General features: G+C 56.7%; 1 protein-coding gene across 2 annotated transcripts; it reads left to right on the forward strand.

The window, feature by feature from the left end:
- The first annotated feature begins 13,013 nt into the window (after positions 1-13,013).
- Positions 13,014-76,919, forward strand: NECTIN1 (nectin cell adhesion molecule 1). 2 transcript variants are annotated; one of them, XM_080817838.1, is made up of 6 exons: positions 13,014-13,799; positions 60,475-60,825; positions 61,317-61,619; positions 62,043-62,160; positions 63,478-63,629; positions 72,631-76,919. In XM_080817838.1, exons 1-6 carry the CDS (start codon positions 13,721-13,723, stop codon positions 73,176-73,178), a joined length of 1,551 nt encoding a protein of 516 aa, XP_080673964.1. In that variant the 5' UTR covers positions 13,014-13,720; the 3' UTR covers positions 73,179-76,919. The 2 variants fall into 2 exon arrangements, with proteins under 2 accessions (XP_080673964.1, XP_080673965.1); XM_080817839.1 differs by having other exon boundaries at positions 63,535-63,629.
- The last annotated feature ends 63,805 nt before the right edge of the window (positions 76,920-140,724 follow it).

A 140,724-nucleotide genomic window follows, 5' to 3' on the forward strand; every position in this document is an offset into this window, starting at 1 on the left:
TGCAGAAGACTGGAACGACAACACGAAGTGCAGGGGGAGGGGTGGGAGGCCGCCTCGAGGGCACCCGGGCGGGCGCACAGGATCCCGACTGCTGCCGTCGAGGGCAGGGCTCCCCGGAACCCGGGAGAAGCGCGCTTCTCCGAGGGCCTGCACGCTCTGGAGTTGGAGAAAGGGGCCGAGAGGGCGGTGGCGGGGGCCTCCCCACTCCGCGCTGTGGGGCAGTTACCGTACCCGCAGTCCTGGGAGGATGGGGACGCGCTCTCCCCCGGCCCCAGGCCCGCTAGGTGGCGCTGGGCAGTCGTGCTCCTCCAACCTGCGGGCAGCCCAGACGGCAGCCTCGAGGTCACCAGCGCACCTGGAGGTGGGCTGCGATGGCAGGTGCCTAGGCAGGGACTTGCAGAAGTGGAGGAGGGAGAAAGGAGCAGCATCTCTCCCTCCTTTAGGCACGTCTGTCGGATTTCTTTTGTGCTCAGCTCAGTTGCGTGTCCTCTTGAATCTTGAAGGTCTACACCCCCAGTCCACCAGAAACTCACAATCTCAGACAGACAAGAGATACAGGAAAAGTTACTCCAAAGGCCGAATGAGACGTACAGTCAGTGCTCTGAATTCAGAAACAAACATGGAATGAGGCACCACAGACCTCTGGGAGAGCTTGTCTTGACCGTTCTGCTCTGAACGGATTAGATGGGTGAGAGTCAGGCTTTCCTTCTGGCGCCAGGCACTGGGCTAGGCTCCCAGCATTCACTTGTGGCCAGGCAACCATCCCTGTCCTCAGATCCCTGTCCTCTTCTCTCCCTCCCTCAGAGAGGGAGAACAGCATCAGGCAGATAACTAAACAAATAACTCACTTCAGCCGTCCTAAGTGCACAGCTATATGAAGACATAGGGTGGAATATTCCAGTCGCCCTGGGTCACCTGACCAGTCCTAACCAGGGTTAGAGGTAGGCAAGTTGCATTATGAAAAACATGAGCCCACTTCCCCTTAGATCAAAGTAAACATACGAAAGTTGCCTAACATCCAAAGCGCAATCAAGGCTAGGGTGCCTTTTTTCCTCTAGGGAAACTGAGAAAAGAATCAGCATTCACTGAGCGCCAAGCTCTATGTGCCAGGCATGATGGGTGTCTTCTCAATCTTCACTCTGTGGGGTATATGTGAAGCCCACTTTACAGAAGAAGAGACTGAGTCTCGGGGTGGTTAAGGGACCGGCTGAAAGTGACAAGAGCTAGTTTGTGGCAGAGCTAGGATTCAAACCCACAACTGCCTAAGTCCAAATCCCACACCTCTTCTGCGTGGAAAGCACTGCCTCTGGGACCCTGTCAGGATTCCCGGCTGCCAGCCAAAGCAGGGAGTATAGGGAGAAGGAGAAAGGAGCAGAGCAGGCTAAGGAGTCACCAGATTGGGTCCCCCATGACCACCCACCGTTCTTCACAGCCAGCCCTTTCTGAGCCTCTCCTGACCAAACCTCCATCCGCTTAGCATTCCGCTCAGTTTCCACTCCGCTCCAACTCCAAATGTTTATCAACACATGCTGTAATGTAATCAGCTCCTGGGAAAATACACACCAGGTAACGGATGCTGACAAGAGTGTCAAACAGATGTCCCCTCCCTGCCCGTCCCTCCCTCCCAGCCAGAGCCGGCACACCCAGGAGGCTGGGGGAGCGCCTCGTGCCACGCCAGCCCTCCAGCCCTGGCCACGGAGGCCCTCCGCAGGAGGCTGACACCCTGGACCCCCACAGGGCACGGTGCAGGGGGCTTCACACCCCTCATCTCATCTGGTCCCCGTCCTGGCAGAGTAAGGGTGGTCCTCATCTCCCCACTTGGCAGATGCAGCAACTAAGGCACCAGCGGTGATAAAACCAGAATGAAATGGCAGCAGAAGCAGCAAAAGAAGAATGATTGCACCGGCTATCCTTTTATCATCAAGCCACCTCCCCACAGAGCGCTTTGAAAAAAGCTGTCCTCGTCACCTTTCAAAGTTGTTGGATCTCATGCCTAAGGGCCTGGCCTCCGTGGAGCTGGCAGGCCAGGTGTTAGGGGACTGGCAGCCTGGTCCCCATTTCTGCCACAGCCAAGAGGAGGCTGGGTGCTGGGTGTCTTGTAGCACAGAGGGAGGTTTCTGCTGTGGGAGGAGAGAGGAGCTCTGGGGGAGGGGGAGAGCCTTCTTTGTCCTTCTCTCCCCCTTCTCCAAGAACCAGAGCTCCTGGCCCCCCGAGACCTGCCCAGACAGAGGGGAGAGGAAGTGCACAGAGTTGGGGAGCACACAGATGGGACAGGCACCCCCACTCCACCCCAGGATCTCCTGCCCTCCCAGGATCAGCTGTCGGAAACGGCAGTCCTAAAGGAGATCGGTATTTGCTTTTCCCTCCAACGCGGTCAATTGCTCCTTTCATCTGACTGGAGTTGTAAATGAGACTTTATGGGATTCCTAATGATGGCGGTTTCCCTTTATCAGCCTCCAATTCCCACTTCTCAACCAGGGTTGACTCTGGGAAATGTTTTGACCAGGAATCCAGAATCCAGCAGCAAGCCAGTGCCCTGCTTGCTTCTTTCGCTAGTGCGAGCTGGACCTTGTCAAACAGGCCCAGGGGCCCCGGGGGGGAGGCTCGCTGCAGAGAAGTCAGATCCGGGTTCCAGGCGGCGTCCCAGATGGTGTATTTCACCTCTCTGGCTTCTGCTTCAACCATAAACCTGGGGTAATAATGCCCAGTCCACCCACCTACCTCCGAGCTGCCGTGAGACTCCACTGAGATTATAGACCTGAAAGCCCTTTGAAATATACAAAGCAATCACCCAGCCTGGTTTTGCTATTGTTGTTGTTGTTGTTGTTTTTGCTGTTGTTGTGATTTTGTGTAGGTGCAACTGTGAGAGTGAATTAGAGCAACCAAGACATCTATGAGAGTGAGCCCGCTTTTGTACACGGAAGTGTGTACCAGTTTGGCAGAAGGAGGGAGCTCTTGTGTTTGCACCGGCTTTTAAAGGAGTGTCTGGGGCAATGTACGGGGGTCTATGAGTGTATGGAGACATGGGCACATATGCCAGTGTCTTCATATAACATCCCGTTAACACAAAACAATATCATAATCCTGTGTGCCAGGCCTTGTGCTAAGACCTTGACAGAGGGGTGCGGGTCAGCATAGGTGTGCAGGCACCTGCGTGAGGCTGTACACAGAGCGTTTGTCACACACGCATGTGTCAGTGTTGGATGAGTGCAATGTCACATGGGCCTCTTCCTCTCTCGGGCAGCAGGGAGTCCCTCTGTGTGCTTGCCTGAGTTTCAGCGACAGCGTGGGCATGAATGTCGGTGAATCTGAGTGTATGCACGCTCATATGTGTATGCATGCACACGCATATGGGTGCACACCCACTTCCCTGTTCCTGGACAGATTGGTGTCATCGTTCGTTATTTATCAGCTGCCTGGGCTATGGGAGACCCCCACGTGCCCTGAGCTCATTGCCACGCAGCCATCAAGCCCACACACACACTGTGGTGACAGCAGCATGCTTGGGAGGGGGCCAGCGCTCTGCTCTCTGGAGCCACAGTCTGTGCCAGGCAGCGGGACCCCTGCTGGGGGAACGTACAGATTGACTCCACCAGACCAGAAGGTGCCGGAGGCCTCGCAGATGGGCCAGGCTCAGGGGCCTTGGGGGCAGGACGGACAGAGCTAGCACCAAGTTCAATGACCCGGTCCTCTGGACCTGGTTAGAACAAGCTAAACCCGGGGCCTGGCCCAGGAATGCCATGCCAGCACAATACCAGTAGGGGCTTAGCATTATACTGGTTGACTTCCACATGACATGAAACACCCTTGTGCTCTGCCCGCACTGGGGTTCCTTGCTGCTCTGAGGATTAGGTCCAAACTCCCTCAGGCAGTGCATGAGGCCCATACGACCTGGTACACACTTCCTGGCCCCTTCCCCATCTCTCCTCCTGCACCGCACCAGGCAGACCCAACTACTCAGTCCTACGATGCCCTTGGACCCTTGGGCCTTTTCGTGGCCTTTCCCCCTGCCTGATTTCTCCATAGAATATCCCTGGCTAGCCAGTCCTCGCCCCTCAGGGTTCAGCCCACCTCCACAGGAAGGCTTCCCTCACCCTTTCTGACCCTCTAGAGTAGGGAAGTTTCCCCACAACTCTGCCATTCCTATAGGTCCCTAGATTCCCCTATTATTTCACTTCTTTATAGATCCTTTCTTCCCCCCACCCATTGACTTGCCCTCCCCGCCACTGACTCTCCCAGGAAGGGAGAGAGCATGTCTTTTAGTAGTTCATGGCTTTATTCCAACGCCTAGCATGGTACCCGGCCATAGGCGGGCCACAAATATTTGTTAGTGAATCATTGTTAAAGCCTTCTGTGGGAGAGTGGTTGCCTTGAGTCCTCCACGTTAAATCACAGCGTGCATCGGTATGGGCTCTTGGTCTCTCAGATCTCAAGGCTGAGGAGAACTGCGCCCTTCCTCTCCCCCACACATCCTATCCCTCAGTAAGAAACCTCATCCCCCACCTTTGTAAATGTAGGTCATCAACGCTATCTCACAAATGAGAAAGCTGAGGTAGAGTGGCTCATGAAGAGGATGACCATCCCCCAATTTGCCCAGAACTTTCCCTGTTCCCATTGGCACTGAAAGCTCCATGTCCTGGGAACCCCCTCCGTCCCGAGCAGACTGGGACAGCTGGTCACCCTTCTCATCCACACTTAGGAAATGGCAGATCTGGGACACAAACCTGGGACTCCTGATTCCAAATCATATAACCCCTCCCTGCTCGGCTGCTCCCTAAGGCTCCTCCAAGTTCGGTGACCTGCATGGGCATTGTCTACCCTTTGGATGTCACATCCAGGTCACTTGACATCCTCCTAGAGAGGCTGTCCCCAGAAGCATGTACTCAAGGAGTACAGGACATTAATATTAACCTAAATCAAATATAATTCAGAAGCTCATTTCTGGAGGAAAAGCACTTTACATAATATGGGGGAAAAGTAAATCTAGTATTAAAGTAACTTTATAATGATGTTAAAGTAAATTAAAAAAAAACAAAACAAAACTTCCCCTGCACATTATTTCCATTTCTCCATGTTGCCTTCCCATTTTTCTATAGGAACGTCTTTTTTTTTTTTTTTACAGGGTTGCAATGCAGTTTATGTATCACGCTTTTTAGTTCACACCATAGAGATATGGTTCAGAGTTTCCTCATCCTGGATGCACCATGTCACTAACATCCTTCCTGAGCCCAGATCATGGGGAGTCTGGGCTCAGGGCTGCCTCCTTACCCAGGGACTCCTTCCTCGGCAGGACTTCCTAACTCAGAGTCCCAGCTGGGCTTCTGGGGGTTGCCACATGACTACCATCCTGTGCGTGCATGCCCTTTGCCGGCCAGAGGGGGATGGCTTTCATCGGATCCTGAAAAGGCCTGAGGCCAGAGAGGTCAAGACCCATAGCTCCACAGCGCCCCCAGAGAAGATGGTGCAGCCGCATCCCCACACGCCCAGGACAAGTGTCCACCACACGCTTTCTCCATAAGACTCGGGCTGACCCCAGATCTCCATCCCTCCCCTACAATCAATTCCATTTCATGACTTCCACAGGGCTCTCCAAAAAAAAAAAAAAAAAAAAATCCAGTTTCTCTAGACAAGTAGTACATCCTGATAATGATCCTGACCACAACACCTGCCCACCCCCAAACTGAAGGCACCAGCAAAGGGAAGGGAGTGTGGGTGGGATGCCGAGCATCTTCTTCCTCTTTCCTCCCTTTAGCCTTCCCCATGGGGTGTGTTGCAGGCAGAAGCCTCCCCAGCCCCTTGCCGTGTCTTGGTCTCAGCTCCCTGGTCCACGCAGGTCTTCACCAGAACCCCTTCCCAGGAGCGCTGTTGAGTTTTTAATATTCCCAAATCAGAAATGCTGCCAAGGACTGTGGACACAGTGATTAGCAGGAATGCATGGGGTGCCTTCTGACCCGAGGCAGGGTATAGACTAGTTTGCCTTCTGGGTCTTCTTCCTGGAGAACTGGTTGGTTCAAGGTGGAACCGGGGCCTTCTACCATGGCTCAGAGCTCCCGCTCCCAGAGCTGTGGAGCTCCCTGGGACAGCGCGGTCCACGAGGGAGAGGCTGGCTGCCTGTCCGCCATCTTGGTACCACTCTGACGTGGCGGACCATTGCGCCTGGGGAGCAGCTGTGTTCAGCTGGTCCATCGTCCCCAAGAGCAATGGCGGCCGGGGCAATAGGGAGGCTCTGCAGTGATCTCTGGGAGAATAACAATAATTAAATGTTGCTAAGCACTGTGGGATACACAGGCACCGTCACAATCACCACAGCTACCAAGGTGATGATAACAGTAATTAGGCGCTGTGGTTTCCCACTGCCTGGGGTGAGGCTGGCCTGTCGGGTTAGGGAAAGGGGCACCCATGCCAGGGGGTCCTCTCTGGGGTTGGCTAGGGCTTGGCCATACTTCCTCTAGAGAGTTCTTCCTCTCCTCTCCCCTTGCCCTTGGCCTCCACTGACCCTCGACTGGGGACCAGGCTCACAGGAAAGCGTGACCCCCCCTTTCGGCATACCATTCTAATATATGTTCGAGTTTATCTTCTATCAGCAGATTTCCGGGTATTGGGGGGATCTTGGGGACTTCTTAATAGGGCTCCCCCTCACATCAAAGTACACTTTATTAGCCAATTACTAAATGACACAGAGGGGCCTGGAATATGGCCGGGAGGGGAAGTCATTATTGTATTGACTTTGGGTCTTGTCCAAACCCAACAGCTGCCTCTCTGAAAGAGCCTGTGGAAGCTGAGGGAGGGCTCTGGGATGGTTTCCTGGGGGTGGCACCTTCCTCAGGGCCGATCTCTGTCTGGTCACAGCCCCCAGCCGGGGGAGAGGTGACAAAGGTGAGTCCACGTGCTTGTCCTTTGAGTGGGCTATCACTCTTACCGTCATCTGCCTCGGAGCCAGGAGGGAATGCAGGGTTCCTGCAGGCCCCTCTCCACGCCAGGGCAAGAATCCCACGGCCAGCAACGCCCATACAGGGCCCCGGGGCCTCAGTCTGAAAAGAGACAGGGAGCTGATTCCATTGTCGTTCCCTCCACAGACTCCCCAGACTAAACCGAGATCTACTTCCCCGACCCACATGCCCACTGGTGCTGATTCTCCTCGAGGAAGGCACACAGACTGGCCTTGTTCCTTTTCCCTTCAGGTTTTGGAAGACTGCTAATCCCACCTCCCTTCCCCCTCTTTTGGCACCTCCTTTGGCCTCTCCTTTATGAGGTTTGAAGCCACCTCTCTCATTGCCGTGCGGGTGATGTCAGCTCCTACCTCGCTGCACGGACCTGATCATTTACTTCCCTGATTTCCACCCCAAAACTTCTGTCTTCCCCACTCTTCTCACATTGCCTCCAGGCTCAGAGAAAGGTAAGGCCTTTCTTTTCCAAGGCTGACCTCCAGCCCAGCGCCACCACCCACACCTCCTCCCGGGCCCGCTCCATGAAAGGCACCCTCTTGTACGCCTCGCACTTGTTTCTCCAGATCGCACGGTTCATGAGCCCTTTCCTCTCTGCCTGCAAGATGTTCGGTAGCTTTGGATTTTCCAACAAAAAGAGGGGAAAGAAGCCGCTTGGTCTCTGTTGTACTAAGCCTCTCCAAGCTTCTGAGCCGTGTTACTCATTCTGTCCACCACCAAACTTCCCCAGAGCAGGGCGGACACCTGCTGCCTCTGCTGGTCCCACCTTCCATTCGCTTCTCCTGCCTCTCTGATCCGGGTTCTGCCCAGACTCCACCTCCAACAGCACTCACAGGTCACTGGTGTTTCCGCCACCCTTTCCAAAGACCCACTTCTTTTCCTTTCTTTTTTTTTTTAAGATTTTATTTATTTATTTGAGAGAGAGAAAAAAAACGGGCAGGCAGAGGGAGAAGGAGAAGCAGACTCCCCGCTGAGCAGGGAGCCCGACACGGGTCTCAATCCCAGGATCCTGGGATCATGACCTGAGCCACCCAGGCACCCTCCCCAACGACCCCCTTCTGATCCCCAGCTGTTTCTACTGGCAAACTCCTCCTGCAAGAAATTCTCTCCTCACTTAGCTCCCACAGCAACCCTATCTCTGCGCGCCCCTCCTCCCTCACTGACCAGTCCTCCTCTGTCCATCCTACCCACAATATTGTCAGATTCATCTCCAGAGAGCACAGCTCCAGCAGCCCCCAGTAAGTGCTTCTCTGTTCAGAGACCCTCCACGGCTCACTGCGGCCTGGGAAAAAATAAATCACGGAGTTCTGAAATCATGCAACTACAGTCGACCCTTGAAAATCATGGGTTTGAACTACACCGGTCCACTTACACATGGTTTTTTTTTTTCAATAAATACAGTCCAGTTCTGTAAATGTAGCTCCTTTTCCTTATGATTTTCTTAATAACATCTTCTCTTCCCTACTTGATCGTAAGAGTCCAGCACATGATACGTAGAACATACAAAATGTGTTAACCAACTGCTTACGTTATCTGTAAGGCTTCTAGTCAACAGTAGGCTATCAGTAGTTAGGCTATCAGTAGTTAAATCTGGATTCAGATTTTCAACCATGTGGGAAGCTGGTACCCCAACCTCCGTGTTGATGGAGAGTCGACTATAGACGCAGTACAGAATATATCATGTTATGATATGTTGGGGTGGGGGGAGTCAAACTTTTTAAGCAGCAGAATCATTAAAAAGGACCTTCCTCAAAAGCCCCATGTTGAAAGAGCATGAAAACAAGGTGCTCCTGAACAGGGCTCCTAATGAGGCGGGGAGTGGAGAACCCCCAGGAAATTCTAGGGCTTTCGAAACACAATCGGAAAGCTGCCGAACAGATTAAACGCCTCAGTGTGAGATGAGACGAGGGGAGCCCAGAGAGGAGAAGCGATGGTAGAAAGTGGCACAGGATGTGGGTTAGTCAACCCACACATTTTCACTGAGTGCCCCCCAAGAGTGAGGCACATTCGAGGTGCTAAGGATAGAGCAGACAAGACCCGCATGGTCTGCCCTGGAGGGGCTGAGAGCCCAGGAAGGAAAGAATCAAGTATCACAAGCAATTACAGAAGGGGTACGGCACGCAACGGCTCTGTGACAGCATATAGGAGGGGACTTGCCTGGTCTAAAGGGCTGAGGGGGCCACTCTGGGGAAGTGACACAGGTAAACTGAGCCCTCAAAAACAAGCGGCTGGCCAAAGGGAAAAGGAAGAGCATCCGTGCAATGGAACAGCCAAGGATGCCAGCTTGACGGTCTCATGGAAGCTCAGGAAAGCCCCGTGCCCCTACTCTGTGCCCTGGAGCTGGGTGAGGGGAAGCCCCACAGACCCTGAGGAGGACTGGACACAAGCCCCACTGTCTGGCAGGCCAAGGAAGCATTCTTGGGTATTCGGACCCGCTCGTTTGCAACAGAACCCAATCCACCGCTAAATGCAATGTGATATCGTGGATCGGATCCCCGCACATGGAGCAGACATCGGTAGAAAAATGAGGAATCTGATCAATTCTGTAGTTCAGTGCATAGTATCGCACCAGTTTTGACAAATGTACTGTGGACACAGAAGACACTGACATGGAGGGAAGCTGGGTGAAGGGCACATGGAAACTCTGTTCCATCTTTCTCACTCTTTGGTAAATCCAAAATTACCTCAAAATAAAGGCTGTAAAGATTTAGAGGTCCCCCTGGCACCATGGCAGAGAAGAGCAAAACTGGATGTGGGGAGAGAGGTTACGGTTAGAGTGATGACTAACACTTACACAGTTCTGTATATACACCAGACACGCTCCCAAGTGCTTCACGTTGTTCAACTCATTGAATCCTCCCAACCCCACAAAGTAGGGGCTACTCTTCCTCTTCATTTTACAGATGAGGACCTTGAGCACAGAGAGGTTAAGTGACTTGACAAAGGACACACAGCTACGAGGCAGCAGAGGGGGGCGGTTTAAGGATTCAGGCAGTCTAGCTCCAGAGTCCCAAGTGCTCAACCGTCACGTTTTACTGCCTCCCTTCAGTGTGCACTGGCTCTACAGGCCAGGGGCGGCGGGGGTGGGGGTGTCACAGGGATCGGGCAGAAATTGTGAGCATGTGGAGAGCGGGCTACTAGGAGAAACGGAGCAATCGCTAAACTTCATATTGGAAGCAGAATGAACAGTGTTTGCTTTTAGATTAGAATATGGTGGTTGAAGAAGCAACAACAATGAGTCCCAGGCTTCCTGCTTAAGAGAAGGGACCAGAGCCTCGTCTCCTGACACTTGGTCCTGCTTCCTCGTGCCCCTGAAGGGCAGCTTTCAGACCTTTTGCATTCTGGCTGCATTTTCCTGTCCTTTTCTCTTACACAACCCCAGAATGCAAAACAAAACAATCCTGCACTGCTCACTGTTCCCACACAGGAGCCCCAACCTCTCCCACCTTCACGTTCTTGTACAAGCTGCTCCCTCCACCAAAATTCTCTCCTGGATCTCCCTTGATCCAAATGTGATCCACCCTTCAGGGCCTAAGGCAAAAGACACCTCTTCCAGAAGGCTTCCCTGCTCTCCACAATGAGAAGCACTCACTCCTTCCACTAGATGGCCATGTTTGGGGGCTGTCTTTGGCAGTGACCAGCTTTTATGCTATAAGATAGTTATTTGAGCGAGGTCTTGGTTGTTGGCTTTTGTACCCTCGGTAGCTAGCATAGTATATACTCAAAAAGACATCTGTTTACTCTCTGAGTAAACAAGCTCTATCTTATTTTCCTTTGTGTCATCCCTAGCTCTCTTTTCTGTCTGCTGTAACCCACCACACACACACACACACACACACGCGTGCGCTCACGTGGCTGGTACCCATGTTGGTGCTTTGCACATTTTAGGGCTTGCTTAAAGATGATGAGTGAATGACCATACTATCGCATTTCCTTGCCTTCATCTTCTCCATCCAACCCATCTGCAGGCAGCCATGCCAACCCCCAGACATGCCCTTTCTGGAAGCTCATTTAAGAGCAGATCAGAGAAGCATCGCTCAAGCGTGAAGAGGTAGGAGAACATGAGCGCGGAAGTAGTGGGCACCGGTACCTCTGGATTTGTCTCCTCAGACCCATCCACTCAGCTCCTACAATGCGCCAGACAGAGTCTCAGGCCATGGCAATAAACCAACTCGGCCGTGGCCCTTACGAGTACCCAGGGGCCAGGGGAGAGGTGTCTAGCCGCTGGAGTGGGCACCACGAATCAAATTTGATAAGACATTCCCCAGCATAAACCCCTCCTGGGGGCTTCCGCAGGCCTCTCTCTTCCCTAAGTCTAAGGCTCAGGATAGAACCAGTGTGTGTGTCCCACTCACCCAGCTGGTGCTGGTCCTTGTGACTTTCCTCCTACGGACTTCCCCCCACCTGAAATCCAGTCTCTTGAATGCCTCCCCACTCCAGCACACGTCTGTCTGTTAGATGACTCACCCAGCCCCTGTGTCCCTTCTCCCCAGAAGCCTCCCTGATCCCCATCCCACCCCAAGCAGAACAGGGCACTTTCTCCACAACCCACCAAATCCTGGGTGTGCATCTCTGGACACACTACACACAGGAAATACTGGCTTATAACATCTGTTTCTATATCTGTCTTCCTTCTTTGTCCCCCAAACTAGACTGTGTGCCTTTAGGGCAATGATGGTGTCTCATCCCCAAGCCTGGCACGGTGCTTGGTACAAAGAAAGCTCGATTATATTTGTTAAATATAAAAGACGTGTACATGAGTGCACAAACATCCATGTCTGAGTGCCAAATTAGACCACTTCAGCGGGAAAATGAGAGAGGCGCCAGGGTGAGATCCCCAATAGTGAGAAAGTGGTGCCCTCCTTGCCCAGCCTGCTTCTGCTTCTCCTACATCCAGGAACTGGAATTTATATTTTATCAAGAGACTGGCACTTCCCCTCTGTTCCTGCCCGCTGGACAACGGCAGCAATGGGCAAAGGGCGCATTATCTGGTCAGGCATCTGGGGAGAACTTGTTCCTCCCTAGGGGGAAACTGTCTGTCTGTCTGCCTGCTCCCAGGGTGGAGGATGAGGGTAGGAGATCCAGAGGGAGGGCGCAGAGGACAGGCTTGGGGCTGCCAAGGGTCCCCGAAGGGCCCAGCCGCCTTGGCAGGAAGCCAAACACACCCGGATGTGGTGGGTGGTGAACGGGAGGCGGAGAGTCCCTGCCCTGCCGCGGACACTGGCTGGATGGGTCACTTTCGCGGGATTCCTGCAAATCGCCCAAAACCAAGGCTCTGGCAAAGGGAGTAGAGCTTGGTTTCCCGCTGGTTTCAGGAGGGGAGGAGGCTTCAGTTTCGGGGAAAGGAAACCCTGCAAAGGGAACGGAGATTAGAAAAGACCAGAAACCTCAGTGGCACCAACCTACCCACGGTTGCCCACCACCAACGTCTCTGGCAGCTTCCCGTCATCCGTCCCCACATGCTGCCTCTCCCTTCAGCATTCAGGTGATGCAGAGAGGGGAGCCCTGGCTGTGGGGTTCCAGTTCCAAGTCGGCCGGCCACTTTCTGCCCTTGTGCCCCTGAGCGAGTGGCCTTCCCCTCCTCTGAGCCTTTGTTTCCGCATCTGTAAAATGGGGCCAAGGTTGGAGTAGAGGGCCTGTAGAAGCCCTTCCTGCTGGACTTTGCCAGATCCAGTAGTCTCCATACTGCACGCTCCCTCCTCCACCGCCACTCCCCCCCCACCCCCGCCCCATCTTAACTCCACCCCCACCCAGCAGCCTCGCCCCCCACGCCGGCCGCTAGGGGTCACTGCCTCCCTTTGTCAGCGAGGAGGAGGGCGGCTAGCCCACTCGCCCTGCGCCGGCGGGAAGGCGGCCGAAGGGGCGCCTCCCGAGCCAGTGGGCCTCGGCGGACGCCCGCCGCCCTCGCTGGGGACCCGCCTCCGCCGGGGGCCGGAAGGGGCGCGCGGCCGGGCCGGGCCGGGCCAGGGCCGGGCGGGCGCAGGCGGCGCGTCGGGAGCCAGGAGGGGGTTAACGCTGGCCCCTCCCCCTCGGTCTGACATCACGGCGAGAGCGGCTGAGAGGCTGGAGCTCGGCGAGTGAGAGAAAGAGCGAGAGCGGCGAGCGCGGCGCGAGTCGGCGCCCGGGCAGCTGCACATTGTTGCGGATCGCCGGGACCCGGCAGCGCGAGCAGCGGCAGCGGCGGCGGCGGCGCTGGGTGGGTGTGGGGGGACGCGCGGCGCACCCGGCTGGCCCCTCCGCGCTCGGAGCCGCACGGTCCCAGCCGCCAAGCCGCGCGCCCGCCCGCCCGCCCGCCGCCTGGGCCCCGAGCCCACCGCGCCGCCCGCCCGCCCGCCGCCCTCGGAGGACGGCCGGCCATGGACGCCTGCAAGTTGGAGCCGAGCGGGAGGGCGTGAGCGCGCCGGGGGCCGGGAGCCCGCGCCGCGCAGCCGGGCAGCCGGGCGCGCCGGGGGTGGGTCCCTCTCCCCAGCCCGGCTCTGCGTGGAAGAAGAGGGCGGGGACCGGCGCGGGGAGGAGAGCGGAGGAGGAGAAGGGGGCATGACTCGTGCAACTTGCGGCGGGCATCCACCGAGCCTCTGAGCCGCCGGCGGCCCGGGGCCCGGACTGCGGCCGCGCCGATCGCACCCAGCCCACCCCGCCCCGGCCGACGGCTGCGGCTGACCTGGATCCTCGGAGCGCCCGCCGGCCGGCAGCGATCGGCCTTCGTCTTCCGGACTGGTTTCTGGAGCGCGGGGAGCGCTCTCCTCGCGGCCCCTCTCGCCGGACCCCGACCCCTGATGGCTCGGATGGGGCTTGCGGGCGCCGCTGGACGCTGGTGGGGACTCGCTCTCGGCTTGACCGCATTCTTCCTCCCAGGTAAGCACGTTCCGCCTTTGCCTTTTTCTTCCCCACTATCCATTGCCTTCCCGGGGCTGGGAGCTGGATGGCGGGCACGTCTGGGTTATAGGCAGCGAAAGGAGCCAGAAAAGTTGGGTCACGGCTTAGGTGAGGGGGGTGCGGGTGGCACGGCGGAGAAAGAGAGGATGAGAAGCCCAGCAGCCTGCCCTGCGGGGAAGCGGTTGGATGCACGTCTCTGTGTAGCAAGAACGCACTTTCTCCGCTCAGTTTTTCACAAAAAATAATAATATGTAATAGCGTTCTATTTATTTAATAACCAGCTCTCAGCTCGGGAAGCAGTTTGGAAACACTGTATGTTACATAAATGAAAAATAATCACCGTAATCGCCGTCTCGGGGTATGAGACAACAGCCCCAGGAGGAGGGCGTCAGTCTCGGAGCCCGTGGGCTGTGGGTCTGGAGGGCGGCAGAGGGGCTTCGTCTCTGTCCCCGGCCCCTTCGCCAGACGGCTTCGCGCGCTCGGGCCCCCTCCCGCCCCACGCAGCCCCACGCGGGCGCCGAGAGCCCGCTTCTGCGTCAGAGGCAGCTTCTCGCTCACCTGCGGTTCCTCTCCCGGTGGGCGAGGCCCGGGCGGCGCGGGCTCGCAGCCTCCCGGCCTTGCGCGGGCTGGACTTCGCCTCCGAACTCTGCTCGCAGTTTGGGGGCTCCTCCCGGAGGAAGCGCCGCGGGCTTGGTGCCAGCCAGGTGGCTGCATGACCCACTTTCCCGAGGATGCCCCTCGTGTCCTTCCTCGAGGTGCCGGCGGCCGAGGGGTTAACCCGACGCCCGACCCTCGGGTGGCCCGCGCCGGCCCATCTGACCGGTGGGGTGGGGGCGGAGGCCGGAGGCCGGGACCGGCCGGCAGCGTATTGTGCTGGGGAATCAACTGGAAAATGCGTTTAGGAGGCAAATCCGACCGAGTCCCCTCGCCTGGGTTTAACCCTTTGTGTCCCTGGGGAAGCTGCCTGACTCCTACGGTGGCTGGTGACACCAGCGGGGCCCCAGGTGGGGGTGGCCTGTTCCTCCATCCCTCTGGGAAGAAACCTGAGAGGACCTCCCGCTGGGGCTAGATGGGGTTTCGGTGGGGGAGGGAGGGGGCTTGGCTGGAGCACGTGGTCTGGCCTTAGGGTGGCAGAATCAGGGGTCAGAGTACAGAGAGACCAGCTCCGCGTGGGGGACAATATAGGATCTCCACTGCCGCTAGCAGCAGTCCCTTGGAGATGCCGGAGATGCTGCAGACTCCTGGGCTAGTGTGTTACCCCGGGGTTGCCAGGCTGGCTGCCGAGTTGCGGGGCTCGTGTGCCCCTCTGGAAGGCAGGAATCTGGCCTCGTATTTGGTTCCGTACCAATTCTGCCGCCAGCTTACTGCCAGGGCTCCACAGATCTCGCCGAGTGGCCAATGGCATCGTAAGCACTTTGTAGAAGGCAGCACAAGGGTTCCCCAACCCCTACAGCCTGTGGGGTGCTGCCCTGCTAGGTGTGTGGGGGTGGGGGCACTGCCCATTTCCAGGGGCCTGACTAGTCCCTTCCCTGGCAGGGTGGTCATGGGGAGTGAAGGTCTTCCTCTCACACTGGACCTCCTGGGAAGCCAGCAGGAGCGGAACTCAGGCCCTGCCTAGGACTCCTCTGACCCCTGGGGGTTTGGGCTTCTGGGAACCCTTAACTGCATAGCGTCCACACCAGGATTCTAGGGAAAGGCGAGCTTTGGGAGAGTTGTCGTTGGTCTGGCACACCAGGGGTTAACCTAATTCTGGTTGGACAAAGAGTGGGAACGTTTGGGGGAAAAGAATGAACTCACCCCCAGCCTCCCCTCCTTTGGTTGTTCTCTTCCCCCAGCTTTGTGATACACAGTGGTTAATTCCTTCTTGGAGGGAGCATTGGACGCCTGCCCTGCTCCACCCTGCTCAGGAAGTGGGGCCAGGGAGATGGCACCCTCAACCTGGCTCTAGTGTAGACACTCCCCGTACCAAAAATCCAGATTGAGGGGTAGGAGGCAGACCCAGAACCCCAGCTCAGACAGGCACTTCATAAGCGCGCCTCGACTGGCTGTCATTGTCATGGCTGGCTGGCATCAGGGGCGGCCAGCACTCCTGTACCCTTTGCCGGTGCCCCTGGTCCCCTGCAGAGGGAGGCAGGCGGGTGTGGTGGTGCCCATCTGACACTTAGATGGAGGCCAGTAGGCTCGAAGTCAGCTGCCCACACCCCGGTTTCCACCCCCCTGCCAGCTCCCTCCTGAGTGCTCGCTGCTGCTCCTCTCTGGGGACTTGCCAGCCTGATGCTCTTTTCTGGGTTCTTCTTGGCTGTGTCAGGGAGCACAGACCAGAGGACCCCTCTGGGGGAAAGCAGGTGAGGGCAGCCCCCAGTGTGAATGATGGCCCCCTGGCTAAAACACACACACCACTCCCAGTCTGGCTATTGACGTGTAAACACAGAATTATGTTTTTACAACACAGACTTTACTCCCCGGCTGGGCGGTGAAGCCCCACAAGCTTCTGAGATAACAGTCTGTGGTTCCTACAGGTTAACTCCCAGGAGAGGGCCAGGGGGACTGGGGGCTGCACCCTAAAGAGGGCCAGGAGGAGCCCCAGGGAGGAGGCAGAGAAGCTGCCTTTGAAGCAGGTGCGCAGAGCTGGTGTCCCACCTACACCACACCCTCCCTAATTGGCTTCCCCAAACCTTTTGTCTGGAAAGGGAACACACACCCCAGGTGTCAGGCACACCCTCGGAAGACCTGTCCCGCTGCAGCTGCCACACACCCCTTCTCTGCAGTCCATGCAGAGCTCCCAGAAGGTTGTTTCCTTTGAAACTCGGAGTGTCAGAGCTGCTGGGCTCTTTCCCTCTCTCCCCATTCCTCACAGACAGTCCTGTACTCCAGCTTGCTGGGCTGGACACTGTGGCTAAACCAATTCTGCTGGCCTGGGGATTACAACACGTGTGACAGCGGTCCCTGGGCCGCTGTGCCGTGGAGAGTGCCTCGGAATCAGATTCTGGGCTGAAGAGCCACAGCTGGAGGAAAGAAGACAGTGCAGAGCCTGGGCCCCGCAGCCCTGGCAGAGGAGCTGAGAAGGCATCTCTGAGCCTGAATACCTGTGGCTCGGGGGGCCGGTGGGGGGGGGGGCCCTCGTGGTCCATTGCTGGCCAAAAGCATGGTATTAGTTCCCCTCTCTGCCACCCAGCTTTGCACAATGAATCTACCTCGTTGGCCACTTCCTGACCCAGGCCCCCGTTGAACGCTGCCAGGATGGTGACACCAGCCCGCAGAACCCCAGTGCTAGCGGCTGAGCCAGCGGGCCAGGGCAAGGGGTGGGAGGTCCGGGCAGAGGGTCTGCCCCGGCTGCCGTGTCTGCCGTACTGCCATTGTTTAGCAGCTGACTGATGTTCATTGTTCGGCACAAACAGAAAGCACCCAAGGGAGGTGTGAATATACCTTCGATCTTCCTGATTGTGTCTTTCCTGGTGAACCTGGTACCTTGAATGGCTCCGACCTTGGGCAGAGACAGACAGAGAGGGGGCCTATGTATTCACCTGTTTTCCTGTTCTTGTGTTGTCCGTTTGGGTTTTTTTTATTTTTGTTTTTGTTTTAACTTTGAGTGTTGGCCAGGGTGCCGGGCTGGGATGGACCCTAGCTAGCTGTGGGACTTAGGCTATAACGGTTCCAACAGTCTGTCTGCATGTTGTCTCGCCGTCAGTGTTGAGTGGGTACACGCACACGCGTGTGCAAGGCCTTGTGTGCTTGTGTTGGTAATTTACAATGCTTTGTGCCCGTGCAGACCCACAGATGGGTTCGAGGGCAAGGAGGTGTTTTTCACTGATAATGTATGGATCACCTGGGGACTGGGGCCATAAATAGATATCAGGTGGATATTCACATGTAACTGATTACTTACGTCTTTCCAACTAGGATTTTGTGAGTGGCTCTGTGCCCTGATAATAACCTGTGTCTGTGTCAGAGTGCCCAAGAGGTGATTTGGGGAAGAGACCTAGGATTTGCCCTCAGCCAGCTCCTTCCTAGATGGGCTGTCAGGTCCTTTGTGGGGTGAGCAGCCTCTACACTGGTTGCTGTTCCTGTTCTGTCCTTGGTTTTAGACTGGACCTCCGCATGCTTGCAGGGAGAGGCTCCCCTGGAGAGACTTTGCTCTCTTGTCTCCCTGGCAGATAGCATCCGGAACCTGCTGCTCACTGGGGCCTGGCTTGTCCCCCAGCTTCTGGAGATCCCTGCAGGGCTGGGAGGGGCCCTGGGAGATAGGTTTTTCAGCTACTGATTTGGCATCTTTGCTTCCAGTGTGAATACTTGGGGAGCAAGGGGATCATCTGGGGGGTAAGGGGGGCATACTCTGAGTATTTAAAAAGGGGCATGAGAGTGGGCTTTGGTCTTCCATAAATCACCCTGCAGAACCATATGTGTGCCTAGGTCAGCAACATACATGTGCCTGGAGACACCCTGGCCTGTGCAGCAGAACTCAGCAGCCCCCTTAGTGGAAGTCGAAGAGGGCTCATTCTGGGAGCCCGGGACCCTGTGCCCCAGGTCGGCCGGCAGTTGCTTCTCCCCCGTGATGCCCACCCCTCTCCATAAAGACCAAGTCTTCGAGCCAGCAGCAGATGTGCTGGCTGGGGCAGGAGGTAACTTAAGATCTGAGCAGGGATCACCTTGCAGAGGGAATGCCCCGAGTTGGAGATAACACCCTTTAGTCCAGTTAACCCTTGAAGCTCTGGATTGTATGTGCTGATTTGGGAGGTGGGGAGAGTGAAGAGATAGATGGAAAGAAGACGCATCAAGCCTAACACCTGAGCCCTGACCCTTTCCGCTAGGAGAGGCAAACTTAGGGCAACAGGAGAGACCCAATAAGGACACAGAGAAAGTCTTCCTGACGGCAGGCTGTAGGCTCTTTAGGGCAATGGATAATCCCAAGGTTTATTCTTGGATAGGGAAGGGGGGCAGTGTTACGTATTCTCAGGAGCTCACGGGATCTGTGTCTTTCATGGTCTCTAGGGCAAGACAGCAGCAGTGATCCCAGGCCCTAGTCAAGAGAGAATGGCAGACAGCTTGCTTCCTCTCCCCATGGCCTGGAGAGCACCCCATCTCTGCCGCCCAGCAAAGTGCAGTGGGTGGGCTGGGTTTGAATCCCAGCTCCACGAATTGCTAGCTGAGTAGAAGTGGTTAAGTTTACTTCATAGGCCTCAGTTTTCCCTATCTGTACAGTGGGTTTCTGTGAGTACAGCTTTCCAAGGAGGTTGTAAAGTTTAGATTGACAGTAACAGATGAAAAGTGCTGAGTGCATTGCCAGGCGTGTGATAAACGGGCAGCAAAGTGGTGGCTGCTCCTGCGCTCCGTCCCTCCACGTGGTCCCGACCCCCTCTGCATCTGCCAGTGTGGCAGTGCCACCTCTGTACTCCCCTGGAAGAGCCACTCCACTGCCCGCCCGGTGCTGACCTCACTGCCCTTGTCGCCAGCCAGGAGCTGCCCCACCTGGAAACAATGGTGGGGGCTGCAGCCTCCCTGGGGGCTCAGGTGGCCTGGTGGGCTCCAGGCACCTACATGAGCCCGACCCTGGTGGTCATGGACTCAGGCACACGTGCAGCAGGTGCCGTGTAGCCTTTGTTCTGCTGCACGTCTCCAAGGGGCCCACTGGGCACCTCCCTCACTCCCTGGCTATGGCCCAGTGAGGCTCTGTTGCCCATCTGGAGCTCTGGCTGTGGTAGAAGCCAGGGCGGCAGAGAGGGCCGGGGACTCCGCGCCTGCCTTCCTTCAAAATCCCGCATTTGGGGAGAGGGCAGGCCCCTGGGCCCTCTCTCCAGCAGGCCACTCATCTGGCAGGACGGCACAGCCAGGTCGAGAATCCCTCCTGGCGTCCCCCGCTTCCCACTGGCAGAAAAGCCCCTTCTAGTTTCTCCCGTTGCTTATGGGGTCCTTTTACCCCCATAATAAAAATGTGGCCCTCTTGACAGCTCATGGTTCCAGCGGATCCTCCCAGTAACCCCACGTGAAAGGTATCCCTGGGCCTTTCCATTTTACAGATGAGGAAAGTGAGTCAGCGTAGTAATTTGCTGACGAACTCAAGCCAGTGTGGCCACGTTAGGAGCCGGGTCTTCGGCTCCCAGGCCAGTAGATGAGGCAGCTGAAACGGGCTGCGTGGGCACGCAGCAGAGGTTGAGCCGGGCCACGATAGAACAGGTCCAGTGAGATGATCACGCACTTCACCAGCCATCACCGCTCTCCCCCTACAACAAGCCATAGCTCCCTAGGGAAGTGAGGGTTAAGAGAGGATGTAGGTCAGAGGGTGGCCCAGCCAGAGCTGACCATGGAGCCCAGGTCAGCACCACAGCACCCGATGTCCAGCAATTGTACAATGGGGGTGGGGGGGGTGGGGGGGAGGGAAGGGTGTCCTTCTGGAAGCTAGAGCATCACGCCCTGGAGATCTGGCCTGAGCCATGGGCAGGGCCCTGAGGTCTGAGCGCGGGACCCGAGGGAGGGCAGAGAGCGAGGGAGGGCAGAGAGCGGTGCTCAGAGAGCTTGTGGACTGGCCTGGGGCCACAGAGAGGGGAAGGGGCTGAGATCTGGCAGGCAGAGCCGATTCCCTCTGCTGGGCCACTCCCCACCCAGCTCTGGTCCTCGCAGACCCCAGTTTCATTCCCAGTTTATGAGGAGTCTCATTACCAAGCCACAGACAATAAAACCCGCCCGGCCACTCTGGCCCGGATCTCATTAGAGGACATTAGTTCCGCTGGCGGGTAGCTCCGCTGGGACACGGCTGCAGGCGTGGCCCAGGAAGCAAAACAGGCCAGTGGCCGTGGGCACACGAATGTCCCATTGGGAGTTTGAGTTCGATCCCTGGGCTTAAGAGGAAGGCCTCCTACACTGTGTGTTCCCCAAAGTTGGAAACACTCCTTCCCATCCCCTTGAGCCCCCCAATTCTATCGCTTGCCTGAAGGGGAGAAGGACACAGCTCCCACACCCCAGGGCTGTCCCTAGGAGTGTGCTTTGTCTGGCAGGAGCTGGCTGAGAAACTCAGCAAACCACATTCTGGGGAAGAGGGCCTCTGGAGGGCAGGAGACAGCAGCCCACCCTCACCCCTAGGTCTGAGAGACACATACTAGCCACAGAGATGGAGTCTGGATTCCTCCCAGCCACCTTGGCCTGAATCCTGACCCATCCGTCTGCCCAGAAGGTGGGGGCGGAAGCCTGGGGACCCCACAGTGGAAACATCTTGCTTCCCCTAAAGATGCACTTGGCAGGGACTTGCTGGTCTCACGTCCCTCCCGGAGGTGGAGTAACTTGCCCACGGTGACTGTGATGGAGTCATGGCTGCCCCCTTGGGGTTCTCCCCACCAAAGACGGGATTGCTTCTTGCCTAGCAGGTTCCTGTCCCTGTTGACAGCCCCTCTCCTCTCTTGTGTGCCCCTTCCCCTCCTGCTTTATCTTGATCTCTCTTTCCCCTGCAATTCTGCATACGGGCCGGTCACCAGAATACCGCCAGGGCTCAGTCGCTGTGAAAAACAAGACCAGAGCAAAGGGAAGCCTGCCCCATCGCGGTAGCTCAGTCTTGTGGAGGAAAGTGAGGAAAGAACTGGTTCTTCAGGCACACGAGCTCACTTGTGCATTCCCATGGAGGGTCACGCAGGCCAGCCCACGCTTTGGCTCATGAGCTGGTGTGCCCGCCAAGTGAGTCAGCGGAGATAGGAGGGCTGGTCCGTTTGGGCAGACGAGAGTCAGCCTGGCTCCGGAGGCAAGGGGAGTAGAGACCTGTGTGGGCTCCTAGAGCTCCCCAGGAAGGCCCCGGTCTACCGCTGGTCTTTGGTGCAGGCCCCAAGTGGGACTGGTGAGGCTGCCTCCATGCGCTCCATTCTCTGGGCCCTGAGCAGCGCCCCAAGCACCCCCTCCCTCAGTCCTGGTGGCTTGCGGGCAATTGCCGTCAGCTGCCAGGACAGAGGAAGTTCAAGAAGGTGCCTCAGAGCCAAGCCAGCCTTGCCACCACTTGACGTGGGCCCCACCTCGAGAAGGACTGCTTGCAACGCCCTTCCTCCCGGGACTCTAGCAGCAGCCCCTGACTCCCGGCTTGCGTCTGCCCACGCGGCTTCTTGGACGGACGCACCTAAAGCACACGTGAGAAAGACACTCGCAGGCCCGAGAGCATCTGCCAGCTGCCCCCTGCCTGACTTATGTCTCGCTGCCCTCACCCGCGTGCCAGGCCCACCCAGCCGCACACCCCTGTATGTGTGCCCCTGTTTCCCCACCTTCCTTGTCTAAATACTGACATGAGAGCCACTTCTGTCACGGAGCCTTCTGACGACACCCACCCTGCCTCCAGCTGGGGATGACCTCTCCCATCCCAAAGCCCCCTCGCATCTCATCCATGCCACCCCGTGCCACTAACCACTCTGCATCTTGTTATATGGTTATCCGGACCCGGGGTTTCTCTTCTCCCCGAGACTGAGAGCTCCGAAGGGACAAGTTACGTTACTGATGGATCTCTGTGTCCCCAGGGCTAGTACAGGTTTGGCCACATCAGGGCCTGCTAGTAGACGCCAGCTGGATACATGGTGGGTCACTTGGACAGTTGATGACAATGATAGTAATTACGAACTTCCGTTGAGAGTGCTTGGGGGGGGGGGCAGACACTGTCGTAAACTTCTTACATGTGGTAACAATGTTCCTAACAGCTCATGTGAAAGATACTTCTGTCCTCCCTTTTTCTTTACACGTGGAAAGACAAGGCCCAACAGAGGTTAGGTAGCCTGCCCATAGTCACACAAGTGACTTACTAACTAGTAAGTGGCAGAGCCAAGAAGTTGGGCCTCATGTCCACGATCAGACCACTTAGCTAAGCAGCCTCTCTTGGATGGACGGGTGATGGAGAGAGACAGCTTATCAAGGCTGGAGTAGCACAGGACCTTGCGTCCAGAATGCCCACCTCCCCTGCATATTGTTTACGCCCCTGTTGCCTTTGATGATGCAGGAGTAAGCTGGTGGGAGTTAGCGGTGCTTATCGCGGGAGTCTCCGTAGTCATTCAGCGCTGTATCCTTCGGCTACCTTACAGGTTCTAGGAGCACAATCATTACACTCCTGGTAGGTCCCACTGCTGTCACTGTTATGTCTTGGGGGTATTGATGTGGCTGGGCTGGAGAGAAACGTCTCAATATCATCACTCTCTCATCTCCTGAGCTTTGGGGCATCACTGATGCCACGTGGGGGCCTCCTCCCACGCTTGCCCGTGAGACTAGGGCCAGGGGTAATAATAGCTTCTCCCAAAGAAGCCTCCGGGAACTACCCCCAGCCCATGTTCCCAGGCTGGCCCTGGGTTCTGGGTGGGTCCACAGCTCAGCAAGCTGATCCTATGTCAGCCTATCCTAAGCTTCTGGAAGGTTCTGGTCTCCCCTGCCCTCACCCAGAGATTCCCAAAAGATGGCAAGGGAGGGGCCCCTACCTGGGGAGGTGGGGAGGATTTAGGATGCTCAGCTGTACTGGCTGCTTTGATCCCCTGGGATGAAAGGGCTGGCGCTTCCTCTGCCCCAGGCAGGTTCAGAGCAGGGGCTGGGGACAGAGGCACAGCAGACACACAGCCTAGGGAACTGTCCCAGGGAAGAGGGCCCTGGGAGCGGAAAAAGATCAAGACAGTTCCGAGGGTCGTGGCAGAGGACTGGGTGACCTCCAGATAGCTCACAGGCGGATTGTCCTCTCGACGGTGTCCCAGGGCCAATGCTGCCCTCAGCACACCCTGACCCCTGCAGGCCACCACGTGGGCTCAGGCCTCACAGACTTGCTTAATTAGGAAGGTAACTGGGCTGCAAAACAGTCATCTGATACGTTTCGACGCCAAAGAGAAATTCCTCCTAGACCCTCTGCTGTTCTAGATTACCCATGCTCCGTTAGCTTGAATTACGGCAGAGCCTCTGCGGCCCAGACACAGGCCAGAGCTCGGCGATTGGTTCCTGAGGCTGGAGTCTGCCCTGTGCCCAGGAAGGGCTTGGAAGCAAGGGTAGGACGGAGCCCTGAAGACCCATCAGGCCCCTGTGCAAACCTACGAAGTACATGTCCGCGCAGAGGCCCTGCAGAGGCCCACCTTTGCCCCTTCCCTACCCTGGCGGTCAGGCGTCCTTCCAGAGTTTTGAGTCAATGGCAGAAGCCTTCTGCAGTGGCTCCTGGGTAAAAATTGGAGCGGAGGCAGGGCCAGGCTTCCCCCGAGTGTAAATAAGATCAGAGCAGAGCAGCCGCAGTGCACTGGATTATTTTATTATGATGGCCCACCTCCCCCGCCCCCCGAACTGTCCTCATCTCATTGGCCTAGATAGCTACATCTCTCAGAATGATGGATGGGCCTCCTCTCTCTTCCCAGGCAGGGTGGCCAGCCCTGCTGCCGAGGCGCCCTCCTATCCAGCCCCTTCCCAGATTTATTCCCTGTGTTTATGGTGCCCAGAGAGTAATCAGTGTCCTGGGCCGGCTGAGCACTCTGATTATCTCTGCTCGATTGATGGATGGGTCTTTGGGGAACTTAGGCAATGGCCCCCTGCCTGCTCCTGCCCACCTGCCACCCTTCCCAACCTGAGTCACCTCCCAGGAGTCAGAGGAGGGACCTCCCTGCCTGTCCGGGGGTGGGGGGTGGCGATGGGGGAGGGAGCCCGTAGCACCCCTCCCTGGCACTACAGCGGGGGCGATAACAGGGGAAGGGTCTCTGTGGCTCCCCCTTCCCTCCAGGGAGCCTGGAGGAGGGGCCCACAGGGCAACCAGGCAGCTTGCCTGGGGACCAGTGCTCCCCCTCTGCCCAGGAAATGGCTCGATTCCGCTCTCCCATCCTCACTCCATCGCTCCTACCCCCTGGCACTTGTGTACACAGCTCAAGCCGTAATGATAATTTGTGCTGCTTTATGTGTTTCTTTACAAGTGTTTTTATGTCCTCTGTGTGTGTATGAGAGAGGTTTATGGTGTGTGTGTGTGTGTGTGTGTGTGTGCGCCTACGCATGCGAGAGCGCACATGAGGTCACGTGCTGTGTGTGTGTTTGCTCCTGATTAGACCCCGATTGCCATCTTTCCTCCCACGGAGGTGGGGGGCTCTCCCCCAGTTGCGGGGGAGGGGCAGAGCATAGATACTGGGGGGCGGGAGCAGGAAGTGGGGGTAAAGAGGCAGGCAAAGACCACGACTGTCCCTGGCAGGGTCTGCACTGCCCCCAGCCGCCAGTTAGAGAATGCAGAAGGTCAATCTCAGATCATTGTTTTGTCTGTAGGATCCCAAACAATGGGTTGGACTCTTCTCCCCGCCAGATTGAACCCACTCTTTGTTGCGGGGCTGAGTGGTCTCCGTCTCATACTACTTACATGGGTCCACATGCAGGTCTGTGTCTTGCCTTCTCTGAACTTGAGTTCCCGCCCCTGGAAGGTGGGCCTGCGGCGACGAGAGGCTGAGAAGCGGTAGACAGCCGCACGGTGTGAGGAGCGCGGTGCCTGGCACAGTCAGTCTTCGCACCACCTGGGTATTAGTGTCTGCTGCTTGCCCAGGGAGCCCACATCTAGGGGAGGGTGGGTTCCCCGGGGCTGGGACGCCTGCCCTAGCACACTGCAGGGGCCCTCGGCTGGGTTCCTTGCCACTTGGGCAGGGTACATCACCCACGCAGGCCCCTGGGCTCCTGGAAAATCACCCCCACCTCCAGATGGTCCTGGAAGTTGCCTACTGGTGGCTCTTTGGAGCTATCCTGTGCTCCTTTCCTTAAGAGTAGTTGGAAGCAAGTGCTATGTGCCCTCAGCCAACGAACCCCATGTGCAGGCTTCTGGCCGCCCAACATGCTGGGTGCCTGCACTTGGGGGAATCCCTCTGCCCTGGGTGTGTGGTGGCAGAAGGGGGGTGGACACGTCCATTTCTGCATTCCCTCGACAGTGTGGGCACTGGTGCCTCCTGTGGGCCCAGCGCTGAGCGGGGAGCAGGGACTGAGCACTGAGCATAAATTTGGCCCTCCTGGAGCTCCCAGTCCCACAGGGGAGGGATGGAATCTGCCCTCTAGCCTCACACACAGCAGGTGACACCCGAAGGTGTTGTCACTTAATGCCCGCAGGACGCTGGCCTTGCTGGGAGATGGGAAAACGGAGCTGGGGCCTTGTGGACTAACGCCCAGGTAAACCTATCACTCTTGCTAAGCCTCCCCTGCTCGGCTCTGAAGGCACAGGTGTGATGGGGCATGGGCCTGGCTTCTCCTGTGCCCTTAAAGGCAGGCTCTGCTTCTGAGCCCCTTTGTTCCCCTCCCGCCCCCAGATCTGGGAAGAGCCTCCCAGCTGGGCTGTCAGCTGAGGGTAACCCTGTTCCCTGCAGGAGAAGGCAGGAGAGGATAGACAGGGGAAGTCGGGAGAATCCCAGCCCTAGAAGGAGAAGGGATAATGAAATGCCCATTCACTTCAAACCCCTCAACCCCATCCCCGCCGGTTGGTTGAACATCCAGCTTCAGCATGAATACCCCCGATGACAGGGGACTCAGCACCCTGCACAGAAGCCCTGTCAGCTCTGAGTGCCCCAGATTCTTCTCTGCACTGAGATCTGCATGCCCGAAGCCCCCCGCTCCCCTGCCCTGACTCCTGTCTCTGCCTCCTTTGGGCTCTCGGGGAGCACATCTGATCTGGTGCGTGGTGTCCTTGTGGCGGTTACAGAGGGTCCCCCACTCTCGGTCTTCTCTCCCGGGTGCTTTTGGCCAACTGTGACCCACCGTGCCATCTTAGGCGCTCTCCACGGAACCAGGTTGTCGAGATCTCTAGCAGCGGGTGTGGGGCCCCGAGTGGGGGCTGCTGTGCTCCTGGGGGTTTGGCCTGGGGTCCCGCAGCAGCCACTGCAACCATCTAGGGACCCGGGAGGAGGCAGAGCGGGCTGGCCGCCTTCACGCTTCCCAACCTCCCCCTCACCCCTTCCGAACCCTGTTTTCCTTTGGATTAACAATAAATTGCAGTGAAAGATCCGCTTATCTCCAGTGGGAATTAAGGAATTAAGTTGGTGATGGGGAGAGAAGGGCCTGAGAAAGGGAGCATATTGCCCAGATTCCGGGCACAGAGAGGACAGCGGGGAGGGCCGTGGGGAGGGGGTGAGGAGCTGGACCCTCTGCCTGCCGTCTCTTCACCCTGGAGACAGCGGGAGCAGCCCCTCCTCCTCCCAGCAGCCTGTGCCCTCATGGGGACAGGGGGGGTCCCCCATGGGAGGCAGCGCACCACAGGGATGCCCACGTGGCGTGACCTCCTGGCAGCCTCTCCTGTCGCCCATTAGTGTTTCACGACATGGGGCAGCGGCTCCGTGGCAAGTCGCGGCACTAGGAGGGCGAGCCAGGGCGTGTGGCAGGGTGAGGCACCCCGCCGTCGGACCTGTGGTACAGACGCTGTGATACCGTCTGCCACCCTGCGGGCAGCTCGTCCCCACCATCCAGCCACCAAAGTTACCCTGGCGCCACAGACCCCTCTGACCCACCCACTCTGCTTCTCAGATGAGGCTGAATTAGCCATGGATTCCCGTGACCGTTGCTTAAAGGAGTCATTCACCCCTGCAGAGTCTGGGCCTCTCTTTATCCTAAAGGTAACCCAAAAAGCCTCCTCCTGGAGCCCCAACATGCCTCTCCCCTACTCAGCTCCAGAGCCCCTTCTCCCACGTCCCCCAGGCTTGCCACCCTCCCCATCATCAGACCCCCCCCCCAGCAGCAGCTTTGGAAGCGCCCCCCCCCTTGCCAAACCATGAGGCTAAACAGGGAGATCTAAGGGGTGGAGCTACCCTCCAGAGGGTAGGGTGGGCGTGGGGGGCTGGGATTAGAAGTGAGGAGGGCACGGATCCCAAGGACTACGAGGCTGCCTTCGGGTCATCCAGACCTAGTCCAAATCCGGTTTCCGTCACTGTCATCCCAGGCTGCGCCAGCACCCTCGGCAGGGCTGGGAGTAGGGGTTGACATTCCCCAGCCACAGCCACGGGGTGGGTCCCTGGAAGATAAAGAGCAAGGCCGGGCTGGAGAGAGTCTCTGGGGGAGGCGGGGGGCGGGGTGCGGAGTTCTGGGATGCTTGGGATTTGACACGGAAGGGGTGAAGCCAGAAATGGGGCTCTCAAGTCCAGGAGTCTAGCTGGTTAATAATTAGTAGCTCTGGTTAATCATTGGTGGGTTTTCCCCCAATTTCAGCGCTCCCTCCCCCACCCACACCCCGGCCCTGGGCAGCCCCCTCCCCCAGCTGGTTTCTGGCCTCAGGAGCAAGCGAGTGTGGTATTTAATCTTCAAGAGAGATTAGTGGCCTGCTTTAGCCGGCCTCCCCCGACAGGCTCTTTGGACGCCCCTGGATATTTCCGGCTGGAAGGGCAGGCCCTGCCACTGACCACCCCAGAAGTCCCCTCCAGCTGCTCTCCTGGGCGGCGCCACTGACCCCTCCTGACTCACTTGGCAGACCTTGCTGCTGGCCAGCTCGGTCGCGGGGTGACCCTGCAGGGAAGGCCCCTCTCATCCTTGAGGTGAGGTCAGCAAGTCAACAGATGCTATCTGCACGTGCCAGGTACTTTGTGTCGGGGAAAAAGTACTTTAAGCAGCTCAAACTGAGGCTAAAGGCTTTATTCTGAGGCTCGTGTGCCTTAGGGGGGCACTTGAAGACCAGGTCACTCCTCAAATGGAAGCGGGATCAATGGTGCAGGGGTGAGGAGGAGAGGGAGGCCGTGTGTCCTTGAGTTTGGGTATTTAGGTGACATTTTCACCTCTAACTGCTAGAGACCGTCCTCTTGGGTTGTGCAGGCTTCCGTGCCTCTCCCTCAGGGTCCAGGGCGCTGCCCCACCCTGATGGCTGCCGGAACAGCTCCTTCTAGACCTTTTTCTCTAAGTCGAGTGGTCAGGGAATAGGGAGGTGGGAAAGGAGGCAAGGTCAAAGCCAGGGCCCGGGCGAGCCTCTCCTGCCTGTTTAAATCCTTCCCACGAGCTTGTAGTGATGCACCGTGGTACCCCAAACAGTGTCCTCCCGGCTGGCTGGACTGATGTGCAGAGGAGTTCGAGAATTTTCCGAGCAATTCAAGGATGCACAGGGCTGTGAAGGGGCCACCAAGCCCTAACCTGGGAGAGGCTGCCCTGGGGAAGTGACCTTGAGGCTGGGGCGGAGCATGGGTGTCTGAGCGGGAGTAACTGAAGTGGCAGAGGAGAGTGAGTGGGCCAGCCTGGGGGAGGCCATACAGGGGTGCCCGCGGAAGAGCAGATGGGGGATGGGGGCCTGTGGCCATGTGAGGGCCCGGGAAGGCCCTGTGGAGGGTTTGGGACTTAAGCAAACAATCCCCCAGTCTGTTCTGTCCGATTTCAGCCTGACCTGCACCCCAGGCCAGCTTTCCTGGCGGAACCCAAATTCTACCATTTACTAGAGCTGGGACCCCTCCTTCATCCCCGGTATCTGGTTTGTCATCAGTTCCTAGTGGTTTCATTTCTACAGGACGCCTCCCCAGTCCCAGGACCTGAACCCTCTGAGACATCCTGGGGGCTTCTCCCCATTCCTGTGCCGCCTGCCCACCCCTGCTCTGTCTGAAGCTCTCGCAGGCTGCTGGCTTAAGGACAGATTCCGTGGTCTACGCCGGGTGTCTCAACCCCAACCAGCACCACTGACGTTTGGGGCCAGATCATTCTTCTTTATGTGGGGCTCTATGTATGCTGTGGGGTGTTTGGCCTCCACCCAGTAGATGCCAGCAGCGTCCTCCCCCACTTCCTGCCATGTGACAATAAAAAATGTCTTTAGACATTGCTCAGTATCCCCTGGGAGGCAGAGTTACCCCAATTGAGAACCACTGATCTAGGGTCTCACTGTAGCAAGAACCTACTGTGCTGTCTAGTACTTTCTCTCCTCCCCTCGCCCCAGACACACAGCTCTTTGAAGGAGAGGACTCAGTCTTAAGATCTCTGCAGGCTCTTGCTTAGTGCCTTGTACACAGTAGGTGCTCCATAAATGCACAGTAAACTGATGGGAGCTGGCCGGCTTCCCTCCTTCTCAGCCCCTAGCAAGCTATGAGCTTTCTTCTTCTGCACACCTCTCTGGGTTCTTGGCACTCTGTGTAACCCCCGTAGCCAAGATGTGCAAACTTCTGACGCTTCCCTTTCTCCTGACACCTCCTGTACCCACCTCATGGTGTTTGCAGCAAACAAAAGCATCTTTTCTCCTGGAGTTAACATGTACTAGGTACATGTTATGAGTCAAGCCCCAGGAACCGGGGGGCTCGGTGGCTGCGAGTGTGAAGTTGTGCACGGGTGTGTGGTTTCCGCAAGCAGGTGTGTGTGCTTGGCAAGCCTCTGTGCATGGCAGCCAGACCCCACTCCCAAGGGGCTCGTGCCCTGCGCATGCTGCTTCCCACCTTTCCTCCCACCCGGCCTTTGTTCCCGCTGTCCCTCTGCTTGGTGGGGGCCCTGCCTCATGGCCTGCCTGGCCAGCTTCCTCCCGTCCTTCAAGACCCTTCTCTAATCCCCTGCCCCAAATTCATCATTTCCTCCCCAGTATTTCCATGGCACTCGGCGAGCCTTCCTGCCATAACATAGTAGTGATCGTGCTACTAGTTAATGTGCCCTGTGTCCTTGAGCCTGGAACCGCATGGTGTGCACGTCTGTGTGTGCGTGTGTGTGTGTGTGTGTGTGTTTCTAATTCCTACTTTCTTAATGCACGTTTATGAAATAAATGGAAATAAATTGCTTACTCTGTTTTCCAAAGCATTTTCTTTGTACTGTTCTGAGAGTGTTCATGGCCGGTTCATGGCTTTGCCTCACTTTCTGCACATGCCTTCAGTGTGTTTCCGAGCCTGCGAATGGACACATCTGTATGTGTGTATACACGTACGCACGGTTGCGTTGCACAAGTGTGCTTGTGTGTACACGTACGCACGCGTGTGTCTCTCTTCCAGTGTTCCTGTAGATTTAAACGTGTGTCCCCCAGCACGGCCCCTCTCCACAGTGGTGTGCCCTCAACTTGCAGCGCTCCCCCCACCTTTGAGAAGGGATAAGGACAGAGGGGACGGGGTGGTGACTCTCCTCTGGGCAGCTTTCTCGACCCACCTCCCGGAATGTCCTTCTGACCCCAGCCCCTGGTCGCCGGAAGGGACCAGGTGCTTCCTGTTCATCGTGGGGTGGCCCGGCGCGGGCAGGCTGGGTTTGGGGCCAGAGCCCTCCGTGGCCTAGTCACCTCACACCCCCTTCTCGATCCATCTCTGCCCTGTTTAATTGGAATTTGACTAGTGGAGACCATCTGTTCTATTCCGCCTGTTTCCATGACAACCAAGTGGCTTGAGACTGAGGTTTGTGGTGAGAGAAGTGGCCTGGGGGATGCTGGGAAAAATCAGTGAGGTCCTCCCCCTCCAACCTGCTCCGCCTCGCCTTCTCCTCTCTGCCCTGCCCTGGGGCCCAAGCCCAGAGGAAGAATAAAGCTCTCTGTTGCCCACTAGGGAGTCGGGAGCCCCAGTGTCACCCTCCTGCTCTCTCAGGCTGCTTTGGGCTTCCTCCAGCTTTCATTTATAATCACCGGCCGCCTGTGTAGACTGGGGAGCCGGCCCTACCTTCTGCCCACCCTGGGACCGGAAGGGGAATCAGGGGACATCAGAGCCTGTGGTGTTTGCTTGTACTTTCAAGCCTTAGTGTCCCTTGCCTCCAGACCTCTTCCTCACCCCATCCGGGCATCTCAAAATCTCCTTCAACTGGGGACCGCACATACACACACACACACACACATACCACTGTACAAGCCGCAGAAATTTCAACCCGCTTTTGATGGCTGATGCACCGCCCCCCCATCCAGGTGTCCGGGGAACCTCAGTCCCCAGACCTTCCAGACGACAGGGCTTTGAGAATGGAGTCCATGGGAATGAGTGCTCGCTCACAGCCCTGCTGTGGACACTCAGGACCACCCGCCCCCCCGCCCTACATGCCGGGCACATCGAAGAGCTCGGAACCCAGTAAAGAAACGGGGCGGGGGGCGGGGGGAGCCCTGCTGCGGGATCGTCTCGGACGCGCAGGAGCTCAGATAGGTCTTCACACACTGGGATGTGAGCAAGCCTCTTTCCCTCCTATTTCTGGACACTTCTGTTTTCATGGTGTTATTTTCTGCCCTAATTTCCCCGTCTATGGCAAAGCCTCTTCCCTGCCTGCTCTACTACCAGGGGATCTGCCTGTCTTCAGAAATAAGTGGCGTGCCTTGGTCAGGTGACCTGTCTGTTGGTCAGGTCCCAGGAACAAGGTGCCAGCCACGCCTCTTGCCCATCGGGGTAAGGGGAGCCGCCCCCGTGGAGCAGTGGTCCCAGGATCTCTCCCCTGCGCTCTAGCCTAGCATAATCCCTCTTGACCAAGGGAGGGAGGAAGTTGACAGGCAGTAGTGGGTCATGGCTCTGAGCAGCTGTGCTGAGCGGGGGTCCTTCCGTGTGGGGGTGCCGCAGCCTTGCGGAGGCCTCCTAGTGGCGGCCTGCCTCCCTCAGGGCAGGGGTGGGCTCTGGCTCCCCACCATCCGTCCCACTCCATAGCCTCTGCTTTTTTTCTCGATAGAATTCACCGGCCGTAAAAGTCACCCTTTAAAGTCAACTTAAAGTTGCAGTGGGGTTTAGTACATTCCCAGAGTTGGGTGACTGTCACCACTTGCTGACAGAGAATGTTTCCATCACCCCAAAAAGAAACTCTGTACGCCTTGGCAGCTGCTCCCCGTTCTTCCCTTACCCGCCCCACCCCATCCCCTGCCAACCACGATCTGCTTCCACTTCTCTGGATTTGCCTGGTCTGGACATTTTTCATCAATGGAATCACACCGTGTGGCCTTTTTGTGGCCGGCGCTTTTCACAGAGCAGTCCCGTGCCTCTCGCGGTGTCACCCCCCCTGCCGAAGGAGTGTCGGTGGCTCCCGGTGGCTAGAGGACAGGCAGACCCTTGTGGACAGAGCCCTTTATCAGCTGACGCACATCTCCCTGGCTCTCACCTCTGCACCAATAAGGCAACGCTTAGCAACCTTCAGGCTTTCAGACAACCTTGTCTCTTCTGGTTCCCTCTTCTCTCTCAGAGGGACTCCAGCTCGTCCTGTCGGACCCAGCTAAAAACCTCACTCTTCTGTCGACCATCACCCTGAGGATCATGTCTCCTTTTGGACTCCCATGGCTTTGGGTTCATAGTTTCAAAAAACAAAACACAGCACTTAACTCAGTAATCATTTGTTTGCATGGGTGAGTTCCCTGCTGCGTGGAGCTTCCGAAGGAAAAGAAAGTGCCTGATTCTTTCTTATCCCTCTGTCCTCCCACCTCTTGCCGCCACCATAGTCACTTCTGCCCAAGAGAGGCTGGTACAGTGCTGGACTTGGTGTATGCACTTGGCACGGGAGAGGGAAATAGGAAAGCCAGGGCCAGTAGATTTCATCAGGGAGAGGTGACTCCGGAGAAGGGCCTGGAAAGGAGGGGAGGTTTTGGCGACCTGGCCTAGCAGGGATGGGGCAGTGGGGCGGGGGTTGGGGGGGTGGTATGGCTGGGTCTGAGAGCTGCCTGTGTGGATTCTCAGAGGTGAGAGAAGGTGGGGAGGGGTCGTCCCCTCGGTTAGACAGCCTTTGTGGAGCGCCTCGGTGGTTGCTGGCGTGAGAGATGGGGTGGAAGTTTTGGCAAAAGGAGGGGGGACAGCAAAAGAGAGCAGAGGGTGGCCCTTAGCCAGAAAAGGGCAGTGGTGGGTACAGGAGAGGAGGGTGCCCCCAGCAGACACAACGGCTTATGCAAAAACCCAAAGGCAGGAGAGAGCCTACAATATCCTGGAGGAGGGAGCACAGTCTGGGAGAGGGAGGAGGCGCACAACGATGTTTAGGCTAGGGGCCGGGGCAGTGGAGGCGAGGTGGGGGTGGCTTCGGAATCCCAGTTGCCCAGGGAGCTTTATGACAAGGTAAACATGGTGGCCTTTGCACCTGTGCCTGATGAAAACCTCCGCATCCTTCAAGGACCACTTATGGGTGGATGGATGTCCCCTGACCCACCCCAGCTGGCAGGACTGGCCAAGATCCTACCATTCTCGGCCAACGGAAACTACAGGAAGGCAAATGATGATTCTAAAACCCTCCCGTCCCTCAGCCAGCCCCATGGGGAGGACTTGAGGGCGGCAGGGGGGTGGATTGAGGTTGCCTGCCACTCTAGCTCTGAGCCCTTGGACAACCTACCCCACCTCTCTGACCCTCGGTTTCTGCGTCTATGAATATTGAACTACTAAGTGTAAAAGCAATGGTGATACTACCCACTCAGGGGAAATTCGATGAGATGGGACATAGATGCTAGGAAGGGGCTGTGGGCCTTGACCCCATATGCACCATCGGCACCGTGAACCAAGTGAAGAAGCTGTGGTCCCTTCTCTCCTCATCTTTTAATGTCCTTTCCAAAAGATTGGAAACCCTGGTGGGGGCAGGTCCATGCTGTCTCTTTGAAATAGACTTGAAAGTCATCAGTACTATATTTTTCGGGGAGGGGGACCACACACCTAGCCTTCACTCTCCAAGGGCAAGGGTCTGCAGAGAAAAGCTACAGTGGTGTCTCTCTTTTGGGGGGGAGCGTCCTTCCTGCCCCTGGGGGCTGGGCTGGGGGTGGGACCCAGGCGGGGCCAGCAGCCTTCTCTGCGGGGAGTCACCGGAGCCACTGGCCCTCCCCACAGTGGGATCCAGTTCCCAAGAAGGGTGCCAGGCAGACCTTGAGCCCCTGCAAAAACAAAGCTGCCTAATTGCCTTTTAATCTGGGGATGTCGGTCTGCTGGTGTTGGTGCTGAATTGTAAGGGGAGATAATATCTTTCCCTTTGAGTGAAAAGTTATTTGATCTCTGTGTGTCAGAGGAAAGCCTGTGCCCAGGGAAGAGGTGGGGATGGCAGGGAAAGGTGGAGGGAGGGGGAGGGCTGGCTTTATGTCTCCTAACAGCTATCATAAATAAAGGGGAACAAGCATCTCTCTTGTCTTGGCTCAAGGCCATTGTTTTGTACAGGCCCTTCCTCCTCACCCCTGCCCCTCTGGCCTCCCTTTCAGGCCCAGGACGGGAGGACAGCTTGTCTGTGGGAAGAGGGTGTGTGCACCAACTGTCTCACCTGGAGAGGTGGGAGAGGTGGGCTCCTGAGGCCTGGATGCCGGCCCCCCCACCGCCGCCCCACCCCTCCCCCTGGGGCCTTGGCTCTCCCTCCCCACCTTTGCTGAGGCTGCTAAGATGTCCCGGATGATTGCAGCAGCCTCCCTCCTAATGCCCCTGCCTCCTATCCCAGCGTGTTCTCTGGAGTTACCAGCGCGTTCCCTCAGACCTAGCCCATACCATGCTCCCCTCTGTGCACACTCCGGTGGCTCTCCCTGCATCCTGCCCAGAGGACCCTGGGCTCTTTCCTCCAGTCCCTGCCTCCCTCCCCTCCAGCCACACGAGCCACACTTCCCAGGCACACTCCCGCCTCGAACTTCAGCACCCGGAACTTTCTCCAAGACAAACCTATGTTTGGCTCCTGGTTCTTGCCTCAAATGTCCCCTCTCAGTGAGGCCTTCCTGGCCACCCTTTACCTTAAATGGGCCTCTGTAAACACACATGCACACGCATGCACACGCACACGCACACACACACACACACATATGGTCTCCTTGAAAATCCTGCCCACCACAGTGTGCTCCAGGAGCCGAGCCTGACCAGCCCAGGGGAAGTGCCCCACCCCTTCCTGCATGGTGTGACAGCAACTACGAGTGGTCCCCTACCCCGCCCTTGTAGCCTGCAGAGGCCAGGGTGGTTTTCCCTGTCTCACATTCAAGGAAAGTTCAGGGAGAGTCCCGCTTGGCGTGGCATGGCAGGCACTCAGCCGTCGCTGCCTACATTTGCCACAGAAACTCCCGCCAGGCTGTGAGCGGAAGAATGTCCGAGGCCTCCCCCAGCCTCGGGCCAGGGATGCGTGCTGTCTCGTCCTGGGAGTAGCTCTCCACCCACTGCCAAGGGCAGTCTGCGCCTTGGCCTCGCTCCTGCTGACCCAGCCTGCTGCCCGCGTCCCAGCTCCGCTGGGTCCCCTCGCACCCCCTCGCCGCCGTCCCTGGCATGCCAATGGACACAGCTGAATCCGCAGCCCTGTTTCTGCATCGGTCCTCCTAGCTGGGTGTGTGGCAGGGCGTTCTCTGCACCTCCCAGGCCTGTCCTTGCTCCAGGGTATACTCAGACCTGTTCTGAGCCCTCACACGGCTTAGGAAACCAAATCATGGATGGGGAGACGGAAGAAGGGTCTAGGGAACCTCTTTTTACACTGAGGACGGCCCTCTATGCCTGGAAGCCCTTCTCTCCCTTCTCTGGGCTCTCTCCATCTCCAGAAACACTGGGGTGGTCCCAGGAAAGATCCAGAGGGAGGAGGGAGACCACCCTGCCCTCTAGTGCACGTGCAGAAACATGATGGCAACCAGGAATGCCCGTCGTGTGCCCTCGAGTAGCCACGCCTTCCAGTGGGTGCCAAGGCAGGGTCGGCGAGCCAGGAGCTGGTGGCACTCCCACGGGCCGGCTTCCCGAAGGAGCAGAGTTCTGGGAGGTTTGAGGGGAGCAGGGACCGGTCTCGGACAAGAGGCCTAGGTGCAGCGGAATGGACAGTCTGGAAGAGCCTAGCACACCTTGGCTTTAACCTGGCACCTTGCACTGTATGTGACTGATCCTTCTGGGACCTCACTGGGAGCACTGAACAGGCAGTGACTTTAACAGAAATCCGGGGTGACGGGAATCAAATACGAGAATCGGACAGAAAGTGGGTTTGCTACTGTGAGCCACGCATACTTTCAGGGAAAGAGCATCAGCCTCAGAGTTAGGAGCCCTGCCTCGGCCGCCTGCTGGCCAAGTCCCCCTAGGCAGTGCCTGGCCCCGGTATCTTTGTCTGTTGTTCCTATGCGGTCTCTTCTGGCCCATCCTCGGTGCATGGCGGATGCGTGCAGGACGCACGGCGGTCCTCCAGCACTTGGTCAAGTCCAAGGCCCTCTGAGACCAGGAAGGGCCCAGATGGGGTGCTGTGAATTTCCAGGAGCCAGCTGGGCTCTGAGATCCAGAGTTGTCTGACTGCCCTTGCTGTGAGACATTTCTCTGTCTCTTTGGCATCCAGCAGGAAAGTCCTTCCCAACTACTTTTGGGGCCTCCGGCATGTAGGACCCAGAATGGAGCCAGGCAGGGAAGCTTGTGTTCAGAACCAGCCCCCTCTATCCCTGCCAGGAGCATTTCTCAAAACCACTTCCATCCCAGACCCTTTCTACTGGGGCATAAGAAGCGACGATAGCCTCTGGCCTCCCAGTCCTGCCACCCATCGTTGGCTTTGAGTGATTGAGCTGTGGGCAGGCCTGGCGGGGTGCTGGGATCCAGCTCGAGCCGGAGAGCACTGGCAGTGTTCTCATGGAGCTGTGGTCTATCTAGTAGGGGACAGACCCTAAGTGAGTTCTTACCGGTTGTAGCAATGGCCAAAGGGGATGGCCTGGCAGGCACACACAGCAAGGAGCTTTGACCCCATCTTGGGGGACTTAAGGTAGGAGGGATGCTGGAGAAAGAGGAAAAAGAAGAAGGAAGAGCAGGTGTGGGGGCCCGGCATCAAGAGGAACTGTGGGGCTTCAAGGGGCCCGGCAGGCACGGCGGCGTCGGCTGCACAAGCTGATGTTTGCTGAGCACTCCCTCTGTGCCAGGTTCCTCTCCTGCTGCTCTGCTCACACAAGTCTGTCCATCTTCCCAGCGACCTAGGAGGAAGTTACTACCATTGTTCATTTGTGTACAGAGGAAACAAAGTCTAAAGCCATACCACAAGCCGGTGGCCGAGCTGGGATTTGAACCCAGGAGCCTGGAGCTAGGGCCTCGTTGCTATATACCTAGAGAGAACAGGAGGGTGCGAGTGGTGGGGCCAGGCCCAAACCAACCCAAATCCAGAGGAAAGACCCGCTGTCCTCCAGCACCAGAGCTGGCTTGCCAGCACCCGGACGGCCTCTTTCCCCGACCCTGGCCTGGAAGTGTCTGGCGGCAGCTGACCCTCTCCCGGGTTCTGTATCAAAAGGCCTGGGGACACGCACTTGCCTTTCAGCAGAAGCGATCAAGATTAAACAGCGGGAAGAATTTCCGAGCTGTCATGACCATACGCTATTAAAGCGGGCAGCCAAGGGAGGTGGAGGCCCTTACGGGGAAGGTCAATGCCTCGGTTGCTCAGTGCTGCAGAAGAGGGGAGTGGAGGCAGGGGAAGTGGAGGATGACCCCTGCTGCTGGCATTTGGCTGAGCACCGAAGATGAGATACCTACTATCAGACGGACGGAGGACTGCCGAAAGAGGACATGATCTGCCATCCCCAGGCTAGCACCACCCTCTTCCTGGGACCCCGTCTGCCCCAGCCCTGCCTTTGGACTTCATTAAATTGCATTTTCCCAAGCAGGGCAGGCCGGTGACAGAATGAGTCAACGCCAGCTTGCTACACTGTCGCCCCTGGAGCCTGCGGGCATAGAGGGAGATAATTGGGAGCGGTTTGACAGCTTAGTGTCTGGGGCTGGCTTCCCGGAGCACCAGAGGGGAGGGGCGGGGTGGTGCAGGGAAGGGGCAGGAGGGGGCAGCTTCATCTGGGCCGGACCCGTCTTCCGATGACCCTGCTGCCACCACCTTTTTCCCTCGGTTTCCTGAGCAAACAGCTTGTTGGGCAGGAAAATAAAGCACAGGGAAGGAAATTAGATCCGGAGAATAAATTAGGCTTTCTTTATTAATTTGTCAGAACTAATTAACATCTCCCTCAGATTTGTCTCCTCTGCAGATGCCCCCCTGAGCAGGAAGAAGGGAGGAGTCTGCGGGAGTCAGACTTCGGGGCCTCGAGGTCCCCTTCTAGGGACTCCCTGCTGAGGGGGCCCCCACAGAGGCATCCTGTCCACTGCCCTGGGGTGCTGGGTCCCCTTGTGGATGGTACTGAGTGGGCCCTCAGCCCCCCCCCAGGAGTCCCAGGACCACGTCTCTGTTACTCATTTGTCTGAGCTTCCGGCATTTCATCAGGGAGACCAAGTAGAGTCCTGCCTCCTGCAGGGCTGGGGGGACAAAGGGACAACAAGGACCTGCCCTGTGCAGTCGGCCCTCAATGCTACTGGGGTAGCTGGAACTCCAGCACTGGAAAGGTGTCCGGGTTCCTGTCTGGTCACAGGGCGTTTGGGGTTGACCCTGACAGCCATCTCAGGAGTCGTTCAGAGCGATCACTGGTTTCTGGTGTCACGGGGGACAGAAAGGAAGCACAGAGTGGGCAGGTCCCTCACAGAGACGACACGGTGAATCAGTGCAGAGGCAGGATCAGAACTCAGCTGCCTGCGCAAGTGCTCTGTTCCCTGGCCTGTGTCCCCTCCCCACCCCCACCCCAGGCTCTGCAGGGTCTGACACCCGACTTGCTGCTGGAGGCTCGCTTACTAACAGACGCCTCACTTCCTGGGCGTGAGTTCAAGGTCTCCAGGCCAGGAGCCTCCCCAGCTACCTAAGCACGAGCTCTTGTGCAGGCCGTGGCTGGACTCGGGTAAGAGCCTGGTTCATTGTGTGGAGTTGGCGGCTTCCATGGTGCACCCACCCTCGTCCCAGAACAGGGCCCAGCCCTGCCATTTCAGCGAGTAACAGTGCTGAGAGCCACCCCCTACACCAGGCGCGGGAGAAGCCCTTGAGAACTCGCCGCGCCTTGTTTGCAGGCCCTCAAGAGTTGCGAAATCCAGCTTGTTCTCTGTCCCGTTGCGCAGCGATAGCGTCCCCGAGGTTCCCCGTCTGCCAGCCGGCAGCTCCCAGCCCCCTGGGAACACAGGGAAGTGAACACCCCCCTCCCAGCAGCGTGCCCCTGAGGCCCCAGAGCCTGTTGCCTTCTGCACCTGGAGCCTGCCGGGGGGCTGGCTGCGGAGCGGAGACTCCCAGGCGGGCCAAGTCGGAGGGAACCTGAAGGAAGCATGAGCGGACTAGCTCATGTGTGTTTAAATGAGGAAACTGAGGCCCAGACAGAGCAAGTCACATGCTTCACTGGATCATGGCAGCATCAGGATTAGAACCTGGGTCTCCTGACCCCCAGCCCCAGCCCCTTTCATGAACTTGGTGATAGTGCTCGGGAAATGACATCAACATACAATGAATTTGTCCCATCAGGGACCCTCAGAGCCAAGAACGGGCTGAGGAGCTGCTGGCAGCCTGACAGTGAGGTGTCCCTGCAGGATGGGATGGGACAAAGGCCATCGTGGCCAGACCACAGGGCCCAGGTCCAGGGCAAGTCACTACCCCCACCCCCATAGGCCTCCTGGCAAAGCTCTCAGGACGCGCCTCGCCCCCCTGGGGGACACAGTCCTGTTCCGCATCCCCCCATCATGGAACAGTAGTAGCTCTAGGCACCTCTCATCTGGCCACATGGCCCTCCTTGCACAGCCTGTCCTGGTCGATGTCCCCAAAAAGCCGGCAAGAGCAGGTGGGCTGGTGGCTGCAGTCCCCACTGTACAGGCTGGGGACAGGTCCAGAGCAGCTCTGGGTTTTCCCGGAAAGCAGTCTCGTTCCAGAGGCCTTGCCCAGGAGGAGTGAGCTGGGGTGGGGGTTGGGGGGGGCCTGGATTTTCATTCTGACTCCAGCACTGACGGACTGTGGCAGGCCCAAGTGCCGCCAAGCCTCCACTTCCTCAGCTGTCTCCGAGCCCCTGCTCTGGAAGGTGGTGTGCGAAGGACTCCTGACCTAGACGAGCCAGTGCCCAGTGAGTCCGTCCAGTGTCTTTCAAAACGCCCTACCCCAGGCTCCTGCCACACTCCCTCGCAAGTTTGTGGGTGACAGGCAAGCAGGAAGAGCCATTGGAATGGGGCCCTCCTGGCCATCTTGTGACTCTAGCCTCCCCAGAGGCCCAGCCGGGCCAGCCCGCCAGAGTGCTAGGGTGGGGGGGTGTGGCGGGCAGCTAAGGTAGGGGCCTCCGCTCTCCAGGACTGGGGCTGGGCACTGGAGCTGGGCGCGGCTGGCCTGGGTGGTGCCGAGAAGGACACAGGGAGAGGGAGGAGCTGGCATCATGGGCATCTGCTGGCCGGATGTGCCCCAGAGTTCCCGAAAGAACACTCAGAACTTTCTTAGGCTCCTAAAACTGGAGAAGGAGGTTGGAAGAAGCCCCTTGGCTCACCATGTCAAACCTCTGGTGCCCTGGTCCTTCCTCTCTCTGCATCCTCAGGGCCCATGGTGTGAATACCAGTCTGTGTTGGCATCCAGCCAAGAGGCTTACTGGTAGAGGCACAGGATACCACCACTGGCCCTCTGCGGGGAGCACACTGTGGCACTTGACAGAGCACTCCTAGGTCCCCACTTGCCATAGGACTCCAGGTCCAGGCCAGGCACGCTAGGCCAGAGTGAGGCTGCTGATTGGGGAGGGAAAAGCAATTGAGGTTCTGAGATTTGATGTGGAGCTTTAAGGCTGCTCATTCTGCGGGAGGGCACAAGGCAGCTTCCAGAATCCAGACAGACGGGAGTGGCCGTGGTCTTCGGGATAAGGGCCTGCCCTGCTCTCGGGCAGGGATCTCAGCTTGTTGGCTCTGTTCGTGACCTCAGAGTATCCACACACCAGCTGCCACCTTCTGATCACCTCCTCTGTGTCCCACTTACCATGTCCATGATTTCACTGAAGTCTTATAGCCATTTTTTGCTAAAATATTAAGTCCATTTCACAGATGAAGAATTAGGCTCACTGGGTCCCAACTACTAGTGAGTGGAAGAGCCCAGACCAGGTCTGTCTGCCACCCAAGTCCCCTCCCTACCCCTCATGCTCTCTCCTTAAAAGGAGGACCTGCCCAATCTGCAGCTCTGGTACCTGATCCAGCAGGCTCAAAGACACCCCAGGACAGAGTGTGCTTCCTTTGCAACAGGAGGGATTGAAGACAGACACCAGGAAGAACTCCCATCAGGGAAGAGTGTAGAACATTTGAGCAGTTCCCCAGGTAGGATTTCCTGCTAGACAGAAAGATTTACTTAGCCACCTGGGTAAAGTTGTTAGGGTAAAACCTTACCAGAGGCAGAGGACAGTATATGACAGCCCCTCTCTCTGACTTCTGCTTGGGAGATTCAGAGGCTCTGGCCCACAGCTCTGGCTGGGCATGCCTCTGCTGCTGCCCCCTGGCCCAGAGGGTCAAGCACAACGTTGCCTTTCCCTGTACATGCTTTCTTGCCCAAGTCCATTTGGTAGTCCTTGCCAGCTGGTGCCTGGGGCAGCATGATGGGCCGGGCAGGTGTGGTCCCCCGCTACCTGTCCAGGCACCAGTTGGCTCCACAATGAGAACTCGGCTACTCCGAAGCCCCAGTCTTTGCTCCCTGCCCTGCTCCCAGAACGGGCTGGGAGGAGACCCACCCTGGGCAGGCCGTGACCTCTAATGCCCACCTTGTCCTCTGGGGAAACTCTTCCTATTCTCTTAAGCAGAGCTGCAGAGAACCTGCGAATGTCAGCCAGCAAGGCCCTGAGTTAGACACTGCATGCGTAGAAAGCTGGAATCTGGCCTTGGGAGAGGGGCTAGGTGAGCAGACAGAAAAACAAGGGGTGTTCTTATTCTGAAAGGAAGTGCAGTGTACAAAAGCCAGAAGACTGCAACCCAGGTTCGGACCAACCACTTTTTAGCCATGCAGTAACTTGGCAGATTTCTCAACTGCTGGGCCTCAGTTTCCTCCTCTGTGAAATGGGAATGCCCGTATTTGCTCCTAAGAATGAAAGGGACAATCCTCTGAGACCCTAAGCAGGAAACACTTCCCAGGGCCTGGTACAAAGGAGGTGTTCAATCAGCAGGGGTGGAAATAACTTGCTGCTAGAATGCTGGGAGGCAGGAAGCACAGATACTGTCCACCCGTGTTTGTTTTTAGGGCTAAGGGAGCCTACAAAGGAGAGGGGCTGAGCCTTGTAAAAACTTGGGGACACGTTCGGTCTAATCACTTTAGAGGAAAGACGAAAGGTGCCTGGAATGCCAGCCATTCTGAGGGGACCAGAGCTAGAGCAAAGATGAAGAGACACAGCAGGACAGATTGTGTAAAATAAAATGCGTATTTTTAATTGCTTGAGTTCACATCTCATAAAAGAAAAAAAAAAAAAAAAACTCAGCACAAGCCCTGGCCATCCCCCACCCTCCCCTTTCTCTGCCTTGAGTCAGGAACCAGTTCCCACCAGGCTTTCTTCATTTCAAAGCGGTCTCCAGGCCCTAATCCCCACCCCAACCTCCCCACCTCCCACCTCCACTGTGGGCAGTCAGCGGCCTCAGCCCACTGGGGTGGGCAGCTCCTGGAGTCCACAGGCCTGGTGGGAGGCAGGGAGGGGGCTGGGAGATCAGGCAGCTCCCCGACCCCCACCCCCCACCCCCGACCTTTGCCTGCCAGGCCTCCCGTTGGCTGTGGCTCATTGTCCCGGTCCTTCCCCAGACGGTGAGGCTGCTTCTCACCTTGCCCCTCTCTGCAGCCAGCAGCCCTGCGTTCTGGACCTGTCTGAGCCTGTGAGCAGGGAGGCGGGGGCCTGGGGCCAAAGACCCGCTGAGCCAACACTGCTTCTCATTATCCCCCCCCCCCCCCAGAACCCACTCTTTCCCTGGCTCTTGCCAGCACTGCTCCCCATGTCCCCTGAGGTGAGGCAGACCACCCAGCCCCCTGCCTGCCCCCCTCTGTCCTCCCTCACTTTCTCTGCCCACCCCCACCCCCAACCCCTGGACGCGCTCCCTCACTTCCCAGTCAAGCTGCTCCCTGGGACGTGTCAGGACAGGACGCCTGGGTTCTGGTCCTACAGGCTCTGGCTCTGCCCGCCCTCAGTGGGGGTGGGGCACGTGGGGAGGATTTGCTTTGACCTGCTTCTTTAGGCTTCCGTCCCTCCTCCACCCCCTCCCCAGAGGAGCAGGCTGGGGTGAACTCCAGAGCACCTCCCGATCGCACCCACCAAGGGGCCCAGCCTGCGGCTGATGAGACCTCAGGGAGGTGGTGCGGCATGGGGGAGGGATGGTGCCCATCTCGCCTTCGTCTAGGCCAGCCTGGTCCTTGAGCACTAGATGGGACACCAGCCTACCCTCCAAAGACTCCTACCCAGAAGCCTTCACTCAGCCAGGGACAGTTTCTAGCCTGTCTGTCTTCCTCATCCCTTTGGGACCCAGAAAGTAAAAGAAGGGGCAAGAGACTTGGATTGTGTCCTTGGTTTTTCATGAACTGATGGCGTAGCCTCAAGTCAGTCACCTCACCCTTCTGGGTCTCATTTCAACATCTGAGAAATGGGTGGCCCCTTCCTTAAACCATTCCAGAATCTAGGATCATCAAGGTAAAGGGGGCTAGACGAGCCGAGCGGTGGGACTAGCCTTGGCTAGCCAGATTGGGGAGCGGAGGAAGGGGGCCTCCCGCCTCCCACTGGGGGAAGCCGAGCTGGCTGCTTGTCCCACGCGTGGGGCCTCTCAGCCTTTCTCTTACGGAGAAGTCTTCTTTGGCACAGAGGGTCTCGGCATTCTCCGGGGAGCCTGCCCCCGCCTCTGACCCTGAGTTTCCTGAGAAGTCTTGATTAAAGAATCCCAGTGACTGGAGAAGTTGACAGAGCCCGCGTCCCCAAATGTGCTCTCTGCGATTTGACTCTAGCCTGGCTCTCGGGTCACTGAGCAGACACGGGTTGGGGGTCCTATCCCGTGCGGGGAGCTGGGGCTTCAGAGAAGCCGGTCTCCCAGAGCCCAGAACTGTCTGTCCTACACACACACACACACACACACACACACACACACACCCCCACACACCTGTCCCTGGCAGAGCTGGTGCCCCGGGAACCCGAGCAGAGCTGGTGGCGGTGAGGGTGGGAGTTTCCCACGGTGGCTGGCGTGGAGGGTGGCGGCCTGGGAGGGACAGGAAAGGAAGCTGGGAGCACAGGCAGGGACCGATGGTGAAGGCTGATGAGTAGCTCAGATCTACCTCAGACTTAGCCCGGGGCAGCGGAGAGCTAGGACTCGTGCGACAAGATCAGGTTTGCGCTCAGACCTGCTGGGCAGTGCAGCGCGGACCGACCCTTGCCTGGCCTGGGTCTGTTTCCCCGCAGCGACAGTAAGACCTCTCTTGGAGGGGTTTTGTGAGGATGAAAGGACATCCGGTGCCTAGATAGGGCGTGCTCCTTCGAAGTTCGCTCGTCTTCGTGCACTTGGTGCCAGGAGTCCAGATAGGAGATGGCTCAGGTCTCGCCTCCCCGTCAAGCTGCAGTAAGGATGGGGAGCCCAAGGGCTGGGTTCCAGAAACTCAGAGGAGGGAATCCACGGGATGGGAAGAGGGGACTGATAGTTTGGCCTGGGGAGGGAAGGGGTGAGGGAGGAGCGGGAAGGAGAGCTCAGTCGGGCACGGGGAGGGCGAGGTGCCCTGTTGGCCGCCAGACAGCCTGGATTCAGGGCCCCCGACACGGTCCCCGGGGGGCACGTGGACCCACCCTACGGCCAGGCAGTCAGTCCTCTCCCAGCCCCATCTCCTCCCTCCCCAGAATGGCGCCAAACCTGCAGGTCACCGTGAAGTTCAAGGGGCACATGTCTCCTCCATCTCTCACATCCTCCCTGCACTTCAGGATCAGACTCGTGGGTGTGAGCCAAGCAGGAAAGATACAGGTCTTACTTCAAGAGGCACCCCAGCCAGCTCTCTCCCTTAGGACCAGAGAGGAGAAAGATCCACAGCAAGAGGCAGTATAGAGGCTGTGGCCTTCTAGGGCCTTCTACCACCTGCCCACCCCCATTCCTTTCTACACCTGGCTGCCTTCTGGCTTGATGAGCTATTTGCTTATCTGCTGACCCAGAGGCAGGGCCTTTGTAACCACAACCAGAGAAACAACCATAGGACATTTCTACAGGCCCCCGTCTGGCTGATAGCTGTTCCCCAGGTGCGCTCACGTCCATTATCACATTATTGAACCATCGAAGGCTGAAGTCACACACTCCCACCCCTGTTCTTCCCCGCCTAGCTCTGCCAGCGCCTTCTGTCCCCAACCCCACCAACTTCTTGGCAGCCCTTGGTTGTACTGCTTTTCTCGGTGCTTCTGTTTCCTTGTCTGTACACAGGGATCTCTTAGGCCAGACGGTCCCCATCTCGGGGACCCACCATGAAAGACTCTCAGGCTGGCCTTTCCTTCAACCCCAGTCTCTCCCAAGGCCTCATTCTGGGCTCTCTGTCCCTTTGACTTTCCTATCTGTTTACACCCAGAATTCACCCACAACATTTCAGTTTTCCAATAGAATCATTAATTATCCCAGGAATTAAACCCAATTAGCATTGTAGGGGCCTTTCTGAGCGAGGAGCCATTAGCCAGGGTGAAAATGCACAGGCGTGAGGAAGAGAACCCACCCTTTCCCAGCATTAAAAATGAAAGCAGGAGACAACACAGCAAAGCAGAGGGCCCCAATTAAAGCTGGGGCCTCACTCATTAAGCTAATTTGCCATGCAATCCCAGCAGCCTCTGGTGGGAAGCCCGCCGGTGGAGCTGGCTGGGAGCTGTCCGTCCGTGCTCTCTGCTCACCCGGGGCACTGAGTGGGCCCCAACGTACCCCTTCCGGGCCGCCGGGCCCCTGTGCAGGGAGGGGTGTGGAGAGTTTCTGCCGATTCCTCGTTAGCACCTGCTGCCCGCTGCCTGGGGGTGCGGGGTGGTGCGTGCGGGATGAAAAAGAACAAGACCTCGCGTTTCTGAGGTTTGGGGAAAGGACAGAGGTTGGCCATCGCTCTCCTCTTTGGCCCTGGGGCCGAGGGAGCTCCCCTCATGGGATGGTCGTAAAGACTCAGTGCGATCACATCATCGCGTGCCTGCCGCACCATAGCTGCTTAGTCAATGGTGGCCATCACTCGCCTTTCCCGAGCTTTGGCCTGCCTGGTCCTCCCGAGGCCGCGGAGGCAATGGGGGAAGATGGAACCACCAGCATCTCCCAGGTGGAGAACCCCAGGGACAGAAAAAGGAAGATTCACAGCCAGAGACTGGCAGAGTTCAGACTAGGAGTTTAGATTTATAACTCCTGGACTGGGAGGCAGAGGGAACAAGGAAAGAATGGAGGTTTCATGTATTTGCGGTGCCCAGAAACATCCCATGGGCTGAGGATGCCCTGGTCCCAGCCAGCCCCGTTACCCTGACAGGAGTGGGGACCAGGGGCTCAGCCTCCCCCCAGAGCCAGGGTGAGGGGCTGACGTCTGCCCTCCCAACAAGGAACCTAATCCAACCCCCATCACCGGATTGCCAATAGGCTAGGGTCCCACGTATCAAATCCCACCCTTCCCTGTGATTCTGGGGCTTGGTAGGTGTGTGCTGGCCGCTTGTCTCCCCAGGAAGGGGAGAAAGGGAGGCCACGGGCAGCCCATGTGGTGGTGAAGAGCATAGCCTCTCCCGGAAAGGAGCCTCATGGAGACTGCGTGTGTTGAATCTGCTTCATAGACTGTGTGACCTTAGGTGGGTTACTCGACCTCTCTGTTTCCTCATCACTGAAATGGAGACACTCACGCTCCCTAGCTCCGGGAGTTGTGTGAGGATGAAGTGAGTTAATAGGAGTGAGCATCTGGGCCTGGGCCTGGCACAGCTAAGTTACACACATGGTAGCTGTTCTTGCCATCCTTTCGCAAGGGTCTCCCAAGGAACGTCATCCTTCTGTACATTCTCCTCTTGCGAGGGAGAGGAGCCAGTGAGACCCCCGGCATCTGCTGCTAGGTGGACAGACCCCATCTTGGGCCAGTTGAAGGCAGCAGGCCATACCCTCCTCAGACATGGCACAACATGGGGAGCCCCTCCCCCACACAGCCCCCGCTGCCACCAGCGCCTCCTGGTCTTTCAGGGCCGTCATGAGCAGTGTGGTGGGCAGGGCAAAGAGGGCATGAGAATGGGAAGGAGAGGGGAGGAGGGGCAGCAGGTGGCCCGGAGGCTGGGCCGCACCCCTGCAGCTGGGCGCTGTCCCCCCCCTGCCTACGTGCGCACTCTCTCTGCAAGGCAGGACAGGAGACAGGTCCCAGCATGCCAGGCCCCTACCCAGTGACTCCTGAAACCCCAGCAAGTCTGAGCTGGAAGCGGGTCTGGGTGCGGCTCCTGATAGATTCATGTTGGGCAAAGGGAGGGCAGGGAGAAGGGAGTGGAGAGTCAGGGAAAGACCCCCCCACCGCCCACACACACACACTCGAAGCTCTGACAGGGGAGCTGGGGGAGAGCGGGCAGGGCTGGGAGCAATGGCCGGGGCTTGGCGTTTTTAGCTCCTGTCTCGTAAGTCCCCTCATCCCCTGTGCCCCTGCCCTGTGGGGCACGAAGGGGACAGGCTGTGGCAAGGGCAACGACCTGCTCCCCTCAGCACTTGGCCAAGAAGAAGGTGATGATTTCAGTGCTGGGAAGGGAGGGGAGGAAGGCCAGGTGACAGACAGCCTGAGGCCGGGAGCACAGTGAGGCCAGGCAGGAGGTGTCCCCGAGGACCCCAGGACCCCGGAAGACATTTCATACAGGCACCCTCTCTCCGTCCTCACTGCAGCTAAATGAGGTGGCCTCGCTTGAGGTCCATTTTATGGGTGAGAAGGCTGGGTTTCGGGAAGGTTGTGGGACTTGTTTGTGGGTCCTACTGCTGAAGCTGGAATTAGCAGCAGGACAGGCTACAAAGTGTGGGCCCGCCCGCCACCCCTTTCAGCCTCCTGGGCACCAGGGAAAGGCACAGCCCAGGGCAGGCTTTCCAGGGACCGCACATGTCCACAAGGTCCTGCCATGGGTGGCATCGGGGCCGCTGGGGGGAGAGCAGATTGGTGTGGGAAGCCTGGGCCCCCTGACAGGCAGACTCACCCACACAGGGGAGGCTTTCCAGCTGACCTGGGCTCTCCCTGCACCGTGATGTCAGGATCCTTTGGAGACCCCTCTTCCTGTGGCCACCCCCAAGGTGGTGGGGAGGGGGGGACTACTGGGTAGAAGAAAATAAAGACTGAGCCAGACTGCCTTCCTCCTGGGGTGCCACCGAGCTGAGGCCAAGTTTAGACCTGGGGTGAGCTGAGATGAGGGCAGAAGTGATGGCCACACATAGGGTTTTGCTGCTTTCTGTGGCTATAAAGCCAGGAAGAGGTTGGCACTAGGGGTAGAGTCATAATGCCAGTCTTGTGGTCTAGTTTGGCATTGACATTGAGATTGGGCTGGGACAGTGTTGGGGTTTACACTGTGGTTGGGAAGGATGCTTCTTGGGGTTGACACTGAAGTGGGCACAGTGAGTGGGGGGCGGTAAAACCAAAGCTGATGTCATCTGAGAGTTTGGAGGGGTCTGAGGGATTTAACACCTGTGGCTTCTGTTCGGAAGAGAAATGTGCATTTTCACTTGAGCCTTGCACTGGGGAGAGGATCAGGATGGAGGCGGCAGCCAAGCCAGAGCAGGCTGAGTTGGGGTGGGGGGTGGGGTTCTGAAAGTGACAGAAGGGACATGGAAAGACTCTCCTGTCCCTTTTCCCTAAGCCCCCGCTCACTCTGTTGGGACGCTACCCGGATGTCACCTGAATTTTTGAGACACGAGGAGGTGCTCTCCTCTGCAGGGCTTGGGTTCTCCATCAGCCCAGGGAGCTTAAGAACAAAGGGTTTGCCCCCTCCTGCCCCTCTCCGGCCCCCTGCTGGAGACCCTGCAGGCAAGGCTTCTGGGGCTGCAGTGGCTGAAGGTCAAAGAGGAAACGTGACCCGCCACAGGCCTTTGCCAGTTTCAGGCCGGGAAGAAGCCTGCGTCTTCCTCTTGTTCGCTCCCAGGACCGTGCTCAGTGAAGAGGTTGAATGCTGCCTGCAGTGCATCAGAGAAAGCCTGAAGCCCAGAGCAGAGCTCGGGGGGTGGCAAGGAAGGCTTTGGGGGGGGGGTAGGGAGTGGAGACAGCCCCGCAGTGGGAGGTGCGACCTGCTGGAGGCTGGGACCAGGTCGTGGCAACTGAGACATTCCGGGAGGGGCTTCACGGAGGAGGGGGCATGAAGCCAGGGGAGGGAAAGCTCACTGCCAGCTTTCCCCGTACCTCCTGAGCCCAGGCCCCAACCACCCCCAATCCCCCCCCCCCCGTCCCAGTGCTGCCTGCAGAGGGAGTCCCCAGTGCTGAGTTCAGAACTGCGGCAGGCCTTGTAGCATCTGTGCAGGGAAGGGATGCCGCAGAAGACCCAGCCTGCGGACGTTCTAACCTAACCTCGGGCTGCAGTCCCACCGCAGGGTCCACACCCGCTAGTGCTGCCCAGAATTGAAACAGGTATATGGCTGCTACTCAGGCGACTTCAGATGCCGGTAGAGAAGAGGTTGTCTGGGGCCCTGATCACAGACGACCCACCCTCCTGTCTAGAAACCAGCATCCCCGCTGTGCTGTGGCCGCGGGCATCTTCACAGAGGTCCTGCACTTCAGCCCTAGGACTGCTGAGAACCAGGCTTTCCAGGGAGGTGGGGGGAGGCTCAGGAGGCAGTCTCCGCCCCTCCATCCCAGAATCCGCACTGGAATGTGTGCGTGTGGCCCCCTGAGCGACATGGTTGCTTCTTATTGTCCCGCCGGCGCCAGCAGCGGCACCTGGACCCACACCCGAAAGCCGGCACCTGGACCCACACCCCAAAGCCGGACGGGCCATGCCAGGGCAGCCCGAGGGGGAGCCCCCAGGAGTGGGAGGCACAGCTGCTGGCCCCTGCAGAGAAGCCTGTCGTGGGGATGGAGTGCTGGGAGCGACACCTGCCAGCCCAGGGTGGGGCGGGCACAGCGGCTGACTGTTGTAGGGTCCGAGTGCCCCAGGGAGGGGTGGCACATGCGTGTGTGTGTTTGTGTGTGTGTGTGTGCATGTGCATGCATGTGCGTGGGGGGAGCACATGTGCGCATGCCTCCTGAGGCTGGACCCCCTGCGACAGGCCGCCTGCATTAAAAGGAAAAAGACAGAAGTAGATCCAGGCCCGGGGTGAGAAGAGCAAACGGCAAAACTTAATGACTTTAATATGAAAGAATTTGCCACTAATTAAGCACAAACACTCCACTAATGCAGGGAACACATGTTGTGGATTTCACTTAAGCAGGAACCAAATGAGGTGCAAACCTCCCGAAATGATAGCGGTTTACCAGCCGGAGGGAGACGTTGCCCGTCGGTTCTGCGCTTAGAAGCACACGGCCTTGTTGTCTTCGCAGCCTCGCCGCCTCCCTGTCCAAGGCTCCCAGCCACACTTCCCCAGGCTGTGTCTCCTGCCTTTCGATCCTCCGAGGACACACGTTCTGCTCTGTAACCCATGTTCTGACAGCACCTGGCAGTCGGCTCCAGGCTCTCCGGGGCCTCTTGTCCACTCCACCTGCTTTCCCCAAGCACACGCCTCCCGTCCCTCCTGTAGAGCCAACAGCGGGCCCTCCAGGCGGGAAGACTGCACGCCTGCTCTGACCAGCCTCTGGGCCCTCTGCCCCAGGACCTAGGACAGTTCCCCTCCAGCGAGCCCCCCCCCCCCACCCCAGCCATTCCCCACCTGCGCCTGGCTTGCAGGGTCCACCCTGCACATCCCTCACACACAGGCCGGTACCCCCGCCTGAGCTCCCTGCCCTCTCCTCTAAGCCAGTGGAGGCAGTTTTGCCCCGCAGGGAACTTCTAGCAATTTCTAGAGATATGTTTGGTTGTCATAACGGAGGAAGGGTGGGCAGAGGCTGGCACACAGGACAGCCCCTGCCACAAAGAATTATCAGGCCCGAAATGTCAGTAGCGTCAAGGTTGAGGACCTCCGCTCCGGGACAGTGGCCTCACCAGAGCAAGGGCTTGTGCGAGATCACACGGTGGCTGGCAGAGCCAGAGTGGAAATCAGCTTGCCTGAGTTCTAGGCAGCTTCTTTCCCCAAGACTGTAATAACAATTACACAACCCATTTGTAGCATGCCTGTGTGCCAGGCACTGTGCTAAGAGCTTAGAGGAATTATCTCACTCAGTCCTCAAATCAAGCCTGGGCAACAGCACTAATAACGTACCCATTTCATACATGACCAAACTGAGGCACAGAGAGGTTGCTGCAGCTTGCTCAGTCACACAGCCAGTAAGCAGCCCACATAAGCCCAGGCCCATCTGAACTCAGAGTCTGTGCTCATGGGTGAATTACTGTCCTCTTCAGCCCGGCCCCATCAGTCTCCCTCCCAACCCTCCCCTCTTAGAATGAGCTTCCCTGGAAGCAGGCAAGATATCCCTGTCTGATGCCCTCCACGCCTTGCCCCTCCCCACACAGGCCCAGCCCCCAGGCTTGGGGACAGACAGCGGCCTGGAGCTGGACGGGGCTTGGGCAGAGCCGGGCACTGGGGTGGTCTGACAAAGGCCCTTCTGGCAAGAGGCAGATCTGGAGGCTTCCACTTCCAAACAGGTGGTGAACATCAGCCCAGCACCTGCAGGACCCAGACAACGCATATGTTGATACCCAGCTTCAAAGGGGTTCTCCTGGGGAGGCCGCGGGAACTCTCCCTCTGTTTTCATGGCACCCCCAGCCTCTGCCACCCCCACACTAGCTCTCTGAAGAGGCTGCTGCCTACGCTCCCCGAAATGTGTCATTAAGGACGCTCCTTTGCTGAGGGGAGCCCTGGCCCCGTGGGTGTCTGCTGGGAGACGTGTCGTCTGTGCTGCCGGGGGAGACGGGGTTGGCGTGGGCCGCAGAGCTGGGACCTGTGTCAACCCCAGACTTAGAGCCGGGCCCTTCCAGGCCTCAGAGGGCTTGGCCAGGCTGTGTTGGGGAGGGGTGCGGAGCTGTGGGCTGTGCGGGCTTCGCAGGCTAAGACCTTGGGAGCAGGGCCTCCGGCAGTGGCTTGCTTGGGTGAGAAGAATAGTTTTCACCTCTGGTGTGGAGTGAGGAAGGAGGCAGAGCTGTGTGCTAGGAACTGGGGCAGAGGAGAGAGAAAGGGAGCCCAGAAGCGGCGAGTGGGAAGCAAGCAGAGGGGTGTGGGGCTGTGGGGCGGGAAAGGCATACCTTTTGGGGCACAGCTTCCTGGTTTCAGTCAAGGAAAAGGTTCTGGCACTGACCTGCCTGCCTCCAGTGTGGATGTGAGGCTTCCCCTTCCAGCTCTGTCCCCCTACCCCACCTGTTGACACTGTACGGCGTCCTCCTGGGTAGGCTCTGCCCTTGACCCGTGTGCAGTATCCAGGAAGCTATTATCACACCCGGGCAATGGCTGAGCCTGGCCTGGAACCCCAGCTAGCTCGTGGCCTTCTCCACCAACCACTCAGAACCCCTATGCCTGCTACATGCCAGGCACTGGCCTTTCCCTCCCGAGGGGAGCTGCCGTGACAGGTGTATCCTCAAGTAGGGGGCCCTTGGGGTGCTGGATCCCTCACTCAGGGGAGAGAGGAGTGCCCCCAGAAGGCCTCCTCCTCCAAATCAAGGCTAAGGGCACTCAGAAAGGATGAAAGGGACTGGGGCAGATAACGGGGTATGAGTTTTTAGCAGAGGGAGTAACGCGCCACGGAAAGGATGGTATTGTTCCATGGGGCAGAGGAGAGGGGGCCTGGAGAGGAGGTAGCTAAGTTCCAAGGCCCAAGATGAGGTCCAGAGCTCAAAAGCGCTTTGCAGTTGATCCTGAGGGCTACAGGAAACCCATGGAAGGATTTTAAGTAGAAAATGATTTGTGTTTTAGAATGTGGTGAATGGGTTGGGGTAGAGCCTGGAGCAGGTATGGGGCCTCAGCGTTACACTACAGCGGGGCTGGGGTAAGTGATGACTGCGGCCTGCCGAGGGGACACAGTGGCAGGAATGAGATGCTGAGCATGAAGGTACCAATGGAAGGGTTTGGGGTTTACTTAAAGCGATGGGGGTGGGGGGAGGCGTGTAGAGTCCCAGCCTGGGAGTGTTGAGAAAATAAGGAAGTGAGACTCTGCTGGAGGTGGCGGGGAGGGGGGTGCGCAGAGAAGGGATGTGCTGGTGGGAGGGGGCTTGGGGGAGTCTGGATGGGGGCCAGCGGGGACGGAGAACAAAGATGAATTCAGAAGCATACAGGACCTAGTGTCCGTCGCTCTCTGGGACTGCGTGGATATGGAAGCGCCCCACGCCCCGGCTCTGCGGCTGAGCACCCCGGATTTTCCTGGCATTCCGCTTAATCTGGGAGGTCTTTCTGGAGGAACTAGGCAGTATGCAGAGGTGGAGCGGCCACTTGGTAGAAAAGTTCTAGAGTGTGATCCAGGGAAGGTGCAGAGCTAGGGCAGAGAGAGAACCAGACAGGTGATGTCCAAAGTATTATCTTCCAGGGCCATGGGATCCACACTCTGGTCCTACAGAAAAGGACACTGAGGCCGGGGAGGGGAACTGCCTACCTTAGGCCATTTAGAAAGACGTGACCAAGTAGTGGGGCCCAGAGACTTCCTCCCCTGATCTCCAGTGCATCCCCTTGCTCCCCACCATCGGGCCAGAGGAAATGTGGCAGGTGTAAGGTGAGCATTCCAGAGAGAGCCAACAGGCAGAGTCTGAAGCCTAGAGCTGAAGAGGGGGTAGCACTGAGAGGGGCTGTCTGTTTCTGGGATGCCCAGGGGGAGTCTGGGGCTGCTCAGGACAGGCCCTGCCCTGGGCCTTGGGGATGGGGCAGCCAATAGGCCGCAGACTTGGAGGAGAGGTTCAGATGTCCCCAGCCACTTGTTTCTCAGCTGGAGAAGGCAAAACCCCGCTCCCTGATTCATCCCTGTCCCTCAACCTGTCCTGCTAGGTTTCGGAGAGAGATGGGACTTGCCAGAGCAGCCCCCACCGCCGCCACCACAACCCCGGGGCTTCCAGGCTGCCGGGGAGCGGGGCCGGCCCAGCCTGTCTGGAAGATCCTGGGCTCCTTCTCGGGGCTTTTCCCAGGCTGCCGCGCCCCCTCGTCTCCCACACACGGCTCTCACCCGCCCAAGACTCCGGCGCCAGCCCCGTAGCCCATCATTAACCAGCTCTGTGTCGGGAGTTGGGGGGCGGGCATCAGTCAAGAAGAAAACATCGGCAGTTTCTGTGACCCCAGATGAGAGGCGGAGGCGCCTGGGTTTGGACAGTAGCAATTAGCCCCTGACTGTGGGATCATGGGATGTTATCACTCTGCTGGCAAGGTGGGTGAGGCAGGGACCGAAAGGCCCCAGGACTCCTGGAGCCATCCCAGCAGGCACTGCTCCCAGAGAGAGTCCCCCAGGTCCCACTCGGACTGGGCAGAGCACCTGCAGTGCAGGAGGCGGGGACCTCAGTGAGGGGTGATGTAGGGGTATGGGGACAAGGACTGGGTCGGCTGCTGCGTCTGGGTCCTCTCTGAGCCCTCTGAGCTGGGTCACCCTGGACCCCATCCTGGGTGTGAAGGGGAGTCTGGAGGGCAGAGTTGCAGCCTGGGCTCTAGAGAGCTCCCAAATAATGGGGAAACGTGCCTGGGGCATAGATACAAGACAGGACAAGTTCAAAGGACCTCAGTGAGAACCCCGCTCATGTGGGTTCTGGCTGGCGGAACGATTGGATCTGGGCAACACTGATTGGTGAAACCTGCCCAGAGGAGGGGACCCTAGAAGGGGGATTCCCTCCTGATCATACCCTCTTCCTTGCCAGCCTCTCCCCAATGTGGATCGGCCTTGGTGTCAGAAAGTGAGGACCTGGCCAGCCCTGGGAGTTGACATTTGGAGAAGTAGCTGCACTGGGAGGAGGGGCCCTGTAACCTTTAGGTCACTGTGCTGAGTCAGCAGGGTTTCGGCTGAAGGCCCTATCCCCCCCTCCCCCAACCCTAGGTGAGTCATTCCCACTTACCACTAAGCTGGTTTCTAACCGGATGTCCTCTTCCTTTCTGCCAGTTTTGGGGTGGTGGTGGGGAAGGAGATCCTGGGAAGACCCTAGAGATGGATCCCAAAGGATTTAGGTATGAGAGGCTCTGGGTGGGGAGCCCAGGGCTCCTCCCCCAATGTGCCCCAGTTTCCCCCGACCAGGTCGGCCCCTGCTGTCCACCTGACTGAGGGTACCTGGACAGAATCTCAGGAAAAGAGTGGGGGACAGAAGAAGAGGTGGTCTGTGCCAGAAATCCCATGAAACCTCCCTGCCGGCCTGTGCCCCCCCTCCACCCGCCCACAGGGGCCCAGTCCCAGCCTGCCTGGCCAGGGAGAGAGGGGTCTGAAATTTCAAAGGGTGGGAAGAGAAACCGCTCGAGGTGGGTATGGAGAGCAGAGTGCCCCCCCATCCTGGGCCACACCCCACCGCGTGGGAACCCATGGCCTCAGCCTCGGATTAGCTCCACAGCAGGCAGGGCAGGCGGGCGGGCCCTGGGGAGCAGGCTTGTCGGCCACAACTGAGGAGCCTTTGTGTTTTGTTGCTGAGCTCGGGGCTTTTACAGGTCCGTGACGTCTCGGGGGGGGGGGCCGGCCCGACACCTGCCTTGTTGGCTCAGCACTTCTGGGAAGCCACGAAGGCAGTCCCAGCTGCCCAGCCTGAATTCTAATGGGGAAACTGAGGCACTGGCTCATGGGCCCCAGACCGTGGGGCGCGTAGGGTGGTCAGGGAGACTATAGGCGGTGCTTGGGGTCAGGAAAAGAAAAACACATTGCTTGATATCCCTGGGATACAAGTATCTTTCTGCTGAGGGCAGAGGTTCCCTGGGATCCCTCTACCCTTCACTCCCTCCTCTCTGGCTCCTTCGTGCTCTGTACGCCCAGTAGGTGCCCCCCACCGCTGCCCCTGGGCTGCACCCCAGCCCCCAGCCTCTCGCCCGCCCGCGCCTGACCAAGCCCAGCACAGGGTGGCCTGCAGGCACTGGGGCTGCATTTTGTCACCGGTATTCCCGCCATTTACCAAAAGGAGCCAGAGAGGCTTCTGGGAGGGACACCACCCAGAATGATGCCCTGAGGAAGTAGACTGAGACTGGGGGAGTCCCTTACACAAAGGCAAGGTGGGAGGAACACCAGGCTGGACACTGCTCTCCTGCGTCCCCAAGCAAGTGACCCAGCCCCACCCCCCCACCCCAACCCCGGGACGACTCCTCTGTAAAATGATGCATTTCGTGGTCCGTTGAGCCTCCAGGATGCTACCATCTAGTGGCCCTGGTTCCCGCATCAGCGACACCGCCACCCCGAGTGTCTTCCCTCTTACTCAGGGATTCACAGGCTGCTGGGGGCCGGGAGGGACACACTCGGGGAAATGCACTAGACACACGTGCCAGGAAAGCAAAAGGGATACGGATGCTGATGACGGTGGTGATGACGACGATGGCTCCTAACATCGGCCACATGTGTAATTCTGTGCGGAGTGTGCCAAGCTCTCGTTTCACATATTCTCAGTTAATCCTGAGAACAACTGCAGGGGTAGGTGCCGCTGTTGGGCCCATTTTACAGATTGCAACCTCAGGACAAACTAAGGCACAGAGAGATCATTTGTCCAAGGTTTCATAGCTCGGACGTGACGGGGAGAGTACAAAGCCCGACTCGTCACGAGCCCACCTGCTGCCGGTAGCAGGGAGGAGATGGGAAGACCCTTTAGAGGGTGGGAGGAGCTGAGGCAGCATCGGGGAGACACAAGCATCAGCTTCCAGGTCATCGGGACCAGAGTGGTTGGTGGAGAAGCTTGGACAGGCCTGTCATCCTGTTTGCAGCCCCTGTCCCGGGCCTTCCGGACACCTCTTCCTGCACAGAGGAGGGCCCTGTTCCTGGGTTACTGCCCTGAGCCAGGCCTTGCTCTGCCCTTTCAGTGGAGATCCCTCTCCCCCATTGCGGCTGCACCCTGATCCCCCTCTCTGAAAGCTTCCCAGTCTGCCCAGTCTAAAGAACAAGGCACCTCTCCCCAGCTCTGCATCCTCGGGCCAGGACTGGCAGCCCCAAGCCAGAAGCTGGGGTTCTGGGTCCCTAAGCCTGGAGTGGGGTGCAGGGCGAGGGGAGGGTCCTCAGACCTCGTCAGTGTCCCCAGCCCCTCCTAGTTCCAGACCTCTGGGAGCAGGGAGTGACCCCAAATCCTGTATCCCAAGAGCTCCCCTGTGCCCAGTGGACTGTAGGCAGAGAGGCCAACATCAAAATGAGCCGATCTCCTTAGAGGCCCTCCCCCACTCTGGCCTGCCCGCTCGGCACTGGGGCAGAAGGGGCAAGGGCCAGGAGAACCGGCTTTGTGGGCCATAAGCAGTTGTACTAGGCACTCTCTTCACTGGCCCCGCATGGGGCTGCCTCTGGAGAGGAGAGAGGAGACTTCACCTCAAAACAGGCATTAGGGTGGGGAGGGCTGCCTCAGTCTGCTTAGGCACTGATGGACAAGACAGGGCCGCTGGGGCGCCTGAGCCCCTTCTAGTGCCCGCCCCGCCGCTGTCCGTGATCTTCCCTCCTGGCATTCACAGCTCTGAAGGGTGAGGTCACTGCTGAAGACACAGCAAGTGAATGGCAGCGTCTTTGTGGGACAGGAACCAGGGCTGAGCCAGGCTTGGTGGGCTATGTCCCGCTGTAAGCCCCACCGTGCCCGGGCACCAATCCCCAGATGGCTCCTGGTGCCCACACCCCAACCCCAACCCCCAGCCTATCGCCCAAACCCCCCCAACTGGCTTTTCCTGTTTTCTGGCTTTGTGTGGTGAAAGTTCCCCAATTATACCCACATTATCTCACCTGCTGGGCAACCTCCAGCAGGTTGGTGAGTGAAGGCTGGGGAGGAGGGGAGGGAGCACCCACTTACCCTGCTGGGAGAGCCTAGGGCCGAGCTGCTTGCCAGCTGGCCAGTCAGCAGGAGCACTGGGCTGTCTGGCCCACTGACCTCACCTCGGGACTCGATCCGGGGTGGAGCCCCAGTGGGGCTGGGCCATAGTTCGGAGAATCAGACTCAGGGCCAGAAGGGACCACTGAGACTGGGGGAGTCCAGCCTGCTCCCCTGTAGAGGAGGAAAATAGGGTTCGGAGGGGGAAGTGACTGGCCCAGGTCCCAAGGCCAGCTCGAGATGGAGCAGGACAGAGCCCAGCTCTCCTGACTCCCTGATGGATGCTGCCTCCGCCGGACTCCAGCCAGCCCGCAGTGCTCTCTGCCCGGGGGCACGTCAGAACCCCACAGAAGGGCCCAAAGGACAGCGGGAAGGGGAGGAGTGTGGTACCCCAGGTGGGCCTTGAAGGGTCTATGTGGATGTGAACAGGCATAGAGAAGTGAGGAGCACCAGGGAAACTTCCAGAGCAAGGCAAGGGCCTGGCTGGCAGGGGCCAAAGACCTATGTATTCAGCAAGCATTTCTGAGCACGTATTTGTACGCCAAAGGCAGAGGGTGCTGTAGGGACCTAGGAGACAGGCCTGTACCCTCTGAGGAGGGCAGCTTTCACCTGCCATGGTCTTCCAAGCCCTCTGAAGAGTGTGCCCTGCTTGTGTGTCTCCACCATGCAGGGGCAAAAAGGAACCCCAAGTTTCCAGTCTTGAACCCCAGTCTCCCTTGGGGGACCACCGAGGCCATCCCCCTGCTGCTGGGTCAGTCCAGGGCCTGGCATCGCTGTTATTGATGGTGGTCAGTAAGGATGTGACAACACAAAGTGTGCAGAGGCACGGCCAGGAACAAAGCTCAGGAATGAGCCCCGAAGAGACCCGCCGGAGGGGATGGCTGCCCCGAGTTCAGGGTTCGAGCGAAACTCGAACAAGCCCTTCTAGTGGGAATGAAGTCAGCAGGGAGGAGACTGGGGGGGATTGATTCATTCATCTGATGCCACTGATCACTCCCTCCTCTTGGCAAGTCTCTATTCTTGCGGGTTTCCGTTACAATTTTCTGGCGACAAATGTCTACTGAGCACCTACTGTGTGCCAGATGCCAGGCCCTGGGGATGTGGCAGGGGGAAGGATCTGGATCCCGAGCTCAGGGAGAAGTCAGAGGCATGAACGACCACATTCCAAGCCAGAAAAGATCTGTAATGGTGGGGAGGGTCTGTGAAGCTTCCCGAGGTGGGAGATCCATTGGTGGAGAAGGGGAAGAGCCTTCTGGGGCCTTCTAGGGAACCGCATGAGTAAGAGTCTGGGAGTGTCAGGAGGAGGGAGGGGGGACGTGCAAACATGGCGTGTTCTGAGGAGGGGCCCGGTCTGACACAGTCGGAAGGCATCGGCGTGTGGAGAGATGGGGACAGAGAGGCAGAGTATAGATGAGGGGATGTTGAAAGCCAAGACATTTGAACGAGACTGTGAAGGAGCAGGAGCTGGAGGAGGCCGCGCCTTGTGCAGCACCTACTTCCCCCTGCCTGGCTGGGCGAGAGGGACAGAGCCATGCTGTCCCAGCCCATAGGCACTCAGCCTCTGAGGAGAAGACCTGTGGGGATGGCCATCATGGCAGCCACCGTGAGCCATGTGGGCAGCGCTTCCTGTCTCCTGACACACTTTCTCCTCAATCCCACTGGGTTCTCCTAGCAAACGCCGTGAGGTGGAGGACTGAATTTTATGCCCCATTTGCCAGAAGGGGACTTCTAGCCCGGGAAGGGGATGAGGTTGGCAGCTCCCAAGAAGACAGAGCGCTGACCTCCTCATCCAAGACCAGGGAGGCAGCGTGAGTTTAGCGCCGTGAGGTGGCAGCCACGATGTGTCATGAGGGGAAAGGGCAGCTTCTGGAACTGTGCGTCCAGTGTATGATTCTGGCTCTGTGTGAGGGAAGGAAAGTCATGCGCAGAAATAGAGGGAAAATGTAGAGAGAAGAAAGTAAAAGAGGACGTTTCCTCCAGAATCATTGGTGATATTTCTGCGTGGCGGGATCCTGGGCGGCGCGGTTTCCTCGGTAGTTTTCAGTATCGCCCAGAGTGCTTTTAGTACCAGCAATCAGTGTTTCTGTGATCAGCATCCGAAGAGTAGTTCTGGCGGAGAGAGGGGAGCAGCGGCCGGGGAGTGCGGGCGGGGGGCCGTGCCTGTCGCTGACCGCCCCCCGCGTGTCCTCTGACCAGGCCCCCAGGCCCAGGTGGTCCAGGTGAACGACTCCATGTACGGCTTCATCGGCACGGACGTGGTTCTGCACTGCAGCTTCGCCAACCAGCTGTCCAGCGTGAAGATCACCCAGGTCACGTGGCAGAAGGCCACCAATGGCTCTAAGCAGAATGTGGCCATCTACAACCCGGCCATGGGCGTCTCGGTGCTGAACCCCTACCGCGAGCGCGTGGAGTTCCTGCGGCCCTCCTTCGCCGACGGCACCATCCGCCTCTCGCGCCTGGAGCTGGACGACGAGGGGGTCTACATCTGCGAGTTCGCCACCTTCCCCGCCGGCAATCGAGAGAGCCAGCTCAACCTCACCGTGATGGGTAAGCTGGCCCGACCCCTCCCTCCCTGCTCGTGCGGGGGGCCCGGGGCCTGGCCGTCCTCGCCGTGTGCCTCAGTGGCCCTGTCATTCGCCTTGGGTTGGCCTGTGCCCCGAGCCCCAGGCGTGGCACTTCCGGTCCCTGCCAGCCCGGTGGGGCCACAGTTCACTGGGGTTGGGGGTAGGGCTTTCGCCGTGGACAGAGCTGAAGATCGGGATTCAGGTCGGAGCCCCACCTGGGGGCTTTGTGGGTGGCCAGGAAGCAGACACCTCCGGGAGGGCAGGAGCCCTTGGCTGGAGCAGGCCGAGGCTCTGAGAAGGCCTCTGCTTGACAGAAGCGGGTCTCGGCCATGGAGCAGGAAGGACGTGGGTTAGGTGTGAAGCTGTCCCCAGAGAACTGCCAAGAGGCGAGGATGGCCAGGGGGGCGTCCGGGGCCCACACACCTTGGGTGAGGCGGTGGAGCTGGTCCCATGGCTCTCTCCACTTCCCCGCAGCCAAACCCACCAACTGGGTGGAGGGTACCCAGGCGGTGCTTCGAGCCAAGAAGGGGCAGGACGACAAGGTCCTGGTGGCCACCTGCACCTCGGCCAACGGGAAGCCTCCCAGCGTGGTGTCCTGGGAAACACGTCTGAAGGGTGAAGCGGAGTACCAGGAGATCCGGAACCCCAACGGCACAGTGACCGTCATCAGCCGCTACCGCCTGGTGCCCAGCCGGGAAGCCCACCAGCAGTCCCTGGCCTGCATCGTCAACTACCACATGGACCGCTTCCGAGAGAGCCTCACCCTCAACGTGCAGTGTGAGCAGGGCGCAGGGCGGGCTGGTTCCCTGGGGTGGGCACCGCCGTCCCCTGTCCACCCACCTCCCCCCATGCCAGCCCTTCCTCCTCCTCGCTTCCGTCTCCTACTGCTCTCCCCTCCCCGCCCCTCCTTTCTCTGGCCTCTCGAGCCTTCCCCTCCCTCTCTCTTCCTGGGGGTGCTTTGGCCTCCCTCCTCTCTTCCCCCATCTCCTCCCTTGGCTCATCTGTCCTCGTCCTTTCCTCAGTCCCCTTGCTGCTTCTGCTCTGAGGGTCCATGATCACCACCCTCTCCCCTTCTCTCTCCCTCTTCTAGCTGGTTCCATGTCACTGCTGTCCTTCCTCCCTTCCCTGTCCGAGGCTCCCTCACCCTGAGCCCTGCTCTCCTGACCTCCCCCTTCTCAAACATCATCCCTTGCCCCACAGACGAGCCCGAGGTGACCATTGAGGGCTTTGATGGGAACTGGTACCTGCAGCGAACAGACGTGAAGCTCACGTGCAAAGCTGATGCCAACCCCCCCGCCACCGAGTACCACTGGACCACGTAAGTGCTCTGGGGTGGGCCGGGCTCCCAGCAAGGTCCCTAGCCAGTCACAGGGAGATACCCCACCCTACCTCCAGGAGCATTAAGTGGGAAGGAAATCAGGGTCTTGGTTCAGATTTCTCAGCGAGAAGGGGAGGGGCTGCGAGAGACCCCGTATGCATACACCCCCACATCTGACAGCAGCAGGGTCAGTGGGATAAACCATTCTGCCAGAGGGGGATTCCCTCATGATCTGCCTGCTTTCCTCTCCCTAATAAAGAATTTTGTCGTTTTCCTTTGGTGATCTCAGTCTGAGTCACTCCCACCCGAGCCCCCGGTATTTATTTTTATCGAGGTGTCCCCAGGGAAGCTGGCTTTCTGGAGCATCCCAGATCTTTCTTTGTTCCCATTCCTTCTCTCCAGCACCCCCAGATTCTCAAGGAGAGGGCAGCCGTCAGCCCAGCATGCCTGTGTTCATGGCGTGCTTGTCCCTTATCCCATCCTCTGGTTCCTGGCTTCCCAGTCTTTGAACCTGGCTCTCAGAGGGTCTGGTCCACTCCTGCAGTTGGCTCTGATGGCCTGAGCCAAGGTCTTTCCAGAGACTAGCTGGATGGAACACATAGAAAGACGGGTGTGGGGAAGCCAAGAAGCAGGCTGACGTGATGGCCAGGAGATGGCTGCCACATTGTGTCTGTACTCTTTCTCCGGGAGGCTGAGGGCACTGGCTTGCCCTAGCTCACTCTCACCCTCCATCCACTTCCTGGAACCGGAAGCGCTTCTGAAGGTGCAAGTCGCCAGGGCCGGCTTGCCAGTGTCAGCCCTGTGTGCCTGGGAGGTGCTAGGTCCAACGGAACCGTAGCTTCGTGGATCAGGAGGCAGTTCCCTGCGTTTCCCCAGGAGAAAGGCCTGTGATGTGTCTAGCGGGACAATGAGATAGTGAAATGGGACTCGATTCCTCCGCGAGGGGGTTAACGCGAGCAGCTCGTTAAACCAGCAACCCAAGAAACCAGGCCTAGTCGGAAGAGCACTGTGCCAGGAGTCAAAGACCTGGGCTCCAGTTCTGTCACAAGGAGCTGTGTTCCTTGACCGTGAACTTAGAGTTTCTCATCAGTTCAGTGGGACAAGTACCTTCCGGTCCTGTCTGCATTTCAGTGCTGGGACCATTGAGTGTGAAATGAGGGAGATGACAGTTGGGGCTGTTCGTCTTTCTTCCAAGACAGACCCTGCCCCTTATTCATTCAGCAAAAGGGCTGGGAGTCTTGGAGGAGTTGGGTGACACTGGGGCAGCTTCTGGCGGGGAGAGTCGTAACCCTCTGCCCTGTCTCCCCATCCCCGCAGGCTAAATGGCTCTCTCCCCAAGGGCGTGGAGGCCCAGAACAGAACCCTCTTCTTCAGGGGGCCCATCAACTACAGCCTGGCAGGGACCTACGTGTGTGAGGCCACCAACCCCATCGGCACACGCTCGGGCCAGGTGGAGGTCAACATCACAGGTAGGAAGCTGCCCCCCTGCCCGGCCTCTCTCTCCCCACCCATGCCTCCTCCACTACCGACGTCCCCCACCTCTGGCTTGTGTCATGGCAGGAAGATGACCATGTCTCCTCTTCCTCCTCCAATTCCCCCTTGAGCTCTGGTCATTGGCCTGCTTTGCTTTTCTGTTCCCTCTGTTACAAGGCTCTGTGCGAGACAGGGTGACCCCCGATCAGAGAGGGGTCGGAGGGAGGCAGTAAGCGCCGTCTGCAGCAATGCTGGGGGGGGGGTCGGGGGGCGGTCGGGGGCGGTGTTAGAGCTGCCCGTGTCCTGTGATGCTGGCAGCTGGAGCGCCTCTGTTCCTGCAGTTCAGGAAACCCACGTGGGTGGCCCGGCGAGGCTTACCCCAAGCAGGGACACTGGAGGGAAAACGAGGAGCTAGCCCAGAGCCATGGTGGTCCTGTGCCCCCCGCCCCCGGACTGAAACGCCGTTTTCCCTGCATCCCTGTGTCGGTGCAGAAGAAGGAAATTCAGCCACCTGACCTCTCGGGCCCGAGGGAGGGAGCACAGGAGCTAGGATGTTCTGGGGAAGGCCTGCCATGGGCCGTGAAAGGAGCATGGGCGCCAGCGTCAGACCCCTGGGACGTGGACAGGTCCTCGAGGTGCCTGGAAGCCTTGTTGTCAGAATGCGCAAAATGTGGGCCGAGTACCTAGCGCAGACCAGTCTGTCAACAAATGGCCCATGCTCTGTGATTAGTATCTCGATGTCTGTCATTATCATGATTAATGGAAGGATCAAAACAAGCCAATAGAGGGGTACAGCTGCCATCACAAGTTCACAGCCGGAACGGGGGGCGTCTTTAACATTGTAGCTGAGCTGGTCGCAGGATAGGAAAGTGACAGAAAGAAGCGCCTGGCTAGGGAGGTGGTGTCATGCTCCTGCCGCCGCCAAGATGGACAGGAAGTGACGTCAGAGAGTGCATGTTGTGCGTAGGAAGTGACGTCAGGGAGCTGTGGAGCCAGGCTCGGGAGTGTTGGCGGTCGGACCGTGCTCACCGGAGGGCAGGCACAGGACTCGGGCACGGCCTGGAGAGGACCCAGCTCTGGGCCTGGGTCTCAGAAAGGAGGAGACCTCCTTTGTGGGTATGTCCAGGCACAGCTGCCCAGGGAGCAGCCGGATGGTGTGTGGGGCCTGCGCTGACCAGCCATCGGGGCCAGTCTGTCTCACCCTCACCCGGGAAGGTGGCGTCCCTGGTCCTTTGCTGCCCTCTTCAACCCCCTGCCCTCTGCTCTCTGACTGGCTGAGGTAGTTGGAGCATCCGAGGAGGAACCCAGGGAAAGCTAAGGCAGCCTGTCCTCCAGGCTCGGGTTTGGGCTGGAGGTCAGGGCAGATTCACACGCTTCTCCGCTCCTGGAGAAAAAATGTGGGCCGAGCTCGGTAGGAGCCTCACAGGGGCCCGAGCTCTGGCTATGGGGGCCACGGGCAAGACAGGATGAGGAGTGAGGAGTATTGATAAGGGAGCATGACCACACCGCCGCGAGGCGCATCCTAGGAGGGACACGCAGACGGGCCTCGGTTGTATGTGCCTGTGGCTGTGCCTGTCAGTCTGTCATACAGAGATCATCACACTTAGCTCAGGCCAGATGCCTGCTCCGCTAGCTCACACATGCCAAGCCCTTACTGAGTGGTGGTACCTTCTCCACTGGGGGGCCACCAGCATCCTGGTCCACCACCCCCCCCAGCTGGGGGACCACTGTGTCGGCCTCCACCCCTCAGGCTCTTTGGCGAAGCTGCGAACCAGGAAATCAGGGGAGGAGACTGAGAAACCTGGGAGCAGTGACCCCCCCCACCTGCCCTGTGATCCTACCCCTGGCATGAGTGGACCAGCCAGAGGCCCTTCTAGGCTTTTGGGGCCAAGGGGTGCTACCCAGAGGCAGGGCTGGGCCAGCAAAGGTAGAGCCTCCCTTCTCCCAAAGCTCAGGAGAAGTGGGATGCCCGGGAGTGCAGGGTTGCTCGTCAAAGTCACACCAGGTCCAGGAGCAGGGAGGAAGGGGAGGGGGCACTTGTCAGGGGCCCGGACTCCAAAACAGAGAGGAAAGAAACCAGCTGTGGAGGCGGGCCATCTCCTTGCGCTGATGGCTGCAGGGGTGCTCCGCATGGGATCTGTGGTCGGGCCTCGCTGGCCCCGTGGGCGGGGGACCAAGCTGCCCAGGGCTCCAACTAGAGGAGGCACATAGCCTCTCCTCCTGTGCTCCCCAGAAGTATTGAGTGGGACCAGGGGGTGGGGGGTAACCAAAGTCACACGCAGGAGTGGTGAGAAGGGCCTTGCCTAAGGACACCCTTACTGACAGCCCAGTCAGGCAGAAGCCGAGGAAGCATGACGCTCACTGAATCACTCACTGATGGTCCCAGGAGCGGTTTCACTGGCCATCCCGAGGGAAGGAGGGAAGCTCTCGCATCCCCTCTGGAGGGCTCAGCCAGGAAGCCGGAACCTTTTCAGAGCTGCGTGTTCTCGGGCTCACGGACAATTTCCGAGCAGCCGCCAATACCACCAGACCTCATCCAGCATCAGCTAGTGTCTGTCACATTCTCTGGGGGCCCCATCCGAGGGGCACAGCAATGCCCTGGGCTCCAAGCCCCACTAGTCAGGAGGGAATGCATGAGCGAGACGGATAAGTGGAAATTTAATTTTTCATCCTGGCCATCCGTTCGGGTAATAGCTTTGCCCTGGGCGCATCTGGAGAGGAAAATGAAGAGCAGCTGGGGTGTGGGGGGAGGCGGCGGGCAGCAGGGTGTGCGCCAAAGACCCGTGCGTGTGCAGGGCACGCATGTGCAGGGCACTGCCCCCACACAGACACACTTTAGCACGGGCTTCTCAGGGCCCTGGGTCCTGGGGAAGGTGGCATTTGAGTTGTTTCTACAGAGACGAGTGAGTGGGCAGTGATGGAGGATGGGGGTTCACAGGCAGGGAAAGCTTGTGGGAGCCGAGTGGGCAGGAATGGAAGGAGTGGGGCTTTCTCAGTGTTGTCAAGGGGAGTCTCTGGAGGGTTCTCAGCAGAGAAGCAGCGTGGGGAGGCAGGCGGCTTAGATCAAGCATTTGAGAGGCTGCGTGGATGGCACCCACGGACTGGTTAGGGGCTGTACAGTGAGGGTGTCCCTAATGGGAAGCAGCAGGCGTGTGCTGCGGCCACGGGGCCGGGGGGGACAGACTCACCAAAATTTGTGTGTACATGTTCACAGCGCCTGGGGGCTCTCAGACGAGCCCATTTCCAGGATCTGAGTGCTGAGGAGCAGTTTCACGGGGCTAGCCCTGTAGTCCCAAAACAAACCAGCAAGCTCCCCTCCCTTCTCCCTCTGGGGTAACGCGGAGTGTGGGGGAGAGGTGCTCAGGGTATGGCCTTGGCCAGACTATAGCCTCTTTAGAGGCTAGATGGGGCAGCGTCTAGCCCTGGACTGGCGCTGTCTGGAGGAGAGTCTCCAGGCCACTCCAGGGGCAGAGCAGGGAGGGTGTCTGCCCCAGTTCCCACTTCCAGTGACGTCCCAGGCTCATCCACTGGGGGTGACCACTGCGGGGTGAAGAAAATGGGTCTTCCTCTTAGACTGGGAGTTCTTAGGACCAAGTGTTGGTGGGGCTTCAGGGTCCATCTGGAACGGAGGATATGTGTGAGCCTGCAATGGCACGTGCCAGGGCGTGATTGTGGGTGTGTGCCTCTGAGTGTGTAAACATGCCCTGGCAAGCCGGCAGGCGCCTGTCTGTATGCTGAGTGTGCACACGGGAGGCCGGGCTGGTGGATGGCAGCATGCTGGGGGTAATCAGTGCGCAGGTGGCTGCATCCGGGCCCCTGGGAGGGCTGGGGTCCTGCTCTAGCATGACAAGGCCCTGCCCGATGACGCGATGCACAGCTGCCGCGGCTACTTCGGGAGGTCAGGGCTTCCCAGAGCCTGACCTCAGGCCTTCCCACCCTCCCTGCGGCCACAGCTGTGCACCCTGGGAGCCGTAGTTCTCCGGGACCTCCCAGCCCCATCTCCTGAGGCCAGAGCGCTTCCCTCTGTGCCCTCACCTGGCATCCGAAGTCCGTCCGCAGCGCCAGGAGGTCCCCTTAGCCCTTCTTCTAACCTAGACTGGCCTGGACGCAAAGCAGCCAAAATAACCAGGGTTCCCTTGTTCCCAAAAGATCCTCAGGGAAGAGTAAACCTCCTTAGGGCTTGGGGGGGGGGGGGAAGTGAAACAGAAGGATCTAGAGGGGAAAGACACCCAGAGGCTCACCTCTAAGACAAGCCTTGCCTTAACGATCCATTCAACAAATACTCTTGATCTCTGGCCACCTGGCAGGCAGGCGAGGTTCTTGGGAGTACCTCAGTGAGGCCAAGTCCCTGTCCCTCTGGAGTTCATGTTTTAGTGCAGAAGGACAGACCGCAAACGACAGAGGAACCACATTCGAAAAATCACGTGGTCCTGTTGAAAGTGACATGGAGAAAAGAAGAGCAGGATCAAGGGGTCATAAGGGCTGGGGCAGGGTTCGTGAGCCGCGCTTGGAAACACGGCAGTCGGAGCAGGCCTCGGCGAGAAGGGGATCCCAGTGAGGAGTGTGAGCCAGGCCTTGAAGGAGGTGAGCGGGTGACCATGAGACATCTAGAGAAGAGTCTGCCGGGGTACAGGGCAGCCTGTGCCAAGGCCCTGGGTAAGCCTTGAGCAGAGTGAGCCAGGAGGAAAGCAAGAGATGAAATCAGAGGTGGGGAGCAGAGAGGCCCAGGTCGTGTCGGCCGCTTTGAACTCTTCACATGTGACAGGACCTCCGCGGCTGCTGTGTTCAAGATGGTCTCCGGAGGGGAAAGGAGGAATCAAGGAAGCCAGTTAGACAGCCGTTGCAGTAATGCACGTGACAGGGACACCTGGGTGGCTCAGTCGGTGAAGTGTGTGCCTTCGGCTCAGGTCATGACCCCAGGGTCCTGGGATCAAGTTCCGTGTCAGGCTCTCTGCTCCACAGGGAGTCTGCTTCTCCCTCTCCTCGCACTCGTTCTCTCAAGCTCTCGCTCTCTTCCGCTCTCAAATATTTAAGAAATTAATGCAAGTGATAGGTGATGGTGGCTTGGATTAGGGACAGAGCGATGGTGGGAAGTAGTCAGGTTCTAGATTTACTCTGAATTTGAATTTACAGACTAATTTGGGACACAAGCTGCTCTCACGAAATAGGTTAATACAGCAAACTCTACCATACCGTGATTAGCGGGGCCCAAAAAATTCAGTCTAGTCAAGTAAAACGTCAGAGAGCTTTATTTTTTCCTTGGATCTCTGCCATCGCAGAAAGCGTAAAAATAAATATAGTGGAACTTAGACTGCACACACAGCTATAACATACATGAATAGAATCAGTCCCAAATTATCATGGGGCTACCACTTCCCCAACCCCTCTCCTCTTTCCTCATTCCTTAAAAAAAATTAAAAAAAAAAATAAATAAAAAATAAAAAAACTTTAGCCATTCAAAAACTGAAAGAATGGAAATGGGCACGAGGGAATGAGGAAGGGCATTCCTGGGAGGGCCAACAGCACAAGCAGAGGCTTGCAGTAAAGAATCAACTTGGACGGCAAGACTGGGAAGTTAGCCATAGCCAAGTTTAAGTGGCATGATGGGAGCTGTGGAGCCCAGACTGGCACGGTCCACGGGCAGTGGGGACATCATTGCTACTCATGGAGGAAGGAAGTGGTAGTGTCTACACACTGGAAATTAACCTGGTGACTGTGGACAGAGCGACTCAAAGGACACAGAGACCAAATGGAGGTGGGAGATTCAGGAATCTCCTACAGTAAAACCTGGCATGAAGTGATAAAATATTGAGTAGGAAGAGTCAACAGGATTAGATGGAAAAATTTGAAAGGAAAGGTAGGTCCCTCCATGTGAATGCCTTTCTTATTCTCTTGGCCTCTCCAAGTCCTTGCCATCCTCAAGGCTTGGCATAAGTCTTTTCCAAGAAGCCTTTGCTAACTCCAGACCACAGTGTTCTCCCTCCCTTGTACTCCTGAGGCCCCTCTCTGCCAGTGCCCTTGACTGTCTGCATGCTTCTTTGTCTCTAGGGTGTCATTTGGTTCCCCAGGGAGGCTGTTTCTTGTATTCTGTGACCACCAAAACAGATGCTCCATAGATGTTTGTTGATTGGGTAGATGGATGGATTGGTAGAGAAGTAGATGGCTGGATAGGTAGATGGATGGATAGAGGAGTAGACAGGTAGAGGGATGACTGGGTGGCTTGGTGGGTGGGTGGATGGATGGATTCATGAATGGACGGATGGATGGATGGATGGATGTTTGAGGGGGTGGATAGGTGAATGGATGGTTGAGTGGGTGGGTGGATGGATATATGGTTGAGTGGATGGATGAATAGATGAGTGGATGGATGGATGGATGGATAGATGAGTGGGTAGATGAATGGATGTATGATTGGGTGGATGGATGGATGGATGGGTGCGTGGGTGGATGGATAGATGAGTGGGTGGATGGATGGATGGATGGTTGAGTGGATAGATGGGTGGTTGGATGGATAGATGAGTGGATGTATAATTGGGTGGATGGATGGATGGATGGATGGATGGATGGATGGATGGGTGGATGGATAGATGGGTGGGTGGATGGATGGATGTATGGTTGAGTGGATAGATGGGTGGATGGATGGATAGATGATGGGTGCATGGTGGATGGATGGGTGGATGGTTGCATGGATGGTTGAGTGGGTGGATGGGTGGTTGGATTAGTGGATGGACCCGTGGGTAGGTAGATCAGTAGATAAGTGGGTGGATGGGTGGATGGATAGATGAGTGGGTGGATGGATGGATGGGTGGATGGATAGATGAGTGGGTGGATGGATGGATGGATGGTTGAGTGGATAGATGGGTGGATGGATGGATAGATGAGTGGGTAGATGGGTAGATGAGTGGGTGGATGGATGGATGGTTGAGTGGATAGATGGGTGGATGGATGGATAGATGAGTGGGTAGATGGATAGATGAGTGGGTGGATGGATGGTTGGATTAGTGGATGGACCAGTGGGTAGATAGATCAGTAGATGGGTGGATGGATGGATGAGTGGACAGACGGATGGATGGTTGAGTGGGTGAATGGGTGGATGGATGGACAGATGAGTGGGTGGGTGGATGGTTGGATTAGTGGATGGACCAGTGGGTAGATAGATCAGTAGATGGGTGGGTGGATGGGTGAAGTGATGAGGCAGGTTAGAGGTGAGAACTGAAGAGTTAGCAGGCTGGGTGAAAGCACAGAGGCTAGGTTCCTGATAACTGCCTTTTGGGCACGCCTTGTGGAGGCAACTCCCACTTTGTGGGGGAGCAGGTGTGCAGCCCTTTTAAAGGCAGTAAACAGATGGGACCTAGTGAAGCAGCAGAAGCTTGAAGTTCCAGGGAAACGGTTCTGGAAGTAGGCGGTGAGGACAAATACTCAGTAAATATTTATTGGGCAGCCACTTGGTGACCTGCATGGAGGACACAGTGGTGACAAGTGGCTGTGCCTCTCTCTGCCAACTCCTTCCTGGGGGAGAGGCCAGAACAGGAGCATCTGGGTGGTCCCTGCTCAGCCATGTGACTGCAGATAAATGGCCTCCCCTTCTTTTGGCCTCTGTTTTCATTAGGCCTTCCAGCCTGAACTCCCAGAAGTCCTTTCCTCTTCTAGAATCTTGGGCCTGCTTCCGCCTGCTGCAGGCAGCACCCCACCCACTCCCACACAGGGGCTAGCTTCCCCTCTGGAAGGAGGGAACGGGCTCATAGGAAGAGCAGGTTCCCTTAGAGCGGGTGATGCCCATTTGAGGGAGTGAGCTGGCAGGAACCAATTCCCAGAGACCAGAACAGATGCCCAAACCATACACCTTTGCCTGGGCCTGAGTGAGGAGGGCTCAGAACAGCCTGGCAGCCCTCCCAGGCTCCCCCGGAACCTGCCCACAGCGCTCCTGACCCGGGTCAGCCGTGGTCTCCGGTGCCACCCTGTGGTGGTGCTGGGAACCGCCTCCCTCGGCCTCCCCTCCGGCCCGCTTCGGCCTCTGGCAAGGAAGGCCCTGTAAGGAGAGAGAAGGGACACCACAGCCGCTCCCCCCCGCCAGCCTTCCCTCCCACCTCCCGCTTCCTTTCTCTTCCCTCCACCTCTCCTGCCTCCTCCTTTCCACCCTGTCGTCGGGATGCACGTTTGTGCATGTGCGTTCTGCCATGATGGCCAGGGTGTGCTCTGTCACACTCCCTTGTGTGTACGCGTCATCGCCACCATGTGTGCACGTGCACCTCACTCCTGCACAGCCACGCTGAGCATCTTCTGCCCCTGGCCCAGGCTGGCAGCGCCCTCGGCACCCACCTTGCTCTGCAGGGCCGGACCGCTGCCAAGAACCACAGCCCTGGTTTCTGGCACTCACAGGGCGTCCCTGGGGCCAGCCGGGAACCCCATCCTCTTCCGTGTGCGCTAGGGAACACAGTGAAATCAAACGTGGGCACCCAGTGACCTGCAGGTGTCCAGCACAGGCTCTCTTTGCAAAAGAAAGAACTGGTGTTGCATCATTGGCTGGTGGCCTCGGGCAGGTCATTCAACCTCTCTAAGCCTCGTCCCCTTCTGAACTGAATAGAAAGTAATAGCACACTTACGTCATGCAGTGCTGTGAGGGTGACTGGCGGCTAGGGGGACGCTGGGTCCAGTCGCACCACTGGTGGGGGTGGTCTAGCAGGCACCACAGCCAAGGAGAAAGCCAACACGGAGGCTCCGGGGCTCCAGCACTCTGCCTCTCCTCTCGCTCTACCTGCAACACCGCAGTACCTTGGGCTCCTGGAGGGGTGAGGAGCTCCCCAAGGCAGGGTGGGGGCTCCGGGGGGGCGGGGCTCCCGGGGGCGGGCGCCAAGAAGCCTGCCGAATCCTGCTGCCCTTGGGCCTTGGGCGCCCCCTGCTTCCTGGCCTTTCCATCCCCTGCCTCCCTGCCACCCCTGCCCACTCCCCCCAAGAACAGACACTGACACTCCCCTTCCATGTCTTTTCCTCACCCAGAGTTCCCCTACACCCCGTCTCCTCCCGAACACGGGCGGCGCGCCGGGCCGGTGCCCACGGCCATCATTGGGGGCGTGGCAGGGAGCATCCTGCTGGTGGTGATCGTGGTCGGCGGGATTGTGGTGGCCCTGCGCCGGCGCCGGCACACCTTCAAGGGTGACTACAGCACCAAGAAGCACGTGTACGGCAATGGCTACAGCAAGGCGGGCATCCCCCAGCACCACCCGCCCATGGCCCAGAACCTGCAGTACCCGGATGACTCGGACGATGAGAAGAAGCCCGGCCCTCTGGGTGGGAGCAGCTACGAGGAAGAGGAGGAGGAGGAGGGCGGCGGAGGGGGCGAGCGCAAGGTGGGCGGTCCCCACCCCAAATACGACGAGGACGCCAAGCGGCCCTACTTCACCGTGGATGAGGTGGAGGCCCGTCAGGACGGCTACGGGGACCGGACTCTGGGCTACCAGTATGACCCCGAGCAGCTGGACTTGGCCGAGAACATGGTTTCTCAGAACGACGGGTCTTTCATTTCCAAGAAGGAGTGGTACGTGTAGCCCCCCCTCTCCAGAGCCTCTGTCTGCGCCCTTCTCCCCAGCCCCCACCCGCACGCCCCCTGCCCACCCCTGTGCCCACTCCTCCGGGAGCTCAGCAGAGACTCACCCAGCTGCCCAAAGCCAGCTCCACACTCCTGGGGAACGGGGAGCCCAGGGCACATACGACCTGGCTTGGTTTTGATTTCCTCCCCGTCCCCCGCCCTCCCCATGCTGTTGTGTTCACTGTGGCTTTGGTGTTGCTGTACCTTTTCTCTCCCGACCCTCGGCCTGCCTTCTGTGCGGGGAGCCCTATTCTTGTCTTGTGTACCTGGGCACCCCTCCAGGGTTTGGGGAGCCAGCCCTCCCCCACCCCCCCAACACTGGAATCTGTTTGCGTCCTTCCCACTGGGGGTGGAGGGCTGAGGGGGGCTCTGAGGGGAAAAGCCCCGCCCTACCCCCAGCTGCTGCTCCTCTTTTCCCAGGGAGAGGGAACCCAGTCCTCCCTGCCATGAGCAGCGGGGAGCTTAGACCCCTGGTCTAGACGGCCATTGCACCAGAGAGGCAGGGAGAGGCTTCTCCAAAGCACCCAGGGTTGTCTTGTTCGTTATGTGAATCGAGTTGAGGTCCCCACCTAGGGCCTTGGGCAGTGTATTTTCCTGGCGAGGTTGGTTTTACATTTTTTTTCCTCATTGGGCGACAGAGAATGAAGTTGGCCCAGCTCTGGTGTGTCTCTCCTCTTGACCCCTATCTAATCCCCATGCAGTGGGGCTCCGGGTGGACCCTGGCCCATGCTTCCCATATGCCTCTACCAACGCATAACACAGACACCTACATGCACACTCGCCACTCATGTCCGCCCCTCGTTCCCCCGGGGCCACATGCCCCGGCAGGCTGGACAGCGCCGGGGGCCCACCCCTCTCTGCTCCACCTTTTCCCCTCCCAGCGGAGGATGGGGAGCGCCTTCAGAAGCGTCCAGGGACCAGAGCTCTCTGGAGCCTCTACCCTAGGAGCTCAGGCTGGCCCCAAAATGCTTCTTTCGGCAGGGGAGTTTCTCCCATTTCTCCCTTACCTGTCAAGTGCTGGTAACTGTTGATTCCCCTGGAGAGTCAGGGCTGGGGTCCCTAGCATGTCCAGGTGTCAGAGGTGACCGAGTACCACCAGTCAGTGGGGAAGGGAGTCGACAGTAGAAGCTCTGCAGACACACACGAAGAGCACAGCGGGCAGCCCACCTGCCAAGGCCAATGCAGATGTTCTGGGCTTGCCGGAAATGCAAGGGGAGTGGGGTCAAGAGGAATCCAGATTCAGGAGCTCCTGCTCACCCCTCACCACCTTCCCCTCTCCCCTCCCAGCTCAGCTATACCTGGTCTCCATTCTGGGACGGGGAAGGGGTAGGGGATCCTTAGGGAAGCTTTCCCTTTGAGTTACAGGTTCCCTCCTTGAATGGGGCTCTGGGTCCCCCATCAGTCACCCAAGACGAGGGCTTCCTGTCTGTACAGTGGGGGAAAGGTCCCTCCCAGCCCTCTCCATTCCCCCAGCTCAAAGTGCCTCAGTTCCTCCATCTGCCCACCCTGGTCCCCCCAGCACTCTGGATAGGAAAGACCCTGGGATGGGAGAGGCAGGCTCACGCCCGCCCATTAGGGTTCCAGTTAACGCAACCCAGGCTGTCCAGGGCTCTGTGGGATGGCAAGTGTTGGGGGGGCAGGCAGCAGACCACTCTGTGCCCCACGGGCACCGACCTACCCTGCCATAGGCTTCCCAAGGGAGCCACAGCACCCCGCTCCTCCCTGCCCTGGTGCTGCTATTGAATCCCTGCCCAGCCCTGTCTCTGCCCTGGCAACCCTGGGCCCACCAGCTGGGCCACCCTCACCTGGCCCCCACTGCCCTCACCCCAGCCCTGGCTGCCCAGTAGCCACGTAGCAGAAGTCTGAAGCCATGCCAGCCCTGGGGCAGCTCTCCCCTCTTGGCACTGGGGGTACTGGATGGGGTGGAGCTGGAGGAGAACGTTCTGAGGTCTTTCTAGCCACAGGGCAGAGCGGGGTGGAGGAGCTGGGCTGCTTCTCCTGGCAGTATTAGTGTCCCCCTCCCCGCCGGGGCAGAGGGCTTTCTCCATGTTACATCCCACCTCACGGCACTCTGGCCCCTCTGTTTGGTCTCCTTGTGCCCGGGGGCCTACTTGATAGAGGCATTCTCTGTCTTCTTGAAACCATGAAACAAAGAACTCTTCCTCCTGTGTCTCCCTTACCCTGCACTGCCAATCCCTGTTCCTCCTTATATGATGTACTTAGGAGGGCCCCTGGGCCCAGCCAAAGCACTGAGTCCCCTTTAAGACACCTCCATACCCTCCCCCCAAGCAAAGCACAAACTGTGGGACCGATGCCCCAGGCATGGACCATGTGGGAGGCTGCTGCCTGTCCGGGAGCCCAGCGGCACTCCCGGCAAGGCAGCTGCTACTCGGGGGTTGAAGGTAGGCATGAGGCAGGCAGGGGTTGGCACTCGGGCCTGGGGAGGCGGGGTTTTCTGTGCCCCGAGTCTGCGGGAAGGTGGGACCTGCTGCTGGGCTCCCTGACACAGCCCGCTGGCGGCGGGGAGGCCTGGCCCAACAGAGACGAGGACGCTCCGCTTCTCCTTCATGCCCCAGCATGAGCTGAGCTTCTGCCTTTGCTGGAAATGAAATAAACTTGGTATTCGTTGTGCCAAGGCGTCCCCCAGTTGTCACCCTGCCTCTTGTTACCCTCCCTGACCCCCACCCATTTCTTTAAGATTTTGATATTGTTCTGATGTGTAAACAAAGCATCTGAGTCTCCTTTCATCAGAAGGAGCTGAAAAGCAGCAGCATGGGAGCGGTGATGGTGAGCAGGCAAGCGCAGCCACCTCCAGCCCCGTCCACGCACGCACGGGGCATCCCCACCCCCCAACAGACCCAAGCACACGTGCCCCGGGCACACACAGGTGCGCATGTGCGGCCGTGGCAGAGGACTGGGCAGGTCCTGCTGAAAGCCCCACAGGAGAGAGGTGAATTCCCAGTGCTCAGGCCATTAGAGAGACTCGTGGGAGCCTCATTTCCCTGGCCCTGTGCCCCCTCTGCCAACCTCCTCCTACGTGCCCAAGCCACTGGTGCAATAATTTTTTTCTGCCGTCCTCCAAGCAGAGGAATCGGGAATTGTGTTCGGTGGATGTGGGCAGCTCACCCGAGGGGCAGGGGTGGGGGGCGCTCGCAGGCCTCCAGGGGCCCAGACAGACCTCTGCAGCCCAGCTGCCACCAGGAGCCCGCTCCTACGAAGGACCGGGCAGGACCCTCCCAGGCCCCCGCACCCACAGAGAGCCCTGCTCTGGCCACGGGTGCCCCAGGGGGGCAGGCCCTGAGCCGAGGCACTGGGGTCCCTGGGCCTCTCGCTGCTGCTGTCCCACCGGAAGGCCAGAGGAGCCCCTGTCCCACCGGTGCTGCTGCTCTTCTGACCCCTGCTGTGAGGAACAGGATTCTAGGCCAGAAAACAATGGTTTCCTCTTTTTGTATAAAATGGAAACAAAAATCCAGGAGAAGCTGCCACTCCTCACCTCTGAGTGCAACCCGCTACCTTGCCTTCGGTTTCTTCGTCACCGTGTCGTCTTTGGTCCCTGGGACGGCCCAGCAGGTTCTCCTGGTTCTGACCCAGGGGGTGTTTGCATCACCCCCTTTTACTTGTATAAAAAAAAAAAAGATGGGTTGAAAAATGTACTGAGGGAAAAAAATGTACTTTTTTATAAATAAAGTGTTTAAAACAACCCTGGTTGTCTGTGTCACTCCTCACCTCCCCACAGTGGCTATGCCCTGGTCCCCAGCCATGGGCGTGGGGACAGGGTCAAGCTGGAGACAGGTTGGCAGGGGAGTGAAGGGAAAGGAGCCCCCACCCCGCACCAGGGGCCCGTGTTTTCTGGGACAGCGACGCAGACCCCTCCAGGAGCCCGCCCCTGGTGTGAGGGGCCTGCCTGAGACCTCATCCCAGAACACAAGCTGCCACGAAGCCTCCCCCACCCCCAGGAAGACTGTGGGCAGCAGTGGCAGGCCCAGGTGGGGAGGACTTCAGGACACGCAGCCTGAGAGGCTGGGGGCTGGCTGAGGCAGCCCTCCCCCCACCGGCCCCGGCTGGCCCTAGTCCCTGCCTCCCTGCCCCACAGCAGCACACTTCCCCCTCTCGCCCACTCCCTGCTGTCCTGCTCCTTCCTGCCAAGTCCCCTCCTGCCGTTGTTTAGAGGAGAAAACCAGCACTGTCACACCTGTCATGTCAGACAGACTGGGGACAGGGGAGAGATGGGGAGCTTTATCCTTTCATCTTCTGTTTTGAGGAGACCACCAGGACCTGTCCCCTGCCAGCTCTCTCTGCCAGAGACCCGGCTCCTCGTCTCTCCAGGGGGCTGGTTGCAGGGAAGGGCTCCTCCTTCCTTGGTCACCTCCCCTCCCCACTCCAGCACCATCTGCTTCCCATCTCCTGGGCTGGAATGCAGGACAAATCGGTCTTGGGTGGGAGTGGCAGGGACTTCACCTCCATCCCCCCCCCCCCATCATCACCAGTAGCATCTCCTTTCACTGAAATCCACACCATTCGCCCCTGAGGAAGGTTGGGGGGAGGGGGGGATGCTGGAGGCCAAGGTGGCCACTTAGAAAGCCCTCTGGCTCATCTGGGCTGAAGCCCATCCTCCACACCTAGGATCCAGTGGAGCGGGGAGGCGGGGGCAGGCAGAATCGGGGAATCAGGCGTGGAGAAGGAGCCAGCAGCTGTTGGCAGCTGGCTGGGCCCCTCACTGGGAGGCCAGACCAGCACCCTAGACTGTTTAGATGCTGGTTCTCGAATGAGATGCAAATTGGTTGTTTAAGTGGTCACTTCCTCAGTTTTCCAGGCTGTCCGTTTAAGTTAATTTTTAATTTGCGCAGGCAATAAATGCTTAATTACATTATTAATATATTGGAAAAGAGCAGTGGACAGAACGTCCTAATTGGCATTTAACTAGAGCGTTCCGGCAAATTAGCCAAGACTTTCCCCGGCAGCAGAAGGAGGGCCAGCCAATTAGTCCCAGGCACAGGCTCTTCGGGCCAGGGAAGCCAGATCCGGCCCCTTCCCCCAGGGTCCCAGGAGTACAGGGCCCACCTCACTCTCTAGATGCTAGTTGAGCTAGGCTCAGGAAGAACTTTGCTCGTTAGGCTCCTTCTGCCCAAACCTCAACCCTCAGCCCTGTCCCCACATCCAGAGGACAAAATGCTAGGTGACCTGGGGACAGGACCCACCTGTGTGGCTAAGGTCCCCCTGGGGTGTGCCCACCACTGCCTTCAGCTGTGAGCCTGGGTCCAAGATAACTGGGCATCGAGAGCTCCTTTCTGGGTACCATGGAGGCCTCTCTCCCTTCTTCCTTACCTCGACCACTCTGATTGTAGGATGGCGAAGAGAATGAACTTGATGAACGGAGGAATTCATTGTTTTACTCATGCATGCATTCATTCATTTGGCCACTCTGGGCAAGGCCACTCCTGAGTTCCTGTGATGGTCCCTCCCAGAGTGCTTGCTTTCAAAAAATTCCGAGCGTCCAGGGGTCCCAAATTCCAAAACAGCCAGTGCCTGCTGGCCACAAGTCGACGCAGAACTGTGCGTAAAGCCCTACAGGTAGCACAGAACAAGAATGTCTTCATTTTACTTGGGAAGGTCTGAAAGGCTTGTGATGTTTCCCCGGGCCTAAAGTTCTCCAGACCAGAAGTGTTTAAGAGGATCCCAGGCTAACTTGAGAATTTAGCATCTTATATTAGTTCTAAAAGATCATTCTAGCCGAACATGCTCATTCGGCCCAGTGAGAACTGAACCCAGGAGAGGAAGCTAAGGCTTGGGGACCAGACCATCAGAACGCATGCGCTGAACCAGCCCAGGGGCCCAGAGCCAGGTCTCAAGCAGCAGGAGGGGAAAGAAAGCCAGGGAAGGGAGTGGCACCAGCCTAACTCTGGAGAATGCTAGACCTGACACCAGTTTCAATTCGCTCACGGAGCAGTGTGAACCCCCGTGGGTTATAAACGGAGTTTGTGGGAGCCACATTTGGTGTCGAGCAGAAAAGATGATAGGATTCTGACGCCACTGCCAATGTGTGTTTTCTTCCACGCCACCGAGCAATAAATTCAATCCAGACACTGTCGACCTGGAGGGAGCATCAGATCCCAGAGGCTAGGGGCTTAGTCCCCCAAGACTGCCCACCCCCCTCAAACGCCAGGGTCACATCCAACTTGTCACCTGTGCTTCTGACCCACGGGCTAGAAATCAGAGGTTCCTTGGGTTCAATTAATTTGCTAGAGTGGCTCACAGAACTTAGGAAACCAGTTAACTCAGTAGAACACCTGTTTATTAGAAAAAGCTGTAATTCCTAGAAGAGCTGCATTTAAGTCAAGGCGCGTGGGAAGGGACGAGGAGCTTCTCTTCCCGCACCTGCGTGGGGTCACCAAGTCAGAAGCTTCTCCAAACCCTGTCCCTTTGGGCTTTTATGGAGGCTTCAGGACACAGGCATGATTGACTAAATTATTGGCCACGGATAACTGAACTCAATCTCCAGCCCCTCGCTCCTCCCTGGAGGTCAGAGGTGGGGCGGAAAGTTCCAACCTTCTAATCGCACGGTTGGTTCCCCTGGCAGCCAGCCCCCATTCTTAGGCGTTTTCCAAACTTCATTAACTTAAAAACCCAGGTGTGGTTGAAAGGATCTCTTATGAGAATCAAGATACCTTTATCACGCTTATCACTTAGGAAATTCCGAGGGTTTTAGGAGCTCTGTGCCAGGAACCAGGACAAAGACCAAACACATGCTTCTTATTACAAATCTCAATGATCCCAGGTGATATCTGCCGTGTGTTTGGAGAATGGGAGGTAGGTGGGTCAGGGGAAAGGGTGCAGGAGGAAAGGCTTCTGTGAAAGCTGGCGGGGAGACCCTGCTCCTGGAGGCACCTCGGCCCTGACCCAGTCCTGGGGCTCTACCTTGGTACTGGCTTCTGTGGTCCCCAAACCCAATTTTCTGCCCTGATTTACAGCCTGATTTACCCATCAAGTGGGCCAATCCCCACTCTACTTCCACTCCACCGCCTCCCAGCGCAGAGGCTGAGGCACTGCCCTCCTCCCTCCCTCCCCTCCGCCAACCACACCCTCCCCAGCACACAGGTGCACCACAGCACAGGGCCTCATCCTGGTGCGTCCCCAGCTCACCTTGATCTCCTCCAGGGAGGCTCAGGAACAGCCCTTCTGGGGAACCAGCTCCAGGGTACCATCAATGCACATCACAGGCTCCACTGAGCCAAAGAAGTGAACCCTGCACACGCATGCCTGAGTCACGGGGGACTTAAAAACACCAGTCATCCAGGCCCCAGCCCCCATTAATGGAGTCAGAGCCTCTGGGCGCATCGTCAACAGGCCACCCAGCAGACTCTAATAGTGCAGAAGCACAGGCCATGCCAGGTGTCACTGAGGAAGAAGCAGGGCCTGAGCAAGGAAACCGAATGGACGGGTGGCAAGGTGGGTGATTTGGTGGGTGAAGCACGTAAGAGGTAGGGGGCCAAACGTGCTGTTCATTGGGCTGTGAATCACCTTGATCATGATCATCACCTTCAGCTCTGACACCTGGGCCCTGGCTGCTAGTGACAGCAGTGGGGGACAGTAGGGAGCCAGGATGGGGACGTACCTGTAGTCCTCGGGACGCAGGCTCTCTGCAGGTAGACCGTTCCTCCGTGCCTGTGTCTGAGTCCCCGTCAGAAGGCAAAGTAGGTTAGAAGACCGGGCAGGGGCTCCAACAGGCCCTCCTGGAAGGGAGACTCTTGCTGCGTAGTGTTACCATCTGGGAGGAAGTGGACGCGCTTTTTTTTTTTCCCCAATGAAGGCCAGTAGCAGTTCTGTGAGATGATGGGGGATGCGCTGGGAAAGGCAGAGGGGAGGATGGCCAGCCTGTGCCCGGAGAGCCCTCTGTCTGAGGACCGGCCCCAGGGAGCCCTAGAGGCCTTCTCTGAGGAGGGTATCCTGCTCCACAGGGAGCAGGCCTTCGGGGATGGCTGACTCAGAGACCACATGCTGGGGTCCCCTCAGCCCGAACTCACACCCACGCTCCCCTTAGTGACCAGTACCTTCCCCTTGTGCTACGCTCCCAGGACCCTCAGCCCCAAGAGAGCATCCACGGCCAACAAGAGTCAGCAAGGACTAGAACCCACTAGCTGCCTTCCCCCACTGGGCTGTAAGCCTCTTAAAGGCTGGGAGCACATCTAATTCATCCCCAGCACCCGGCCCAGGGCAGGCACACACTGGGTACCCCATAATGGTGGAACCAAACTGAACTTATCAAAGTGAGAGTCAGAAGACCTACCAGGTGGAATGGCCCAAAATCCCTCAAGGTGGGGCTTTCCTTCAAGCATCCCAGTTACCTCTGATGACGGGAAGCTCACTACCTCTCAAGTTAGGCCCACCATCATTGAGCAACTCCTCTATTGAGATGAGATTTCCCTCCACTAAGTTTCACCCTTGGTAATTCCTTGACCTTCCTAAGACAGCCCTTCAAATGTCTGGAGATGGTTAGTCCTGGCCAAACCTCTTCATATACTTATCCCTCTGCTGTAATCACCAAGCCACTTAGCAACACATCTGTTAGCAGCCTGAACTTGAGAGGCAAACCTGGGTTCAAGGCTGGGCTCAGCTGACCAGTCGTTACGGAAAAGCATTATCACAATGCCCCGCACAGAGCAAGCTCTCAAAGTCACATAAAAAATCCTGGTTACCTATAGACTTTGAAATTTTTCTCTTTTTTTAAGTTTTTATTTTAATTCCAGCTACTTTCAGTGTGATACTAGTTTCAGGTGTACAATATAGTGATTTAGCGCTTCCCTACATCACCCGGTGCTCAGCAGGACAAGGGCCCTCCTTCATCCCCAACCCCTAGTTTACCCTTCCCCCCACCCCCTCTACCTATGGACTTTGGGTGGTCATAATGTATCAACAGAAATCTGTTGATTGTAACAAAATGGATTGTAACAAATGTACCACTCTGGTGGGACTTTGGTAGTAGGGAAGGCTGTGCATAATGGGGTCACAGGGTATATGGGAAATATCTATATCTTCCCCTCAATTTTGCTGTGAACCTAAAACCACTCTTAAAAATTATCTTAAAAAAAAAAAAAGTCCCTGATACTCCACAGTTTGGAAAAACAACAACACAGCACCAGCTCCCTCTCATTCTGAGGACCAGGGATAAAATATGATTCCTGGAACAGATCTGACCAGCAGGGGATGGGAGATGGGGGGTGGGGATTATCTGTATGTCTTCCCTGAACCTGGCCCATTCCCTCTTACATGGTGGATACAGCCAACCCAGCTGACCTCCATAATGGTAGTGACACAGGACACCGGGTGGCGTGGGCTCATCCTGGTGGTTAAATTTCTGGGTGGGTGGGTGGATGGACGGGTGGATACGTTGATGGATAGATGCGTGGGTGGGTGGACGGTTGAGTGGGTGGATGGGCAGATGAATGGAAGAAAGGATAGATGGATGGGTGGCGGATGGATGGACAGGTGGATGGGTGGGCGGATGGATGGATGGATGAGGACAGATGAGTGGATGGGTGGTTGAGTGGACAGGTGGAGGGAGGGATGGATGGGTAAACCTTTGAATCTTTTTCATGTGTGCTACTTCTAAACAGGTCTCACTCACCCAGTACTTGGGCTATTTTCTCCCCTTAATGTGGTGCTTTTCATGTTTCTCTGCTATCCATTTACCTTAAAGAGCGGGGTCAGCGTTTCAGCCTGGCGCAGTCCTTTCAGATGATTCTATCACCAGTTCTGTTCACAGCAGACATCTGCTGAAGCCCTGGCGAAAGGAGAGAGGTGGGCTTGAGGGTCCAGCTGACCTTGAGTCCCCCCCTAGTTGCACCATTTCTCAGCTGTGTGTACCTAAGGCAAGTTGCTTGCCTTCCCTGAGCTTTATAACTCACGCTCTGAGAAGAGACTGCTGAGATGAATAAAAACCATTGTATTTAGAGAAAGTTATTTATAAAGCAGATGACAGTGGCACCTACCAGAGAGGGCCGCTGTGGGGATTAAAGGAGAATCATCCCCTTTGTAAAGACGTAACACAACGCCTGGAACAGAGTGAGTGCTCGGTCCAGTCAAGCTAGGCGGGAATTATCTCTGACTATTATGTTCCCCACGGCCTATCTGCCCTAAGCAGCCAACTGCGGCAGAGAAACGGGACCTGTCACGGAAATGACATCAGGTTTTAGGACACTTGCCAAGTCCCAGGAAGGAGCCCAGCTCTGTGCCCTCCTGGCTACATGGTGACCACCATGATTTGCATCTTCCCCCAGGACCCACCAGCTCCTGAGAGGGACACAGGCGTGGAGGGACTGGGATGTGTCCCTCCAAGGCATGGCCCTGATTGAGAACCCTGAGGTCATGTTTACTCCAGGGGAAGGGCTCCCAGTGTGTCCCCCAGAGTGGCATCTGCCGAAATGCCCTAGGAGGCTCCTGAGGTGGGAAGCAAGAGGTCTCGGCTTCTGTCTGTTTTACCTACCAGGATTCCGTGTAAGGTTTTACTACTTTGTTGCCTTTAACTTTACTTTGTTTTTTTAATTTTTAAAAAGATTTTATTTACGTACGTATGTATGTATTTATGGCTCCTTGCTGTGCAGGGATGCGGGGCTCGATCCCAGGACTCTGGGATCATGACCTGAGCCAAAGGCAGATGCATAACTGACTGAGCCACCCAGGCATCCTACGTGGTTTTTTTAATTAAGGAATACCGTACAAACAAGAGAGTGTACAAACCTTAAGGGTACAACTGCACACGTACACACCCACATCACGCTCCCCCCACCCAGATGTTCACTCAAGCTCCCTCCCAGACAATACCCCCATTTGGGAACTTCACGGGAACAGAATCATACAAAGAACACACTTCCTGGGGTGTCTGGCTTCTTCCGCCCCCCACGGTGCCTGTGAGACGTATCCACGAGGCGTGTACCTGCTTGTTGCGTGCCATTGCGTTGTGCGACTCCACTGCCGTGTATTACTTCTGTCACCAACAGAGAGGTGTGCTGTTTCCGGTTGGGGCCAATTATGAATAAAGCTGCCACGACATTCTTATAGGTAACTCTGGGGCATGCGACCCTCATCTCTGATCGGCGTATACCTGGAGGGGGGGGGCCGAGCATTCGCAGGTCCGGCCCAACTGTCTTCCAAAGCGGTTGTGCCCACGTCTGCCCCCACCAGGGGTCCACGAGTGTTCGAGCGACTCCACTTCCTCACCTGCGCGTGGTGTCCCCTGTTCCTTCTGGGGCAGCCACTCTGGTAAGGGCGTGGTGGCGTCCCTTTGTGATTTTCACTGGCCTTTCCCTGATAGCGAAGGATGTCAAGCATGTTTTCACATGACTAGCTGAGATTCGGGGTTTTAAAAGGATCCCCTTTGTGAAAACCCACTGTCGTGCACTCCCGAGGAGGGCTTGTGTCCGTCCGGCCGTGCTCCGCAGACAGGTCCCTGTTCTGGAGGCTGAAGAGGCCCTGGGGGGGCAGGACGGGACGGGGAGAAGCCAGAGGAGGAGGAGGACGGTGTGTGCTCAGGAGGAGTCCCAGAGTAGCAAGAAGGGCCAGCCATCAGGCGACCCCAATCCTGACGCAACACAGAGATGTCCTGTGTGGTACAATGAGGCATGGAGCACCCCAGTGGCTGCGCCGGGGGAGGTTGGCCGGGAAGCCGTCCCCCGAGGCCCAGATTGAGTCTTCAGCAAACAGGTTTCCCGCAGTTTCACAAGAAGGGTCTGTGAGCCACACCTCGATGCAGTTTCCGCAGATGACTGTGATGGGGTGGAGAGGACAGGCTGGGAGGCAGAGCTGGGTGGCAGGCAGGAGGCAGGTGGGCGCTGGGAAGCGGCCGGACCGGGAATTGGGCTCTATTTCCGTCATGGCCACTTATCAAGCAAGGCTCTTCACCTCTGAGTCCGTGCCTATAGGCACGCAGGACAAAGAGCCTGGAAGATAGGAGCTTGGCAGCCTGTCCCGGGGCAGCTTCCCGGACACCACGTGGGGCTGGGCTAGCAGGTACCCTGGAGCTCCTCGGCAGCCCCGACAGCAATGGGTCACCATCTCACCTCTATCTACTGTCGTCGATCCTGAGAGCAGGTGTCCGGAGTGACAGGGGTCAAGGCAGCTTCCAGAGAGTCTGGCTTGGTGTGTGGGAGGGTGGGCCGACGCCTGTCGGGCCATTCCCACGGGGGTGAACCCCCACTCTGCGCTCCTCGACACAGGAGTGAAGCCCCTGCCCGAGCTGAGCAGAGAAGAGGGCCCCACTGGGAGATCACAACAAGAATGGGTGAGAATGTCTTTTCTGACAGCCCACTTAGGGAGTCCCAGGGCGAGGGGAAGGCCAGCCCCCCAAGAAAGACTGTGGCTGCTATCTGTCTCCAGGATTTTCTTCCAGGGAAAGGAAAATTGGCAGTTTCGATCCATGAAATGTGTCGGTCCCTTACAGCTCTTTCAGGAGGCCTCCCAGCCCCTATGGGAACTGGGGCTCCCCATCTGGGGGTGCTGGCCTTCCTACAGGCTCTGGATAGAGACGGCACACAGGGCCGCCCCGGTTGGGAAGACTCACCACCTGACGTCTACCCCTCCTCTTACATGCTTCCAGCAATTGGGTCCCCCTTCCCCAAGCCTGGGCCCCTAGGTGTCACCCCAAGCCCTACACTTCTGGCCCTAAACCACCACACACTCAGGTCCCAAGAAAGATATTCAACCGGCCCGTTTTAGAATTATAAATCATTAAAACCAGAGGACCCTCAAAGATCATGTGCCCCAACCCTCAAATGGGGAAACTGAGTCCCACAAGGCTAATAACAGTAAGAATTTCCTTACGTTTCTAAATGTTACAAAATGACCCAAGATCTTTTACTGGGAGCTAAGACTTAAAATATCACGAAGGAGCAGCATCTGATAATATTAAACCCTCACCTCTGTCTTGGGAGGGACGCAGTATTATGGTCATCTGCCCAAGACAGAGAAATGAAGAGATGAGAACTGCCCAAGACACAGAGTTAGCGCATTGGGGGGGGGGGGGTGTTCAGAAGCTGTGTCTCTAACCACTGTACCCCCTGCTCACTGTACCCCCTACCCACTATACCCCCTGCCCACTGCCTGCAACCATAGAGACTCTGAAAAGCAGAGCCGTGTCCTGACGGCAAGCCTGGAGGAGAGCCAGGAGAGGGGGCCCCCACCAGCCTCACTTGTTGGGTTGGCGGGGGGGATCCTGGGCCTGAAACAAGTTTCAGTGTGCCCACAAAGCAGCCAGGGCCCCAGGCGGTGCACAACGGAGCTTGTGGGAACCATGTTTGGTATCAGATGGAGTCATCCGAGACAGGCGGGGCTCAAGGAGGGGAAAGGTTTCCTGGAAAAGATGGTATCGAAGATGACTTGGTAAAACGGAAGTGATCTGGAAAAGCCTGTCGAAAACCCAGCCCCGGGATCCTGTTTGCAGCAGGATCCAACCAGACTAGGCCAGGCACCCTGGGCCTGCGGGAAGGGAAGCTCAGTGCCCCAGGATTCTCATGAGCGGCTGGGGAGGGAAGCTGGAGGCGGGTCTTCCTGGCCCCATTTAGCTGATGATTAACCAGAGGCTCAGGAAGTTAAATGTCTTGCCCAAAGTCACCCAGGTGGTGAGGAGGAGACTCATAACTTGGACCCAGGCCTTCTGACTCCAAGCCAAGCGCTCTTTGCAATGTACCGAACTTCACATTAAAAAGAACCCAAATGCCACCGCAGCTCAGTTTCGCAATGCTTGTAACTTGCAAAACACACGGCATCCACAGAGTCCCGTGTGAGGTCGTGCTCCGGGGTCTTGAAGCGGAGCCCAGACGCCAGCGAACACCGGTGGGCTGGCCCACTTAGGGAGCTCACAGGCCTGGGTGCAGCCTCCAAGTCTGTCTCCTGTTAGCGTGGTGATGTGGGGCGTGGAGGGTAATGCAGGCGATAACCCCCCACTTCGACGAGAGCCGCAGAGAGAGTCAAGGAGCTTGCGCACAGGACCCTCCATCTCCACCCCACCCACCCCGCCCCACGCGTCCACCCAAATGCTCAGCCTCGGTGCACATCAGACCCTCTCCAGCGCTCCTTCCACGGAGGACCTGGAGCCCAGGTGTCCCCATTTCTCTTCTTGAGATTGTTTTCCCCTGAGGGGAAAACAGATGAATCAAATCCTCTCTCCCCCAGGCGCCCCACATTGCTTCTCATAGAACTTGCCAGAACTAAACAGCCCCCTCCCCACCTCCCCTAGATGTGTCCAGGTTTTGAAAGTCTTCCAGAATTCTTGAGTCTTCCGCACCCTCTCGGGTTTTAAAGCTCATTGCCAACCCACCCCAGCACACCCCGTCTGAGAACCAGAGCCCCTCCTGAGTGGAAAAGATTTGCACCTGCCACCTTGGCAAGGCCTAGAGAAAAGCCATTAGGTTTCACTGCAGTTTAACATAAGCATTTTCATATCAAAATCCCTTCTCATTTCAATAACTCCAGACCGTGCTGTGTTTACTCACAATATATATTTGATTTGGGAGACTTTCTACAAGGAGAAGCCATGATGTGGGGTTCTGGAATGAGAGAGGGCACCTTACCCAGAATGGACAGACAGCTGGGCCATCAACGAGCACCACTCCCAGGGAGACAGGCAGCCCCTCAGCTTCTGGACCCCTAGTCTGTCATGCTGACGTGTCCTTGGGGTTCGGGAAGTGATGCTTCCACGGTCCCTGCTGAGGGCCCGTTAACTCCAGAATCACCTCTGGCCGCCTCCTAAGTACCTTCCAAATGTGGCCCGAACTTACTTCCAGCTTGGTGGGGACAGAACCACAGGTGCCCAGAAGCTCTGTTCCCAGGGTCTCAGAACGTGAATCCCAGCGAGAGCAGTCAGCACCTCGAGGAGCCCCGGGAAAAGCCACTTTGATTTTGTGCCTCAGTTTTCTTACCTGTAAAAAGGGCATCGATTCATATTCTGCCTGCTTCCTAGGATTATACCAAAGACCTGAGAAAACAAGTAAAAGCCCTTTGTAAACCCTGCCCTTCTGTGATTATAAAGAATCATCATTATGTGGTGACCTTTCAAAATCGTCTCCCACCCAGGAGCCATCAAGGCCCTGCTAGCATACCTCCCATGACAGGCACCTCACTTCCTTCCAGGGAAGCCCAAGCTTTCTGCCAGCAGCACTGACCTTCAGAGATTTCTAGTGAGTCTGTGACTGGATGACAAATTACATTAGGAGAAGAAATAGGTTCTCTATGAACTCGGCCACTCCTGTGTTTTTATATTGCCTGTTCTTATTTTCTTAGTAACGTTCCTTTTGAAAAATGCTCAGCTTGCCCAGCGAAATAAAGTGCAAGAATGACTTGGCCCTATGGGGAGTGATTGATGTGGTGAGCAGACCAGGCTGCCAGGGCCACATACCTTGGAAGGGGGGTGCTTTGAGGACCGCCCCCCAACCCCGCATGAGCCAGAGCCTGTTGAGAGGGGCACCAGGAGGAGAAGAGCCTGGAAGAGCTGGAGGTGTAACCCCTTACAGGACATCCTCAAACCAGGCAGGGGAAACCCTGGGCTTTGTGGGGTGAGTGAGGGTCTCCTTGGACAGCACTAAGACAGGGAGGGAGTGATGGACCCCCCTGAACAGGCAGAGCGGGGCTCAGGGGACAGGCTGTTCCTGAGACCTGGGGCAGTGTGAATGTTGGAGTGGGGGAGGGGCAGTTAGACCCCTTACACCTCCACCACTTACACCCCAGACCATCCCTGCGGGGTGAGAGGCAGATAAATGGCTTCCCCATGCCCCCCGCCCTATCCTCCAGCTGGATACCCCTTGCTCATCCCCTCCCTCAGAGAGGACTAGGGGTCAGGTCCCTGCCTGGCAGGATCCCCATCAGAGAGATAGTCCCTCTCCCCCCAGGAATGTGCGTGAAATCCCAGTAACTCCCTCCAGCTGGGCCTGACCTTGGAGAGGGCTCTGAGACAAACCCCATGGCAGGGGTGAGCTTCTGGGAAAGTTAGCCTCTTCTGCGCACCATCCTTTTTTCTCCTAATGACAACTCAAGGTGTGAAGAGCAGGTGGGAGGGGCTGAGAGGCCTGGTGACGTTGGGGAGAGCATTCCAGATGACCAGAATACCTTGTGCAAAGTAGAGTGGCACAGCCTCTCACACTGTCCGCATGTGTAAACACACACACACACACACACACACACACACACACACACACACACTGGGAGACCCTGACCCCTTGGAGCTCACGTAGGCCTAGACAAGTTGGGGTTTGTGGATCATGACTGGCAAGGGAAAGCTGAGGGCAAGGCTGAGAGGCCAACAGGTGGGATTAGAGAAGGGGCCCTAGCCCCAGCCACCTGGAGATGCCCAAAGAGCAGACATGTCCCTGCCCTACTAGAAGCAACACTTACTTACTAAGCACTAACTAGTCACAGGTACCATGCTAAAGGCCTGAACCTCATTTACACCTGTTGTTAGTCCCATTTTACAGACGAGGACACTGAGACTCAGAGGGTTTGAGTGAGTTACCCAAGATTATACAGCTGAGTAAATGGCAAGCTCACGACTCAAAACTGAGCTGGTCCGTCTTCTCTCCAGATAAACCTACAACCAGAGGCAGCAGGGGTCACGAACCACCCCCTCCAAGCAAGGTCCTCAAGGGGGCTGGTCAGAGCCCCTCACCAAAGATCAGATTGCCTGGTTCCCATCACCAGTGAGCTCTGTGACCCTGAGCATTTTACTGACCTTCTCTGAGCCTCCACTTACCCATCTGACAACAGAGGCAAAGGGATGGAAGCCTCAAATGAGGTGTTGTAGGAAAAAGTGCATGTACTATGTAAGTGACGTCATGACAATGTGGCCCCAGGTGTAGCTTAGGGAAAGTCGTCAAACTTCCAGGGACCAACATCACCACCACCAATTTACATTGATTGACTAGTGATGACAAAAAGAGTGACCATTTCTTACATGCACTCTGGGACAATCAGCATGCTAGGCCCCATCCATACTCTCCATCTGCCCGAGACAAAAGATCAGATGGCCGGGACTCGGGAGGGAAGAGGGGTGGTGCCCATCTGGAGCCTCTAGTCTCCATCCAGGAGGTCTGAACGAGGTGACCGCAAAGTGACCAGAGATCAGAATCTAAGCAAATTCAGTGGCCAAGAGTAAAGGCCATTTGCACTAATGGTGACGCCTCCGAGCAGATACAGGGCTGAAGCACAGCCCAGTCCCGCAGCTTCAGCCCCAGCGCTAGCCCAGGCCCAGCTCTGGCCCTAGGCTAGAGGGTCAGGCCTCCTAGCTCTCTAGCCCAAGGGAAGGACAAGGCAGAGGCCTGGCTGAGTTCAAGCCACAATGGCCAGCCAGCCTAGTACTGGCTGCATCCGTTCCAGGCCTCTGGTTCCCCCACCACCCAGGCTCAGAGGGGCTGAACTGGGGAAGAGAGGGAGCGTCCGCTCCTGGGCAAAGGGAAGAGATTTCCACAACCTCCAATGTAAGAGCCAGGCAAGGAGTTCATGCGGGGCCTCAGGGGGCCAGCTGGGAGGTTCATCTTGATGCTGAGGCCGCAGGGCTCCAGGGCCAGCACTGCTGGTTCCCGAGCATGGAGGGCTGAGCCCGAACCCCCGCCGTCCTCCACTGCCCTCAGCCCCAGCCTCAGTGGTGCCCTGGCCTAAGCCGTCAGAAGCTCCCTATCATGGGTGGATGGGGACCTGCATTCTCACAGTTGAGCGTCCCTATAACGACAAGATTAAAACGAGTCTCGGGAGCCTTGCCTCCTTCGGATACTCAGGGATGTGCGGGTCCCCGTGAAGCAGCTGGGCTGCCTTCAGACCTACCCAAGAGAGGAGAATGATCCAGACCATCCCCACTCAAGCCCTTACCACCTGCCTCCGGACGGCGGGAAGGAGCCACTCCTGCACACCTGGGCTGGAAAGAGGGCCAGGTGGACTCTGACCCACTGGGTGGGCCCGAGGCAATGTAATCAGCCCCTCCCCCCTCAGCCGGTCCTACCTCCCGGCACTGGGTGGGGCCACATCCGGACACCCAGCCTCCTCCCAGCTCCTGGCCCCCCAGAAACACCTGTTCTGCCCACATCACTAGATGCAAGCAGAAGGCACACTACCCCTGGAGAGCTTTGTGAGCAGAGGGGACAAGGGCTGCCCCAAGGAGCTCGGGAAGAGGCGGCTACAGGGGCGCTCTGGCCTGTCGAGCTCCGGAGAAAGCAGTGTCTCTGTCCCCAGGCAGGGGTAGCAAGACAGAGCGTGTCACGTTACCTATGGATAAAGCTAAGCCTCGGAGTGGGGTCTGGCTCCTCCCCTGCCCCAGATTCCTGCTCTGTCCGTCTCCCCTTGCCTCCCAGCCACACCCCAAACTTGCAATACCTCTCACGCAGCCCGCGTTTCCCATGGGGTCCTTGCCACACTCCTCACCTTGCCGACAATGTTCTTCTGGTAAACTCCTACGAGCCTTTCAAAACCGGGCTCAGAAGGCTCCTCCTGTGTGAAGCCATGAGCTCCGGGAGCCACCCGCTCTCTTCTCCACGCCTGTCCCGGGCCTGGGACAGACTTCCTTTGAGGAATCACAAAATAGGGTGCTCATCTGTGTACATTTCTGACTTCCCCATGAGCCAGAGGCAAGACCGCCATCACCCGTCCCAGTGCCCCGCACACAGAAGGTGCTCGGGACGTGTTTGCTGAGCTGTTTGCTCAGTCACATGTTTACTGAGGGGCGATGGGTAGAGCACGCGGGTGTGCTGTGAAGCCACCGAGCACGGGCTGGGGTTCAGGGCCACTGATGACAAGTGCAGAGTCAGGGTGGTAGGAGAAGGAGACGTGGGGTATTGAACACGGGCTGGAATCTGGTTTCTCTCCCTGGCCTGCAGCCCCTCCCCACCCCCAGACTGGACCCCAGTCTGTGTTTACCCCCTAACTGGGGAATCTCGCATTCTCAGTCTAAGGGCAGGAAAACCGGGTGTGTTGTCACCATGTGACAGGTGAGAACACTGAGACTTACAGGTGTCACTGGCTCGGCCCCAGAAACCAGCAGGAGGCAGTTGGTCCCCGGGGCCTGAGCCAAGGCAGGTGCACGCTCTGCCTGGAGGGGGGCTCCTGTGTCCTAGAGAGACCAGGCCGTGCCCACAGAAGGAAACGAGGAACTTCAGAAGTCGAACTTGTTCGATTCCAGCCGTGGCGTTCCTGGCAGTGGGACTCCGGACAACCCACTCGACCCCTTTAAGCTTTCTCAGTCACCGCAACCAGCCTCAGCTGGGCACCCAGCCTGGCTCACGGGAGATGCTCTCTAGAGGCCTGAGCCCCTGCTCACACACAGGTCCCCCGCTCTCCCAGGCCCCGGCCAGGCCCGGCTGTCTGCAGGTGTCCAGTCCTGCCCCAAAGCCTGCGGCGCTGGGTGTGGGGGAGTGGATTCGTCCCGGTGTAACCAGAGAATGTCTGAGAGCCCAGCACCAGGGCTCCAGCAGGGGCCAGCACGGGGCCCCTGCCTCACAGCTGTCAAGGGGAGGCTCAGACACAAAGCAACACAGGGCGAGGGGGTCGGTGGGGATGTGTCTGGTGAGGGGTGCGGGGGACGAAGCTTCTCACCGCACGAGGGGCCGGGACCACTAAGATGACCCGCAGCCTCATCAGAGAACGTCACCCAGATGCAGGCTCCCGTGCCTGCTCCGCCACCAACTGGCTGGGTGACCTCGGGTAAATTACTCAACCTCCCTGAGCCCCATTTTTCTCACTGGGAGTACCATTATCAAATTTCGCAGCCTCGACATGAGGCTCAGACATACCACACATCAGCACAGGTGCCTGGCACAGACTTCAGCCAATTTTTCTCGTCTTTCCCTTGTCGCCATGTCTCATTCTCCCTCTGCCTGTCTTTCTTCCACGAGGGTGGGACCCTCCAGAGGGATGAGGCAGGGTCCAGGGGCTCTTGGGATCTGGCACTCCTATTTTGTGAGGGTGGGATAGGCAGAGAGGGCAGTTGGGAGGGAACAAAACCCTAGTTATCCACTCTGGCCCTGGCCCTTTGTGGCCTTGCCTGCAGCATCCCGTCCACTTTGGCCCTTTGCCCACACGGGCATATCCGCGGTGTCACTACCATATGTCTCTGTCTGCACTGTAAGCTTGTCCTTACAAGGACAGCTGCCTCCATCTCCTGCCGAAGGGGCCCCAGAGTCCCAGGGGGGCTCACCTGGAAGCAGGGAGGCAGGGCTGACGGGAACCGGTCTCTCCCTCCTGCCCAGATGCTCCGTGGGGCCGCCCCCCAGCCCCCAGGGTTAGCTGGCTGGGGGAGGCGAGTAACCTGAACTCTGTGAGCCAGATAGGCTTGTGTTCCTCTGTTCACTTTCCCACTGCTGCCCCAGCCAGCCCTTTGAGATGCCAGCCTGCCTCGGCTATGCAGAGAGACACGGGGATATAGGTTTGCCTTGTGCCCCTGGAAACAGAATTCCAGGAGCCAGTGCCTTGGGTGGGGGTGTGGGGGCTGAGGCCTCTGCACCCACCGGCAGAAGCGGAGGGTCTCTTGGAAGATTTTCAGCAGAGATGTGGCCTGAAGAGGTTTTTAGAAAGATCACTGGGGCTCAAGGGTGGAGAAGGGCTTGGAGGAGACCAGACTGGGGCAGGGAGGCCAGGGAGGCTGGTGGCATCGACCAGGGTTGGTGGCACCAGAGGCGGGGAGGAGCGGCTGTCCCGGAGAGCTGCTGGCCAGGAGGAAGGAATGGGAAGAGGAATGGGAGGCAACAGAGCTCAGAGGCAGGGCCCGGGACTCGTGCCTCCCTGCTGCCCAGGGCCCGACAGTGCCTGGGACACGGCAGAGGAGCAGGACAGGCCCGAAGAACTGGAGCAGCAGCAGGGTTGGAAGCCAGGGCGGAGGCAGGAAGGCTTAAGGACAAAGAAGAAAGGCCATGCTGAGATGCTACAGTTTGCAGGAAAGGGGGCAAGGTTTGTTTAAGTGACCACAGTTATCCGGGCCCGGGGAGTCTGTGGCAGTCAGGAGACAGTGCTGGCGGAGAGCCAAGGGTCCAAGGAGAGGTCTCTGGAGTCCCCATCGTGCGCGCACGAGCGTGCACACACACACACACACACACACACACACACGAAGACACCGCCCTCCCAAGGGGGCCATGGCCCTCCAGCTGCGGATGGACAGATGCTAGTGACGGACAGGAGCCTGGCCAGGGAGGTGTTGCAGACTCGCTGGGAGCCACGGCTGGCACAGAGGTCTCCCCCAGACCCCGCCTCTGTCAGGGCCCCGGGATGGCACAGAGAGAGAGAGAGGCAGGTGCTTGTCAATCCCGCTTCGGGAAAATTGGCTCCATGATGTTTATTGCAAACTGCAATTTAGCGCCTCTATTCAGGTGCTCTTGTGTTTAATTATATATAATACGGTGTAGGGAGGAGAGAGGGGAGGAAGTACATAGGATTTTCTCACCAGTCCCTTCCTCCCTGCATGTTGGAAGGGGCAGAGGTGAGAAACGGAGCCCAGCAGAGGGAGAGAAGGGGGATGCCTGGCACAGCTGTGGTCTCGCAGGCCAACCTAGGGCATCAGGGCCGCTCACGAAGCAGCCTATGCTCCAACCCCCCTTCCCTGGCTCAGGCTCCTTTCCAGCAGCCTCTCGGTGTTCTTATCTTCAGGGACAGCCAGTGGCTCCAGCTCGGACTGAGAAACTGGTCAATGAACCTTCACAATCCCCCAGGACCCTTTCTTCGTGAGGCCCGGAGAGACTGAGTGATTCGCCCCACCCACCACAGAGCAGGCTGAGAGGGGCTGCCTGTCCCCCAGCCCCACTTCCTACCCCTGGGGCCAATGCCCTGGGGCAACAGCCGGGTGTCCCCAGACAGAGGGTGGCCTTTCCAGACAGAGGGTGGCCTTTCCAGACAGAGGGCTTCAACGGTGGCCCTCTGGGTTGTTCAGTTTCCACAGTGGACAGACTTGGTTTGCCACCCACCCAGGGTCCCCATGCAATCTCAGAGTTTCCATCTTGCGTCCCGTCCTCCCTCCCTCTCCAGAGCTGCGAGGGCAAAGCACCAATTAGTTCATTTGCTTGTTTAATTGGGTAGGGAGGGGAAGAAAATTAAACTCCTCAACAGGAATCCTCCCTGCAGGGCCAGAGAGAGAATGAGGGGGTGGGGACCCCATCTCTGAGCACCCCTCTGCCTGCCCTGGTTCCCCCCTTTCCCACCCCCACCTCCATGCCCCAGATCCCCAGATCTGAGCAGAGTCTGGGATTAGAGGGCCCTGGGGAGGCGGAGTAGAAGGTCTACCCACCCTAACTGGGGCAGCCCCTCCCAGAACTGGAGCATGGGTGGGGGACGGTGGAGGGGGGTGGTGTGGAGAGCCACAGGGAAGGGGAGGGAGGTGAGAGCAGGGCACTGCCTCAGGGTCTGATTCTTCTGCTTTGTGCCCCCCTCTCTTACTCTGAGAATCCTCTCTCTCTTCCTCTCTCTCTCTCTCCCTTCATCTCCTGGCTTCAGAAAAGCCCCTCCCCCGGGGGGGCCCAGGACACGTGGCCAGGTTCCTAGGGGGCACCGTGGCCGTGGTCCTCATCCTTGCCGTGGCTCTTGCTGTCCTCTTACTGCATCGCCGGCAGCAGAAGAGCCGGCTGGAGACAGACAGCGGCGGGTGAGTGTTGGCAAGCCCGCTCCCCTGCCCACCCAGACGCCCCCCTCAACTGCCACAGCCGCTCAGAGAAGCAGGTGTGCGACCGGGATCCGCAGCTTACAGACAAGGAGACCATAGGTTAAATACCTCCCACAAGTCTACCCCAGCCGCGGACACGGGTGAGGGCAGAAGTCCATGAGGAACAAAATATCGACGAGTTAAGTAAAAACAGCGTCAGGAACAGGGCCACACAAGCTATTCTGGAGCACGCGGCAAAAGGAAACCTCAGTAACCCCAGCCCTACCTTTTTTTCAACACGTTGATATTTGGTTCATGGATTTTTGCCTTAATTTGGGTTGTTTTTTTAAAAGATTTTATTTATTTATTTGACAGACAGAGATCACAAGTAGGCAGAGAGGCAGGCAGAGAGAGAGGAGGAAGCAGGCTCCCCGCTGAGCAGAGAGCCCGATACGGGCTCGATCCCAAGACCCTGAGATCATGACCCGAGCTGAAGGCAGAGGCTTTAACGCACTGAGCCACCCAGGTGCCCTTAATATGGGTTTTAAATATATTATATTACAATAGTATTTATTGCGCCATCTGAGATTTCTGGTTCCCCCAGGCCACATAGAGGACTCCCTCCCCTCACCCTGGTCCTAGCCCAGGTGCAGCCTCTGGATTTCCCACTGTCCTCTAAGCTAGGACCCCTGAGACTCACAGGGTTCCCGTACCTAGGCTGGAGGGGGAGACAGGCTGGGCTGGGGGCAGACATACCCAGGAGCCTCCACCCAGCGGTGCTGGGCGACAGCACCCCAAGCTCTGACCTGCCTGGGGGCAGAGCCCTGGGAGCCGCCCTGGGAGTGGGGCTCAGGGACCCCTCACTGACAGATGGCCTGACAGGAACAGAAACCCCGTGTGTGAGCCTCGTTCTGTTCTCCCAGGACGGCCCTGCCCTCCTCCCAGAAGCTGGAGCCTTCTCCCGACAGGCACAGCCATCATGCACCTGAGGACATCCAGGTGGGCCGGAGTCCCTGGAAGGAGGGGGTGGGGAGGAAAAAAGGGAGATGGCCCCAGGGTGGGGCCCAACCCAAAGGCAGAGCCCTCCCTCGAACACGGGTCCCTAAACGGACCCCAGCACACAGCTCGCAAAAGGCCAGGCCTAGGCGACAGGCCGCCGCCCAGACTTTCCCCCTTCCCCATGCTGCAAAATGACACACTAGGACCATCAGGCCCCGGCCGGGGCCACAGCTCTTCCCCCATCTCTCAGCCTCCCGCTGCATTTGTTCGTTAAAAGCAAATCCTCAGGCACCTAGCTGATGCCTAGCCCCGTGCTGGTCCCTTGTGCCTCCCTCCTCCCAGACAGGCACCAGTGTGGTGAAGGCCGGGATGGGGGTGTGTGGGAACAAGCTGGGGGGATGGGGAGTGGTCCAGGAGGGCTGCCTGGAGCGGGGGCGGGGGGGGGGCGGACAGACTATGTAGCCGCTCGCCTCCTCTTTCAGATTCTCCACCTGGAGCCGGGGAAGCCCCTGAGGCCGCCGGAGCAGGAAGAGCTAGAGCAGCTGCCCCTTCAGACACCCTACTATGCTCTGGGCACCTCCCCCTCCTACCGCCCCTCGGTAAGGACCCCCAACCTCCAGGAGGGTGCCGCCAACCCAGCTGCACCCAGCCAGGGCCCCGCTGCCTGGAAGGAAAGCGGACACAGGAAGCCCAGGAGACAAGGCAGGGAGGGCGCTTATCCACCCGCCAGGGAGGGCAGGGGTGGCCCGTCGTGTTCGCACATGGCAGGTGCCCTGGGCAGAGCAGGGCTTGGACAGACCAGGGCAGGAGGGTATGGTTTCCCAACCTGATGACCCACTCTCCCCCACAACTCGCCCCAAGCCCTGCCTCTCAGCTCTGTGCCCTACACCCAGTCCTGCCAACTACCACCCAAAACCCGCAGCAGCCCCTCTTCCTGGCCCCACTCCCAGCCGCTCAGGGGGCCAGCGTCCGCTTGAATGGCTGCCGCCTCTGCCCACAGCTTCTGCCTTTCAGCAGACACGGGGCTGGGGCGGCGCCCGTACGGTGCCAGCCCAGAGACCCAGGCCAGACCACCTGGGCCCAAAGATAACACATTCTCTCCTGGCATCCGTGGGAGAGCCAGGCCTTTGTCTTCATACAACACAGCCATCCTCCCTCTCTGCTGGAAGTGCCAAAGTGAGTCCATCTTGAGATGCCAAATCCTGCCCCTGGGGAGGGAATTGAGCCTTCCCAGGAGGCCCAGCCCAGAGGACCAACCTAGGCCCTACTCTGAGATTCTATGCAGGGTAGAAGACCACCAGCCATTTATTGTTCCTCCTCCAACCTAGAGACATGAACGTGAGCTAGAACTCACTGTGGACACAGAGTCCACTCCTTAGACAGCTACTACCCGCCCCTTCCCACGTGGGGGTGCACAGCGACCCCTGTGTCCCAGGATGCACTGCACAGCCCTGCCCGTTCCAGCAGAAGAGACCACAATAGCAGTGTGAGCATTTGCTGTGTGCCAGGCATTTTGCAGTGAGGTTTCAAGCACTTTTCTGTCCAACCCTCACACCAACCTATCTTGTGAGTCCTGTTGTCGCCCCCATTTTCTAGAGGAGGAAACTGGGGCTCAGTGGAATTGAGGGTTGTCCAAGATCACCCAGCGAGCGCTGGGAAAAGTGCTATTCCAACCCCTGGTCCTCCGGCGCCCCAGTCCAGGCCCTAACCACACAGCAGCCACGAGGACGAGCATACTTGTAGGGTGTCTGCCTAAAGACAGAGGAGCCCGAGGAGGCTGGCAGAGCCATCTTGGGCCTCGGGCTTCCTGTCCACAGCAGAACACCCAGCTCTGCCGCCTGGCTGTCCCTCAGCTCCGGGGGCCCAGAGAGCACATAAGGCAGCCCCCAGAGCTTGGCTTTAGTGTCCTGAGGTGGGTATTGGCTGTCACTTTGGGCCACACAATAAGGACAGAGATTCAGCTCAGACACCCCTTCCCGAGGTGGTGAGAAAGAACCCCGTTCCCAGGCCTGAATGTGGTCGAGGTAGGAGGGAATGCACAGACGCCGAGAGTCCCAGAAAGGAGAAAGCCATGCCCCGTTCAGGATTCTCCAAATCTGCCTCGTTCCTCAGCTCAGCCCCTAGCCTAGAGTGAACAAACTTGCCAGAGCCCTGAGAAGGGGGGGAGGGAGGGGAAGAAGCAGAAATGGCAGGCGGGGGTGGGGTGGGGGGAAGATTTGGGGAGGGGGGCGCTGAGGCACAAGGGGAGAGGTAAGTGACAGAAGTTACTGATTCAGAAAATCATGGAAGACTCCAGTGGGACCCCCTGAAGAGGGGGGCCAGGTTCGGCATAAAAATCGCCGTGATGTAAGGGGACAGCTGCAGCTGGCCCCAATCCCCACTAACGACTTCTCAGTCCTGCTCGCTGACTGCTGCCCTCTCAGCCTGGCATGCACAGCCCTCCCTGGGGGCACGGGAGGGGCCGGGCTCAGGGATAGTCCTGCTGCCTCGGCCCCCCACAATGCACACTCATCCTCTCTCCTACAAGCCCCCAACCCCGGGACAGCCCACCTCGGCCCCACATCCCCAATACACACTCCTCTTGGCAACCTTCTCTCTCATACAAGCCCCCGACCTCAGCACGTGGCTCTGACCCCAACCGCTCCCTAACAGCCCTCCCTCCCTGGCCTCCGTTCATACTGGATTGAGGGAAACCCTGACGAAGCTTGTGTGTTTGAGAAACACAGTAAGACCACTTGGGACAAAGAACAGAGGGAGCCAGCTGCTACCCACCAGCCACGGGCAGGCGGGGCCAGGTGCCAGGGACACCCTATGTCCTGAACAGAGGCCATGCGATTAGGGCACTGAGGCGGATGGGTGGGCATGAGCTTGGCCTGTAGGGTGGCGTAGGGAGATCAGCTCTGGCATCCTGGGGAGACGCTGGTGTTCTCGCCAAAAGAAGTGTAATTCCTTTTGGCCTGCAGAGCAGTTGCTGGGCCGGGAGCGGATTTATCCCCAGCACTCGGGGCTGTTGACACTGCAGCTTGTATACAACTCACGTTATTGATGTTGTCATCAATTCTCCTTCCCAACAAGTGGTGAGAGGGAGCCCAGCCGAGAGCATGCACTGTTCACGGAGGCAGGGCTCTGGAGGGGCGTGGGAGGGCTGCCAGAGGTTTGGGGGCCAAGAACTAGGGCCTCACCCAAGCTCGGTGCGCCCCCCCAACCTGGGCGGCCCCGTCGCCATGCTGCACACGTGCCCTAGGGCGCCGACCAAGCCTGCCGCACAGCCCTCAACCTCTATCAAGGTTTCTGGGCTAGGACACTGCTCAGGTGGCCGGTACCATTGGCAGAGCTTGGTGGCTCTAGGCTAGAACTCAGGAAGGACGTGCAGGGGCTCCAAAGCAGAGGTCTAGAAGAGCTGGGAGGAGGAGACCCTGCGGGACATTTAAGGAGAGGGCCCTGCATCTCCTCCGTCTTGGGAAGATGAAGCCCAGAGCAGGAGCAGAAGACGGCACCCGAGGAGTCCTATGACCATTATGTGGGTTCAGGTCTCTCAAGCCGGAGCCACCAAGACGGGATGAGATGTGCAGAGCTGCAGTGGGGGGCGGCGGTGAGGGACCAAGGAGGGAGCAGGCAGGGAGAGCCAGCAGCCCTTGCTGCAGGTCTGACACCTGGGAAGGGAGAGAGGAAGGAAGGAGCGTTGGGCGGGAAAGTCTCAGGCTGCGGCGCCGTCTACAAAAGCTTGGGGCAGGCCCCAGAGAGAGAGTCCTAGAGCCGCAGCTGGCTGCGAGAGGATTCCTGCAGCTGCAGGAGGAGTCCTGCACCCGATTCCCGTCATGCTCCGTCCTTGGTGGGGGCGGCCTGAGGACAGTGATGGGGACCGTGAGTTCAGCACACACGCGGTGGTGGATCAGCCCCCAGCGGACCCAAACCGCGAGTGTCCATGGATGGGAGGGTCCACCCTGGCACCACGGGGGTCTGCTCCCTGCTCCACAGGCTCCTCCATACCCCCAATAAATCTCAGGGTCACAACTGGCACTCATCTCTCCTTTCCACACCCCCTCTAGCGTCCCCTCGCTCAGCTACCACCTCGATCGGCAGGTCTCGGCGGCTTACCCGGGGCTACGACCCAAATCTTCATTCCTGGGGGGGTCTGAGTCCCAGACCCTCACGCCCTCCTCAGCCAGGCTGTGGCACGTGCCCATTCACCATTAAAGGAGAAGAAGCCCCAGGGGTCACCTGTGCCCTACATACACCCTTTGCCCCCTCCCCACTATGTGACAGCAGCCCCATCAAGAAGGGCTCCTTCTGGGTTGGCTGAACACGAGGAGCCCCCTGGGCTGGCGGCAGTTCAGTGGGGCCCTTTGCCCTGTAGAGCCCACAGTTGTGAGGATGGGAAATACAAATTCTCCCCGGGCCCCTGGGAGTGACAGTCAGCCAGGGGGTTGGGGGGGGCTTCTGTTTTCCCTTGGGTCCCTGGACCTATATATTTTCCTGCTGGGGGCCCAGCACCCCAGAAAGGCCCGTCCAAGTCTTGCCACCAAGCTAGCATGCCTGCCGGCATTTAGACGGGCTGCCATTTGATTAAGCCTACGGTAGTCAACACTCTCTGGGCTCCTTTCTGCAAGGCAGACGGAGGAGTTAAGTCAGGGACCACCCCTGCATCCTTCAGGGCTGTCATGATGGCATTAGTCTCTCCCCAGCCTCCATATGACATCACTTTTAATTGGCTCCCTTGGCTGGTGGGGGCAGTTCCAGAAGTTTCCACTTGGCTCTTGTCCCACAGACCAACGGTCCAATGTGGTGTTAGCACCGCGATCCCAATTCTGCACTTGCAACGGGAAATGCCATGCCCCCTACCCATGATCTGGCCCATTCCCTGGGGTCCTTGCCAGAGTGTTGAACCCCATGTCCTGAGAAAGTGCCGCCAAGTGAATGCATTTTTGCTTATGCTGTCTTTGTTCTGGCCCCTTTGGTCAAGAACACTCAAAATCTAACCCAGGAGGGCTAGCCGGGCTTCTGCTGTGATGCGCTATTGGGTGTGATCCGTCCTCCTTCATTAGGCCGCAGGCCCCGCCCGCCCCCCCCCGCCCCCCCACCCCCGCCCCGGCTCCTGCTGGGCTTTATCTTCCTTCATCAGCCAGGCAGCCAGGAGCAGAGGTGGGGCAGCTCCTGGGGAAGGTGCCTGCTGCCTCCCAGCCTCTCCCCATATGGAATGGTGTTCACTCTTAAATGGGGGACAGGCAGGCCACCTGTGTGCTCTGAGGGACACATCCATTTACCCTCACCCCAGCTGCAGAGTTCCAGATTTCCCCAGCCAGAGCCCTGACCTCAGCACAACAAAACTGGCTCGGCTGGGCACCTCTGGAGCTCCGTGAGGCTTCTCCTCCAGTCCCGGGTCTGTGCCTCTGCCGGGTCCACTCCACTGCGGGAGGAAGTGGGAGCTCTCTGGAACCCCCCAAGATGTTCCTCTAGCTCTCACACGGAGCCTCTACCTGTCGGGGGCCCTCGGTTTCTCATGATCCCTCTACAAGGGCCCACAGAAATAACCACCAGCCAACTCCATGGCTTCTCTGACACCGTTTCCTGCGTGTCTCAAAGGCCTGAACCACGGTAGCTGATCCCCTCTGCTAGGATGCCCTCCCAGGCCTCCACTGGGACTGTGTTACCACTGGGCTGCATCCCACCTTCCCCTTGGAGTGGGTCCTAGCTGGCAGACCCAAATTCCTTCTTTCTCAGACCGTTCCTGGCATCACTTGTGTTGGCTCAAGACTTCCCACAAAAGACAAGATTTGATGTCCAAAAGCTTCGCTGGGTGGGGAAGGCCTGTGAAGGAGAATGGGCGGGGACAGGCATCAGCCACAGTCGGGCCCCAAGAAAGGGGAGGGGGAAGGAGGAGGAAGGTGTGGGGCGAATCTCAGACCGCAGCCCGGCTGTGAGAGCTTCAGCCAAGCCCATGGGGAACCCTCCAGCCTGAGTCAGAGACGTCCTGCCCCGAGGGAATGGGCCCACACCAGAGCCCAGCCGCACTCCTCAGTGGCGGGGGCGGCAGGGCAAGTGTTGTCACGGCCATTGCCATGGTGGCCCCAGCAGGCAGCCGCTGGGTTGTCCCCGGATAGTGCCCCCCACAGCAGAGCTGAGTGGTAGATTTCCCTGGTCAGTACTGCTTCAGACAAAACAGAGTGTGGGAACTCCTAGGCATCCGCGAGCTCATGGTAGAGCCGGTGGTTGAGTTTCCCAGGGGCCATCTCAGGGCACGACTGCTACCCATTGCCCGAACTTGGGCTGGGAGCTGTGTGCCTTCTGGGATGGGGGGGGGGGGTGGTGACCAGAGGCAGAGCAAAGCCAGTGCCCAGGGCTGTTCCTGGACTGCAAGCCTCCTTGACCTGTCGCCGAGGCATCCCCCACCCCAAGCAGGGGTCAGGTCACTGCTCTACCTTTGAGACAGTTCTATCAAGACTGAAGGCGAAGCATCCAGGGCACCCCTCCCTGCCAGAACCCAAGAATGACCTGGAGACTTGCCCTCCACCCAGCTGGGTGAGATGGTCCCAAACCACCTTTTGCCATCACCCCTGGTCTCTCTGGCCTCAGCGGGGGTCAGAACCAAGCCGCTCCATACAGACAGCGCTCAGTTGGGAAGGGCCCACAAAGAGAAGTTTTCTGGACACTGATGGCCTCTCAGCAGTAGCCTCAGTGCAAACATCCCCGGCCTCCCAGCCACCAGAAACACCAACCCAAGGCATCCGCATGATGGGAAGGACAGGAGGCAGAGTCCGTTCATCCTGTTGCGCCACCGGACACAGTGGACATACGGACACGATAGTGTCTGCCTGCCACATAGACACGATCACTGTGTCTATCCCCCACCTCTGCGGGATGGTCTTCATATCATCCCAGAGTGGCAGAGCCACCCCTGCCATCTGTGGGAGTCTCCTCTTATACAGACCAAGTTCCTCCTGCTTCTGGGACTCTCAAGGGTGAGGCAGGTCTGCACTGCCTCCAGCAGCTTCTCCTCTCAGCAGCTGCTCCTCACGCACTGCCCTGCTTTCCTTGAGCCCACCGTCCTATTCCCTCCGCCACCCACCCTCCGAGGCCCTCCAAATGAGGGCTTGGGAGCCAGACCTCCTGTCTCTTCTGCCCCCTTTCCCTTCCTTTTGGCTCCAGTCTCCTCTGCCCTCAACCTCCCCCCTCGCCTCCAGGCCGGCTCTGGAAGCACTGGGGGCTGCAGATGGAAAGGCGTTAGGGTGTGAGTTTCACTTCTGGGAAATCAGGAGCTAATTGCTCTAATCTTAGCCCTACCATGTGTCCCTGACTGGTCACCGATGGGCACGAGATGGGCGTTGCTGAAAAGAACTAAAATCAGGACACTCAGCCTCCCTGCTATGCAGGGAGCCCAGCCAAGGGGAAGTGGGCACCAGCCTAGGTCATAGGGGTCTGCCTCCCATGGTGTGGAGCCCTCCTTCTTGCCCCCAGGCTCCTGCCCTCCTGGCCAGGGAGAGCCTCCACCCCTGCTGTTGACAGGACCATCTGTCTGTCTGTCTGAACATTCACGGAGCTGAGGAGGAGGAGCTGGTGAGGAAGGCTCTAGAGCTAAGAGCTGGCAGGGCCTCGGAGGTCATCGAGCTACACTTTCGCCTTGCTAAGTGGGAAACTGAGGCCGGGTGAGGGAGAGGGGCTTGGTCCAGCCACAGCGCGAGTCATCACTAGAGCAGCAGCCCCTGCCCTCAGATGATTCTTGTTCTGATAATTCCCAAATCCAGGTAAGAATCAGCAGTAATGCCGTGCCACTGAGCAGCTCAGGATAGAAGCTGGAGTCCTAGATTCCCATGATAGTGCAAATCCACATACGTTTGCTTCCCCACATTTTATAGATGAAAAACTAGGCTCAGTTGGGTCGACGAATCTCACCAGCCACAGCAAGAAGCTCAGCTCAAGTTCAAAGCCAGGTCTTCCGATCCTAAGTTGCATTTTATGCCACCACTGCTCTGCCAGCATCTTCCCTGGCACCCTGGGCACATCACCTCCCCTCTGCGGGCCTCAGTCACTGCCCTATGCAAAATGAGAATGTGGGTAGAAATAATCTCTTGGAGCCAACCACAGTGGGGCCAGGAGCCAGGACCCACCCTGCCTCTGCGGGGGCCCTCCCCAAAGCCCCCCAGTGATCCACAGGGACGAAGCTTAGCAGCACATATAAATGCTTTGTGACCAATTTTGTTAACACCTTCACCAAAGCTCTGTCTTCTCTGTTGCCACTGACAGACTGCTTTTCTGCTTCTGGCTCTCCCTCCCTCCAAACCTCATAATTCTCCATGGCTCCCTTTTCTCCCTCACTCCCACACCTCCCCCTCTCAACCCAACGCTTGGCTCTGAGGCGCTCTGTCCCTGTTTTACCCACCTTGCCCCCTCCTGCCACCTCTCCCTCTGCCTCATTTCTAGGGCTCTCACCTAAAGGACACAGACATCCACTGTGCAGAGCTGGAGACCTCCGCCCTGGAGCTCGTGTCAGAGTCACGGACCACCGTGCCAGGGCCTGGAGAGGTTGTGGAATACGCCACCATCCAGCTGAGCCCACCCTAGCACAGGACCCCTAGCCACCCAGCCCCACCTCCGGACTACAGGTACACTCGGCCCACCACCCTCCCGCCCTGTTGGCCTCTCCTCATCTCCCCGGCAGGACAAATGCATGGAGGGCTGGAGGCATGTGGAGGAGAAGGTACCCACCCCCAGGTGCCCCGGGGGTGATGGAACACAGTCTCACTTCCGCCACCAATTTACTGTTACCTTGAGCTTATCATTTCCCTTCTGGGAGACTCAGTTTCCCCACCTGTGAAATAAGGAGGTTAAAACCAACCTTTAGGGCTCCCTCCTCCTCCAGTGGTCCCCTTTTATCCTTCTGTGGCTCCCATGGGCACACACCTCTCCCAGCAGCTGCCTCACTACCAGCATCATGGTTGGCCTCTTAGCCTCAGCAGGCACATGGGTGCTCCACTTTATTTTCTAATCATGGGGCCTCATGGTCAAGGCTGCATGCTCCCATCTCCTCTTGACCTTCCTTGGCTTAGTTGAGCAGCTTGGTTCAACCAACCTTTAGTGAGCAGCTATTCTGTGCCAGGCACTGTGCTAAGGGCTCAGGGTTCAGAGAGGGACAAGGCAAGTTCCTGCCCAAGGGCTCCTGGCAGGGTAGAAGGTCCCTGAGCCCCTGGGCAGGAAGGGGAACTGCTGGGCTCTGCAGGGGCAGGTGAGCAGGGCTCTCTCCGCAACCTGGGTCCTGGAGTGGCATGGAGGCCGCGGAGCAGAGAATCAGGGAAATAGTAAGGTCACCGGGGATTCGGCAAACATATGAGCCTCCCTGAGGGGTTAAAGGAAGCTGAATGCCCCTCAAACTAAAACCCTAGAATCACAGGGCTGGAGACTCTAGTCCGAGGGCGCACTGCTCCGGCGGCAGGTAAGCAAGCCTGAGCTCAAGGCCCTGTGCTTGAACACAATGGGCGGAGGATGGAGAAAGGGACAGGATGGAGAAGGTCAGGACTGGCTGGGAGAAACACGGTGGTGCTGAGCATGAGAAAAGTCCCAGGAAGCCAGTGAGGGCTGTCATTTCAGGGAGGACCCAGGAGGCACTCTTAGGTGACCCCTGTAGAACATTTCCTCCACTGGGCCCCGGGGCCCAGAGGGGCCAGGACTCTGCTCCCCAACCATCCCAGGGGTGTTCTCCACCCCGCTGCCTCCAGCAGCACCCCGTCCAGCCCCAGCCACCTCTACAGCCAGAATTTCACCCAGCCCCAAAGCCCACAACAGGTATGGAGGAGCAAAGTCCCAGAGGGATACAGGGTCCTCCCCAAGGCCCCTGCTCGGCTGTCCCTGGAGAACCTGGCATTGTTCCCCTCTCCGAGGAAGGGGCTGGACAGAAGAGCTACAGCGGAGCCTTCTTGGGAGGTCTGGGCCCGGGGAGGCACATCGGGAGGAGGGTGTGACGCTTGCAGTGAGACCGGCTTGGGTGGGGAGGGGACAGGAAAAAAGGGCATTAATCCCATAAATCCTAATTTGGAAGCCCTCCCGGCCTCTCTGAAGTACAGGGAATTGGGGCGGGTATAATCCTGGGTGCTCCTGGCAGGAACCCAGGCCGGGGAAGGGTTCTGCTGCCGCCGCCCTTATCAGCTTTCATTTGGCACCCCCCCCCAAACATTCCCACTGCCAGCAGAGCTAAGGGGTGCCGTCGGATCCCAGGGAGGCCCTGTGTTTGGGTCTGAAAGGCGCTGGGCTCGGTTCCGGGTACCTAGGCAGTGTGGGTGGGAGTGCAGAGCAAAAGCACAGGGCAGGGTGGGGCCTTGAGCTGCTGGATTGGGAGGAGAAGGAGGCTGCTGGGCAGGGGTGGGTGGGTTGGCCTCTCCCAGCTCCCAGGCCCTGGCCCCTTCCCAGCATGTGTTCTTCCCTGCTTGTGACAGCCCTAAAGGAGGAACTGCGATGTCAGACAGGAACAGGTGCACAGCCACGTGGGCAGACCCTCCCCGTCATGGCAAGCCTGGGCCATGAACCCCAGAAGTCCAGGGGTGAGCACCTCACCTCCTCTCACCCCATCCCCTGGGCCATTTGATGCCTTCAATGAGACCTTGGCCAGAAACTTGTTGGAGCCTCCGGATCATTTGACCAGCGATCAACCAGCGGCCCAACTAGCCAGACAGAGGTGCCTCTGCTGGGAGAGGGGATGGTAGGTGAGGGACAGGTGGGCTTCACTGTGTAGACTCACCCCAGAGCCCAGATTCCAGGGCAGAACGGCCCACACCCCCCTCCCAGGCTACTCTCTCCCATGCCTCCTCCCCGCTCCCCACCCCGCCCCCACCCCCCCGTGCCCCCAGGCCAAACTCAGTCTTTTTCCCTTTCTCTGCCCCTGGCCTGGCCGGTTCCTGTCTGCCCACAGCATTTCTGGTTTCTGTGTCCCCAGCCTCTCTTCCCCACCAGCCTTTCACGCTCCCTTCTACCAGCTGCCGGCTTCCCGGTTCTCATTCACACATCTGTTCTCTCTCCGGGCTCCTCGATTCCCCCCCACCCTCCCTTCCCTCTCCCACCCTGGCTTCTCCTGGCCTTTCATCTCCCCCTTCCTGGAGCTCACCCCACTGAAGCTGCCGGTTCCAGAGGCCGGGACTTCAAAAGGAGATCAAAGCTGGGTTGCCCCATCAAAGCCTGGGCTCTACCAGGAACACCCCCCCCCCTTAGACTATAACTCTCCCTGACAGGCCAGAGTCCCACATCCCAGCACCCCAGGAAGCACGTTCTCGGCCAGAGCCCCAGGCTGGAAAGGCTGCTGTGTTGGTTGGAAAGTTCCCAGTGCTTGGGATTCAAAAAACTAGCCGGAAACCTAATACAGCCAGCCCCGTCCTGGCTGTGTGACCTTGGGTAGGTCACTGAACCTCTCTGCCGCATAGCCACCTTATGTCTGAATGGGCTATTGTTCACCTTATGGGATTGACAGGTGGATTAAGGGAGGGGATGCAGGTCAAGTACCTGGTACTATGCCTGTCTTACAACAGCCGCTCATAAATTATTGCTCTGAATATTACTGCTCTTAGAAAGTCCTCCAGAAACGAGAATGTGTCAAGATAAGAGCAGAAGTGTCCACGGAGTGAGGCCTGCTGCTGCCCTGAAAGGCAGGGATCCAAACATCTCAGCTTTGGGCCCCAAAGGATCGGCCCCATCTGAACCCGCTCTCGGCCCGGGGCCTCACCAGGCTGCGGTGATCACTTGCAAGCCCACGCCCCCTCCCAGCCACTCGGCCCTGTGGCCAGCCTGGGCCCTCCCGGCCCAGCAGCCCCTTCTCCCCAGCCCAGCCTCTGGCCCGGGTCCTCACTCTCAGCCTCAGCCCAGCCCCACAACCCTCAAGGGGATGATGGCGTCTGGATGGGGTGAGAGGTGGGGCCGAGAGGCCGAAGCTGCATTTAGGAAACTTTTCTTGGCTCTGAACATCAGGGAACTTCAAGGAGGACGTGACTTGAGCAAGTCCCTAAGCCTCCTGAAGCTTGTTTTCTCATTTGTAAAATAAGGGGTTAGCTGCTTCAAATCCCCCTTTGGCTGCAGGCTGTGCATACATTATAATTTTAAAGAACCAAGAAGGCAGAGCTGGAGGCTTTCTGAGTCCCTCAGGACCAGGAGGCTAGAAGCTGATCTGCAGTCTACACGGCTTCCCACAGCCGGCAGCCGAGGCCACTCGCTGCCTCTCCCAGAGCCTCCCAGTCACACCAGCAAGTGACGGAGGCTCAGGGATTCGATGGGGGCATATGGAAAGGGGCATATTGGAGCTGAGAGCCAAGGCACACAGGATGGGCTGGGTGCTACCAGCCCACCCCACAGCCTGGGACCCTGGCACCTCCTCACCCCCGGCCCAGCACTGGCCCCAACCTGGACAACTGCCCCCTTTCCCCCAAATCCCCTCCCTGACCCCCCTGTCCCCAGGCTCCCCACGGTAGCATCCCACCCTCCAGATCGCCTGCCCCCACACACCGAGAAAAGCAACCTGTTTTCTCCCAGCTTCCTGGCTCAGTAAGCCCCCCACCCCCCCCCAAAACACACACACACAAGGGTCCCCTAGGTGCTGAGGGCCCGGACCAGAGCTGCCCAGTCGCCCATGATAACAAATGAGTTCCACGTCTGTGCCCTTCAGGGCACGAGCCCTGTACTGTTACTCAATATAATGTTACCTCATCTTCATTTTAACTTACACAGCGGTACAAGGCAAGGCGCCGCCACACTGAACTGCACAGAGCGGCCCCCGAAACGTCAGGCTTCTGGCCCTCTCCGCAGCAGACACGCTCAGCAGTGGGCATTGTCCAAAGCAGGCTTGTGGGATGGTGGTAAGCTGGGCAAGAGAAGTTCCTGCCCCCTGAGCTCCACACGCTGGGGCTCCACACTGCTCGTCGGCTGAGCCCCTGAGCAGCCACTGCCCAGTGGTGACCAGGCCCAGGGCAGGGCGGGCGAGTGGAGGGTGGGGCGCCGCCCTGAGCAGCAAGTTGCCACTTGACGCCACAAACCCCTTTGTGGTGCTGTGTGGACTGGGAGCCCCCAAGACTGAGCCCCCCTCCCAGGCCTTCTGATGAGTTTTCCCTTCCCTTCCCGGGGACAGCCTTTGCTCCGGGGACCCCTCGGCACCTCAGGTGTTCCTCCTCCTCTCTAGACCTGGGAGAGCAGCAGACCCAGGCTCACACCTGGAAGGGGCTTGGGAGCCAAATGGCCCGAGTCTTATGTTCAACACCATGGGAGGCCACGAGCAGCCAAGGCCAACCAGACCAGACAGGCCAGGCTGGCCAGGGGCAGAGAGGGCAGGGAAGCCTTCCCCAGAGCCGGCCAGGCTCCACTGCTCATTAGGCAGATGCACTCTGGCCTCCCCTGTCTCAGCTGCCCTGGTCCTTGTGGACCCTAAGAAATGGGGTTGGTGGGGCGGGGCTCCCCCTGCTGGACAGTCCTGGAAATGTACCTCAGCCTCCCCCAGAGTGAACTCTACTAGGGCAGCGGCTGTAGATGGGGTCTCAGGGATCTGGGGAACCTGAGATGTCCCAGCCAGGCTCAGGGATATGGGCTAACCCACCTCCTAACCCACCTCCCAGCAGATGGTTGGGGGGGACGGGGGGGAGGAGATGCGGTAGGCATCTTTCTCACCAGTCCCCTTCCTCCACCCTCCCTCTGCCTCTCCCCTCTTTCCCTGGAACTCTGGGATGAGACCTGCCAGACCCCTAACACTCCAGAGCCACCCTTACATCTGGGAAGACCACTTCCTGTTGCTGCTTGCCCCCCACCCCCACCCCCGCTCCGTCACCCCTGGGGCCACTTCCTCCAGCCTCTTCATTGGCCTCCCTGAGCTCCATACCTGCCTTTAATGGCCATCCACATAGAAGACTCTGGCCCCTCTCACATACTCACCCTGGCCCCAGCTGCAACTCGAGGCCAGCCCAGGACAGAAGCCTCATCCTGCATCCCAGTCCCCCCCGCCCAGACCCACAGAGCCCTGAGATTCCACTTCCCTCCGGCCCCACACTTGAAGGGACAGGGGTGAATTTGTGAGTGAAGGATTTCGGCCCACGCACCCCCCCCCCAAGGACAAGTGTGTGCAGGTGTGCGTGCCTCCTACCACCACACACTCTCCATCCTCTCACAGAAGCTTCCAGACAGAGCTGCAGCCCTGATTCCCCCTCGGCCTCCCAAACTGAGCGGCATCCAGACCTCTAGGCCTGAGACCACTGCCCCTCATCCCCTGCCCCGTGAGGCAGTTCCCCCAGCTTTCCAGAACTGCTCGAATCGCCTCCAAACTCAAATAGCAAGCTCCTGCTTCCTACTCCTCGCCGTCTCAGGCATATGGGCAGATCCCCTAAACGAGTCGAGCAATTCAGACCAGATCGTAGCTTCTGCTGGCCACTCAGAGCCTGGGTCACCTCTGTCTCCTTAGCTCCCCTTGCCCACTGTCATAAACAAGGAAGTCTAAGAGGCCTGGGGGCTCCTCGACCACGAGATCTTCAGGCAGGAAGCTCACAACGCCTCCAGGCCAGTCCCGTGCCCATCAGGTCCTGCCTGGACTGGGGGAGAGCCAGCCCAGGAAGCTACAGAGAGAGGCTCCCACCTTCTAGACTCCTGGCCTAGCACAGGCTCCATCTCTGGAGCACGCTCCTGCGCCATTGATGGAGAGGGCCCTGGGGACATGTGGGCGGGACCAAGGCTACCAAACCCTGGAAGGGCAGAGGGGATGGGAGAACAGTGGGGTCTGACTGCCACAGTCCCCAGAGCCCTGGACCAGGATGCAGCCATCTCCAAGCTCCCAGTCTGCTTTCTCCTTACTCCTTACTCCTGCTTTCTCCTTACTCCTGGGCCAACGAGGGCCGGGGGACACCAGATCAGACTGGCTCATGGGAACAATGATGGGAAGGGGGCCGGAACGGGTCAGCCCCGGCAGCTTAGGAAAGCCTCCATCTTCTAGATAGGATGAACTCCTCCTCTCCTACAATTCCCCATCTCTTCTAGGCCTCCCTGGGCTGAAAAGGCTTCAGGGGACGACCTTCATCTTCCCCACCAACACTTCCCCTCCCACCCAATATCCATTATGGGGACCCATTGAAGATAAAGCCAACCCTGAGGAGAAAGGTCCCGCAGAGCGCCAGGGCAGTGGAAGGGAGTGTGTGGATGAAGAGGCCTAAGAAGGATCTGGGGCCCATATAACCTTTCTGGCCTTGGACAAGAAAAGCAGTTCATGCCATCACCCATATTTCTAGCAAGCGTCCCATCCCCAAGCCTTGCCCCCACCAACCAGAGCTCAGTCCTCACCCCCAAACCAGAACTGTGCACCCCACTACGAGAGGTGTGCAGAAGGGCCACAAAAGGACTAGGTGTTCCCGCACAAACAGACTTGTACAGAGAAGGTCCTAAACCTGCAAACATACAGACCCAGCCTAGGCCTGCTAACCTGGGTTCTGTCTTTTATTATAAGACAGGGTGGATCACTGTATCATTAATCACTCTATCCTGATTTCAACGAGACATTTGTCCAAAAGTGAATGGGGCAGAGAGGCAATGGGTTGTGTGGTGCCACTAGGAGGGCTCCAAAGGTCTGGACCGTGGTGCCCTGAGCTTTGCAGTGTTGTTTTACAGAACTCTGTCGTTGGCCTAGTTCTAACTTCTTCACTGATTCTTTGAATGAAGAAATTGTGCTCATCAAAAGGGACAGAGTTGAAAGGAATCTGGAAGTATTCTGTAGTTAAACTGGTAATCCAAAAGGTCTGTAAAAGATGTAAGGTGAAATCAGAACCCCAAATTTAAATTTAACAGAGATGAATATAAAGTCCTTTATTTAGGTTCAAAACTCAGTCACATGCATTTGGGATTAGAAATTCCTCCTTTAGTTGTAGGTCATGTAAACCATTTCATCGACAGCCTATTTAAAATGAGGTTAACAGCTTTGGGGATTTGCTTAAGTTGGTGGATGGTTAACTCAGCTGTTCGGTGACCACATCAATGTCCTGTTTGTTTGCTTGCTTGCTTGCTTGCTTGCAGGTATGTTTATTTGTTTTGTTTTGTTTTTATGTATTTCTCCCCCATTAGCCTCAGTCTACGCACCTTGCCGTCAAGTCAGTTCTCCTTGTGGTCACAGCATGGCTGCCACGGTTCCAACCATCACATCTAGGTTCAGATTTCTAACAGAAAAAGAGGCCAGCTCTTCTTCTGTCTTTTTAAAAGGGAGGGAATCTTTCCCAGAAACCCCAGGCTTCTCCTCCACTTCCAGAGCCAGAATTATGTCACATGGCCATATTTAGGCCACATTTAGGCCAGTGCCTAAATCATTCATTGGGAGGGGAAACGGGCTCCCTATGACTCCATAGGCCAGTTATGATTCTCCCTTTGGCACATGGAGGGGGGTGGGTACTTGCTTAAAATTAGGTTTTGAGTTAGGAAGGAGGAAAGGGGGTGACAGAAGAGAGATGATTAGTTTCCTCTTCACCACCACATCTGGGCAGCAAAGACTCTCTCAGGAGACTGGCCTGAAAACACAGGCAAGGCCAGAGCAGGGGCTTCTGGGCCAATCCCAGCCTCCTTCTGCCCAAGTGTGGGCTCTCAGCCCAGCCTGGGACGGAATTAACACCCACTGTTGCAACAGACGACTACGGAGCTACTATTGTGCCTAAAACAAAAGGATCCAAAGAGAACTGTCCATTTGATTCCTGATTCAAAGCGCTTACAGTATAATTGGAGGAAGGAGACAGGAATACATGATGGAACCAAAAAATAGTAATTCCATTTTCATAAACCACATATGAAAATCAGCCAGCTTTCTCATGCCGAAGTAGGGAAATAGTCATTTAAGATTGGAGCTCAGCAGCACAGGAGTGGGGACGGACCCGAAATGCTCCGGGAACACAAGGAAGAAAAGCAGTGTTATTACTGTAACTACATTTAGTTAATAGTTATAGCTGGCAGTAGCAACAACAAAAATGGCTATTTCCAGAGAGAAGAAGACCATCCCTTGCTTGGGGAGAGTCACCAGGGAGACTGGGCAGCAAAAGAAGATACAAGGAGATGTATCTCCCCAGCATATTGGTGCCCGCCTCACTTCTGAGATCTTTCTATCCTCGCTACACGTAAATTAGGACATTATATAATGTGGGGTGTTTGTTTGTTTGTTTGTTTGTTTAAGAATAGTAACTCCTAAATTTCTAAGAGTGCCCTAGGTGTTGGGCCCAGTGCGGGGAGCTTTAGATACATTATCTAGTTTGATTCTGAATGAGCCACGTGTTCTCTTGAAGCCCTCTCTTGAGTCAATCTTTCCTTTAATATTCAAACATGGCTCCACTCTGCCTGCTCTCCAAGATTCCAGAGAATTGCCAGGAATTACCTAGCATTTTTTTAATCCCCCACCCCCCACCCCCCACACACACTCTGATTTCCTCTTCTTTCTCAATTTTGCTCTGAGTTCCAGGGTCCATGTCTTTTTGTCTACACGCTGACTTGCAGAAGTGGGGATTCTGAAACCAGACCTTGGGTGGGAGCAGGGAGAATCCAGGAAGGCTGCCTGGAAGAGGGTGGGGGAGGTTCTGCCTTTTCCTTCATCCCCCTCCCCCCCAACCCCAAATATTACTGATCCGAAGGCAGAACCTATAAGAGAATTTTACTGAAAGTTGGGAGTAACTGGAGAAGAGCTAGACGTTTTCTGAGGCTAGCAAACAGCTTGAAATTTAAAAACCGACCTCCTGTCCCTGCGAGTCTCTCCTCTGCCCTCCACACCTCCTGAGTTGTCTCTTCAGCCTCTACCCTCCAGTCCGGCAGTTGGACCCCCTCACACCTGCCCCACACCAGTTTGGCTCTCTCTGCCCGCATCTTCCTCTGGGGGCAAGGGCTGCCTGGAGAGCTTTATCTGTCACCCTCAAAAGGGTCCTTTTCCAAAACAAGGATCCCTGTCTCCCTGCCAGCCATTAGCGCCTTTCTCTAGAATGCAAAAGCAGCTAGAGACACACGCTTGATTCACAACAATCTACGACACAGTGACCACCGTTTACACAGGAAGGAACTGAGGCTTAGTGTGTGCATAAGAGAAGTCACAGAGCTCTAGTGCATTTGAAACGGTTCTGCTGGCCCCAGACCCACCCCTTTTAACCATGACCTCATCTGCAAAGAGGCAAGGCTGAGGGAACCTTGGAGGTCAGGGAACGTGCCAGACGGAAACCAGAGGCACTCGTGGAGCCCAGACCAGCTGAGCCGACCAGGAGGCCGGAGCAGGGCCGGAGGCAGGGAGCCTGGAAGGGGGCTGGAACAGAGGCAGACCCCCACCCCTCATCTTAGCCTAGGGGCCCCGGGGAAGGAGATCAGGGGTAGACCAGGAGCCTAAGGAGGAGGGAAAAAATAGACAAGTGGGTCAAATCCAACAGGAGGACTGACCTTGGAGGGTGAGAGACAGGAGGCAGGAATCGCCCAGATTTCTGACAGGCAACTGGGTCTCTCTTCACTGAGGTAGTGACCATGGCGGGAAGGGGGGGGGCGGTGTTTACAGTGTGTCCCAGTTGGCACACGGGGAGATGGAGGTGCCTGGGAGACACCCAAGCAGAGACGTCCTTAAGCGTATGTATGTCGGGATGTGGCGTTGCTGCAGCTGAGGCAAGCCCGCACTGGAGAGGCGGTCATGGGCCTACGGATGGTCCTTAAAGTCAAGGGGAGGACGAGCTTATGCAGGGCAGACTGTGGGGGGAGGGGGGGCCTCAGATACAGCCCACAAGCACTCCTGGGGAAGGAAGGGGCCCAGGAGAGCAGCCAGACCACGGAGGGGGCCGGGGGCGGAGGGGGGAGATGGAGAGCGGCCATTCAGGTCAGGGGGGAGGGAGGAGGGACAGGGAATCCGACAGGAGGGCTTCCATGTTGTCAAAAGCCTGAGTCAGAGGCTTAACGCCTGGAAGCCGATTTTTATTGGCTCGAAAAGTAAATGAGAAGTAGGAGCATAGGACAGCAAGAGATGAGTGGGGAGGGGAAGATGAGATGTGGTCTGAAGGGACAGGAGGGCGAGGGAGAGAGAGGGTTTGGTTGGAGGAAGGGAGAGGGTCGAACAAGCACAGGGCATCATGGGAAGGAGCCAGCAACGGTGGGCAGCGGCACTGCGGAAGGCAGAAGGGAGGGTTCAGATGGAGACAGACCAGAGACCTCTGTGGCTCAGGGACAGAGGCTCCCACCAGCCTCTCCTAAGGACGGCCTCTGTCAGAAACATCTGAACTGAGAGAAATCCATCAGGAGAGCTGGACCTGGGCACCAGCCGTGGTCCCAGGAGGGTCACAGAAGGAGCAGAGATGCCTCCTGATGGACCGTCCCGGCCCCGCAGCAGGGCGGAGAGCCAGACAGAGGATGGGGAAGCAGGGCTCGGGAAATGCTGTGGCAGCTCGTGTCCTCATAGGCCGCCCAGAACCCCCCACAGCAAAGCTCCCCCTGCCTGCCCTCCCTGCGTGGGCCTCCTGGAGCTGCCCCCGCTGGCCTGCATGGACCTGGGCCTCTGGGTCCCTCTGCCCTCTGGGACGAACCTGTGTGCCTACAACTCCCACCCGGTGCACAGCATCCTGGCTCCCAGCTCCTTGATTCATAGCAGAGAACGTCCCAGAGCCCTGGTGCCCAAAGAGCTCAAGCTCTTCCTTGAGCCTGTCCTCCCCGCAGCCTCCTGAAAGACGGCTTAGACCCAGCTCCTCTGGCCTCTCTTCCACGTCCCCAGCTTCCTCAGTTCCACCAGCAAACCCGTTTCTACGCTGTGATTACAGCAGCGTTCGTGACCCATGCCGCCTACTCAGTTTTCCATGGAGCGCACCGCGAGGACCACCCACCCCACGCCCAGCCCCTCGCCAACAGATCCGTCCCTGCCCCTGTGCAGTCTCAACCTCTTCCAGAACTGGGCCTGCCAACACGGCTTCTTTTATCTCATTTATTCTAGTGACAACCCTGTGAAACAGGCATCGCCATCTCCTTTTTTTTTTTTTTTAAAGCAAAAACCAAGGCACAACGTGGTTCACGGCCCCCCAGTTTGTCAATGGCAGAACCTTGCCCTCCCCCCTTCAGAGTCTCCACCGCCTGCGAGTAGAGCCCACCCTCTGCTTCTCTCAGTGCAGGGTCTCCGAGTTCCTGTCTCGAGAGCCACCCCTTCCCCTCCTTCTGTTTCCTCCCTCCTTCCTTCTCTCCCATCCCCCCGACTGACCTTTGGAGGAAAGGGCATGTTGAGTCCAGGGCCCCAGGTCTGAGGCTGGCTCCCTGACCAGCCGGGTAGCCTGCAGCAGGCTGTCCGAGTGGCTGCTCAGACCCCAGGTCCCCTTCTCCACGAACTGAGGGTGACGGTCTGGGCTCTGCCCTCTCCAGAAGGCACCGGAAGGAGTAAAAAGGTCGGTGATGCGAAAGGGCTTTTGAAAGCTCTCACGGGCAAGGGGTGACTCTGATGAGAACCTTCTCCACGTGAAGTCCTGGCATCAGCAAATGACATGCTCACGTGGGCCACAGCCACTGAGTTCCCTGGCCCCAGCTGTTTCCCCAGCAAGCCCTTCGCTAGCTGGGTCATGAAAGGGTTTTCCTCTTCCCAGGGAATGTCAGGTGTCCTCTGACAGGGAGAAAAAGGTGCGGGAGGCCTTCCTTGCACTTCTGAAATCCCAGCCAAGAAAAGATGACAAGACTCGTGTTTATTGAGCATTTATTATGCACGGGACGCTCGGCTGAGCACTGTGCACATGGGGCCTCATTTATTCCTCACAGAGGTTTCAGACTAAAACGCCACCGTTCTTACTTTACAGAGAAGAGAATTAATTCATCCGAAGTAACAAAACTTTGAGGTCATGGATTTAGGACTTGGACCTGGCCCTGTCTGATCCCAAAACTCATGCTTCTCACATGAAGAAAAACTCAAACCTGCCTAAAATCCTCCTGAAAGCCATGCACCCCAACCACAGCCTCGGCCCTGGGACTCCCAGTAGTTGCTGCTTTCCCTCCCCGGCTGCCTCTGCGCTAGGGCACCTGCTCTTTGAGGACACAGACCCTATTAAATTCCTCCTTGTGTCCCCAACCATCAGCACAGCGCCTGGGCCATGGAAGGAATCAGCAAACATCAGGTGAATGACCAACCGGTGAAAGGATAATTTTTGTCTTAAGGATAAAATCATGACTCTCATATACAAATATAAACTCAACCTGTTTCCAAAATCTGATTTTTACTCCCTAGTTAATGGGGGAATCAGTGGGGTGTTGAGATTGGTTCAAAGAAAAACTCAAAAGAACCTCAAATATAAATGTCCTCGTCTGCTCGGGCTGGGTGGCCTAAACAACAGAAATTACTTCTCAGGGTTCTGGAAGCTGGGAGTCCAAAGCCAGGGTAAGCACGGTAAGTGTCCGAGGAGAGCTCTCCCTCTGTCTCCCTGGCTCATGGATGGCTGCCTTCTGGCTCCGTCCTCCTTGGCCTTGGCTTGGGGTGTGCAAGGAGGTGAGGGCAGTGGCTCTCTGGTTTGGCGTTTTACAAGGGACACTAACCCTACCCAATCAGAGCCCCACCCTATGACCTCATTTCACCGCCCCTACCCACCTCCAGGCAGTTTCCAGCTTCTAATTCAACCACGCTGGGGGTCAGGGCATCAACATATGAATTTGAGGGGAGAGGGATTCAAGCATTCGGGCACTAATGGTAGGCAATGCTTGCATTCCAGGGAACCCAGGGGGCATTTTTAAAGACAACAAGCATTTGCATTACAATTTCCAGAGCTGTAAAACACCTCAAAGACAATGAAAGGTTGAAAGAAAATGAAACAAAACAAGAATGTGGGGGCCTTTTGCAACGTTTCCCCCATAGAGTGATCAATGAAAACTGGTGTCAGGGCCCAGAGGCAGGAAACGCCCACTCCCCCGGGCCCTCCCTAATGCCACCTCCCTTGGACTGCGCCTTTCCATACTTCCCTCCATCTCCACTGCTGGGGGATGGTCCTACCATCGGGCCCCTAGGTCTTCCGACTCCCACCCACAGTGATACTAACAGCCAAAATGCGCATTTACAGCTGCCTTTGGAATGGAGTATTTCCTCTGTCTAGACTGGAGAAGCAGGTTGCTTTAACACGTCCTAAAAGGAGGAGGTCCTTGAATGCTGAGCGGCTGGCTGACAGCCAGGGTACAGGTGGACAGGGGAGAAGAGAGCCCCGCGGTGCTTGGGGCCAGCCGCTCCCAATGGGCACTGGCCCACGGGGGATGTGCTTAGCTTAGGAACGAGGGCGCACTCTACAGTCCTGCTGGAAAGGGGCATCCCCAGGCTGCTTGGACCCCAAGGGCTCCTTACCGAGTGGGTGCTATCGGAAAGTTTCAACCCTTCCCACAAACTGCACCTGACAGAGGACAGAGAAGGCAAGAGGAAGCACCGGAGTGTGGAGGGGGTCCCCACTGGAAAAATCCACGGAAAGGGAACCCTGGGATGTCTCAATGCAAGGTAGAGCCCAGCCAGCTCACTGGGAAATTCAATCCTGACTTCAGATCCTCTGGAAACCCAACCTTCGCTCTTGGGAAACAATTTCTGGTGTCTCTCTCTGCCTTTCTTTTATGAAGGCCAAGTTCTACCTGCAAAACGGAGTTTGTGATGCAGATCCACAGTGTTTATCTCTGGAAAAACAGTCCATGCAGACTGGCCAAGATCCACATCAGCAAGGGACTGCTCCCATCTCTAGCCTGAACTAGCAATAACCTTGAACCATCTGGCCGGTGTCTTAGTCTGCGGAGGCTGCTGGAACAAAGTATCATAACGAGGTGGCTTACAAACAACAGAAATTTATTTCTCACCCTTCTGGAGGCTGGAGCAGCATGGTCAGACAGAAAAGAGAACAAGAGACATCTCTAGGGTCATTTTTGAGGGCACCAATCCCATCATGAGGGCTCCATCCCCATGACCTCATCACCTCCCAAAGCCCCCCCCTCCAAAGGCCATCACACTGTGGGGATGGGGCTAAGATTTCAACACAGGAATCTGAGGGAGACACAGATACTGGGTCCATTGCAGCTGGCCAGCTCCCACCCATCCTACCCAGGTGTCAGTCATCTTTCTAGACATATTAGCTTGATCATTTTCCTGCCTAAAACTTTCTGACCTCCAGTCCCCTCCAGGGTAAGGCCCATGATGTGCAAGGCATGCCACACCAGCTCTGCTCACAGCCCCAGACTCCTCTCTTCACCCCCTGGCCCCCACTTTGTGCTCCAACACCACCAACTCCCGGTAGTTCTCTGTTCACATTGAGCCATTTCTCCATGCCTCTATTCACGCTGTTTTCACACCTGGAGAGTCGGTCTCACATCTTTTCCCTTACCAACTTACTAACTCGTCCCTGAGGAGATTCCTTTCAGAATCCTCTATCCCCCTCCTCCAACACCCTCCTTCCCCCAAACACAAGCTCTCTGCTCCAGCATGGCCTTCTCCCCACTACTGCATCACTCCTGTTCATAGGTCTGCACCCCCCTCCACTCAACCGTGGGCTCCCCGAGAGCAGGAACGGTCTCCCGTACGAGGCTGAATAGTGCCCCCCTCCAAATTCATGCACACCTGTACCTATGAACATGACCTTATTTGGAAATAAGTTCTTTGCAGATGTAACGAGTGAAGATGGAATCATACTGAAACAGGATGGGCCCCGAATCCAATATGACTGGCGTCCTTTTAGGAAAAAGGAAATTTGGAAGCCAAGACATACAGGAGAAAAGGCCATGTGGAGAGACAGACAGACTGGGGAGATGACTTTACAAGCCAACAAACCAGGGATTGCTGGTCACCACCAAAAGCTAGCAGAGGATCATGTCACAGATTCTTCTCTAGAACCTGAGAGGGAGCATGACTCTGCTGTCACCCTGGTTGGGGGCCTCTGGCCTTCAGAACTGTGAGGGAATAAATTTCTATTGTTTTCAGCCAAGGAGCTTGTGATACTTTGTTACTACAGCCCTAGGAAGCTAAGAGACATTTTGGTATGAGGGATGGTGTGCTGCTTGAACCAATACCTAAAAATGTGGCAGTGGCTCTGGAATTGGGTAATGGGTAGAGGCTGGAAGAATGTTGAGGCTTAAGGTAAGAAAAAAAAAAAATTAGACTGGCCGGAGAAGGTTGTTGGTAGAAATGTGGACGTTAAAGGTATTTCTGGTGAGATCTCAGAAAGAAAGAAGGAACACGTTACTGGACACTGGAAGAAAGACAACCTTTGTTTAAAGAAATCTTTGTCAAATTGCATTCTACCATTGGATGGAGAAGTAGAACTTGGATAGTTAGTGGAGAGATTTCCGAACAAAGTGTGGAGCCACAGCCTGGTTTCTCCTTGCCATTTATAGGAAAATGTAAGAGGAAAGAAATAAATGGAAGGATGAATTGTTCCCAGCATTTGATGTGGAAAATTCTCAGCCTATCTAAACAGTATGCTCTGGAGACAGGGTCAAGGGTATGACCGGAGGATTTTTGCTAAAGACTTTAGGCATGTGACCTATGGATTCAATCGACCACCTCAGCAGAAGTCCAGGAATAGAGGTGTGATTATCTAGAAAGGATCTGTGGAGACCCCTCATGGCTAATGGTAGGGATCCTTTTGACATACATTGGAGACCCACAAGATTTTAAAGAATTTTATATCACTAGAAATGCTAGAAGTCTAGACCAGAAGGAATAAGGATGGGACAAAATGAAGGAAGAATGGCCTAGAAGGCAGAGTTACAGAGGCCTAGGCCAGAAGAGGAAAGCCCGTCCTGAGGGCCCACAGCAAGGATCAAGACACAGGAAATTATTCTTGGGCCTTGAAACCTAATGAAACTTTCCTTGCTAGATGGCAAACTTGCTTTAAACCAGTAATACCCCCGACCCTTATAGCTTCCATTTTTTTCCACTTCAGAATGGGAATGTCCATCCTATGCCTGGCCCACCATTGGACTTTGGACATAGATAACTTGTGTTCTAGTCTCCACAGATGGAGGGAAAGTCTGCCCCAGGAAGTCTCATCCTCAGAGCCCCATCCATGCCCAATGTAAATGACTTATGTGATGAGCTCTGGAACTTGATAATATTTAGATGAGATTTTAGAGCTAATGCTATAATAGCTAAGACTTTTGAGGATGTTGACATCAGGTGAATGTATTTTGCATAGGAGATAGATACAAATCTGGGGAGACCACAGGGTAGAATGTATTGGATTGAATATTGTACCCCCTCCAAAATTCACATCTACCCAGAACCTGTGAATGTGAACTTTATTTGGAAATAAAGTCTTTGCAGTTGTAACTCTGTCAAGATGAACTTACATGGGGTTAGGTAGTCCCTAAATCCAATATGTGTGGTGTCCTTTGAAGAAGAAGGAAATCTGGAAATAGACACACAGGACAGAATGCCATGTGAAGACAGAACGGATTGGAATGATGAACACCAGTGACTTCCAGAAGCCACCAGAGGAAACCAAGGAACACCAGTGACTTCCAGAAGCCTCCAGAAGCCACCAGAAGCTAAGAGAGTGTTATGGAACCAATCGCCTAGAAACTCAGAGAGAGCATGACCCTGCTGCCACCTTGACTGTGGACTTCTGACTTCCAGAATTGTGACAGAATGAATTTCTGTTGTGTTAGGCTGCCCAGCTTGCAGTGCTATGTTATTGAAGCCCTAGGAAATGAACCGCTCTCTTGTCAGAGCCCTGGCCCTCACTATTATTGCCAAAGCTCCAGGGTCCAGGGGTCCCCTCGAGGCTGGGACCTGTACACAGACTGACCCTCAGCCGCAGAACCTGCCTGCCATCTCCATCTTTTTAGCTCTCAGAGAGGAACCTTAAGTAGAGAATGAATAGATATTAGCCAGACAAGAAGGGGGAACAGCGTTCTGGTAGCGGGAATAGTATCTGCAAAGAGCCAGTTGTGACAGAGAAGATTTCTCGGAGGAAGTGAAAAAAGATTATCAGTGAAAGGAAGGGAGTGAAAGGAGATGGAACCACAGGAAAGAAACCAAATTAGATCAGCAAGGCCCTCGCAGACAGACTAAGGGCACTGAAGTTCATCCTATGGGCAAAAGAAAGCCATTGGTAAGGCTCTAGAATACAGAAAATACATACATAAAACCCCTTACATATATAAATAGAGATGTAAACCCTTACAGCTCAGCAGTAAAAAGACATAAAGACCAATTTAAAAACGGGCAAGAGATTTGAATAAACAAAGAAAAAATATAAATGGCCAATAAGCCCACGAAAAGATACTCAACATTATTAGCCATCAGAGAAATGCAAATCAAAAGCACAATGAGACACCACTTTACACCCACTAGGACGGTAGAGTTCCCATATGACTCAGCAACTCCACTCCTACATATATGCCTCAGAGAACTGAAAAGATGTGTCCATATATAACTGTTCACTAATATTCATAGCAGCATTACTCATAATAGTCAAAGAATGGAAACAACCCAAATGTCCCTCAGTTAATGAATAGATAAACCAAATATGGTTTATCCGTACCATGCCTATTTTATTTTATTCAGCCATAAAGAGGAATGACGTCCTGATTTCATGCTACAATACAGATGAACCCTGAAAATAGGCGAAGTGAAGGAACTCACATACAAGGCCATGTATCATAGGACAGCATTTAGATGAAATGCCCAGAATCGGCAAATCTACAGAGACAGTGTTGACTAGTGGTGGCCGAGGACTAGGGGCGTTGAGGGACTAAAGATGTGACTTCAAATGGGCACCCGGTCTCCTTCTGGGGCGAGGAACATCTTCTAAAATGGATTCTGCTGATAGCTGCATAATTCTGTGACAATACAAAACCACACTGAATTGTATACTTTAAAATGGTGAGTTTTATGGTTTGTGAATTATATGTCAATAAAAACAAAAAGTAAGCCACTGAGCCATTTTAAGTTGGAGAGTGATGTGGTTTGTCTGCATTTTAGAAAGAATGTGCTCTGGGCCCTGGGTGGAAACAAGCTGGAGGCAGAGAAACCCTGATGGTTAGAGTCTTGGCGAGAGATCCTTCCACCCAAAGGAAGCGGCAGTGGGGGTGGACAGAAAAGGTCGGATCAAGCAGCATATAGGATGGGGGTGCCTGGGTGGCTCAGTCAGTTAAGTGTCTGACTTGATTTCAGCTCAGGTCACGATCTCGGGGTCATGAGATCGAGTCCTGTATCAGGCTCCTCGCTGGGCATAGGTCCTGCTTGGGATTCTCCCTCTGCCTCTCTCCACTCCCCCCTCCCCCCAGCTTGCACATACCCACTCATGTGCTTTCTCTCTCTCCATCGGATTGGAAGGAAGGGAGGGAGGGAGGGAGGGAGGGAGGGGAGAGAAAGAGAGAGAGAAAGACGTGTAGGATGGATGGAACAGGTCCAAACATACACACTCCTAACAGGCGTGCAGAAACATGACTCTCTTTATCTCTCTATAACTGAACTCTGTTCTTGTGGTGGTTTTTTTAAAGTGTCCTCAGGGCACCTGGGCGGCACAGTTGGTTAAGCCTCTGACTCCTGATTTCGGCTCAGGTCACAATCTCAGGGTCCTGGGATGGAGCCCTGCCTCAGGCTCTGTGCTCTGTGGGGAGTCTGCTTGAGATTCTCTCTCTCCCTCTGCCCCTCCCACTGCTTGTGTGAACTCTCTCTCTCTCTCTCTTGCTAGAAGAAATACATTAATTTTCAAAAAAAGCAAATGTCCTCAAAATGTGGACCAAACTTAGTGACTTGCTTCTAACTAATAGGATGTGAAGATGCGTAGGTAACTTTCAAGGCTAGATGATAACCAGATATGTCTGTCTCTCTCTCTGTCCCTCTCATCTACTCACTCCGGACAAAGCCCACTGCCGTGTCATGAAGATACCCAAGCATGCCCATGAATTCCGCACATGGAAAGGAACAAGCCCGCCCATCAACAGCCAGCACCAACTCGCCAGCCACGTAGGCGCACCACGCCAGAAGCAGAGCTGCAGAGCCAGTGAGGCCTTTGGGTAACCCCAGCCTCGGGGCTTTTCAGCTGCAGTTGCAGTCGTCACCGAGCAGAGAAAAGCTTCACCTGCTTGGCTTCCCTGGATTCCTGACGCACAGAAACCGTGAAAGATAACCAAAGCCTTTGGTGCGCCAGGCCACCCCGTGCTGAGATCATCTGTTGCGCGGCGGCAGAGAACTAACACATCTCCAAAGCCCTAGTTCTACTGAGAGCAGAGATCGTCTCCTCTCGCCAAGTAAAGGCAATCGAGTCACTTCCCTTTTAAAAGTTAAGTCTCTTTAGGGTCAACAGGCAGTTGGTTCCAGACTCAAAGTTCAATGTCCCTATTGGGGCTTCTGGTTTTCTCTACCCTTGCTCCTCCCCGGGATGCCTAAGTCAACGTAACCCTGAGGGCGAGCTCGCTGTCCGTGGTCCTCCGGCAGCCGTTTCAACCTTTGCCACTGAAGTCGCTGTGGGTGAGGTGACCTGCCATTACGCAGGTGCTCCTCTCCTGCTAGCCCTGACGACTTCTCCCATCAGCCCTCCTCCCGCAGGCTGGGGGCACTCTGGATTTCCTGGATGCCAGCCACAGGCCAGGAAACAGCAGGGGCAGCAGCGGGAAGGGATCTCAGGCCCTCTCGTTCTAGAAGGTCCCCTCCTGCTCTGCGTTGTCTATCCCCTGCCAGTGCACGATGTTCTGGCAGTTCCGAAGGGGTGGGGACGGAGGGCACGAATTGCCTTGGGCAGGGCAGACTCACCCCGTGGCCTCTATCACCCCCTGGCATTCTGGTTCCTAAGTGAAAGCTGGGGGCAGGGGGACAGACAAGAGGCTCAACTGCTCCTTCGAAACTCTGGCTCTCCGCCTCTTTGGGCTCTGCAGCATCCTAGGAAGGAGCGCTATCCTGTGTGTTGGGCAACTACCCTCAAGTCCTTGCCCTGGGGTTATAACTGTGTTTTCATTCACACATTCATTTAGTCCTTTATTTCCAGATGCTCCTTGATCACTACTCTGTGCCAAGCATTTGCTTGATGCCAGAGACACAGAAAAAAACCCACTCCTCATGGAGCGAGCAATTAAGAGGGACCAACATACCCAAATAATGATAGTAAAGTCTTGCATATAAAGCACAAAACTCAGTGTATGCAGGCTTGGATACAGCAGGGAAGAGGAAATGATCACCTCTCCCGGGAAGCCTCAGGACGAGGGAGGTTAGGTCTCCCCAAGCCCACAAAATGTCAACAGAGCTTCCCCTAGAGAACGGCATCCAAAAGAACCTGGACTAGAGTAGCCACAGTGAAAGAGAGAAGTCACAAGACTGGTTTAAAGAGAGAGAGGCACTGTTACAAGGCACAGCAGTAGGCAATTCATAGGAGCACATCTGTAACCTGGGGACAACCCCAAGACCCCTTTAAGAGGCTGCTGAGTGTATTAAATGAGATACATCAAACACTCAACCCGGTGCCTCATTTGCAGTGAGCTACTGTGTAAGCACAATGTTAACTACTATCCCTCATTAAATCTTCAATCTAATGTCAAAAGCCCCGAATGAGAATAAAGGTTCAGTCCTATAGATGTTTGCACATGGAGAAAGGTTAATTCAATCGGTGCCTAAGCACCTACCACCTCCCTAAACACCCTATGGTTAAGTTTTAAAAATTCAGTGATCAGCTAAGCCTTCTTGGAATTTAAAGCTAAACTGTTTCTGTCTTAAGCTCTAGATCTTGCCAATCAAAATCATTCTGCTCATAGGCTATTGTAGCCACGTCTGCCTCAAGTCGGCAAATCCACCCCACAACTCAACTGACTTCTTTGTTCTAGGCTCTAGCTGCTCTCCCCGGAGGCATGGGTGCCCTTGACGCAGTGGGTGCAGGGCGCCCTGCCTTGCACTTCAGCTTAATATCTCAAAAACATTATTCAGCCTCTCAGGATACCAGCAGGATTTAGGGATGAGGCTTGAGGGATGGGCCATGAGAGGAGGATTAGATCCAAGGGGCTTGATTTATAGAAAGGTTTGTCTTTGGGGGGACTTCTTTGTCCCTCCTAGGAGAAACTAAGCCAGCCTACTGAACTGTTTCCACTTGGTGGGAAATCGGATGGCGTGTATTAATAGTGTCTACGCTGTGACTGCTCTCTTCTAAAGGGTTCTCCCAAACAGTGGGACAGTTTTGCTTTTGTGACTTCCGCCCAAAGCACCTCGTGGGGACCTCACCTGAGGGATGGAGTTTAGAATGGTCCAGGCCCTCGAGAGGCTACAGTGAGGTCCTCGTGTGATTCAAAATTTAGAAATGTGAGCCCCTACTAGCCCGTTACTTGAATGCAAGCAGGACTCCTAGCATTTGAGTGAATGGATTCTGCTGGTTGTATTTCTATTCCTACCCTCCATCTTTTCAAAAAATGCAGTTAAATTTGAAAATAGCAGCCTGTCTTTGGCCATGTTTGGAGAACCAAAGAAAAGATTTAACTTCAGCCTGAGCTGAAGTTAAAAGAGAAAAGCTGTCCCCTCCCTCCGAGGGGCCGGTCCCCAAATAGATAGGAAACCCTGGGGAGGAGTCTTGGCTGGTGGGGAAGCCTCAGGAGATGGGGTGAGGCTGGGTTCCTGATTCTCCTGATCTCCCCTGTTCCTATCGCAGCTCCCTTCCTGCCCTGGGGGACCTATGAGAGCCCCCCGGTGCCCCCTCTTTTTGTTAAAGGGTGGGGAGGGCAGAGGGAGGGAGAGAGAGAGAGAGAGAGAGAATCTCAAGCAGACTCCACGCTGAGCATAGAGCTCAACGCGGGACTTGATTCCAGGACCCTGAGATCTTGACCTGGGCAGAAATCAAGAGTCAGATGCTGAACTGACTGAGCCACCCAGGCGGCCCCTCCTGGCCCTTCCAACACCCCACCACCACCACCACCCATCACCTGAGCTGGCCTGAGTGGCTTTCTTTCTGTTGGTTCCGAGTCACCATCCCTGACTAGAAGAATGTCTTAGCCCAAAGGCACGATTCTAAGAGTAAGAATTCTGGGCAGAGAGCGGGGGGAAACCGCCCTTAGACACTCGTGATGCTTGTCTTCCTCGCAGCAGGCCATTCGCTCCTTTGTTCGTTCCACAAATATCTATTAAGTGCTTACTGTGTGCCAGGCACGAGGCATAAAAACGAATAAAGACACAGCCCCTGCCCTGCGGAGCTCCCTTCCGGCGGGGAGAAAGATGGGTAAGTGGGTTGCGTGAGCGTTATGGGGATATCAGCAAGAGCCCCAACTCTGGAATTCCCTCCTCCAAGCCACCCCGTTAAAATTAACTCCACCAATTAAAGGCGTCGTTAGAAGACAATGCTGCTTGTCTTCCTCTTTATTTTTAATTACAGGGCCTGGCCTAAAGTTGTCAAACCATTTATAATTAGAGCAGAGCTCTGAGCAGGAGGCTGGGAGAGGGATGGGAAGAAGGGGTGAGGGAGACAGGGGCTCCTGCCCGGCCCCTCCCGGTCCTCTGCCTCCAGTGCTGCCCCGCTAATGGACTGGGCGGCTGGGAAGCACTCTCCATTCGCTGTCCCCCCTGCTTCTCAGCGTTCACCCTGATTATAGTCATTAGGGAGTCACCGGGAGCGACAGGAAGACAGGCGGCTGGTACCACGGTGGCCTGGAAGGGGGAGGCGGCTGCAGCTGAGACAGGGCCAGCTCAGGCTGGAGAGCAGAGCCTGAAGAAAGAGCAGGGGGCGAGGCTCCTCTCCTGCCCTTTCCCTGCAGGGAGGCATCCATCTCGCCCTAAAACAGCCCACAGTTGGCACAGCCAGATACGCATGACGAGGACAGGGCAGAGAGGCAGCCAGCCCAGTGCAGGGGGCTCTGCAGACAAAGGGGCGCCCCTCCATCTGTCCTCCAGGCGCCAGCTCGGCTTTCCTGCACCCTGCACCACAGACAAGTGCAGGGCAGACTCCTGGCACTCGGGGCAGCTGCTGGGAAGGGATGTGGGAGGGAAAAGACCCGGAGCTGGCTGTCCATTGACCTGGTGGGACCTGGGCTTTCACCTTTGCTTCTGCTCAGACTCAGGGGGCAGAACTCCTCCTCTTCCTGTTATACAGGGAAGTTCATGTGACAAACAGGGAGGGTGTTTCAGAGGGGCCCAGACCCCCGAGTTCCCAGCCCCCCACTGTCATCTACCTGGGCCAAAGGGGTCTAGGATGGGGGGACCAAGCAGGCTGTGAACTGCCCAGCACCATGGCTTCCCACCCTCCATCGTGTCCCCCACCTGGGACCCCCTCCAAAGTGGGGACCAGGGCAATCAGGAACCAACAAACCAGCCTCCTCTCTCCATCACCCACCCTGACCTGCCGTGGTCAGTGACAGTGTTTTGACTGGGTTCTACGTTCCTGGAAAAGAGCAATTGTACAGAAATCCCCCACCTTTTTGGGTTCCCAGAAAAGGCTCACTGCAGGAAACCACGCTTCCCCCTATTACTTAGATCAGACTCAAAGATGACCCCTTGTTTACCTAGGACAACGCCAGACACAACACCTGCAAACTGCCTCTTTCTGCTTCATAAATGATAAGCCAAACTATTTGTGCCCACTGGCCAATCTGAACAAAATGCCTGTTCACCTGACCTGACCAGGCCCACAGCTCTCCCCCAGACTTTGACCCCCTGCCCACCCCCCACAGCCTGAGTCAGCCTCAGCACCTGGGAACAAACCCTCTGTTTAACCACCTCTCCCAGGAATTGGCTGACCTCAGAGAAGAACCTTCCCATCCAGACCACCTGCTGTCCCATGCCTTGTCTGGTTCTTCTGTCTTGTTTACATTCCTCTATTTAAAAAGAAAAAAGTCCTTTCTGTCTGCCCCTTGAGATGCTGAGGCCCCTTCCTCCCACTGCGGTTGTCTTTTCAAATAAAGTGTTTCCTCGATTCAGCCTGATTTGGTCTTTATTTGATAACAGCCCAGGAAAAAAGACCTGCCCCCTTTCAGAGGCCATGTGTCCCCAGTGACCTCCAGTGACTCACACGCCTGAGCCCCTCTATGAGGAGCCTGGTTAATGGTTCATGGGTGGGAACTCCCCTCTCCCAGCTCCCAGCCAGTCTCCAGACACACCCCTGTCAAGGCTTACTGCTCCCCAACAAAAGCAAGCATATCGTGAACATTGCTTACCAGTCACGCTCTGTGCTGAGTACCTCCCAGGCAGTTTCTCAACCCTCATGTGCTGGGCACGTTCTCAGCTATGGAAATTCACGCTCAGAGAGAGACAGAGCTGATACGGACGGTGCAGAAGCGGGGACAGAAGGATGGCACAGCCAAAGGATGACAGCTTCATGGGTCTACCCTACGGGCCTTAAAATATCATTTTCTCCTTGCCTCGCAGGTTCATTCTGAGGATTAAATAGCTTACTATACCCACAAGTGCTTAGAATAACAGTGTCTGGCGCATGGCAGGTGCGACATAAATGGGAGCTATTGTGATTTCTAGTACTACTACAGTGACAATGGCACGTGCCACGAAGACAGGCAGGTTGTGTAGTGCTGGGTTAAGTAACTGGCCCTCAGAACTTACTTCTATAAAATCACACTGTTTACTTATTATGTTCCTTGTTTATGGGCAACTAGAATGTGAATGCCACGAGGGTGGGGACCGCCGCGGGGCTCCCTCCCTGCTGTACCTTTGCCAAATGCCTAGAATGGGTCCAGAATAGTCAACATCGTCGAATGAGCGAAGGAATGAACGAAGCCCAGGCTTGTGCTCCTAGCCGTTGTGCTCTCAGCAACCTTCTTCTGGTCTCAGCCCTGCAGCCTCTTTTTAAAGGCAACCTAACTAGTTCCTGACCCAGAAGGTAAAAACAAACAAACAAACAAACAAAAAACACCCAGTCTCTCCAATCGCATCAGTAACAAACCCTTTATCCAGATACCGAATTTGCGGGTTCTGGAAATGTGTCACATGCCTCATCTGGTTTGAACCACTATAAGTGTTTTTTATCATCTCTAGTTTACAGGAGAAACTGGGGTCCAGAGAGGGAACCCCGCCTATCTGTTTCTCCCTCCTCCAACCCCTTCCCACCCCAGAGATCCCAGTCTCCCACTGCTACCCTTCCCCCCAGACCCCACTCCCCACCTGCCCTCCAGACCCCAGCTCTGCACCACCCCTATTCCCCACTCCCCACCACCCCTGTCCCTGACCCTCGCCACCCCCACACAGTACCCAGTTTCAGACAGGGAGCCTCTGAACGGGGAGCCTTGCGTCTTCCCTTTCTGCTCTGCTAATTATCCTTTTAACTCGCACTGGCGTATTTTTGCTGCGCGATCTGCCAGTTTATTTTTATCCACCTCTCTATAATGGTATCGGGGCCGTTACTCAGGGAAGCTCCCGGCTCCGAGCTGCTCCCCAATTTACAATTGCAATTATGATCTCCGACAGAAACACATGCAGCTGGCGTCAATTTTAAGCAATATTTTGATCATAATAATTAAAAAAGTAACTTATGGCATGCACGCCTTGGATAAATTAATGTTATTCCAAGCCTCTGCTAAAAGCCATGTAAGGGAGAAAGGAGTGAAAATGGAGATGGTGCTCCGAGATCTCTGGGCGGCCTGGGAGTCTGGCTCCAGCAGCCACTGGCCTGGGGACTCCCGAATTAACTGGCACACTGAGTTTAATATCTGTGTGTCCTTCAACTTGAACGCTGCCTGTCCCCGCCCCTCCCCCTGACACATGTGAAATTGATGGTTATTAAGGTATTTGGAGATAAACAAGCACATTTTCTTGTCACTGCTCCCTGGGCAGGTGACAGGCAGCTGAAAGGATGTTCTCCTCTCTCTCTAACTTGCTGTTCTAGACCCAAATGAGAGCAGGACCTGACGGCTTGGGGGAGGGGATGGAAAATGGCCCAAATCCCTGATGTGCCTCCTTCCCAGAACATACAGAATGCACATATACACCTGGACCCATGTACTCATTCATTCCCAGGTACCATTACACACACACACACACACACACACACACACACACACACACACACACAAATCTACCTCCCCGACACAAGATTCATACCCACATACACCACCACATGCTTCCATCCACGGACAAATCAATGTAACTTACAGACATGTTTATATAAATCTGCTCTCTCCCAAGTGACTCACAATCACAAAACAGACACCCCACACTTTCGCTGACATGCCAACTCACACGCGTGTACACATGAACACACACACCTGCGAACACACACACACACCTACACCCACACATTGAGTGACAGGCACCACATACACAACTGTCTGTCCACAGACACGCGGCTCATAATCCCAAACAAGGCCCGCACACAGTCACACAACGAAACTCACAAACGTGCGTGCGTACGTGAACACACGCCTTGATGAATTCTCTCCCACACTCTCCGCTCTGCGCAGGCAGCCCCACACCCCAGAGCTGGCCGGGCTGCGAGGTGGTGTCAGGGGCTGATCAGCTTCTGAGGGATGGTTGTCTCCACAGAGGAAAACGTATGGACACACAAACCTTCACACACCAGTCCGACGATTTACAGCCTTTCTGAAACCCACCTAGGGTCTCCGGCTTAAGTCCCCTCATCTGGAGGGTCCCAGGCAGTCCTGTTCCCACCCTCACCAGGCTGAGTGCACAGAAGGTTGGGGGTGGAGGAAGGGATGGGAAATTCCACTGTCTGTCAAGAACAATTTACTTTTCCTTGTTTGTGTGGTGACCATCACTACTTTGGGTAAACAGTAAATGAGAAATCTATCTTTTTAATACTAAAAAGATGTGGGGTTTGGGGGTTTATTTTAAGATTTTATTTATTTATTTGACAGAGCAAGCGTGGGGTGGGAAGGGGCAGAGGGAGAGGGACAAGCAGACCCCCCGCTGAGCAGGGAGCCCGATATGGGGCTCAATCCCAGGACCCCGAGCTCATGACCTGAGCTGAGGGCAGATACTTAACCGACGCTCCCAGGTGCCCCTAAAAAGATGTTCTAGTAAGAAAACAACAGTTCCAGTCCCCCACGAGGCCTTGGACATGGCAGAGTTGGGCTTCCAGGTCACAGGGTCAGATGCTTGGCTTCAAATCCCTGCTCTGCCACCCACTGATGAAATGACCTTGGAAAGGGCTTCATTCTCCTACTTCAAGGAGCCGGCACAGGCAAGTGAGGGGCTGAGCACAGCCCCTGGCACAGGGCAGGAGACCGGGACACCTCATTTGCCCATGGTTTTGTCACTAACATCGTCTGGAAGCCCAAGCTTCCTCTCCTATGGGAATAGCCACTTCCTTCTCTTATCGGCTGCCCCCACCTTCTCCTCCTCTGCCTCTCCTCCATCCCCTCCAGGGGTACCCAGTCCTCCGGACCCTCCATGCCTGTCCTTCCACAAGCCTTCTTCTATCATCTACTAGGATGGGTTGGGGCAAGCTACAGAACTGGGGGGTAAAAGATGAGTTTTGATTGTGAGCTCATGGAGTTCAGTCACCTAACCTCTTGGGAGCCTCAGTTTCCCCACTGGTAAAACGAGGAGAACGGTGCCTGCCTTCCCCACCGGGCAATGCTGAATGCTGAAAACGGACTCTGAGTGCAAAGCCCAAGACACATGTCAGTTGTCATGGCAGACTTTGTCTTATCATCTGGGAGATCTCCTCTAGAATTGCAACCGCCAAGACAGCAGCCCGTGCTGGAGTCAGCCCCTCGCTCTGCCACACACACGGCCAAACCTTCCCGGTTCCTGCAGCTCCTCTCCTGCTGTTTGTTTCTTCCCAGACCCCATCCTCGGACTCCAAGTTCCCCTCAGGCTCCTTCCTCCATCCCTCCCTCCAGTCATCACCACTGTCTTCTTCAACTTTCAAGGCTGCTTTTTCCCCTCCCCTCCTTCCATCTCCCCCGCCATCACCCAAGCCTATCACTGCTTTTCTGAAAAGTCACTGGCTCGTTCCCTGCCTCCAGCTTCTCCTATGGCTTTGTCCTGCTCTTGGCGGGGACTATGTACCTTCTTCACACACACCAAACGCAAGATCCTGTCGCTCCAGCCCCCCGGTAAAGCCCAGATGCCTCTGCGTGGTTTCTAGTCTCCCCAACAATCTATCTTATTTTCCACCTGTGAGCAAAGTAGAGGTAGTTGGCATTTCACCCAATCAGAGCAAAGAACCTACGAAACTCGCCTGCCTCTCAGGACCTACCTGAGCCATTGCTCTGGCCATTCCCTCCTCCCCCAAAGTCCTCCTGCTTCCCCGACCCCAAATCTATAGAACTCTGCTCTAAGTTCAATACTCCGCTGGAGGAACCCCCTTCCACAGGCTTATCTGACAGCTCCAACCCACAGAAATCCCTGGCCTGGGGTTTTCCCTTTGAAACATTTTTACGATGAAAGATTACAGACATACGAAAATGTATAATAATGTAACAAAATGTACACACTCAATTTTTTTTTTAGCTCTATGGTTTTGTCAATGCTATAATGTACATAATTGAAACAGTTACATACTTCTACCAGGTTCAGTATTAAAAACAGAACAAAACACAACAGCAATCCCCCACCACACATGCACCCCCGGCAAGGCACCCCAACGGAGGGGCAACTACTCTTATTGTTTGTATCCAAAGGTGATGCTTTGGATACTTACCTCCACTTGTCTTTAAAATGTGCTTATGTTGCTGCTACTTTGTTTTTCCATTTTGGCCATTATGTATTGATTTCCCACTATGTAGAATGAGGCTCTGTCTCTCCTCCCTGCTGTCTCTCTCTCTATCTCTCAAGCTCTCTCTCACGCACATGGGCGCGTGCGCGCGCGCGCACACACACACACACACACGCACACACACTTCTCACCATCCCCCTCCTGACTATGTGTTTATATCCTCATTTCTGGTACATCACAAGGCACATGATTTGGACTATAAGGATGCCACCTTGAGGTCTGATCCTTTGCAAGAAGTTTACAGACTCTCTTCCTGGTGTCCTGAAATTTCACAACGTTGTGCCTTAGTGGTGGCTATGTTCCTACTCTCGGGCACCTGGTGGGCCTTTTCCATAGGGAAACTTGAACCCCTCAGGCCTGGAGCGGCTCCAGCTAGTTCCCGACTTCCTCCTTTGTGTTTTCTCTTACCAGAAACCCTTTGATTCACGTGGAGGACCCCCTGAATTACACCTTCAATTCTTCTTTTAAGACTTTTTTGTTAAAGATTTTATTTATTTATTTGACAGAGAGAGAGAGATCACAAGTAGGCATCGAGGCAAGCAGAGAGAGGGGGGGAAGCAGGCTCCCTGCTGAGCAGAGAGCCCAATGCGGGGCTCAATCCCAGGACCCTGAGATCATGACCTGAGCTGAAGGCAGAGCTTAACCCACTGAGCCACCCAGGCACCCCAAGACTTTGTTTTTATTTTTAAATCATCTCTGCACCCAACAGGGAACTCGAACCCACAACCCCAAAATCAATAGCCACTAACTCCACCAACTGGAGCCGGCCAGGTTTCCTTGTCTTTCAATTTCCTTATCTTTCCTATTTTCTCTGCCTTTGTCTTCTTTGTTCTGTTTTCTGGGAAACTTTTTAGACTTTATCCTCTTCTGCATCTGTTGAATTTTTCATTTCTGTTATCGTATTTTTAATGTACACGAACTCTTTTTTTGTCCTTTTTTAGAGCATCCATTTCTTATTTCCTGTAATTATCTCCACTTATCTCGCAAAGGATACTGGTGGTAACTTTACTGTTTTCCTCTTCCTGCATAGTACGTCTTTCTGCTGAGTTGCTTCTTTCCGCTTGTCTTGGCCCCTATCTGTCACTTGGCCACTTTCCCATATAAATCGCAATCCTTCGTTGTCAGCAACAGTTTAAGAGTAGAGCACCAAATGCTGATTGGGAGTCTTCGGAGGCGAATAGGACTTGCAGACAGTGAGATTCATGTAGGTGATTGGCTGTTCAGTTAGGAAACCCCCAACATCTGTATCTTTAAGTCTTCCCTCTTGAGCTGATGGGATTCTCCCGAAAAAACTTCCCAGGTCTCCCCCGTCGAGTCTCCACAGAGTAAAGTCCTCGCCACCCACATTCTAGGAATGGGGGTGCAGAGTTCTCAGTGCCCTATATATAGGCGTTCATTTCATACCCCCCCTTTTTTTTCAGTGTGGTATTGATCCTCAATTTGGTATCCCCATCCAAGAGCCTCTATTTTACCATTTCTGGGAACAAATCTCAGTTTTCCACCCCCATGGGGAAGCAACTATCCACCTGCACAAATTCAGGGAGGGGACGCAGAGATCAAAGTTCTCTGTTTTCAACCAAGATCCCTTATTTAGCTCCCTCCCTTGCTCCACTCCCAGTGACACCTGAGACTGTGGAGGGGTTGGAGGAGGGAGTGGATTTTCAGCTCCACCCCCCTCAGTGGTTCCGGTCCCCTAGGTCCCCTCATCATTGCATTCTAGTTTCCATACCTCTGCCGCTGATTTTGCCCCTCCCATTCTCTCCATCCTCATGGGTTTCTGACTTTTCAAAAATTTATGGTCACTTTGGTAAGGTTTTCAAGAAAAGCAAAATTAATTGTGTGTGTTCAGTTCACTATCTTTACTTAGAAGTTTCCATCTGCCCTTCACCTCTAAACGGATGGGCCCACGGCTCTTAATAAAAATCCCTTTATTGCCATTTTCATGGGGTTTGAGGAGACACAAACCAATGGATGGTTTCAACTTGCCATCTTTAACTGGGAACTGCATTGTTCTTTATTGAACTTTTTTCTAGATATAAATGTCTTTCTCTCCACTAACTGTGAGCTTAAGAGATTCCCTTTTTTCCCCCTGCCTTTGTTGTTGTTGGCCTCAGGAAAAACAAAAACAAAAACAAAAAAACAGCCAACAGCACAATGGCTGGATATGGTAGGAGCCTCGAAGGATTTCTCACTGGGCTGTGCCTTCCTGTATTTAATCTAGCTTCTCGAGCCTTGACAAATGGGCATTCAACAAATATTTACCAAATATTTACTCTCTGTCTGATAATTCTCCAGGTCCCAGGCATACAGCAGCGTTCACACCTGGGTCCCAGCTCACATGGAACTTGCATTCAGCTTGGTTCCAATGTCTCCAGCGCTGTGAGCTCACCACCTCCCAAGACTGCCCACCTGTTGCCAGAAAGCTCCCTCCAAAACCTGGTTCCCTGTTATTCCCACTCCTGGTCCAGATTCCTCCCTACAGTGCCTCCTCCTCCTCGGGACAGACCTCTAGCTAACTAAAGGTCATCTCTGCCCCTCCTCCTAGTTTTCTTCTTCAACTTCCCCCACCCCCAGTTCTTTCGGCGGATCCTCCAGGAAGCCACCAACCCCTACCACCATCACAATTCTCCCCATGGCAGCCAGTTTCTGGATCCTTCAGTGACTAGGAAGGTTGTGTTCAAATTAAAAAAAAAAAAAAAAAAAAAAAGATTTGGTCTCTGTCCTCCCATTCTTGGCACAGAGCTTCCAACACCCTTGGAATTTCCTGAAAGCTAGGAGGACCTTTTGTTATCCCTAACTTGCCTCTTTCAACCACACCTGAGTTTATGCTAAGTCTGTGACTCATAGGGAGGAACTTGATAGTTTCAGAAGGCGGGCTGGGCTAGTCTTAGGAAAACGGACCTTGAGAAAGCAGGCAGCCGAAACTTGCAGCCTCGATCTCCTGGGGAGGAGAGAGAAGCTGGAGCTGGATTTCAATCAAGGGGCCCATGATTTAATCAATTGTGCCTAAGTAATGAAAGAAACCTCCATTAAAACTCTGAACCACGAGACTCAGAGAACTGCCTGATTGGGGAGCGGGTCTGAGGGAGGAAGATACACCCCGATGTCACGGGGCAGAATCTCTTGTGCTCGGAGCCCTTCCACACCTGGTCTACTCCTGTTCATCTGGCTGTTCACATGGGTCTTTTCTAATAAAACGATACTCATAAGCATACCACTTTCAGTGAGTTCTGAGTCATTCTAGGAAACTGTTGAACCTGAAAGGGGTGTGGTCAACGTGGGAAGCAGAATTAACAGCCGGCCAGCCGGGAAGAAGTGTGGAGAGCTCGGGGACCCAGGACTGACAGCTGGCATCAGTGGTGGGGGCAGTCTCGTGGGACGGAGCCCCGTGACCTGTAACATGTCAGAACTCATCTGAATTGTAGGAGAGCCAGCTGGTGTCAGAGAACTATGTTGAAAGGTAGAAGCCGGGCCCGCATGCTGCCAGACACCCCATGTCCCCCTCTCTCAGCCTCTCGAGCTCCCTGCCCAGCTGAAGAGGACTGCACTTCCCCAAGGAGGACCACTATTGCAGGGAGGGCCTCGGAGGTGAACAGCTTCCTTCCTTCTACACTTGGGAATGTCAGTTCCTGTCGCCTATTATTTCCCTGTTCAAGGGGCTACCTTATTATCTCAACTCGTCTGTAAAACCCTTCAGAGTTTCCTAAGGCACTCAGCTCAGGGTGGGCTCCCAGGGGATGCCGAGCCATGCTGGTTGGCATGGGGTGGTTCGCTTGCTATTAACCTGTCCTTTGGGGAGAACTTCCCCTTCTCCCGTCTCCCTCCCTTCTGCAGGAGCCCATGAAAGCTTCCATGAGCGGTCAGAGGGTCCTCACCTGGCTTGGGCCCTAGAGCCTCCTGTTGGATGGAGAGGAACCCTCTGGATAAGCATCACACCCCCAGTGTTTGGCGGTGGTCGCTGTTTCACCTTTTACTATGGACCATACACCTGTCTGGGTGGGTGGGCCTTGATGAGCCACGTCCCTACGAAGCGAAGTGACCTGGCCAGCCTCTCCCTTCCTGCTACACAGGACTGGGACCGCAACAGTAACTCGCATCAGCACATCGCTCTGCAGTCCTTTCCGAAGCTGAAGCTCCCTTACTCCTCCAGCCCAGTGTTTCTCTCCTTGTCCTGCCTCTTTATAGACAATAAACTAAGGTTAAATAAAGTTAGGGGACAGTTAGCAAAAGAAGAGGCCTCGGGTCTTTCCACTGCACATCCCTCGAGCATCTGTTCCACCCCGTGTGATTCACCGGAGGGCAGAGGGGGCCATAGTGGCTGGGCAGAGTGGAGGGGTAGCAGCCTAGTCCCTCTCCTCTCTTTTCTGTTGCCAACCTGAGGCTCCTTACTTACCTACTCCAGCCCAGAGGCCCATTTATGGGCCTCCACCAAGCACTGCTAAGGGTGGGGATGGCAGGGGAGAGCTAGTGGCTAAGAAACATGGGCACCCATTAACCAGCAGCCCCCCAGAGGGAAGGCATTGGGACTGGGGGAAGGGAGCTAGCATCAGCTGCCCTCCCTCCCTGCAGCCCTTCCCTCAGCACTGCCTCTGTAATCCGTCCCCCCAGACGGCTGATTTAGAAGAGGACCACGAAGGGTCTCCCTCAAGTTCCTTCTGGGCAAGGCATATCAGGGCTTAGCCGAAGCTTAGCCCTGGTGTCCAGTCCACCGACCTGGAGCAGAGGGAGGGAAAGGCAAAGGGCCCTTGTGTTACATGCCTTCTTTTAGGCTTCGCTACCACCAGAGTCTCGGCAGGGTTGCCCCATCTGATGGCCCAGTACGTACTTCCTGCCTGCTACTTTTAGGGGCCCCGAGACCCCGAGGGCCATCAGTGTTGGTCTTACTTGTCCAAGGAACAAAGGCCAGAGTTAGATTTTCAGAAGTCTTATTTAACTTGATTACAAAACCTTCAGAAAAGATGAGCCAGAGATTTGCCTACGATGTCACCTGGTGGTCTGTCTTCCAACACAGGTGCAAAGGCTCCTAGAGGCACTTTGCTAAGAACAAGATGAGGGAGCAGAGAACATGAGGATGATAAGTCCCCTCACGGAGGACCCGGAAAGGGTGAGGCATGGGACGGGGAGCTCTGACATGGCTTACTGGGGACGGCCTCAGCATTGGGACTCAACATCTTCCTTGTGATGCGTCAGGATGAGCTGGTGACACCCTTCACTGTCCTAACTTCCATGTGATTCCGGTACTTTCCCCACCTACCTCATGATTTAAGCCAAAGGGACATTTTAAGTGGCGCTTCTCTCTCAGAGTCCCTCCCCACCCCTCAGTTCTCAGCTCTCCCTCCTAGGGCCACCTTGCTGGCTCTCTTCCCTGAACGGGAGGGGGGAGAATCATCCACCACTGCAGGGGAGGAAGACGGGAAGGCGGGCTTGGTGGGGGAGTGGGAGCTTGAGTAGTTTCCTGATTTGAGAGGAAATCTCAGGGAGACCAGATGGAAAATCTGTCTCGATTTGTACAGATAAATTACCCACACTGTGGTTTCACTGGAGGCAAATAACCCACATTCATGTGGAGAACACCCCCTCTTCTATTTGTCCCCAGGCTTTCAAGAACTCAGAGGGAGTCGTGCAGCCTCAGAAAGCCAGCTCGTGGAATGAGAGAGTCAGACAGTTCTGGGGAACCGGGTGTTCCCATTGGGCTATCCTGGGCATGTACCGGAAGACTCCGCAGGCTGACGGGAAGGGGGGAAGGGTCCAGACGCCCCTCCATCAGCCTCTTCATTCCAGCCGTCTGGGGACACTGAGAAGTCCCAATCCCTCAGGCCTGGGCATTCTGTTCCACAGGCCTCTTCATCCCACACAGCCTGGATGAACCACCCTGGTGCTCCACCGGGCCGATGAAGAGCGGGCAGGGCCACTCCACAGCCTAGCAAGTGCCATTTCCTCAGGGACTAAATGCCACCTTGCATCCCCCTAAGGGATCTCCAGAACCACAGAAGGACTGGCTGGATGGAGAAGGCCCCCAGCCCGTGTACAACTGAAGAGGACAAGGGACTTGCTCAGGTGACACCAGCACTTCGCACAAATGCCAATATCTGGTCCTAGATGCACCCCTCTCCCCCGGCCCTAGGGCTCTTTCCAGAACTGCTGCCTGAGCAGGTGGCCTCTCAGATGTGGGTCCCTGGCCCGGCTCAGGGGTGTCCACGGCCACACTCACAATCCCCGCGCGGTGCGGGGGTGGGGGGTGGGGGCGCACGTTCCGCAGGAGCTCTAGAGTGGCAGGGCGCACGGTCTCACTGGCTCCCCGCTCCCGGGCGGCTCCCCCTCCCGGCTGGGCCCGGCTCCAGCCCTCGCTGTGCCCT

The sequence above is a fragment of the Martes martes genome (assembly GCF_963455335.1).
Source record: "Martes martes genome assembly, chromosome: 10".
Taxonomy (NCBI): domain Eukaryota; kingdom Metazoa; phylum Chordata; class Mammalia; order Carnivora; family Mustelidae; genus Martes; species Martes martes.

What these genes read in the sequence shown, in the direction of transcription:
- NECTIN1 (XM_080817838.1), top strand. Translation starts at nt 13,721, where the DNA reads ATGGCTCGGATGGGGCTTGCGGGCGCCGCTGGACGCTGGTGGGGACTC. An exon ending in GACCGCATTCTTCCTCCCAG is followed by an intron (nt 13,800 to 60,474) that starts GTAAGCACGTTC and finishes TCCTCTGACCAG; the next exon opens with GCCCCCAGGCCCAGGTGGTC. An exon ending in GCTCAACCTCACCGTGATGG is followed by an intron (nt 60,826 to 61,316) that starts GTAAGCTGGCCC and finishes ACTTCCCCGCAG; the next exon opens with CCAAACCCACCAACTGGGTG.